This window comes from Martes martes (assembly GCF_963455335.1).
Source record: "Martes martes genome assembly, chromosome: 15".
NCBI lineage: Eukaryota > Metazoa > Chordata > Mammalia > Carnivora > Mustelidae > Martes > Martes martes.
Genome location: NC_137903.1, coordinates 25,975,182 through 26,117,466, shown reverse-complemented (window position 1 = coordinate 26,117,466; position 142,285 = coordinate 25,975,182). Strand labels below are relative to the sequence as shown.

Sequence of the window (142,285 nt, the reverse complement as noted above, 5' to 3'; positions counted from 1 at the left end):
CAGCATCAGGGGATAGGGGGCCACCAGGGCGCCCCTGAGCCACCACAAATGAGCCATGACTTTGGGCGTGCCACAACAATGTGGAGCCGAATGAAGAGTCCCCTGCTCCCCCCACGTCCATGTCCTTGATCTCAGAGCAATGGGACAGGCTTGCATTCAAGCTTGGGTGCCACGGGGGCTCAGGAGAGAGTTCGGGCACGAAATATGGACACATCCACAGATCCTAATTCTGACTCTTCCCCTACCGCTCAGTGTGGTCTGCAGGAAGCGGCCCATCGTCTCACACATCCAGGTTCTTCACAGAGTTGCCTCACCCTGGACAAGCTGGAAGGAATACGGCACAGGGTATGTTGGATACACACCGCGTAAACGGGTACAGAAATAAGGGGTCCCTATTAGACACTCCTCCAACTTCACGGTGTCAGTCAGTCTACCTTCAAGCAAAGGCACAGTCTCCTTGTATGACCCTAAGTCCCTGATTCTTCTTACTGGGAACCCATCTCCCCGGCCTTGGACACAAACTTCCATCCCGATTGAGTTCCAGCAGAATTCCTGGTCACACACCCAGCCATCGCCCTGGCCTGTCCCATGACAAAGGCACTAAGAGCCCGAGATCAGGAGCCTGGACAGGACACTTCTGACTGCTCTCATTTTTACTGCTGGAATGTTCCAGTCAGTGGGTGCTGAATAAATTACATGAAGCCCAGAGAGACAAGAACACAGCCAAGCTAGAAGTGCTCACTACCCCACGACTTCCCAGAGCCACAGCCCCTGCTCCGCAAGCCCCACCACGCTACTCCTCAGCCCCCGCGTCAGGCACTTGGCAGGTTGGGCAGCTTTTCGTGTCGTGGGCAACACGTAGGAGCCGCCAAGGGAACATACGCCCAAACGGAAAGGAAATGCGTCTCTGCTGCAAACGCCTAGCCTGGTCTTCCCTTTGCAAAGGGCAAAGCCTGCGGAGGGAAGGGACACGACCGCACTCTCAACTGAGGCCCTGCAAATGGGAAAACCAAGTCCTGAGAGGTTGAGGGACAGGCTCAACTCTCACAGCAGGGCTGAGAACAGAACCCAGCAGTGCGGATTCCAGGCCTTATCCTGAACTTATCCCAGTAAATATTTATAGGGTTAGCAGTCTGCCTGGGTAGTCCCGAGTCGCTCATGCCCTCCCCTCTCCAGCCACTCCCAACCTCCCACCTGGTACTAAGCTCTCCTCCCTCAGAACCTACTCTGTGGTCAAGTCCGCACTTGGCAGGCCTCCTGCCGACTGCCATTTCTGCTGTGGTACAGGAGACAGACAATTAAAAGCTCTGCTTCTCAGGGGACTGGCTTACGTCTTTCCTGTCAGAAAATCTTCCAGAAGCCTGAGTGAGGCCTTTAGGCATTGGCCCCAGGACCCTGACACAGGAATCTTTCCTCACAGCCCTCTCCAGCCTGGCTCAACAGCTCACAGGGGTAGGGGTGAGCTTCAGTGCGGCCAGACTCACACCCTCCCTGCCAGACACACTCCCTCACAGACCCTGAGGGGAACACACAGGTTGCTTCAGACTCAGCCGCATCTTTCCACAGCTCTCCTCAGCACCAACTTCTCCCCTCCTCGCAACAACAGACAAGAGGCACCGAGTTCTGGTCTCAGCTCCAGGCCCTCGATTTTGAGCTGAGACAAATCCTTTAGGGTCTTTGGATCCCAGTCTCCTCCCTCTGAGAAGACTCCTTAGGCTCCTCTCACAGCATCAGATTCTGCACACACACATGGGTGCCCCGTGAACCCAAGCCTCAGAGACCCAGGTCCAAGCTTCGCCCAGTCTACAGCTCTGGGCAAATCACAGGCATGCCCTCCAATCTGGGACCCTGGGCAATCGTGTGACCTCTGAGCCTGAGTTACCTCCCAGACTAGAGTCGCAAGGACCCAACCAGATGACATTACACATGGAAGATGAGAGAAGCCTGAGGTCTACGCACACCCGAGGGAGCGTTGGTTTCTACTCTCTCTCAGCATTTCTCATGCTGAAGGCAGTGACCCATCAGTGGGCATGAAATCAAGTTCAAGAGTCAAGGCTTTTTTTTTTTTTAATGGCCAGACTAAACTAAGATATTGCAGGAAGCCAGTGTGCACCACACACAGTAAGGGTAACGCACATGTGTTTGCTGGGTTCTGACGTAAGGTATTTCTACTGGTTGCAGGGAAGCATTTCAATTAGGTCTTACTTTGAAAACTTCCTCGTGGATGTTCCCACTTGTAAAAACTTGCTTCCTGCCCCCAGCAGATTGGGATGGTAAACTCCCAAGAATTCCAATCCTCCCACCCCTCCATCCCCTGCCGCAGGGACCAGGGTGGGCCCCAGATACAAGCCCTTGGCAGCTGGAAAGCATCGGCAAAATAGAAAAGCCGCACGGAAGGAGAGCAGGAAACCGCCGTTGACAGTGGCAGCCACGGTCCCAGACAATGTCCCTGGAGGTCGGTGTTAGTACCTCCATTCTCCTGATGAGGAAACTAGAGCTCAAAGAGGTGAGGCTGCCCAGGGGGTGGGGGTGGGGGGCGAGGACTGAGACCTGGGTTTGGATGGTCCATGGCCTCCCCTCCCCTCTGGACTTCTACTGCCTTTAGCACTGCCCCGGAGATCCCGCCAAACCTTGTCAAATCTCCCACACATCCTGCACTGCCCAAGACAATTCACCGTACAAAACACACACACACACACACACACACACACACACACACACATGGCAGGAAACAACCCCACATCCTTTCCTACCTGCCTTTCTCGGGCTTTCCCAATCCCATGAGGGAGAGAGCAGAGGGCTGTGCTGGGGGCATCTGGGATTTGTCTTCGTCTTGGTCCCGCCCTTGTCCTTCTCTACCTCTTTGAGGCTGATTCCCCCCACCTCCCAGTTCCCCACCCCCTCCCCCAATACCAGCTAACTGGTTACCCGGGCAACCCAGCTGGGAGGCTGCCAGTTACCATGGCAACCCAGCATGGCCGCCAGGCTGCCTTGCTGAGGAAGGTCAGGGGACCAGTCAGGCGACAGAGCCCTGGGATGTTGCTGGTAAGGACTGGCCTGGGCCAGGGGCCTACGTGCCTGAGGGAATTAAGTTCCTGCTGTCAGGGGACCACATCTTAGTCTCCCTGAGGCGAATTGCCCCAGCTCGGGGCAGCAGCCACAGGCTGACCTTCCCCCACCCCCTACGGAGTTCTGGAGCGGTTCTCAGACTGGGCTCAGCCTAACCCCGGCCCCCCCCCACCGTCCTTTCTGAGCATATCTGGGAGTCAACATGCGTGCAACATGTGTGTGTGCACGCAGATGTGGTCTGTCCGTGAAATACATTGTAATAATAAGAGTTGATATTTTCTAGTACTTACTGTGTGCCAACCCTGCTCTAGCTAAGGCCTGGTGAGAAGTCTCTCCACTGACCCGTACAACAGATGCACTGCCCCCACTTGGCAGACACAGCAGCGGAGACTTGGAGCCGTGAGGGAACTGGCCGCAGTGGCCACAGGTCTGTACTGGCAGAGCTTAGGAGGGCATCTTCTGAAAGTCCCTGAGCCCCTCCCACACCAACCTGTTCCCGCCCCTCCCTGACCAGCCACCACCCTCCTAGGAAACATTTTTAATCTTCATTAAAAGATTATTCAGTGTCAGTTTCATTCACACTATTTGATTTCATTTGGTCCTCACCCCTGGGAAGGAGGCTCTGGTTCTGGTGAGAAACCCATGAGCTTGACCTTCGGGCCCCTTCCTTGGGAATCCTCTCTCTCCAGGGAGACTCTACCACTTTCTTTCTTGGCCACCGACATATGTAGCATATGTCTCTATCACACACGGGACAATTACTTGCTCACACGTCTGCTCCCTTACCAGACTGTGAATTTAAAAATTCATTTTTGCAACCTCGGACCTGCCTGGTACATAATGAACATACGGTAAATATTTGCCAGAAGACAGTGACGGGGCCAGGATTCCAAGCCCCGTTCGTCTGACAACGCCATGATCTACCGCATGACCCTGTCTCACTCAGGCACTCATTCATTCATTCATTCATTTGAAAAGCAGTTACCGAGCAACTGCCGTGTGCCTCGCTCTGTGGGACACACCACAAAGACAAAGACAAACACAACCATCTCTGGTCTTGCAGCAACGCCGTCTAGGGGAATGAGGAGGGAGGCCGAGGAGCACAGGAGGTAAATGCCCCCCCCCCCCCGTACATACCATCCGAGGCCTACTCATGACTGTTTCCTTGACCCAAATTCCCTCCCACCCAAAGCCCCGTAGAACTAACCAATATTTATTGAGCACCTGCTACATGCCAATGTGCTCGAATCAGCCGTGGTTTGTAGAGGGAGGGCAAGGTGAGCAGACCAGGAATTCCCAGGCAGGGGTCCAGGGACACTAGACTGTTTGTGGGACTCCACAGGCCTCTCTCACCTCTGATGTGATAAAGAAGTCTCATGGGACCCAGCCTCGAACGCATGCCCACTTCCTGCCTTAGCTCATGCAAGCCTCGGTGTTGCAGGTGGGGCAGGAGTTGTTACTGCCATTTTCGAGATGAGGAAATGAAGCTCAGAAGGGGAAAAGCAGGATGTCTAAGTGCCTCAGTTGGTTAAGCCCCTGCCTTCAGCTCAGGTCATGATCCCCGGGTCCTGGGATCGAGCCCCGAATTGGGCTCCCTGCTCAGCGAGGAGCCTGCTTCTCCCTCCACCCCTCCCTGCTTCTCATGATCCCTCACTCTCTGTCTCTCAAATAAATAAATAAATAAATAAATAAAATCTTTTTAAAAACTGGGGGGGAGCACTGGACTAGAAGGAGGAAGCCAGGCTCTAGGCCTCACCTGTGTTGCCAACAAATTTACCTCTCTGTCGGCACACTCCCACCCTCCCATCCCACCTCGCCAAAAGTCGGTTTTCCTTCCCCACGGCAACCTCTTCAATGCTTCAGCCCAGCAGCCACAGTTTTGGGTGGAGGCAAGCGGGCTTGGATGTCTCTGGATGGCCCAGGAATGCTAATGAGGACCCAGGAACCAAGCAAAATCAGAAAAATGACCTTGCCACCAGAGGCAGAGGTGCACTGAACAGGCTAATTGCAAGCATTAGGCTAATTAAAAGCAAATTGGCCCCTGCAATTATAGACTCAGGTTTCCAGGTAATGATGAGCCGGACGGGGTAGACATGGTGACGTCAGAGCTAGGGAGGGACCTCGCCTCGCCTCCTCCTCGGAGGGGGATCCTTGGCCATGCAGCGATAAAGCCAAAGCCCGAGCATCCAGGAATGTTTACAGTTCAGCATGGAGGGGCCCCGCCTTACTTCCTGAATCACACAGTTGGGACCAACTCTTGAGAGCGGCTAAATAAATGCGGGAGGAGGATTAGAGGTCAGCATAAATACCATCAGCCCTAAACACATTTCTTACCAACCTACCTTGGTTCCGGTTTGAGTTAAAGCTCTGCCTTCTGTTACACATTGTTCGTATATACACATCTAACGATAACTGACATTTGGATAATTATCCGCAGTTTACAAAATACTTCCATATATGTATATGTATATATATTACTCACCTAGTGATCAGCTAGTTAAGTGGCTAGTGATACTAATCCCATTTTTTAGAACAGGAAACAAAAGCTCGGAGAGATTAAGTGGTTTGCTACAAATCACAGAGCTGCTAATTTGGACCAGGATTTGACTCTCTGTCTTCAAGTTCTAGATGGGCCTTCTTCCCACCACGGGCAGGCAGCATACCCACTCTCTCTCGTTATTATTAACACACAGCCCAGAATTCATTTATCAGATCAACTAGCGCTACTTTGGGAAGCGCAAAGAGGACTCCAGCAATGGGGCCCACTCTGGATGGATGTGACAAGGAGGGTCAGTAAGGACACACAGAGCGGGAAGGGGGCTCCAGGACAGAGTTCTGTGCCCAGAAGACATTAGAGGAGCCAAATCCCCTCCATCCGGGCACCTGCCAGAAGTCCCCAGAAGTGTGACATTCTGGGGGATTGTCCTGGGAACGCGGCATGGCTGTCTCACCATGTTCTGTGCTGGCGGGACCGCACTGCACCAGAGGCTCCAGGAAAGCCTGAGAAAGGAAGTGGGACCATTGGAGGACTAGGGGCATTTAGCCCAGGACAAGGACACCTGGGGGGCTTGGAGGGAGGGAGATCCCGACACTGTCTTCAGATCTCTGTGTTTCTCACACACACTAACCACAGTAAGATAATAGAAGCAAACACATGGGTGGCTCTGGTCGGCATGATTCTACCTGCTCTGTAGATGGGACAGACATGCACCTCTCTTTGCAAGAAGTGCATGAAATAGGTAACTTGCTTATCTTCGTCCTACAGATGGAGAAACTGAGGCACAGAGAGATTTAAGTCACTGTCGAGGTCGTATCGCGGGTAGGTGACAGAGGGCAGGTTCAACCCGAATTCCACACCCCTAACCCCGACGCCCCCTGACCCTCGTCACTGCCATCCTGATGATTGCATAAACTGTCTTTTAGGAAAAGCCAAAGACTCAAACAAATGACAGCAGATGGGTTATTCATACTTTAAAAACCTCTTAAATCTCACTCCTAATCAAACAAATGCATTAAAACAATGAAGAAGCGACGGATTAAAGCAATGAAAATGTTACCATGTTCAACGCTGATGCTCGTATAACAAAACACGTTCTCAAACACAACTGCCGGGAATGTAAATTAGTAATTTCCAACAAAGACTGTGGCAAAATACGTCAAAATATTTTAAAACACAGCAATTCCCTGTTGGTGGGAATGCAAACTGGGACAGCCACTCTGGAAAACGGTATGGAGGTTCCTCAAAAAGTTATAAATAGAATTACCCAACCATCCAGCAATCGCACTACTGGGTATTTACCTAAAGAATACAAAAATACTAATTCGAAAGGATACATGCACCCCTATGTTCATAGCAGCGTTCTTACAATGGCCAAGATACGGAAGCAGCCCAAGTGTCCACCCATAGATGAATGGATGAAGAAGAGGTCGGGTATATACATAATGGAACGTTATTCAGCCACAAGAACGAATGAAGTCTTGGGGTGCCTGGGTGGCTCAGTGGGTTAAAGCCTCTGCCTTCAGCTCGGGTCATGGTCCCAGGGTCCTGGCGTCGGGCTCTCTGCTCAGCAGGGAGCCCGCTTCCCCCACCCCCTCTGCCTGCTTCTCTGCCTGCTTGTGATCTCTGCCTGTCAAATGAATGGATAAAATCTTAAAAAAAAAAAAAAGAACGAATGAAGTCTTGCCATTTGCAAGGACATGGATGGAACCAGAGGGTATAATGTTAATGAACTAAGCCAGTCAGAGGAAGACAGATACCATGTGATCTCACTCATATGTGGAATTTAAGAAACAAAACAAACCAGCAAAGGGGGAAATAAGAGAGAGAGAGAGAAAAAAACCAAGAAACAGATTCTAAACTATAGAGAAGAAATGGATGGCTACCGGAGGGGAGGTGGGTGGGGGATGGGTGAAACAGGTGATGGGAATTAAGGAGAGCGCCAGATTAAAATAAACACTTTAAAAAAATAAAATAAAATAAAACACAGCAGTCCCACTTCTAGAAACGTGAACTAAGGGAAAAAATCATGGATATGTGCAAAGATTCAGATACTCAATATATTCATTGCAGCACTGCTTTTAAAGGCAAAAAACTGGAAACACCTAGTTTAACAAGGGGATCAATTAAAAAAACAGAATAGATAGATCATGAAACACTAAGAAGCCACTTATGTAAGTGACAAAAATATACCCTTGGTCCAAAATTTTAATAGTCCATACGTGTATGGTGATAATATAGTTACATGTTTATGCATGGATTCATAAAAAATATATGTATCAAAATGGTAAAATTATGTACCAAACCTCTGAGATGATTATGGGCTATTTTCATCTCTTCTCTATGTGTTTTTCAATTTTTTAAATGAATATGTATTACTTTTTGACTCAGAACCATAATTTTTTTAATGTATATATGCTATTGCATTAATTCTATGTCTTGGGATTTATCCTAAGGAAATAATCCAAATGCAGAAAAGGCCTTATGCACACAAACATTCCTGTGTTATTGTGAAAGGAAAATGAGGGTAACAACCTAAATGTCCCAATACAAAACCGGTTACATAAAATATGTTACATCTACACATTATTATATGCTATTTTAATATGAAGAAAACCATCTTTATCACCACGGGAAAGAGAGCTGACTTGCTTTGTGCTGCTCCAAAGAATCAGAACCAAAAGGCAGACCTTAGAAGTGGGCGGATTTTGATTCTATATAGAAGAATGTTCTAACCGTGGAGCAGGCTGCCTGGCGAGGTAATGAGTTCCCCGTCACTAGAGGCCAGTGCTCCCAGCAGGGAAGAAACAGAGGGCTCGTCTGGGCTTGGAGGGAGGCTGGACCAGATGGTCTCTGGGGGGCATCGGGAGGTGTGGGTGCTGAGCAGGAGCCCACCTGGACGGATCGACCACCAAGGGAAGGACCCTATGCAGCCTGCCTCAAGGCCTCTCCGTCTCTGTTCCACATTTATTTTTTTATTTTTAAGATTTTTATTTATTTTACAGAGAGAGAGCAAGAGAGGGAGCACAAGCAGGGGGAATAGGAGAGGGAGAACCAGGTTTCCTGCTGAGCAGGGAGCCCGAGGACACAGGGCTCCATCCCAGGACCCTGGGATCATGACCTGAGACAAAGGCAGATGCTTAACAACTGAGCCACCAAGGTGCCCGCACATTTATTTCTAAATGTTTCCCAACCAAACCATTCTTTCCTCTCTAGATGTTTTTTTAACCGGTTGGAGACTGGCCTGCTAAAGTCACCTCACTATAATGCACTGGGCTCCCAGACCATCTCAGCCCAGAGCTCAATCCACAGTCTCTGACAGCCAGAACTCAGCAAGCTCTCCCTGACGCCCAGCAGCAGGCCTCCTCCTCCTGACTCTCCCCTGGGGGACCCATGTGGATCGGGTCCCTGCCAGGTGCCCAGCTCCGTGCCAATGGCTTCAGGGAACCTCGCTCCAGACCTGCAAGGGGAGCGCTGATGTCCAGGACCGAGCTTCTTCACACTGGCCTAGCCCCCCCCTTCTCAGCTCACCTTCCCCTGCCCACTGGCCCGGGCCCCACGAGCTCCCTCTTCTGCACCCTGAGGCCACAGGCCGGGCCTGGACAGGCCGTGATGTCAGCCTGGGAGCCAGGGCTGGCTGCCCTGCGCTCACTGACTTCCTCGGTAATTACTTCATTTACACGGAGCAGGAAGATTCCGACTCAATAATCTAGGCAGACACGTTAAAAGTAATTATCTGTGCAATGCGTCCTGCGTCCGTCACCTTCCTGTGAAGACGGGAAAGAAAGCTGAACCCGGCAAAAAAAAAAAAAAAAAAGCCCCCATTGTCTCCAGCCTCTGCAGCCGCCCGCCAGGATTAATTACACACCAGCGCTACCAGTCATCACCCGCCACTGATTGGAAAACCGAGGACTTTTAATAATTCATACCTGCAGCCCAGCACTCTGTGCCCTTGTGAGGAGACAGAGAGAGCCGCCTGTTTTCTGCAAGGGAGCCCAGCAGCGGGCCTGGAGGCCTGCCCAGCCCCTCCTGCTGCCCCCACCTCGAGATGGCTCCCACCTCGGGCCACTACCCCGGTCCTTCCAGGAGGCAGTGGCCGCTCTGGGCCCGCTGTGGGCCCGCTGTGGGGAGGGAGGCACTGTGTCTCCGTGGGACCTCCCTCCCACCTCCTCTCCACCACCAGGATCTGCTCATCTCCTGCCCCAGCTGAAATGCAGCTGCTCTGAGGTAGAAGACCACAGAAGTCCTCCCCAGCCCCATGCGCCCCCAGAGGGGCCTGGAAGCCAGGATTTGGGGGATTTGCAGGGCGCGTGCCTACGATCTGGCCGAGACCATCTGGACAGGCAGCTCAGGCTGAGACCTGCCCACAGGGCTCCCACCCCGGGCGTTCAGGAGAACCCAGCTCCCCCCAGGGGAGTAAGCCACGGAAACCACCAGATTGAGGGCGACGGGTCTGTAGGGATAGGGAAGGACTGCAAGCTCAGAAGACCTCCTCCCTCTCTGGCTCCGACTCTGACTCCACCCCCCCCACCTCCTCCTTTCTGCAGCCCTCCCCTACCCCTGCACCCTAGGGCCGGCTCCCTCTGTCCTGCCTCTCCCCATCTCTGGCCTTCCCGGGCTCCAGCCCCCTCTCTTCCCTTCTCTGGCTGGCCTGCAGTCACAAAGAGCATCTCTCTTCTCCCTCTGCCTTCCTAGCAAACCGCCCCCCTCCCCATCTGATCTCTCACCACCCCTCTCAGCCAGCTCCCCCACCTTGCTGCCTTCCCCAGCACCTCACACAATAAGGCCCCGCTAGCCACAGCCTGACCCCACCATTATAAACACATCCCCTCGGGCCCATGGACCAGGCCTCAGCTCCTCAGGTGCCCCCCACTAAACCTGAGGTCCCAGAGATCAGCTGCCCCTAGGAATTCAAGAGCTCAGTGGCCCTGGGCCCCAACCTCAGACCCACAAAATGCACATGGCTTGACCCCTCGGCCACACAGAGGGAGCTGCGTCTCTGGGGCTGACCCGAGCCTGACCCTGGGACCCCCACCCATCTCCCGTTCCTGCTGGCCTTCAACTCACTTCTGGCAAGATTAGAGGCAGGGTGGGGCTGGCCTCTTCGCTCTCGTCAGGCTGGGGGGGGCCCAGCTAGACCCCAGGAGGCAGGCAGCCCCAAAGCCCCAAAGCCGGCCTCACCCAAGAGATGCGATTCGAATGTAATAAATTCCAACAACATCAGCCCTTACCGGGGATTCTGGAGGAGGGGGTGGGGGCACAGAGCGGGTTATAATTAGCATTCTCAGCATCCATGATCCCCAAGTAAGGCTGCCAAGAATGAGGGATGGGGAAGGCAGTGGCCCCGCAGTGCCAGCAGCCGGGACTCACAGGGCAGGCGGCTGGCAGCCTGACCAGGGCTCAGCCTTCCTCCTCCCGCCTCATCCCTACGATGCATTAGAACAGACTCACCGGCTCCAGAGGCGGCATGAGCCCGCGTTGAAAAGCTAGAACTCTCCGCACTCCCCGAGGCACCCCTCCCCCAGCTCTGGCCAGCCGGGGTCCTCCTCCCCCGCCCCTCAGGGCCCCCTTCTGAAGAGCGGGGCTCTGGCTCCAATCTGGTCTAATCAGTCATCTCTCCGGCTGGCAGGTCCCTGGCGCGGGGCGAGGATGCTGTTGCGGTGACTGCGGGATCCAGCATCTTTCCCAGGCAGAAGCAGCTGGGCATGCTCCATGGGCTCCCGTGGGGATTTCAGGGCCACGTGACTCTCCCTCCCCAAGCTGTCACTTAGGATCAGGAGTAAATAGTCCCTGGAAAGGTTTAACTCCATCCACACCGGCAGCAAGCTGCTAGGCACCCACGCTTCCCGCCCAGGGCAGAGTACTTGGGCACAGCCTCCTGGCCTTCCATCACCAGGAAGAGCTGCCCCCGCCCAGAGGGGATCGGGGCCACCTTCCTCTGCCTAAGCTGCAGTTTGTTGTTCTCCCACTAGAGTGCGGGGAACCGGAAGGCACGGGGTGGGGGGGGCTGGCATCATGGGGGCTCAGCACACCTGCCTGGGGGCGCCTTTGGTCTCTGTGGCTCTCCACCCAAGAGACGGGCACATCTCTGGGTGTCACAAGGGCTTGGTAGGGGCCCTGGTGCCTTCGCATCCCCTCCCCAGCATAAGGAATTGCAAGAAAGAACATGGGGGGCTGGTTGAAGCCCACGACAAGGTGCCGGGACCTTTTAGGTCTCCAGCCCAAACTGGTGTCCGGTGACCTTAGGCAAGGATGCCCGCAGAGCTGGGGGGTACCTGCGTTTGTTCAGAGGCAGAAGGGAGGCTCCGGACAAAAGGATTGCAGCCCCATTTCTGCTGCAGGCAAGCCCATGCCCTTAAGAGAGCTCTCTCGAAACCTCTATCTTTCTTTCTCCGGCTCAATTTCCTTCTCTTCACATTTCTGTGGATGCTGGAACAGTAACAGATCCTCCGTGACAACGGGTGAGTGCAAGCAGGAGGCTGAGTTTCATAACCGGCTTCAGAAAGATGGAAAGGAGATGGCCTATTCTCACCTGAACTTCTAGGCAGGCTCGCGGGGTCTCAGATCTCCCTGTTCCTGAGACCCAGAAGTTGTAGGGGAAACCAGAGGAGCTCCGGGGGTCCCTTCTGAGGACAGAAACAGTTCAAGAAGCAGGAGCCAGACGAAAGGCATCTGTGAGGACTCACCCACCTGACTATTCTCTCTTTTCTGAATATTTATTATCACAACAACTTGATTTCAAAAAATGAAGCTTCTCTTCACTTACACGCACTATGTATCTTTCTCTGTGGGTCTCTACTAACGGGATCTGAGTATAAGCTTCATTTAACCAACGGACCTTTCCTTTTTTTTTTTTTTTTAAAGATTTTATTTATGTATTTGACAGACAGAAATCACAAGTAGGCAGAGAGGCAGGCAGAGAGAGAGGAGGAAGCAGGCTCCCTGCAGAGCAGAGAGCCCGATGCGGGGCTTGATCTTAGGACCCTGAAATCATGACCTGAGCCGAAGGCAGAGGCTTTAACCCACTGAGCCACCCAGGCGCCCCCGGAAGTCCTTTCCTTTAAAAAGAACCTGCTATGGGAGAAGCAGGAGCACAGGCTTCCATTGCCAGGGTCCAGAAAGAAGCCTGTTAGCGAGGTGGGGGGGTCATTCCTGGGATCTGACCCACACCCCACTCCCACACACCCCAGAGAAAGCTCCTGCAAGGACTGTCCTTCAACCCCAGAGCAGGCCAGGCCAGAGCTGAGAATCTCAGGTTAGGGCAGTGTGCATCTGCCTGCAGGTCTGGGGGGGAGGGGGTTCCCTAAGTCACCCCCCCTACACTGCTCCCCTAGCCCCGCTGAGATGCTGTGCTCCTCAGCTGTGAGAAAGGCACTCAGCTGAAGGGGCAGAGAAATCCTGGGTGAGGCCTAGTGCCAGGCAGGACCGATTAAGCCCAACCCACCTGCCCTGGCTCTCCAGGACTTGGCAAGCCTGCCCGCCGCAGGCAGGGGGAGAGCCGGCTTCCAGCCAAACAAAGATGAGGGGCTCTGGGGGCGTCTCTGGCCTTGAGGAACCAGTGGAGCAAAGCAGGGTTGGGGCCAGAGATTACAGCATCCAGGGGGAGACAGGCGGGATGGGGAAGGGGACAAGGACCCCAGCCCCCAACCCACACAATCCTCGGTAGCTGAAAAAGGCGGGAGACAGACAGGAGGGCCTGCTGGGAGGGTTTCCTCTCTGGCAGACAGAGGGCAAGGGCTGCAGACAGATCCTCTGAGCCAGCCCTGTGAAAGCCTCTGGGCGATCTGGGAAGGCCTGGGGGCGTGAGACACCCAAGGGAGGACCGCTGCAGGGCCGGTGCCTTTGTTTTGGTGAGCACAGTGAGGGAGACATTGCAGCAGGAAGGTCCCAGAGTTCCAGCAAGGATGAGTGAAGAGGAACAGAGCAAAGAAAGTCCCTTCACCAAATCTACATTCTCTCTCTTGGGAGCCCAGCAGTGGAGAAGCAAGACGTCTGCAACACGCAGGTGGGGAGGGCATGAGGAGGAGGAGGGAGGGAGGAAGGATCCTGAAGAAAGCACCCCTTAGAATCCATGTCCCTGGGGCCCAAAGGGGAAAGTCCAAAACTCTGGGTCACTACCAGTCCCTAAACACTCGGGCCTCCCTGCCTCTTGAAGATCACAGTCCAGGCAGCCGTGGACCAGATGGACTTGTTGCCCCCCCGCGAAGTCCACACGGGCCCCCCCACCTCTGCCAGAGTGAACCAGCTGGGAGAGAAAAGGGAGCCCCCTGTGGTGAGCTATCCTTGAGGACCTGCTGAGTTCCGACCCCAGATCGCCCCCTTACCTATCATCCAGCAACTCGGAACAAGTTATTAGCTGTTGGGCCTCAGTTTACTGCATCTGCAAAATGGGGTTTCCCTTCCCTGAGCCGCATACCATTCAGGACCTGTTGTCCTCTGTCTCATTCTCGACTGCTCTGCGAGGTCATGGGCCCCCTCTGAGGGCAGAGCTGGTCCGGTCCCTAAGGATCAGATTTGCTCCCCTGTGCTGGTCCGGTCCCTAAGGATCAGATTTGCTCCCCTGTGACTTCTCTCCTTTGTCCTGCCTGACCTCTGGAGACAGCAGCCCTCTCAGGGAGCCACCGCCCCTGGGGTTCCACCGGCTTGAGTCTCTGAGACGACTGCCAGGCGAGCCCCGGGGTTCGCATCCCCCGCCTCCCACAGCCCCCGCGAGCAGCACTGAGCAGCCTGTGGGGGGCGTGGGAGGCACAGGTGCGATGACTCCGTGTTTTGGCCTCTTCTCAGAAGACGGAGGAAGAAATGAGAGCAGCTGCGTGGGGCTCCTGGGGAGGCAGAAGGTGCGAGGCCAGTCTGGCCGTGACCCGTGGGGGCACCAGTGTGGGGAGGGGGACAGCCAGGGGCCCAGAGCGGGAACAAGGGTTATCTGGGCTCTGCAGAAAGCATCGCTGCCATGTCTCCCTCCTGCCAACTTTGGAGAAAGACAGAGGCGCTGGTGGAGACAGAATTGGCAAACCGGGCAGCTGGCCGCCTTAGCAGGAAGCGGGGGAGGAGGCGGGGGCCAGAGAAAATCAGGAATGGGTGTAACGCACCCAGATCTCTAAGTGTCTGAAAGATCTACCAGACCCACAGTGGCTGAGATGTGGCGAAGGATGCGGGAGATGGTCCTGGTGGGACTGTGGGTCCCCCCGGAGCAAAGGCGTCAAGGCCTTCCTGGGGCCCATCCTGTGTGCTTTGGCGCCCTCTTCTGGTCCGATGTGGTACAAGCACACAAACCCGCCCGGGGTTTCCCCCACATTTTAACCCAAAGCTTTTTCTCTTCTCTCTGCACCACCTGCCTGTAAGCAACACCCTCAAAACCGCAGGCAGGCTAGAGCTATGACATTGTGGGTACCATGAGAGTCACCTCCCAAACACCGAGCGGGGAAGGGTCTCTGATAGACAATGATCATGTTCGTCTGATCCTGCCAAGTGTCAAGATTTGCTCATTGCAATTTGACTCCTCCACACAAGAAGGAAAAAGAAATAGCTTCTCAAGTTGTCCGTCTATCTGACTTTTATTGCTACCTCTCGGGATCCACGTCCGGGGTCTTCAGAGTTTCTAACTCACCCACCAACCCAACATCACAAACCTTTGTAGGGAATGGATCACGCAGGGAACCGTGAAAACGAGTGGGCCAATGAAAGAAAGTCCCGTCCTTTCTTCTTTCCTTCCCTCCCTCGCTCACTCACTTGTGCAGTCAGGGTTTCTTGAACAATCTCCGCCACCCACCACCATTCTGAGCGAGGCACCAAGGCAGCCAGAGGCAGCTGTGGCGTGAAGCTAGGCGCCCAGCCTGCGAAATCAGGCAGACGTGGGGCTGAATCCCAGCTTCGCTTCCTCCAAGCTTCATGACACTGAACACGTTTTTTTTACTCAGTTTAAAATCTCAGTTTTAAGTCTCAGTTTTCTCCTTCCTTGTTAAAACAGTCGGGGATGATAGTACTTCCCTCATAAAGCTGTGGTGGGGACAGAATGAGACCACATAGGAAAGCTCAGCTCTCAGGGAGGCAGGCCACTGCCGCTCCCAACGCACGGGGAGGCCACCGAGTACAGGAACAGACGTGAAAGCGTAATAGCTTGGTGACACTTCATGGCAGTACATCATGAAATGACATTGCCTATGTTTCCAGACTTTATGACCACCCTATGTCTCCCCTGCTCTCGATGAGTTTTCGACCTAGACCCCTGTTCTCCGACTGGGGTGCCTGGACAGGTGCGGCAGCAGCACCGCCCAGGGACCAGTTAGAAACGCACATTCTCAGGCCTTCTGAACCAGAAACTCCAGGGGTAGGGCCAAAGGATCTGTTTTAACAAGCCCTCCAGGTGATTTCAGTGCACCCTCAGGTCCGTGAACCACCAATCTAGGGAAAATAACACACACGTAAACGATTACAATACAGGTGGGCTTCCCTGAAGGAGTGATGTCATGGGCAGGGTTTTAAAGGAAAAGCAAGTGTTCACAGGTGGACACAAGCCCTGTGAGAGGAGAGATTAGCACTTGCAAGGGCTGGGGGCACGGAAGGGAGGTGTGTGTTGAGGGAACCACAAATGATCTGGTCTGCCAAACTGCGGAGTAGGGGAGGTGAAGCCAGAGGAAGAAGGCAAGAAGCCAGCTTATGAAGCCCTTTCAAGTGCCTGAGTAAGGAATTCAGATTTTTTTCCTATAACTGATGGGAAGCACAAAAGAGTTGTAATGCAGAATGATGTGGCCATACAAATTCGTGCAAATACAGATGTGCATTGTAGAGAACAAGCATTCTTGCAGCAGTTTGGCCTGAAGGCAGGGAGATCAGTCGGGGAAGCTGCTAGAATGATCCAGGTGAGAGCCCATGGGGCCAGGAATGCAGGCTCTGGCTACGGGATGAGATATTTGGGAAGAGAACCGACAGGCAGTGGGTCGTGAGCCTGTCTCTGAGGGTTCAGCTCCGGTGGTGCTTCTGAGAAAGATGGAATCGGTGTTGCGAGGAAAAGCTGACTGAGTTCAGGACTGAGCACGCCGAACCCAGGGAGCTCACGATGCCCTGGGCCGGCAGCCGGAGCAGGCGTTAGCTATGCCTCTGTTGTTTATCCCCCAGCATCTCCCGTTCATTCATTCCAGCAAATATCTCAGATTCCTATCATGCACCGGCAAGGTTCTAAGACACAGTGGAACACGAAATAGGCAGGATCTGCTCTCAGAACTGACAGGGCAGTGGGGGGCACCAGCAATAAGTAAGCAAATACAGAAACAGCAAACTTCTGGCTACCTGGCAGGTGGTATGAAGAAGGTCTGGGGGCGCCAGCCTGGCTTGGTGGAGCCTGAGACTCTTGATCTCAGGGTTGTAAGTTTGAGCCCCACATTGGGCATAGAGTTTACTTTAAATAAAAAAGGGGGGAGAGTCTAAGGAGGAGCACAGTGGGGCAAGGGATGGGGTAGTCAGGAAAGGTCACTCCGACAAGATAACACTTGAGTGAAATGATACGTAGGTGCCAGATACACAAAAACAAGAGGAAAGTGCTCTCAGGCAGAGGGAATAGCACATGAAAAGGTCCTGAGGTAAGACTGAATTTGGCACAATGGAGGGAAAGAAAGATGAAAATCACCATAGCTGGCCGGTTATGGAAGAGGAGGCCAGAGAGGGTCAGGGCCAGGCCACAGCAGGTGGTACGTGTTGAGGGCCAGAGGAGAGGAGAGAATACGGGTGAAAGCACCTAGTCGATGGTCTCAAGCACCAGATGTATATAAGGAATACGCAGATGGTATCACCAAGGAGAAAAGAAGAAATAAATCTTAACTGAAGCAAGGATTTCTGTTCAATTTCAGGGAACGCTCAGGCCATAGCAGCCGTGTCCTATTTGAAGAATCGCGAAAGCAGAGAGTCTGTCCATTCTGGGTTTTGTTTCAAGAATGGGGTTAACAGGGGTGCCTGGGTGGCTCAGTCGGTTAAGTATCTGCCTTGGGTTCGGGTCATGATCTCAGGGTCCTGGAATTGAGCCGCACATAGGGCTCCCTGCTCAGCGGGAAGCCTGTTTCTTCCTCTCCCTCTGCCTGCTGCTCCCCCTGCTTCTGTGTTCTATCTCCCTCTGTCAAATAAAGAAATAAAATCTTTTTTCAAAAAAAGAATATGGTTGGAGCACCTGGGTGGCTCAGTGGGTTAAGCCTCTGCCTTCGGCTCGGGTCATGATCCCGGGGTCCTGGGATCGAGGCCCGCATCGGGCTCTCTGCTCAGCAGGGAGCCTGCTTCCCCCTCTCTTTCTGCCTGCCTCTCTGCCTACTTGTGATCTCTGTGTGTCAAATAAATAAATAAAATCTTAAAAAAAAAAAAAAGAATATGGTTAAGAGCCAAGTTGATGTAAGTGCCGGCTGGTCTCAAAGCAGGGGATGGAAGGATGAGCTCTCCTGATGGATGAATGAAGATTTGGAAGGAGAGCAGGAGCGGAAAGAGATGAGGAGGGCCCTCCTTCCCCCGGCTGGGCCAGGGATTCCCCTGGCAGTGCCCACGCCCCAGCTGTCTGCACAGCCACGCTCTCCCAGTCCCATAGACTCTGAGGCCAGACCAGGCACAGGCCCGTGCATGCTGAGCCTCGCCCGTGGGAATGAAGCCAGAACCCAGCCTGCCTGGGAGATGGAGAGACCCAGGCCGAGGCCAAGGGAAACGAGTCCAGTCGGGTGGATATGGACCACCCCAGCCCAAAGAGTTACCTTCTGCTGCCAAGGTCACCTCTGAGACAGCTTCCCCAGGTGTACGTGCGGTCAGCTTCCGAGAGCACCAGCTACCCCGGCCCACAAAGGGGTGTGACCAACCCCCAGAGAAACACAGAGCACTGCACACACTCCTGCCACCTCCAGGATCACATGGGCCCCAGCCAGGAGAGCAAGAGAGATGGGCTGGGCCTTGCCACCTCCCGGCCTGCCTGTCTGTGCGCCCTCGCTCACACCTTCCCTCTACCTGGTTCCACTTCCTGCCCCTTTGGGCATCCCGGGGCTGGGGCTCCTTCCTCTGAGCCTTTGCCCCCATGTGTCTAAATCAGCCTCTTTACTTTGCTGAGCTGTCTTCTCCCCGCTTTCAGCCCAGCCCAACACTCCCCTCACCCACTCCAAGCCAGAAAACTTCCCATGACCGACACTAGCTCTTCTGTACCAACAGAAACACACACCCAGCTTTCTCTGCCACGGTAGCTCAGAAGCCTAGAGGCCTCCTGGCCATTCACAGAACATCCCCCGCCCAAGGTCTTCAGGGCCCCGGCACACCTTTTAAACACCTTCCCTCCCAAGCAGCCATCAGTGACAACAACAACAGTAGACCCAACAGCCAGACCAGAAAGAAACCCCATCTTACTCACTTAATGAAATACACAGCTCCTTCCTGGGTAGAATCCATCTCCCAGCCCTTGGGCAAACCTGCGAAAAAGAAAAATCACAACATGACTCTCTCTTCTCAGCCCCACAAACCCAATTTGCATGCAGGAGGGATGGGGCGGGGCAATCTAGGAAAATTCACAGACAAGCCAACAGTGCTCAAACCAACCATGTCACCCCTTTTGGTCCACTATTCCTATCCGTGTGATTCCAGCAAATAATAAGAGCCATAGCATGAATGGGATACCCGCTGTGAGCAGCGAAGTCACCAAATGGATCACAGCCTCGCACGGTTTGCTCATTCATTCGACTAGCTTTTCTTGAGCATCTCCTTTGGGCCAGGCCCTGTGCTGGCCTGGGACAGAGCAATGAACGCAAGGACGCTCAGGGTCGTCCCACAGCCCCCTTGCCTCGCATCACAGAAGCATAAGCCCCAGGCCTCCTACGATCAGACCAGGACTCAAGCCTGCAAACCCCAGCCCATCACCTCCAGACAGGAAGTTGAGGACTAAGGAAATCAGTCCCAGGAAAACGGACTTAAAAATTTTTTTTTAATCGATATATAATTGACACTTAACATTATATTAGTCGCAAGTGTACAGGGTAATGATTTGTTATTCAGATACATTGAGAAATGATCACCACAAGGCTAGTTACCATCCATCACCATACATAGTGACAATTTTTTTCCTTGTGATGGGAATTTTTGGGATTTACTCTTTTGGCAACTTTCAAGTGTGTGTCAGCTCCAATATCATTGACTACAATCACCACATCGTACATTATATATTTATTTTATAATTGGAAGTTTGTACCTCTTGACCTCCTCTACCCATTTGGCTCCCCATCAGCTCCCCTCTCCTCTGGACCACCATTCTGTTCCATTACTGATGACTTTGGTTGGGTTTGTTCATTTGCTTTGCTGTTTGGATTCCACATAAAGGTGAAATCATATGGTATTTGTCCTTCTCATTTCACTTTGCACCATTTTCTCGAGGTTGATCCTCGCCATCGCAAGATTTTGTTCTTTTTCATGGCCGAGTAGTATTCTGTCGGGTGTATCTACCACGTCTTTACCCCCTCACCCATCAGTGGACACCCAGGTTGTTTCCATATCATGACTATTGTCGATAATGCTGCAATGAGCATAGGAGTGCATATATCTCTTTGAATTAGTGTTTTTATTTTCTTAGAATAAATACCTAGCAGGGGAATTGCTAGAACATAGGCAGTTCTGTTTTATTTTCTGAGGAACCTCTGCGTTGTTCTCCAGAGGGACTGCACCAGTGTACATTCCCACCAACAGTACAAGAGGGCTCCCCTTTCTCTACATCCTCGCCAAAGCTTATTATTTCTAGTCTTTTTGAGAAGAGCCATTCTAACAGCTGTGCTGTAATACATCATCGTGGTTTTGACTCCATGTTCCTGATGATCAGTGATGCTAAGCATCTTTTTTATTTGCCTATTAGCTATCTATATGTCTTCTTTGGACAGATGTCTATTCAGGTCTTCTGCCCCCTTTTTGATCAGATAGTTTTTTGTTTTGGATTTCTTGTTTGGGGTTTTTGGGTTTTTTTGGTTTTTGTTTTTGTTACTGAGCTAAAGGATTTCTTTATATATTTTGGATATGAACCCCTTGTCAGATATATGATTTGCAAATATTTTCTCCCATTCCAAAGGTTGCCTTTTCATTCTGTTGATGGTTTCTTTGGCTGTGCAGAAACTTTTTAGTCTGATGCAGTCCTATTTGTTTATTTTTGCTTTCATTGCCCTTGCCTTTAGAGTCAGCTCCAAAAAATCATCACTGAGACCAATGTCAAGGAGTTTACTGTCTGTATTTTCTTCTAGGAGTTTTATGGGTTCGGTCTTACATTCAAATCTTTAATCCATTTTGAGTTAATTTTTGTGTATGACAAAATAGAGGTCTAGTTCCATTCTCCTGCATGTAGCTGACCAGTTTTCCCAACACCACTTAAAGAGACTATCTTTTCTCTATTGCATATTCTTGCCTCATTTGTTATAAGTTAATTGACTGTATATGCTTAGGTTTATTTCTGGGAGTCTCTGAAATAAACATCATTTGATCATGGTAAATGATTCTACTGATGTATTGTTGAATTCAGTTTGCTAATACTCGGTTGAGAATTTTTGCATCTATGTCCATCAGAAATACTGGCCTGTCGTTCTCTTTTTTCATGGTGTCTTTGTCTGGATTTGTTATCAGGGTAATGCTGGCCTTATAAAATGAATTTGGAAGCAATCCCTCCTCTTCAATTTCTTGGAAGAGTCTGAGAAGATCGGTATTAAATCGTTGAATGTTTGGTAGAATTTACTAGTGAAGCCATCTGGTGCTCGGTTTTTGTTGGGAGGTTTTTGATTACTGATTTAATCTTCTTACTGTAATCACTGCATTCACATTTACTATTTCTTTGTGATTTGGTGTTAGAAGATGGCACATTTCTAGGAATTTATCCCTCCCTTCTAGGTTGTGTAATTTGTTAGCATATTATCATTCATTGTAGTATCTTATGATCCTTTGTAATTCTGGGGTGTCAGTTGTAACTTCTCTTTCATTTCTGATTTTACTTATTTGAGCCCTCTCTCTTTTTCTTGGTGAGTCCAGCTGAAGTTTTATCAATTTTGTTCATCTTTTCTATTGTCTTTCCAGTGTCCATTTCAATGATTTCCACTCTGAGCTTTGTGATTTCCTTCCTTCTACTAACTTTGGGCTTCATTTGTTATTCTTTTTTCATTTCCTTTAGGTGTAAAGTTGGATTGGTTATCTGAGATTTTTCTTGTTTCCTGAGGTACGTCCATATTGCCACAAACTTTCCTCTTGGAGCTGTTTTTGCTACACCCCAGGGATTTTGGAATGCCATATTTTTTTAAAAGATTTTATTTATTTATTTGACAGACAGAGATCACAAGTAGGCAGAGAGGCAGACAGAGAGAGAGAGAGGAGGAAGCAGGCTCCCCGCAGAGCAGAGAGCCTGATGTGGAGCTTGATCCCAGGACCCCGAGATCATGACCTGAGCTGAAGGCAGAGCCTTAACCCACTGAGCCACCCAGGCGCCCCTGGAATGCCGTATTTCTGTTTTCATTTGTCTCAAGGTATTTTTTCATTTCTCCTTTGATTTCTTGGTGGACCCACTGCTTGGTCAGTAACGCATTATTTAGTCTCCATATATTTGTGATTTTTCTGGTGTTCTTCTTGTAATTGAACTGTTCTTTCATACCATTGTGGTCAGAAAAGACGTTGATATTATTTCCATCTTTTTAAATGTACTGAGACTTGTTTTGTGTCTTGACATATGATCTAGTCCGGAGGGTGTTCCGTGTGGATGTCAGAAGAGTGCGTGTCCTGCTGGTCTGAGGTGGACTGTTGTGTATATATCTATCAAGTTCATTTTAGGTCTGTGTCATTTAAGGCCGATGTTTCCTTAATGATTTTCTGTCTGATTGATCTATAAAAACATTTTTTTTACTAGCAGCTCTGAAAAAAATGATCCATGGAAATGCTCAGAGCAGAGAACTGCAGGCTTACGGGGGAGCAAGAACTGAACAGCTGAGGAAGCTGACGCCGGCTCGGAGGGGCCTGGGCAATCCCTACAGGTGCCGGTAGCCCCTGGTCTCCAACAGGATACCTCCACCCAGAAGCAGAGGGGGAGTCTTCTGAGAAACTCAAGGGAAACCACTGTCAGAGGTGGGGACCAGGCAGGGCGCTGGTGGAGATCCATCCTTTTGGGTGTGCAAGAGCCCTGTGGCTGATAAATTGCAAAACGGGTGGCGATTCTCTTGACAATCACGGCTACCTTCTGGTCGGGCCAAACATGTACCTTGTGTATGACCTTTTATAAAACAAAGCTATTCTATAGCGTGGTGGGCCCAGTTTCTAGCAGTCATTTTACTCACCCCTCTTTAGAGGGTCTATATTTCATTTTTGCTGTTGGTGGTGATGCTGTTGCTTCAATGCGGTAGGAAACCCAAGGAGCCCACCTCCCCTCTCAGGACCTGGTCCATAGAAACTATAACACCAGCTACCCCTTAGGGTTTCCTTCCTCTAAGCTACACATTTTACCACCGTTAGCACATTTAATTTGCGTGGTATATAATAGGCATCGGCTTGAACATTTTTATTGATGAGGAAACTGAGGCCCAGAGAGGTTAATCACCTTGCTTAAGGTCACACAGGAAGTGTCTGGGCCTGGCTGTGAGTCTGGTCTCCTGCTTCCAAAGCTGACATTCTTTCCTCTGTGCTGCTCCATAAATGCTACTTGTTCCCCCTCCGTCCCTGTGGGAGGACGTTCCCATTCAGAAGGGCGTGGGTTGGCAGTCTCCCCAAGTAGAGGGATCCCCATTGGGTCAGAATCATAAATAATCCTGCCACTGTGATGTGCCTGGGAAAGAGGCCAGTGTGGATTATGTCCCCTGCCTTTTCCAGCAACTTCCCTCCACACTGCCCTCTCTGCCCGGGCAACACCAAGAGTGCTTATATTCCTGTCCAGGCGGAGTGCCCGCAGAGGCAGCTGCCCTCCCGGCAAGCTTCAGGGGCATCTTAACCCCTTCCCAGCCTCGGACAACCAGTTGGCTGCAGCCCCAAATGACATAATTGGCTTGAAGGCTCTTATTCATCTTCCAATCCTCCCTGGAGTCATAGTGAGATAGATGGAATTAGATTTTAAACACTGACAGCAGCAAAAACACCAACCCAGAAGAAGAACGCAGCCCGGCCTTGGGGTCCAGAGGCCCTGCTTCATGTCAAAAATAAGAATAATGACGGTAACAGCAGCAGTCCCCTCCACGGACGGTGATTCTCTCTGTAGCCTTTGCGATAATCTCCGGAGGTTCATAATCCTATCCCTGGTTTACGAATGAAGAAGCCAAGTCCCGGAAGATTTCAACCCCTTGCTCAAGACCACACTCATAGAAAGTAGGGCCAAGATTTGAGCTCAGGTCCCTCCGCCTCCAGCGCGTAGGCATTTAACCCCAACACAGCTTCACTTACTAGCTCAGTGGCCTGGGGCCAGACACTTCCCTCTCCGCTCTTCAATTTTCTTACCTTTAAAAGGAGTTGGGCTCCAGGGTCCCCGAAGTCCCTTCCAGCTTTAACAACACAATGACTCCAACCCAGAATATCAAACAAAGGAGGCTCTAGGCAGGCCAACACCTTAACCCAATGTGTCCAGCAGCACCAGCAGCACCCCACGAATGATCACAACTCCTAGAACCACATGTCTGCTGTGCGGTCAGGCAAAGGGCTTGAAGGCCAGTGCGGGCAGTGAGTGGTGGCATTTTGAACATGACCGCTTGCCCACTTGAAGCACCCCAGCCCTTCTCCTTCTGGATGTCTCTCCCTCCCCAGTTTAGACAGAAATCTTGCCTGTACATGTCCCCACTTTGTCACTGGCCTGTGAGGTTCTCTGGGGCTAGCAGTGGAGTCCTCTCCATAGTAAGCCACCAATGTGGGCCCGCCCTGACTCCTTTTCTTTCGTGTCCTCCCCAATGTGAGGGAATTCCTGCTAGCCAGGTGGGACTATTAAGTTTAAACTCATTAAAATTTAAAATTCAGTTCCTCCACCACACTAATCACATGTCAATCGCTCAGCAGCTACACGGGGTTAATGGTGACTCTGCTGGGCAGCACAGAGAGAGAACATTTCCATCACGGCATATGGTCCTATGGTACAGCACCACGAGCTGGGGTTCTGCCTCGGTCAGGAGCTCTGAAGATGGACGGGATTTTCTGACTGGGCAGTTTTGACTCTCTCAGTCAAAAGAGAGTCAAAACTGCATCTCCCAAGGTCTGTCCCACATACTAATTGTAGAGCTGGAAACCTGGAAAGACCTCAACCTGAGTACCAACCCTCCTGCACCCTCCCCCAGATGGGGGTCCAAATGCTAGGCTGAATCCATCCATGGGAAAAAGTAAAAGTCAGAAGCAAAGTCAGGGCAGGGGATGTGTGATGCTGCTTCAAGCCACGGCTTCCTCCTCGACTGCAAAGGCAGGGACAGCCGAGCTCCTTACCTGGGCTGGAGGAGTGTCCACTCTGGATGGGGGATTCCGTGCCAGGGTGCACCCAGCTGGTTGACTTTTCCTCGTCACTGCAGAAGACCAATAAGAAGGTGTCAGATACAAGAAGGCCTCCTTGATTAGCACACCCCTCTCCAAAGTCACATCAGCACTGACTGTCCGATCCCAGATACCTGAGATGAGCGAATCCACACCACCATACATTCATTCATTCATTCATTCACAAAGCATTGCCTGGGCGGACACTGAGGATTCGGAAATGAGTAACATCTGACCCTGACCTCGAAGAATTTATAACCCGCGGGGACAACGGACAGAAAAAATAGTTGCAAAATGATGGAACAGGAAGTATATGGTATCCCTACTACAGCTCTGCGTAGAGAGCATTATCCCACCACAGAGGAAGGAGCGCTAATCGGGATGAAATTAAGGAAGGGGAACAGCATGAAGACTTCCCTAGGGAGGGGACATTTGAGGTGACTGGTGAAGTCTCTGGGGAGAACAGGGAAGGTCCTTAACGGGCAGCTTCTCAGTGGATACGAAAGGACGAGGCTAGGTCCCTAAGCATCTGCAGTGCCAAACAGTTTCATTCACAACAGTCCCTCATACTGGGAATTTTACAATGATGAATTTGAGGCTCCAGAGGTTAAGGAACTTGCCTCAAATCATACAATCAATAAGTAAAGAAGCCCCGATTCTAACATCTTACTCCCAGCAAAGTGGGCTCCCCACCAATGCAGATCCTCTGGGTCTGGGTCGGAAGGCAGATGAACCCATCAGCATTTCTCACCACGTCCCCAACCAAGTGAGACTCAGTTTTGCAGAGCCAGATGGGACCCAGCAGGAAGCATCTGACTTTCTCAGGTAATCCAAGGTCACAGAGGAGAGGACCCTCAGATCACCTGTATCATCCAGGCTTTAGGGTGGGGCCGTTGGGCCCAGGACGGGATTCCACTCACTGGTTTCAAAGTATCATTAATGCTTTAATTAATATAGTAAACCCCACTAAGAAGGGTTCCACTAAATTTATATTCAAGTAAGATATACAATACTGCACATACTCAAAGTGTACAATTCAAAGCTTTGACATATGTCCTGTGAAACTATCACCAAAATCAAGATGTGACCCTCCCCAATTTTTCTTCATGCCCCCTTGCAATTCCTCCCCCCAGCAACAACTGATCTGCTTCCTGTCACTATAGATTAGTCTGCGTGTTCTCAGGTTTCTAGAACTTTACATAAATGGAATCATGCAAGCTAGAGTCCTTTGTCTGACTTCTTTCTTTTCTTCCTCCTTCTTTCCTCTCTTCCCTTTCTTTCCTCTTTCTCCTCCTTCCCTGAGGCCACATGTGTTCATAGCTGATTCTGTTTCATTACTGAGTCCTAAGTCATATATTCCGTCATAGGCTATACCATGATCATGGACATTCAGGTGGTTTTCAGTTTGGACCATTACATATAAAGCTGCTATGAATTAGGAATCTCTGTGTCTAGGTCTTCATGTGGACACAGGCTTTCTTTTCACTGGATTCCAGTACTGTTCCTCTAAGTCTGGACACCTGCCACGTACAAGGGGGGATTCCCCAGCTGACCCAGGCCTCTGAGGAGGAGAGAAGAAACAGAGTTGCTGCTCTGGTGTCCCCAGAGCCCTCGGCGATGCCCTGTGATGTGAGCTTCGGTCCTGAGAGGCTGTGGGAGAGGAAGCCCAGCCGCCCATGCTAAATTTTAAGTATGCAAGGCCCACAGGTCTCAGCCACCCCGAGACCTGTGGGCCCCAATTCCTCTTCTCCTCTCACAGTTGCTCCCTCAGACCGCACGACTACCCCCACCCCTCCTGGATATCATGGACCATCCCAGGGTCGCAGAGGTGGACACAACCCCACCACACCTTCAACTTCCTCCCCATGTTCTGCTGCTGCTCTCCCCTTGTCAGCCCCTGGCCCAGAATGATGCGATCCTGGGCTGTCTCCACCCCGGCTTTGGGCTGACAGGAAACTATAAAACTGGGAGGACCGATGTCACTGCAAACCCACCATTCCCATGCTTCACTGGGCATTACGGGCCTCCTGGAATCTTCTTCAGGGGCCCCAGCCAGCTGCCATTTGCAGAGTGTTCTAAAGCTTCCTCACCAGCATCAAGGCCCTCCCCTGCTTCTCCTTCTCTCCCCAGCCCCCATTCTCAATGGACAATCTGTATCGCTTACTTCAAGAAAAAATAGAAACCATGAGGCAAGAGCTTCCTCAATACGCCCAACCAGCAACCCCCCAAACGTACCCATATCCCCACCTTAATACTTGCTTCTGTACTAGGGAGAAAGTGGCCTCTGCCTGGGTTATAGTCCCCATTAGGGCCTGTCTTTTCTAAAGCCTCATTCTATTGAGCATCATAGGATCATATCTTCAACTTCTCTCTCTCTCTCAGGTAACCACCCCTGTAGCCCCCACTCAGGTCTGTGTCTTCCAGTCTGAACCCCCACTTCCCTCTCAATGCCACCTCCCCTTCCACCTCCCTGTCTCAGGCTCCCCTTCTTACTGGCCCAGCATCCTTCTTGGAAACTAATCCCTTCAAGCTGTCTCCACTTCCTGCTCTCCCTCTCATCCATCCTCTGCAATCTGGTTTCTGTCCTCAGCCCTTCCCTGAAACCGCATTTCCTAAAGGTCATTAAAGAGCTCCCCAGTTCCTAAATCCAACTGATGCTCTCCAGTCTTTAGCTCATTTGGCCTTTCCATATTGGCCATTCCTTCCTCCTAACACCGCTCCCCAACCTCACCCCCCCCCCACCCGGCAACCTCAGCCTTCTAGGGCAACACCCTGCCTTGGCCCTGCTGCTGTCCATCCTGAGATCCCTGGTCCCTCCTCCTCTATTCCTTCCTTCAACGCTGGTGCTGCCTGGGCATCCCTGTTTTCTTGGTCACCCACTTCTGGATGGTTCCATCCCTATGCAGTGAGTGACCCCTCTCCAGCCCAGGCCGCTCTCTTGAACATCCTGTACCTCAGGTTACCTGTCAGACATCACTTCCTGCTGGTCCCACAAGGACCTCAAGTTCAATACTTCCCCCTGAATGTGTACTCCCCCCTAAAACCTGTCCCTCATATTCTTGATCTCCGTCAAACTAGTTAAAATCTCTGAGATTCGTTTTTGATTTTTCCTTTTCCCTCTCTTCTCCCACATTCAGGCAGTAAATGAACACCCTCGCTTCTACTCCTACAGACTTCTAAATCCCCTCCGTCTATCCTCACTGCTGAAATCCAACCCCTCAGCTCTCTCATGGACTTTGGCCATTGCCTCTGACTGCCTCCATATGCCAAGTTTCTCCCCCCACCTCTGTGTTCTGTGTTCAAACTGTCACCTGCACCCCCGGCTGCCAGAGGGACCCTTCCAGGTCTAAGTATAATGAGCCTCTTTGAAAAATCCCCTCTGGATTCCCACCACCTGCAGGACCATGTTCAAAGCCCTTAGCCAAATGCACAAGGCCTCTCCAAAGCTGCCCCTTCCCATGCATCCTGCCCCCTCTTCTGCAGCACCCCAGTAGCCCCTGCTCCATGTCCACTGACCCCCTCAGAGTGTTCTAGACAATTTGTGCCCTGGCACCCGCTGACACCCGCCTTCTCACAGGCCTCTGCTTTGGGGCCCCTTTCTCCCGTGTCCTCTGCTCCAGAATAAGCTCAAAGGTCTCCTCCGGAAGGCCCTCCCTCCGCTCCCTGGAGAAAGGGGAAGGCTAATTCTTTCTTCCTTGTGTTCCTAGACCATCATGCAAACACCTCTAGAAGATATCTTCTTATTTCCTAAGTATTTATCTGCATTTTCTCCCTACCACCTTCAGGGGAAAACCAGTCTCTTACTGGGTTTTCTCTCTAATGCCAAGCGGTGTGCCACACACAGAGGGGCCACTCAAATGTTCACGGAGAGAAAGAGAAGCTGGAAGGCCGGCGAGAGTTTGGGAAGGAGACAAGAAGAGGCAAATTAACCACGTGGGCCGGGGAGCTCATGGAAACACTCCACCCCGGTGGGACTCGCTGTCCCCAGAGGTGGGGCTCAGGAATCGGCCTTTTCTCATAAATTCCTCGGGTGATTTTTATGGACTCCAAAGTCTCAAACCACAGACCAAAGGGACTACGATTTTAATACAGGGAAGTTCTGACCCAGGGTCAAGAACTTTCGTGGAGTTCATTTCTAAGATAATTACATCATCAATTATGATCATGGTGATGCTAATTACAGAAGGACGTAAAGCAGGTGTGGAAGCTCTGAGGCTCCTGCAAAGGCAGGTCAGGGGTAGGGGAGAAGGCAGGGCACTAAAGTCTGCGGGTGGGTCCGGAGCTTGGTCTGAGCTCTGATTAGCAAGTGATTTGATCTCAGACAAGGACTCTGCATCTCTGTAGACCTAGAGCTCTTCCCCATCTGAGAAATGAGGGGGCTGCAGCCAAGGTTCCTTTCAGCTCTCATGTTCTGTGAGCGGCTATCTTGAGGCAGGGAAAAAAACCATCGGGTGTGGGTAACAGTTGAGACTGCTGTGCTTCTAGACTTGCTGTATTATCGGGAGATTTCTATCCTGGCAAAGAAAGACTATAGCAGGAGCGGGCCAAAATAGCACCAGCGGGGCCACTCTGTTATAATGAGATTATGCCAGAGCCATTTTGGTTTATGAAATTAATATAACGGTCCTAATATATTACGGAGAACAGCAAAGGCTTCCTCTCTTTAAAGAACGCCAAATGCACTGTGGGCATCTTCTCCTTCCCCTTGACCACAGCCCCAGAAAGAAGCAGGAAGGGAGAGGGGCTGCCGGCCTGGGAACACCAAGTCCTGGGGTAAGGCAAGGCCAGGAATGAGCGGCAGAGGCAGGGTCTCCCCATGTGATGTCACTCAGCCAAGTGTTCTCCCTGGAAAATTGGGGGAGGGGCAAGAGAAAGAACAGCCCCCTGGCCCTTTCAGTGGACGGAGCAGAAAGGAAGGATGGGCCTGCTGGGCACTGGGTCCAGGCATCCTCTTCTGGGCGGCCAGTGGCCCCCTGTGACTGGGGGGGGGGGGGGCGGTGGGCGGAGCCGGAAAGGGCCGCACCTGCCCTGCCGCACCCTGCCTTTCCAGAGGAGGGCAGGCCCCAGCCGAGGCTGGACTTTGACCCATTGAGGAAAAGGCGGGAGACGCATTCAAACAGGCATGGTGATAAACTTATTAGTCATGCCCGCTGTTCCAGCCACCGCTTCCCCCTACCGCTCCGCCGGCCCCCAGCCCTGCCACCTTCCAAGTTGGGCAACTCGAAAGAAAAAAATAAAATGGCAAAACGAGAGAGACCAACGTACTTGATGAAGAAGACTCTCCCACCGCGGTCAACTCCGTAGGTCCACCGGCCGGGCAAGTCCAGCCAGTCAATCTCATCGGCCATCTCGGCGTCCAGAAGCCCCTCTCGCTCCGGGCCCCCCCGGGGCGCGCGGGGGGGGGGCTTCCTGCCCAGCGACCCCCACTGTCCGCCCTCCCGCAGGCGGGGCGGGGTGGGGGGCGGAGGAGGCAGGGGAGGCAGGAGAGGGGTCCTCGCCGGGCGCCGGCCTCTCACTGAAGGCGGCGGGCCGCCAGCCGGGCAGCGGGGAGCAGCGAGACTTAACCCCGGCCGGGCCGGGCCGGGCCGGGCTCCCGCTCCAGCCGCCGCCTCCCCCGCCCGGAGTCCGCTTCGGACGCCTCCTCAACTTAACGCCCGGCAATCGGCGCGCCGGGGGGTTCCGACGCTCCCTCGCCGACCGCTAGGCGCCGCGCCGAGAGCTGTCCCTCCCGCCCGCAGCCGCCCAAGGAGCAGGTTGCTCTGCGCGAGCGAGGGGTGTCGCCTCTCGCTCCCAGCTGCGAACCTGCACTTGAACCGCCGGCCGGCCGAGGGGAGGCGGGGCCGCGCCGCCGCCGCCGCCGAAGGTAATTCACAGCCAGCGGGAGGATCCGGGGCAGCCCCTCAGGTCCCCAACCCCAGGCGCGGGGCGCGGAGAACCAGTTTGGCCGAAAGAGCTTTGAATCACGGACCGAGGGGACATGTCCAGCCGCCGAACGGAAAAGGGCGAGTGGTCAAAGCTGGTTCTACTTGGCGGGAGGTTAGCAGAGGAACAAAGGTCAGATGCCGGGAAGGGTGGTAGGCACGGGTGTGGGCAACGAGGGGCCCTGGATGTCAGCTTCATTAGTCAAGCTGGTTCTTACTTTTGTTTCTGAGCACTTCCTCCAAGAAGCCGGCCATGACTAAGGGGAATCCGAGTGAGACCTTAGAACATACTCAGAAACCAACAGCTTTTATGTCCCTTCCCCCTAACTTGCACCAGAAAAGTAAAAGGAGGTGGGGGGGGGAGAAAAGGAGGGAATATGTTCTGTGCACAGAATACAGGTTGTAAGCATTCAAAACTGGCATATCAAAAATGATATTGCTGGACCCAGAGTTCTGCTGTCTGTCCATATCAAAGCTGGGGTTCAGTGAGCTTCCCTAGCTTACCGGGAACCTGCCCCTGGGGCTCCCATTAGAGGCACACCGTTCTGACCCGTGTGTTAGACCCAAGGGAACCATTAGACAAATGAGAGAGACACCGGCCTTTAGCGGAAGCAATGTGTTGCATGGCAGCTGCCAAGTGTCCGTTGAGTGAGCCTCCTTCCTGGGAGCAGCCTACGGGATTCGATCCCTGTTCCACCAAGGAAATTGTGTCTGCCCGTGTGTTACCTCCTCCAGGAAGCCATGCTTCCTTGACTACACCCCAGATACATTTGTATATCCATCCTCTATGTGTTATGATGCCTTATTAATAACCCTATGGTGGAACTTACCACACTGAAATGCAATCCTTGATTTACTCATCTGTCTCCTTCCTTGGGCTGTGTGCTGCTCAAGACAGGAGCTCATCTTATGCATCTTTGTAGCCCTGGCACTGACCTGGGACACCTAATTCATCCTTGGTGAATGACTGATGCTATCAGAGCTGGCAACAACTCTTTTTTTTAAATTAATTTTTCAAAAGATTTTATTTTATTTATTTATTTTTCAAGAGAAATTGAGGAGGAGGAGGAGCAGAGGAAGAGGGAGATGGGAGGGGGATAGAATCCGAAGCACACGCCCTCCCTGAGTGCAGAGCCGGTCGCATGCTCCCGATCCTGAGATCACAACCGGAGTCAAAACTGAGAGTCAGTCCCTACACCGACAGAGCCACCCAGGGGCCCCTCCCTGGGAACGACTCTTAACTCTAACCGCATTCCTGTACTTTTGGGCCTCATTTGGGGGGTCTGCTGAATAGAGCCATCAGCCACATCGGGGTGTGCATAGGGAGTGTTTTCTGGAAAAAAGAAACAGTGAGCCTTCCCAGGTATCCCAGTGCTCAAACTGGACATAATGTGTACACAGCTCCTAGATAATGAAGCTAGAAGATGCCTCAGGGAACATCTAGTCCAGTCCTTGTGTTAAAGACGGGAAACTGAGAAGCTACGATGAGAAGAGGCTGATTAAGGTCACTGAGCAAGTGGGGGCAGAGAAGGCTCTGCCCACCAAAGTCCAGGCCAGAACTCTTGCCATTATGTCATCGTGCCTCTAACTCCGGGAATTCACTCTGCCGACATATGCACGTTGATTTCCTGGGTGCCAGGTGGAAGCCGAGCCCATTCTACAGGTGCAGAACGGTACCACAAGCCTCTAACGCCCAGCTTTTTCCTCCCTTCTCAGGGCCAGTGGGCTTCTAGCTGAGAAAGCTTCACTGGACAGCAAAGCAGAGCTGGGCCTGAGATGCGTAGGTGAGGATCTGTGCCCCTGAGTTCCAGAGCTGGGGAGCCTGGAAGGGTCAGGGATCAGACCCCCCCCTCCAACTCCAGTTCCCTGTCTCTTGAAACACCTGTAAGACTCGTCCTGCCAATGCAGCACGGAGCCACCTCCCAGCCCCTGTGGTATGGAAGGATCTGAACCACTAGAATGACGGCCAAGATGACCCCAGGGAAAATACCAGCAGCCTGTGCACTTCCAGTCCAACCTGAGCAACCAGTAAAGGCAGCTGCTTGGGCCGAATGTGGGTGGAAACAAGGATGAAATGACATACATATGAAAACATGTATTCTGCCACTGTCTTCCTTGAGGTGTAGGGGTTCCTGTTGATTTCTTCGTGAGATTTTTGCATTATATATCTCTAATCCAGCCTGGGGTTCCTTGGAACCTTTACCTAGACAAGAAAAGGCTGGCAGTTGAGATTTTGAAGGTTTCTTTTTTACTCATTTGAAATAAGAATTCAGTTTTGAAAATACTTTTCCAATTGGCTGTATTCTCACCAGTGATTTTTGTACATTCAAGATCTTGTTTTTCAGTTATGATCAGTATTAATACTGCTAAGAAAGACATTTAAGGGCGCCTGGGTGGCTCAGTCTGGTTAAACATCTGACTTCAGCTCAGGTCATGATCTCTCAGTCCTGGGATCGAGCCCCGCATCGGGCTCTCTGCTTAGTGGAAAGTTGGCTTCACCCTCTCCCTCTGCTGCTTCCCCTGCTCCTGCTCTCTCAAATAAATAAAACAAACAAACAAAAGATATTTTATCAAAGGAGCTAAAAATAAGGCAGAAAAAGAGTAGAAAGTGCAAATAAAAACAACCGTTGTTTCGACAGTTACCTGTTGAAGAGGGCAGGAGTGTTAGTATGTTGAGATAAAAACCATGCATGCTTTGTGGGCTGGTTAAAAATTTAGTTGTTTGTTTTTCCCTGCAGCAATTTTTATTTTACTTCTTTAAAAGGCAACAAAGCACCTGGATAAAATACATCAGTCATATTTAGAAATGATTCTGATTCTCTCATCCATTTTGAGGCCTTAGTCACTTACATATCACTATGCTTCTGGCTTAGTATGGGGGGTGGGTTGAGAAACAGCCCCCCAAAAGCTGTCCATGTCAAAACCCTGGAATCTATGAATGTGACCTTATTTGGAAATAAGGTCTTTATAGATGTAATTAAATTAAAGATCCTGAGATGGGGAAATTATCCTGATTACTTGGGTGGGTGCTTAAATTCTATGACAAGTGTCCTCAATAAGAGACAGGCTAGGGGAGCTTTGAAACAGATGGGGTGGGGGGCAATGTGACCACAGACAGAGAGATGGAATTGATACAGCCCCAAGTCAAACATAGCCACAGCCACCAGAAGCTGGAAGAGGCAAAGAAGGAATTTTCCCCCAGAGCCTCCAGAGGGAGTGTGGGCCAGGCAACACCTTGATTTTGGACTTCCGGCCTCCAGAACTCTGAGAGAAGAGATCTGGGTTGTTTTAAGCTGCCCCAATTATGATTTGTTACAGCAGCTGGGGGAAATTAATACAGTACCTATAAGAAAATCAGCACTTAATGAGGCCTGAAACACATGTCTACCATTTTTACTTGTCCAATATCTAATCCCCTTTCTTCTGTTCATAGCCCCCTGAGTTTCCTGCTGACATCCTCCCTCCTGCTACTCCCTGGCTGCGTGGTTGGACGGACTGGCCTCACCCCAACCCCAGCTCTGTTGGGGGTCAGGGGGGTGGGGCTGTGACCCAGATGTGGCTGGTCTGACTTTCTGTTCCCCTGGCCGTAGTGATCGGCTCAGGAGAGGACCCACGACTCTGACCAAATCAAGGAGATGTATGTTTTAAGAAGACCCCAGAGTTCTTGGGTAGAAGCCCTTTTTCTCTTGGTTTTGAAGCTGGCATCTGTCACTTTGGTGCTCCTGGGATCCTCGAGCAGAAGGCTGAAAGGGAAACCAGTATAAGAGAAAGTGGAGACCGAGGTGAAGAGAGCCCGGGACCCCCTTGCATCCCGTGAGCCCCCGGACCCGGCTTGCTGAAGTCTGCACCCCTGGGATTTCAGCCTGTAGGTGCCCTTCATGGCTTCGGCCAGTTTGAATTGGGTTTCTGCCCCGGACCAACACAAAGGTCACAGTGTCTTGTGCTTCTGTTCCTTTGGTGTAAACAATGTTTCTTTGGGAAAACCAACGAGATAACCAGCTGCATTTTTAGTGATGCAAGAACAAGAATGCTTCTCTTCCAAGAAAACCACAATTTTAGATCAAGAAAAGATCTTACTTGTGTAAACCAGATGATTCACAGACCTGTACCCCTGGGGATAAAAATACATTATATGTTTATTAAAATAAAAAATTAAAAAAAAAAAAAAAAAAAAAAAAAAAGAAAAGATCTTACTGATCACCTCATCCAAAGCCTGCATCTTCCCCCTGGAGGACACTGGAAAACCCGGGAAGAACCCGGAGTTGGGACAATTCCACAGTAACACTGGGATCACAACTCTGATCTCCTGAAACCCTGATCAACAGAAAGCCAGATTTCAAGACATTGACTTTACCACGTCAACATATTTGGCTGAGAGACTTACATAGTTACAAGATTACACCAGATTCCTCTGCTCTATAACGAATAACACCAAGAGTAATTTTTAGTGCGTCCTGGTGTTAATGGTCATGGTTAATGTTCACCTGCAGACTAGGTCATCTGCCTCTGTTGACTTTCTTACAGGGACTAGGAAGCAAGGGAAAAGACGAGGGACACCTCAGCTGGGATTCCATAGGTGTGTGTAAATACACAAAAGCCGAGACAAACAAGTTACTTAATTATTGCTTCTAGAAGGGCTTGAGAGAGCATGTTTTTATGATGAAAACTGCTGTACTAGTGGTGGTACCCAGAAGACTGTAGGATGCTGAGGTTTCCCTACAGCCGGCTGAATTCAGTCACAATTACCCCACAGATATTTGGGACCTTCTGTGGGCCAGGTACTGTTCTAGTTACAGAGGATTCGGGAATTTTAAAACAAAGTCCCATTGAATTTATGGTTAATAGATATATATATAGTCTCAGGCAATGATGAGTTTCCTGAGGACAACGGAGAGTAAAGGAGGCGGGAGTCCACTAGATGCTGCCCTCTGACATTCCATATGTTCCATATGTAGGGTACACAGAAAGACCTCACTGGGAAGAATGACATTTGAAGAAAAACTTGGAAGAATTGAGAGAACCAACCATGTGGCTTTGGGGAGAATGTGTTCTAGGCAGAGGAATTCAGTGCAAAGGCCCTGAGGCAGAAACATTCTTGGAATGTTTGAGACACAAAGAGGCCAGTGTAGCTGAAACAGAGAGAATGAGGAATAGGAGGTGAGGGAGGCTGCATCATTCAGGGAACTTTGTAAGGAGCTTTGCTGTTATACTCCATGAAGTGGAGAACCACTGGAGGGTTGCCTGAGGGGCGCCATGATCTTCATGGTTTAGCAATTTTTAGAGGATCGTTCTGGCTGCTGTTTGGAACGGGGTTGAAGCAGATTTCAGGTAGGAGGCTACTGCAATAATCCAAGCAAGACATGGGGGTAGCTTAGTTCGTGGTGTTGGGGGGTAGACGCAGCGTGAAAGGGTGAGATCCTCGGTATCTGTTGAAGGCAGAGCGGACGGACTGGCTGGTAGATGAGACTGTAATCGGGCTGGGAGTGGAAGGGAGGAGTCAGGATGACTCTGAGGTGTTTGGCCTGAGCCACTGGAGGAAGGAGTTGCCATCGACTGAGCGGAAGGAGGCTGCGGGAGGAGCGGGTGTGGCAGGAGAAAGAGTGGGGAAACTCAAGTTCAGTTCCAAGCATGTTAAGCTGGAGATGCCTCTGAGATACCCAAGTGGGGACGCCAAGGAGGTGACTGGATATCTACGATGAGAGTCTGTCTCGGGAGTAGGGAAGCACATTTGGCATTTTTCGGGATTGGATGGTAGTAAAGCCACAAGGCTGGTTGAGGTCACAAAGGAAGTGAGTGCAGGTAGGGAGGAGGCAGAGATCAAGGCCTATAAACTGAGGCACTCCAACTCTCAAAGGTCAAGGTAATGAGAAGGGATCTGCGAAGGAAAGTGAGCAACGTGAGGCTAGTGAGTTCGGAGACCAAGAGGGAGTAGTGAGCCTGGAGTGTGTTCACATCCTTCCCAAGGAGGAATGTGCGGATGGTGCGAGTGTTCTAGAAGAGCTGAGGTTTGGGTGGGTTCTGTCTGAGCAGGAAGCGACTTGCACTCCCGTGCAGAGGGGCGGGGAGACAGCGCAGGTTATTTTTAAGTCGGTCTGACAACGGGCCTGGGAAGATGATCGTTTGGCTAATGAGCGCTTGCTCACGGGTGAGAAGCGCGCCTCAAATGTGCCCCCTTCAGCCCCATCTCAAAGGCTCTGCTCTGGCTTCTCCTGGGAAGGACGCCAGCCCAAGATGGCTGGCTGATTTCTCCTGCCAGGACTGCGTCGCGGAGCGGAGCACTGGCCCTGGCAGCTCCCCAGAGGGGGCGGGGAGGACTGAAGAGGGTCCGTCCTTTGCTGGGGCAAGAGACGGGCCGGGTGGAGCCAGCCAAGATGGGCCCAGAGTCCGCCTGTGACTTCTTCTCAGAGTCCTTTCTTGAATCCACAGCTCAAGCAATGTTCTTGTTGTGCTGACTTTAATGTCTGACCTCGGGCTTGCCTAGAAAATGGCAGCTGGTGCTGACTTGGGCATTTCCTGGAACTAACACAGCACTTTGGCTCAGTGTAGTTCGGTAAGTGCATAAGGCACCATGATGCTTCTATCTCCATGTAGAAATGGCTCCGGCCTTCAGCCAACGGGTTTCTTTCCCTCTTGTCTCTGCCACCACCCACCTGCTAGTCCCTGCTCCACACTCGTCAGAGACCTTGACTCCTGGTTCAGCAGCTTCCTCTCCACGCCTTGTCTCCCTCTCATTCAGGGTGATTTCAGTGCCAACGTGAATGAACTATCCAGTGTCCTAACCCACCATGCCTTACTGTCCTCGTCTCCAGGACCAGTCACCCCCACTCCAGTAAGTTCCTCACACCCAAGGCCATGCCTTAAACCGTCCGACCACCCAGATTTACTCCAATGTGGAAAGCATGAACTCGAATATCCCACTTTCTGATATAGTTTGGCTCCTTCTAACACCCTCCTTCCTCTCTTCCCTTCCCACCTGTTCCTTGCTTTCCTGCAGTATCTCTGGCTTCTCAGATTGCCTCCTCATCGATCAACGAAAGCCTCGTTTCACTTCCTGTGCCGATCAGCCCAAACTCACAAGCGGCCACAGCATCCTGCCACTTGTCCTCCAGCGTATCCGCTTGTCCTCCAGCGTATGTGTGCTGCAAAACTACCCTCCCGATTCATCTGTCCCCCTTCGCTGCTCTCAGGCCCAGGAGAGCATCGCCCCGGGTCCCCGGAGGGAGGAAACCCGGTGGCTGCCCCCGTCATTCACTCTTGCCGGGCATGCGGCCAGTCTTCTGGCCAGCGTCACTGTGACAGACCCATCAGCAAGCCAAGGGGGAACAAGGGAAGTCAGAAGACACAGCCTTGACAGGACCACGTGGTTCGGTCTCCCTAGGCCCACGGGTGTGACCTCCCCTGTGTTTCCTCCACCCCTCCGGCTCTCCCTCCTCCTGCATCCAAACTCCACCTTCTCCACGTGTTTGCATCTCGTAAGCACCCGCCCCTCACCTGCTCCTCAGACAGCTTCCTCCGTCAATTGTCTCCTCTCCCCTGTATTGTCACACTTTCCCTCTCTTCTGGTGTCTTTTCCCCTCAAGCGTGTGTACACACGCACATGCACACATGCACGCGCATGCTCAGTAGACCCCGCTCCCACGCCCACCCCCGCCCCCAGCTACCATATCCCCTACTCTCCTTCCTTCCACTTCTCCCAGTGCCCAATTCTGTGCCTCCCAGTTACTCACAGTCCGGCTTCTGCCCCCCACAGCTCCTTGAATATGGGTAAAACTAGGCTGATAAGCGCTTATAAAGATAAGCACTTATTTCCAGCTCACGAAGTCCAACAGACACTTTAGGGATCTCATCTTGGGTGATGCCTTTGGCGGCCTGGACCCCCGCCCCTGCCCTGGGCACCCCCTGTCTGTTCTCCCAGCCATCCCTGAAACCCCTATGGTTGCCCATACCTTTGTGCAGGGCGGGGGGGGGGGAGGCTCCTCCACCCGCAGAACCCCCCCCCCTCTGCTCTTGTTTTCCACTCTCCTGCAAGCCGCAGCCCAGAGAGGAGTCCCCTGTCCTTGCCCAGCGTCCTGTGCTGGTCATCTCTGCATGGCAATGGACTTTCAGTCGCCCCATAAGACTAGAACTCCTTGGGAGCAGGGGCTGCCTCCCTCCCTTCCTTTCCTGTTTTTATTTTAATCACCTGTGCCCATCAGGACTCCTGCCTTCCTTAAGCCCCATCACTATTTCACCCACCCCCTGCCCCCTCCCCTCTGGTAACCACCAGTTTGTTCTCTGTAGTTAAGAGTCTGTTTCTTGGTTTTTCTCTCTCTTTCTCTTTCAGGGACTGTCTTTTAAGTCCATTTTTTGGTCTTCATTGTACTGGGCGATATTTGGCCATTCTGACCTTCAGGAAACTCTTTTTTTCCCTCCAGGGCTTCATGACACCACATTCTCCTGGTTTACCTCCCGCTTCACTGGCTATTCCTTCTTAATCTCTTGGGTAACTGCTTCCCTTCCGCTTAACCTCAAAATGTTGGGAGAATCCAAATTTCACCCTCAGCCTGATTCTGTACTCTACGTACACTCTCTCCCTACGTGATCTCCCCCACTGTGTTAAATTCCATCTACATGCTTCTGGCTCCCAGATTTCTATCTGAATCTAACCATTCCCTTGGGCTTCAGATGCATATATCCATTTGTCCGCTCCTCCACATGGATGTTAGAATTCTTGATTTATGGCTCCAAATCTGTTCTCCTGGCACAATCAATAATCACTCTATTGCTTGGCCCCCAAACCTAGGAGTAGTGTGACCACCTGTCCTGGTTTCCCTGGGACTTGTCCTTGTTTTAACCCTGAAAACCCTGTTCCAGGAAACTCCTCAGTCTCAGGCAAACCAAGACGGTTGATCATCTCACCCAGGAGTCACCCAAGATTTCCTCCATTATCTCACATTCTACGTCCAATCGACTGGATCTCCATCCAGATATACCCTCTTTCCACCTCCACTATCACATGGTCCAAGCCTCCATCATGTCCCACCTAGACCCTCCCAATACCCTCTTCATCTGGTCTCCTTCCTTCCTCATTTGGCCCACTCATTTTTCATACAAGAGCCAGAGGATCTTCACAAAGAGAAAATATGATTATAACACCACATACCTACCAAACACTCCAATTACACTTAGAATAAACCCAAATTTCCTTTTTCTGTAAGCTCTACGTGATCTGGCCCTTGACTCCCATCCACTATCATCTCCTAGTTCACTCCCCCTTCTTCCCAACCCTCCCTTCCCCCCATCACCTCATGATTCACTCCCTCCTACCATTCAGGTATGAGGTCAAAGTTACCCTCATGACTATGTCCAGAGTCATTCCCCACGTTTCTCCCTATCAGATTTTTCTCTTCCATTATCTTCAAGGCTTACATCACCACCTGATGCTATCTCGTTCCATTTTTTTTGTTTGTGTGTATCAACTCCCCCATCTAAGACATAAGCTTGAGAGTAAAGACCTTGCCAGTCTCGTTTACATCTGTGTTCTCTGCTCTTGGCTCGGCACACGGTAAGTACTCAGTAAATCTTTGCTGAATAAAAGAATACTCAACCATAGTACAGGGTCTCTCTCACTGTGTTCATAAAGACATTGAATGAACAAATTAATGAGAGTCATCCAAGCTCTGGCTAGGCACTGGGCCCACTTTCATAAGTAAGCTATGATTCTTTAGGAGTTTATGGTTTACTGAGAGACAGATACATAAATCAAACTTTTAAAATGAGTAGTCCTAACAGTTATGAGTATGCTGGAGAGTAAGAAATGTCATAATGTTTTCTTTTCCTCTCATTTTTTTAAACTAAGTTTTATACCCAACGTGGGGCTTGAACTCATGATCCTGAGATCAAGAGTTGCATGCTCGGGGCGCCTGGGTGGTTCAGTGGGTTAAAGCCTCTGTCGTCGGCTCAGGTCATGATCCCAGGGTCCTGGGATTGAGCCCCGAGTGGGGCTCTCTGCTCAGCGGGGAGCCTGCTTCCCTTCCTCTCTCTCTGCCTGCCTCTCTGCCTATTTGTGATCTCTGTCTGTCAAATAAATAAATAAAATCTTAAAAAAAAAAAAAGAGTTGCATCCTCAACTGCCTGAGCCAAACAGACACCCCATAATCTTTTATTATTTTAAATAAAATGTGATCTGTTCTGGGTCCTCACCCCACAAGGGTGGCAGGAGATTTGATCTCAATCACTACTGAGTCACTCCCCCAGCCTCTAGAGTCATAAGGAGCTCCCAGGAGTCTGAAAGATCTAGGAAGGACCCTTCAATCTACTGTCCACCCTGGCCACCTCCCATAATGCTCCTGGCTCAAGCCTTCACAGTTCCTTGAAGGGTCACCTGATTCTTGACCAAGCTTAGACTTGGGGGAAAATTTGGATAGGGTAGTTAAATAGGGGTTTTGTGGGAACCAAGTGCTGATCCAAGCTACTCCTAAGACCTCTCCAAACCCTCATGCTATTTTCTTTTTTTTTTTTTTAAGATTTTATTTATTTGACAGATGGAGATCACAAGTAGGCAGAGAGGCAGGCAGAGAGAGAGGAGGAAGCAGGCTCCCTGCTGAGCAGAGAGCCCGACGCAGGGCTCGATCCCAGGACCCTGAGATCATGACCTGAGCCGAAGGCAGAGGCTTTAAACCACTGAGCCACCCAGGTGCCCCCCGCATGCTATTTTCTGCTCAGGGAAATCATTTCAAACCTGCTTTTGGTCTGTGGATTCCATCTCTCTTTACCCTTTCTTTCCCTCCTCCACTGGAACTGCCCTACAGAATCTCCCTTAGACGGCTCACCTGGCTGCTTCCTGCAGATGGAGAAGATGCTAAAAATGATCAGTTATCCATGTAAAGCAGAGTTCTCCCATCTCCCTCCACCAACCTACCCCTCTTTCAGAATTCCCTAGCTCAATTAATAACATCACCCTCCTCTTTGTTACCAAAGATAGGAAAGATGACACATCTATAATTTCTCCTTTCCCTTTATCTAATCAGCCTCTGAATCCTGCCAACTCTAATACCTCTATGACTCCTCCCTTCCGGTCTAACCATACCTCTGGTTGAGCTCACTACTTCATATCTATACTCATAGAACGTTTCACTTGATCCTTTCTAGTTTCTCCTCAGCTCAATCCATCCACCCAATGACCCAAGAGGTAATCCAAAAGAACAAGTTTGACCATGTCACTACCTTGCTGGCTTGGCTCATGTAGAATGAAACAGACCAAATTTTAGCATGACCTTCAAAGTACTGTATCATTTAGAGTAACAACTTTACCCTCCACTACATTTCTCCATCCCGTACAACCCATACCCTCCTTGACTCGCTTATTACCTATCCCCCAACATGCTTTCTATATTCTTCCATTTTTACATTTTCTCTAAAGCTGTTTTTCCTACTCAAAATGTCCTTGGCCCCCTACCCTTTAATTGCTCCCTTTCCCCAACATTTACCCAATTAAGAGTGCTCATCTGTTCGAACTCTAGCCCTATTTCCATCTCATCGATGAAGATTTTGGGAAAGGAGAGCAGCAGGGACTGCTGGAGCCAGGCTGGGTATAACTGCCCATTCTCGGTCATTCTTCCGAGCTGCGTAAACTTAGGTAGGTTCTTCATCTGTAAATTGGGAGATATATAAAATAGATCACACAATTCATGGCAGAAAGAAGGAAATGGACTACAAATCAGAAGTTAGTGGACTGGAACACAAAACACAGCAAAATAATAGAGAAAAATCAATGAAACCAAAAGTTGGTTCTTTATAAAGATCAATAAGTTTGATAAACCTCTAGTCAAACTGATGAGAAAAAAAAAAAGAGAGAGAAGGAGAAAAGACATAAATTACAAACACTAGGAATGAAAGAAAAGGAAACACCAATCCTACTGGCAAGACTATGCTCTCACCATTTCTATTCAACAATGTACTAAATATCCTAGCCAGTACAGTAACGCAAGAAAAAAGAAATAAAAGGCATACAGATTGGAAAGAGATGCAAACTTTTTATTTACTCTAAGATCTAATTATCAACGTATAAAATCTTAAGGTCACAGAATACAAGATCAATATACAAAAATTATATCTCCATATATTAATTGTAGTAATGAACTAGACATTGAATTTTTAAAAAGTATAATATACAATAGTATCCAAAAGAGAAATATTTAGGGACAAAGGTAACAAAATATGTACAAGATCAGTATTTTGAAAAGTACACAACACTGCTGAGAAAACTTTCAAAAGATCCAAATAAATGGAGTATGAATCAGAAGAGTCAGTATTATTAATTGGTCAATTCTACTTAAATTAATCTCTAAAGTCAGTGTAATCCCATTCAATAACTCAGCAGATTTTTTTTGGTAGAATTAATATTCATAAACTGGCTCTAAAGTTTGAATACAAATGCAAAGCAGAGCTGAAACAATTTCAGAAAAGGAAAAAGTAATTCCAAGATTTACCACAAAGTTATAGTAATCAAGACAGTGTGGTGTTCATGTAAGGACAGAGATACAAATCAGTAAAAAAGAAGGTCCAGACATAAACCCAAATATATAGTCAACTAAATTTTTTAAAATATGCCAAGGGACGCCTGGGTGGCTCAGTGGGTTAAGCCTCTGCCTTCAGCTCAGGTCATGATCTCAGGGTCCTGGGATCAAGTCCCGCGTCGGGCTCTCTGCTCAGTGGGGAGCCTGCTTCCTCCACTTCGCTCTCTCTGCCTGCTTCTCTGCCTACTTGTGATCTCTCTCTGTCCCTGAATAAATAAAAATCTTAAAAAAAAAAAAAAAAAGGGATGCCTGGGTGGCTCAGTCAGTTAAAAATATGCCAAGATTATTCAATGGAGAAAGGATAGTCTTTTCAGCAGTTGAGTATCTATATGCAGAAACATGAATTTCAACTGTTACTTCATACCATATACAAAAGTTAACTCAAAATGGATTGTAGGGGTGCCTCGGTGGCTCAGTCAGTTAAGTGTCCAACTCTCGGTTTCAGCTCAGGTCATAATCTCAGGGTCATGGGATGGAGCCACTTGTCAGGCTCCAAGCTCAGCACAGAGTCTGCTTGAGATTCTCTCTCTCCCTCTCCTTCTGCCTTTCCCCATACTTACGCTCTCTCTCACCCTCTCTAAAACTAAATAAATCTATTTTTTTAAAAATGGATCATAGACTTAAATATCAGAGTTAAATCTATAAAACTTCTAGAAGAAAAGGTTAGCAAAAATATTTGTAACCTTGCATTAGGAAAAGAGTTTTGAGAAATGGCACAAAAAGCAGGAACCATGGAAAAAAGAACCAATAAACTGGACTCCTACAAAATTTTTAAATTTTGCTCTTAAATGACATTATTAGGAAAATGTAAAAGGAGACTGGGAGAAAATATTTGCAAAACATATACATGGTAAGGGTTTTCTATCTAAGCCCCCAAATACACACACACACACACACACACACACACACACAGTCTTGGCTAATAAAATAAACCTAAAATCATCACCAAGGTGGATATTTGCTATTACAAATAAACATGTGAAAAGATGCTCTATAACATTAAGTATCAAGGAAATGCAAATTTATACCAGAGTAAGATTACCACAATTCATCCACCAGAATAGCTAAACTTAAAAGACTTACAATATCAAGCAGTAGGAAGCACATGGGTCCATCGCTGCCAAGTGGTACAGCCACTGTGGGAAACGGGAAGTGCTTTCCTTATAAGGTCAAACATATACTTACCATATGATCCGGCAATCTCACTCCTACATTCATCCAAAAGGAATGAAAATGTGTGTCCACAGAAACACTTGTATGGCAATGCTCACAGCAGCTTTAGTCATGATAGCCACAAACTGTAAACAAACCAACTGTCCACCTCCTAGTGAATGAATGAATAAATTGTGGTGTGCTCATACACTGGGATACTGGCCAGCAGTTTAAAGGGTGGATGACCGATAAACCCAATACTAGAAATGGATTTCAAAAGTAGGACACCAGATTAAACAAGCCAGACACAAAAGGGTACATAACTGTATGTAAACTGCCATTTTTATGAAACTCTAGAAAAGGTTTAAAATAGTGACCAAAAGCAGATCATTGGCTGTCAAAAGCTGTGGGCTGGTTGAATAGGAGAGTATGAGGGAGGGGCACCTGGCTGGCTCTGTCCCGTCCGTAGAGCATGAAGCTCTTGATCTCGGAGTCTTGAGTTCAAGCCCCACATTGCACATAGATCTTACTGGGGGGGAGGGGGGAAGAGCACGAGGGAACATTTTTTGCATAATGGAAATGCTCTATATTTACCCAATGAGGAAGTGCATTTCGTGACACTGATCAAGTTCCAATGAACCTCATGCTGTCGCTTGAAAGATTAGTAATGAAGACATGACAACAACTGTTTTAAAACCATAGGTTAAGGGGTGCCTGGGTGGCTTGGTGGGTTAAAGCCTCTGCCTTCGGTTCAGGTCATGATCCCAGGGTCCTGGGATCGAGCCCCACATCGGGCTCTCTGCTCAGTGGGGAGCCTGCTTCCCCCCCCCCACCCCTGCCTGCCTCTCTGCCTACTTGTGATCTCTGTCTGTCAAATAAGTAAATAAAATTAAAAAAAAAAAAAAGCTTTAAAACCATAGGTTTAAAGTCACCACTAGTAGTACTAGCTTCTCAAAAACATCTCAAGTACTATCAATAAGCGTGTTGTATGCACTGAAGATAGAGCTTTCCATGCATTTAATTACTTTTTTGAAACACACGAATCAACACATTACTTAATTGTGTGAGTTGGCGGGGAGACTGTCCACTGGGAGAAGGCGACTATGGAAATTGTCACTTGAGTTAAAGCAAAGTATATTGTGCACCTAAGACATTCTGGTTAGAATGCTAAGGACCCTTCCAGCAAAGAGGGGACAGTCTGCAGGAAGAAATGGAAATGCAAACAGTTACAACTCAGTGTGACATGAACAGTGAGATGAAAGGGGACAGGGGGCTGTGACAATGCAAACAATGTAATGAACTCCATGAGGATACACAGATGGAGTAATCATCAGGGAAGCCTTTAGGGGGAGGATGAAACCTGATCAAGGAAGGTAAATATTCCCAATGGACCCTGAAGGGGGTCTACGCCGAATGGGAGGCATAAGAAGGGACACCGGTGGAACTTGTCATCCCACCTGAAATGACCTGGGAAATTAACTGCAAGTACACGCACCTGCTTCAGCCCTTTGACTTCCCAGCAGGACCTGTCTTCTGTAAGCCAATATTCTTCTAAAAAACCTGCCATCTCTCAGGCATTACTGGGCCACACCCCCCAGGCCGATCACGCTGTGACTCACAGCAGGTTGTCTTGGGGAAGGTCATAGCTGTTCAGAGGCAGGTGTCTAAAAAAATGGGGCAATCGGAAATCAACAAAACAAAAGAAAAAAACCCCTCTGTAAATTCCTGAAGGTACCAAAAAACCCACCCCCAAAGCCCCCCCAAAACAAAACATCTCCTATGCTTCCTACTCAGTCAAATCAAGCAGAAACAAAAGGCAGAAAGAGCACCACTATAATAGAGTTGAAAGGTGGGGCGGCCACGGCAGGTAGAGGAAAACTGTATGTAAACACACAATGGCCTTCCATTCTGCACACCGGAAGTGCCCTGGGGGCAGCCCCTGGGGCCAGTACCAGCTTACCAAAGAACAGTCTGGGATATGCACCTGACCTTGGCTTACCAGCTCCAAGATGGAACCAGAGAACAGCACGAGACCCCAGCCCAGCAGTTCTTTAGGATCTTTTCCTCCTTCCAAGCCAGTCCCATGTACGACTCCGTGATCAGAGTGACTCGCCATGCTTGGGCAATGTGGCACCTTCTCTCTCAGCGCCCTGAGTATGACTGCCCTGGTTCACAGGAATGCTAGAGAAAGCGGAATGCTGAGCAGATAATTGAGGGAGATGAAGCCCTCGCCGGAAAAACCCCCGACCCAGAAAACCCAGCAAACATCCATACATCGGCCTCTGCCATTTCACCCCCAATCTCATAATTATCCTCCCTCCACGGAGAGGAGGAACAATGTACTTGTGTGTGTTCAACTACAAATCGTGGTTCTCCCTTAAGGAACAGTATTCACAGAAAAGACGGTTACCACAAAAAGGTGGAGTCACCACGGGCAGGCCTGGCGTGGGAGGGCATTTCTCCAGCTTGTTTACACACCCAGGGAATGACCTCCAAGGGAGCAAAAGCCGTCACCTTAGTAATCACCGGGATCCGTCCGCCACGCCGAGATGGTAGCGCCATCTAGTGGACGCATCGGAGCATCTCGAGAAACCCGCAGCTGATCTTTGGCCACAAATGAATAGAACTGAAACTGCCAGTGCTTGTGGGAAGGATACTTTGGTATTAATACAGAATACTAATTCTGGAAAAGAAAAGTCTCAGCTGATTTGCTCACATATGAAATTCGTAAGTTAACATGCACCTGACTAATGAGACTCGAATTAATTGATGTGGTATCCCTAGCCGGGTTGAAATTTGTAATTACATTCTGCAAATGTAGAGCTTACTGCAAGTTCTCTGTAAAGACCTTTCCGTTCCGTGATTCGGTATCAGCTATGATCGTGGCACATTTGTTTCTAATCAAACATGGCTGGGTTGATGTAATCTCAGTAAAGGCTGTATGAGAGGTGACTTTAGGACAGTCATTAATTCAGGGCACCTGGCTGACTCAGTGGGAAGAACATGTGACTCTTGATCTTGAGGCTGTGAGTTTGAACCCCACTTTGGGTGTAGAGATTACTAAAAAAATGAACTTTTTTTTTTTAAGATTTATTTATTTGACAGAGAGAGAGAACAAGTGGGCAGAAAGGAGGCAGAGGGTGGCAGGGAAGCAGGCTCCCTGCTGAGCAGAGAGCCCGATGCAGGGCTCAATCCCAGGACCCTGAGACCACAACCCGAGCAGAGGCTTAACCCACTGAGCCACCCAGGCGCCCCTAAAAAAAAATAAACTTAAAAAAAGTTGTTAACCCATTCAAATCTTTGTTGTGTATCTACAGTTCTAGGCTCTAGGCCTGTAAACAAGACACACAACATACAACAAGATCCCTGCCCTCACAGCATTTACTGATTAATGACGGAGGCACACGCAAGAACAGGTACAGATGTGGACAAGATGAGGTCAGAATGAACATAATTTAAAAGGGTAAAGTGAGGGGCACCTGGGTGGCTCAGTGGGTTAAAGCCTCTGCCTTCGGCTCAGGTCATGATCCCAGGGTCTTGGGATCGAGCCCCATGTCGGGCTCTCTGCTCTGCAGGGAGCCTGCTTCCCCCTCTCTCTCTCTCCGCCTGCCTCTCTGCCTAGTTGTGATTTCTGTCTGTCAAATAAATAAAATATTTTTTTTAAATAAAAAGGGTAAAGTGAGAGGGAAAGGAAGAGTTGTGGATAGGTCAGTGAGAGGTCTCTTGGAGGTGCTTTTGAGATCCAAAGACAGGCTCATCTTCTCATGATGAAATATTTTTTTAAAGATTTTATTTTCTTATTTGAGAGTGAGCAAGAGAGAGAGAGCATTAGTGGGGGTGGGCAGAGAGAGAAGCAGACTCCCAGTGAGCAGGGAGCCTGGGATCATGACCTGGGCCAAAGGCAGACACTTAACCAACTGAGCCATCCAGGTGCCCCCTCATAATGAAATGTTTTTAAAGGCAACCATTCCTGGGATGCCCGAGTGCCTCAGTTAGTTAAGCATTCAACTCTTGAGCTCTGGGTCATGACTTTAAGCCCCGTGCTCCACACTGGGCGTGGAGCCTACTTAAAAACAAAAAAAAAAATAGGGGCCCCCGGGTGGCTCAGTTGGTTAAGCATCTGTCTTCAGCTCAGGTAACGATCTCCAGGTTCTAGGATTGCGCTCCCCATCTTGCTCCCTGTTCATTAGGGAGTCTGCTTCTCCCTCTCCCTCCGTCCCTCCCTCCCGCTGCCATGCTCTCTTTCTCTTCCTCTCTCTGTCTCTCTCTCTGCTCTCTCAAATGGATAAATAAAATCTTTTTTTTTTTAAGATTTTATTTATTTATTTGACAGACAGAGATCACAAGTAGGCAGAGAAGCAGGCAGAGAGAGAGAGGGAAGCAGGCTCCCTGCTGAGCAGAGAGCCCAATGTGGGGCTTGATCCCAGGACTCTGGGACCATGACCTGAGCCGAAGGCAGAGGCTTTAACCCACTGAGCCACCCAGGCGCCCCAAAATCTTTAAATAATTAAATAATAAAGACCACCTTCCAGAATAAATATCCATATGAGTTTTCAAACTTTTGGGGGGCTCCTCTCTGGTTTTTGCCTGCAGAGCCAGTGTATGAACTCCATCAAGAAAAGCAGGCTTGGGGGGCACCTGGCTGGCTCAGTCGGTGGGGCATGCGACTGACTCTTCATCTCGGGGTTATGAGTTTGAGCCCCATATTGGATGTAGAAATTACTTAAAAATAAGATCTTAAAAAAAAAAACAGGGGTGCCTGGGTGGCTCAGTGGTCTAAACCTTGTCCTCATCAGACCTGGAGGGTATCTTTCCCACGGTTCAGACACTCCGCTTTCCATAAACCTGGTTTCCCCTATCTTTCCTGGAGAGATTGAGTCTGCTCATGGTAAAACAGTGATGCAACTCAATTTTTTACAGTGACACATACCCCCTCTCTGCCCCCCTATCCTCCACCACATGTGTACAATAGTTTCTTCTTTAAATTCCCTGATAGCAAACTTGTCACTAAAATGTATTCATTGAAAACAATGTTAAGTCTTGCTTGATGAACCCTCAAAGTGAACAGGGTTGGAAAGGATCTGTTTATCCTACTTATTCCCCCTATTGCTATAGATTTTGGTATCATGCTACCTTGTATTTTAAAGTCACAAGTGACCCACACAAACTTAGCCTCCCCAGAGCAAAGTCAGACAGAAAAAGACTGATGTTTTGTATTCATCACAAAGCATTCAACTGAGTCCTAAGGAAAAGATCCTAATTACCAATACAGAAGGATTCCAAACAACTAACCTTTGTGTTAAAATCCTTAAAATGAAAAATATCAAAACCTCTCTAGACACATAAAAAGAAATTAAGTCTCTCGCCTCAAAAAGGTACCCTGGAGGGCACCTGCGGGGCTCAATGGGTTAAGCCTCCGCCTTCTGCTCAGGTCATGGTCTCAGGATCCTGGGATTGAGCCCAGCAGGGAGCCTGCTTCCCCACCCCCCTCTGCCTGCGGCTCTGCCTACTTGTGATCTGTCAAATAAATAAAAATCTTTTAAAAAAAAAAGAAAAAGAAAAAAAGGCACCCTGGGCAGCACACTTCTTTAACAATGTAAGAATGCTTTTATAGATTTCTATATTACTTTTATAAATAACATTTTTTGTGAGAAAAAAACTGAATATTTTCCACTTTTATTTTTAAAAGGTAGAGAGGATCCAAAGGAAGTCCCCAAACTGAGATCACCAAATTCCTAAATCTGTAACTGTCAAAATTTGAGGTCAGCAATTAGTATTTGCTTTAAACTTTCTATTAAAGTAGAAAAAAACCACAATTTCTATATATCAAGAGTCATAGCAATAAATCTGGCTTGATGTGAATATGGCTATATTCATAAACCTTCCTGGAGAGAGATAGCCAAATATGCTTAAATTAACCCCAAGATGGTAACAAAAGTATAACCTGGGGCTGTCAATTCAATTTGTCCTAAATGCTTATTACTTGCACTTATGTTTCTTTCCTTCCAGTTCAGAAATAGATCTTTAACAAATTTTTCTTCATTAGCTAGAAAGATCCCAGTACCTAAATGAAGAATGCTATTATGCCTTAATCCATTAATAGGCTTGTTATAACCCAAATGTTTGTCTTTTTTCAGGGTACAAAGTTTGAATTTTCTGACGCTACCGTCACATTTATGCAACATCGTAAATGGGAGTACACCACAATTTACAATACCATGGTTATCATTAATAATAATGCACCAACCAGAGAAAAGTTGGTTTCCCTGCTCCTTAAGAGAAATGCTAGAGGCATCTGGGTGGCTCAGTCATGATCCCAGGGTCCTGGGTTGGTGTGTCAGTCTCCCTGCCCAGCAGGCAGTCTGCTTCTCCTGCTCCCCCTCCACCCCATTTACACGCTGTCTCAAATAAGTAAAATCTTTTAAAAGGTAGGGGGGATCTCTTCTGATTCCATACAAATTTTAGTATTATTTGCTCCAGCTCTTTGAAAAATACTGGTGGAATTTTGATTGGAATGGCATTAAAAGTATAGATTGCTCTGGGCAGTATAGACATTTTAACGATGTTTATTCTTCCCATCCAAGAGCATGGAATGGTCTTCCATCTTTTTGTGTCTTCTTCAATTTCTTTTAGGAGTGTTCTGTAGTTCCTCGAGTACAGATCTTTAACCTCTTTGGTTAGGTTTATTCCGAGGTATCTTATGGTTTTTGGTGCTATAGTAAATGGAATCGATTCTCTAATTTGCCTTTCTGTATTTTCATTGTTAGTGTATAAGAAAGCCACTGATTTCTGGACATTGACTTTGTATCCTGCTACATTACTGAATTGCTGTATGAGTTCTAGTAGTTTGGAGGTGGAGTCTTTCAGGTTTTCCATATAAAGAATCATGTCATCTGCGAAGAGAGAGAGTTTGACTTCTTCCTTGCCAATTTGGATACCTTTTATTTCTCTTTGTTGTCTGATTGCTGTTGCTAGGACTTCTAATACTATGTTGAACAAGAGTGGTGAGAGTGGGCATCCTTGTCGTGTTCCTGATCTCAATGGGAAGGCTGCAAGCTTTTTCCCATTGAGGATGATATTTGCTGTGGGTTTTTCATAGATAGATTTGATGAAGTTCAGGAATGTTCCCTCTATCCCTATACTTTGAAGCGTTTTAATCAGGAACGGACCCCGAATTGCTAAGGAAATGTTGAAAAACAAAAATAAAACTGGTGGCATCACGTTACCTGATTTCAAGCTTTACTACAAAGCTGTGATCACCAAGACAGCATGGTACTGGCATAAAAACAGACACATGGACCAGTGGAACAGAGTAGAGAGCCCAGATATGGACCCTCAACTCTATGGTCAAATAATCTTTGACAAAACAGGAAAAAATATCCAGTGGAAAAAAGACAGTCTCTTCAATAAATGGTGCTGGGAAAACTGGACAGCTATATGTAGAAGAATGAAACTTGACCATTCTCTTACACCGTACACAAAGATAAACTCGAAATGGATAAAAGACCTCAACGTGAGACAGGAATCCATCAGAATCCTCGAGGAGAACATAGGGAGTAACCTCTTTGATATCAGCCATAGCAACTTCTTTCAAGATATGTCTCCAAAGGCAAAGGAAATAAAGGCAAAGATGAACTTCTGGGACTTCATCAAGATAAAAAGCTTCTGCACAGCAAAAGAAACAGTCATCAAAACAAAGAGGCAACCCACGGAATGGGAGAAGATATTTGCAAATGACAGTACAGATAAAAGGTTGATATCCAGGATCTATAAAGAACTCCTCAAACTCAACACACACAAAACAGATAATCATATCAAAAAATGGGCAGAAGATATGAACAGACACTTCTCCAATGAAGACATACAAATGGCTACCAGACACATGAAAAAATGTTCATCATCACTAGCCATCAGGGAGATTCAAATCAAAACCACATTGAGATACCACCTTACACCAGTTAGAATGGCCAAAATTAGCAAGACAGGAAACAACGTGTGTTGGAGAGGATGTGGAGAAAGGGGAACCCTCTTACACTGTTGGTGGGAATGCAAACTGGTGCAGCCACTTTGGAGAACAGTGTGGAGATTCCTCAGGAAATTAAAAATAGATCTTCCCTATGACCCTGCAATTGCACTGCTGGGGATTTACCCCAAAGATACAGATGTAGTGAAAAGAAGGGCCATCTGTACCCCAATGTTTATAGCAGCAATGGCCACGGTCGCCAAACTGTGGAAAGAACCAAGATGCCCTTCAACGGATGAATGGATAAGGAAGATGTGGTCCATATACACTATGGAGTATTATGCCTCCATCAGAAAGGACGAATACCCAACTTTTGTAGCAACATGGACAGGACTGGAAGAGATTATGTTGAGTGAAATAAGTCAAGCAGAGAAAGTCAAGTATCATATGGTTTCACTTATTGGTGGAGCATGACAAATAATATAGAGGACAAGGGTAGATGGAGAGGAGAAGGGAGTTGAGGGAAATTGGAAGGGGAGGTGAACCATGAGAGACTATGGACTCTGAAAAACAACCTGAGGGTTTTGAAGGGGCGGGGTGGGAGGGTGGGGGAACCAGGTGGTGGGTATTAGGGAGGGCACAGATTGCATGGAGCACTGGGTGTGGTGAAAAAACAATGAATACTGTTACGCTGAAAATAAATAAAAAATTAAAAAAAAAAAAAAAAAAAAAGGTAGGGGGGAATACTATGCTAAGCCCAGCATGTGAATTTATTTTACTGCTCTGTGAATACTCTGTTTACTCTTTTTTCTGCAGAAGTGGATGACTGGGGCCAATTCTGGAATCAAATCCCCAATCTCTAAGGATATTTCATACTCTAAGAACCCAATCTCCTTTCTATTAAAATGTGGTTTTCAGCAGCTGCCTTCAGCTCTGGTCATGATCCCAGGATCCTTGTGTCCAGCCCCACATGGGGCTCCCTGCTCAGTGGGAAGCCTGCGCTTCCCTCTCTCCTCCCACTTGTGTTCCCTGTCACTGTCTCTGTCAAATAAATATAATCTTTTTTTTTTAATGTGGTTTTCAGGGGTGTCTGGGTGGCTTGGTCAGTTAAGCGTCTGCCTTCGGTTCAGATCATGATCTCAGGGTCCTGAGACCGCACCCCAAGTTGGGCTCCTTGCTCAGCCTGGAGTCAGCTTCTCCCTCTCTCTGATCCTCCTCTGGGCTGTGCTCTCTGTCTCAAATAAATAAATAAAATCTTTTAAAAAAATGTGTTTTGCAATCCTATTTATCCCCTTAAAACTCCTCCCCTTCAACAAGCTGGGATGCAATTTACATGTCACATAACCTTTTTAAACCACTGCAATTTGTTGGGCACCTCTATGTTTAGAGTGCTTCTACAAGAAAACCTGACTTAATTCTGAACATTCTGCTCAGTAAGCCCAAAACTCATGTAAAATACTAGGAAACACACAATATAAACTTGAACCAAAATATCAGGTAACATTTAATAATTGCAAATATATTTATTACAATTTACAGATTAGTTAAAGTTATATACACAAATATAATTTTAGCTATAAAATCCCAACAAACTGGTTACATTTAAGTCACTGGATCTGTAGAAGCCAATTCAGTCTTCTAGTCCCCTAAATTCACCTTCCTTAAATTATACAAAAATAAAATCTGATAGTTTGATTTCAAGTTGAAGATGGAGAGGTGCTATTATCACATTGCAACACTCAGAAAAGGAAATTTTACCTGTCTGTACAAAGCCTTTCACATGCTACATTGATACTTAAAGCACCATTGTTTAAGACTTTAAATGTATACAATGTTCAATTACAACTTCCAAGTTTAACTTTGTTCTAACAACTAGGATTGGGATGAAATGACAAGAATTTTTTCTCCTTCAATCCAACTTAAAAACAGCCCCTTCTGTCCTGTCGGTCACTGTCTGATCACTTCCTTTAAAGGAGGGTAGTAAATGGGAGAATTCTTCACCAAGCTTTTATTCATTTGGTAGTAAGGGTGGAATCCCAAGGGAAGAAGTTTCCAAAATCCAGTACATGTCAAGCTATCTCATTATTTTCAAATATGCAGAGGTGCTAGATTTCAGACTCAGCCATGAACTAGAACAGTGTACTTCAGTCTGGTTTCAAAAGAATGCCCGAAGCATTTTCAGAAAGGTTTCTTCGAGGCAAATGATCCCTTCTTTCCAACGGACACAGTTGGTGCTTAAAACCAGCCTGTTTTCCCAGTGTTACAGCAGAACTCTGCCAAAGCATTCCCTAGGATTCCCGAAAGTTGGAGGTGCACCACACACACCGTATACCAGCTCTGCCACAATCTGACCAGCTTTCAAGCTGTTGTACTCCTGGCGTGTTTAGGTACGAATATATGTATTATTACTGGAGGCGGTTCTTAAGAGCAAACCAGATGGGAATAAAATAATGACCAGGTAGATTGTAAACTGAGGTAGTAACTCTGCAAGCACTTCTAACAAAAAATTTGTTCCCACGCTGAACAAGTTCAAACTTAGGTGACCTGTTCTACTCACGCTTTCCATTACCTGCAACAAGACGCACGTGGGGGTAAAAAGAGACCAGTAAGGAGCTGATAAGCATTACACCTCAGCCTAGCAGAAGCACACCAAGTCGAGCTAACTAAATAAACCAAGGACAACCAGCCACTGCAAAAACTTCAATTCAAAAGAAAACTCTGGGCTAACAATGGACTTTTTCTTGTTAAGTCTATAAGTACCGTTAAGTCTGTAGTACCATCCTTTCCGGAAAGTCTAGGCCTTGTCATTACTTCTCTTACTACCAGTAGAACACAATAAACTTGGAGACTGATGAAGTCTGTATTTTACATTGCAAACTGGAAAATTCAGAAGTGCCCTTTTCCAAGTTTATAGTGTCACCCTGACAGGTTTTAAAAGTGACGGTGCTGAAGCATGAGATTAATAACACTGGTTTTCTGTTGACAGCACATACAACAAAACCAAATCGCTCTGAGAAGCCTCCTAGTTTCTTCCTAGGAAAATTCTCGCCTTTAAATTTAAAAAGTAAATGTCCATGATGCAAACATTACTCTCTGGAATCTTTTACAAATTCTGCCTGTTGAAATATACAAAGCGCCATTGAACTGGAATGACAGTAACATACACAGAGCCCTCTCCAAGAAACAGTTTGCACAGAAGCTAAACGTGTGAGACATTAAAATTTGGCAGAAAAATATGCAGCTTTCCCAAGGTAGCAGAGAGTACTGCACACCTAAGTTTTGTGGCGGTCCTCAGGAAGATCTCAGGTAGAATTTAACCTAGAAATAAAAACCCACCACACATATTCACCCAAAGTCATTTTTAGAAGGGACAAAGTTGACACAAGATAATTTAAGTCGATAGCATATACAAGATTATTTTCTTAGCGTTAAAGCTAGAAGGACCACATCACTGAAATAAAAAAATAGAGAGAAAACATAAACGCCCATTAACTTTAGAATGTTGGGTGGGAAGAGCACAAAGTTTTCAGACAGGTACACATAATTTAAATTAGAATGGAAAATGGGCTTTGAACCCTATAAACATTGTTTCCCAAGGAAAAAGGTTTTGAAAATGTAAAATTTCACCTTAAGAGGTCTTTTACACCTCAGCAAGCACATGACATTCAAAAATACATCCAACTGAATCAAAAAAGGGAGGATTAGGAATCACACCATCTCATCATTACCAGGGCTTGTCTTCAAACCTGGCCCATCTCTGAGTGGGATCGGTTACAAAAAAAAACATTAAACTAGGTCACTATATCCAAGTTGCATATCCTCTACAAAAAAGGACAGCTGCCAATATTTTGTTTTTAAAAGAAACCTCTCAAGTAAGAGGTAGTGTATGCGCGAGTTAGAGGCCACCAAATCATCTTAACATTGCTTGAAAGCATTAAGTCCTTTGAAGCATCTTTCCTGCAGTCTATTAAACATTCTTTCTCTGTGCTCAAACGTCAAGCAATATCCAATAGCATTTTCTGTTTCTTGAATTCGTTTCTGGAACCTGCATCCATCCCGGGCAAATTCTTCCCATGGTCCTTTGCGGTCCTCATCACCACTTATATAATACTCAGTAACTTCTTCAAGGAAGGTCACCTATAAAGACAAAGACTAATTTTAATCATGCTCTACAATCTTAAAATCATCACTGAAGTAATTAACCCTTCATGCTAATTCTTTCAGAATATCAAATATCCAAATACCTTACAGGAATATGTGGTTTCAACTGTAACAGGAAAAAAAGAAGTTCTGACTAGATGGCATCTCAGTTAAAAAAAAAAAAAAAAAAGTGAACAAACTCCATCTTGATTTCCTTCACACATACACACACATATTCCCAACTCCCTCTTGCCATCCTGTCATCCCACCTCCCTCCTCTTGGCTTTTGGTGTTAATAAAATAAATCCAGATGAGGAACTGAGAATTTCCTGATATTATCAATGCCTTTTTTTTTTTTTAAATCCTTAGGGAAATACAGTTCTGTGACACTCTTCTTCCAAAATGACAAATGTTACCCAAATTTTTTTCAGAAATATTCACAATAGTTATTAGTCAATGTTAGTCAATGCTTTTATAACAGCACAAAAGTTTTAACAAGATCTTTGCCAATTTCCAGTCTTCCTTTTTCCTTTTAAATACAATTTCACTTTTCAGTACTTTCCAATTTTTGCATCATAAACACAGTGTTACTCTTTTATTAGTTTTGTAATCAGACTATAGAAAAAGTTACCTAGTAAACAAAATACAGCCAAATTAACCTATCTTTAAGGTTATGTTAACATAAAAGAGACTTTGTAGTTGAGATGAAAACCCTCTTTGTATTCCTCCTCAATCTGCTACCACTATATACACATGCAATTGTAAATACTATATTGTATTTACTATATTGTAAATACTAAATATAGGATTTCATGTAATGGGTGAAAGTCCCTTTTAATCCCTACTTAATTTCTAATATAGAAGTTTTTTTCGAGGGGCACCTGGGTGGCTCAGCTGCTTAAGCGTCTGCCTTCGGCTCAGGTATGATCTCAAGGTCCTGGGATTGAGTCCCACATCCGGCTCCCTGCTCAGCGGGGAGTCTGCCTTTCTCTCAAATAAACAAATAAATAAATTTCTTGCGAACACAGCAAACTCCAGAAGTAAATACTTGCTTTAAAATATGTTCAACAGTTACATCAGCTAATCCCACCGTGGCCTACTCCTTTCATTCCCTTTACATCAGGCCATGGAATGCCCTCGAGGACAATTAACAGGTACGTAACACCTTCCTAGATATTGCATTCTAGAGTTACTCACTCATTGTGTCACTAAAGTAAGTAACAACAGCAGCATTTATCTATGTTTACCACAGGCCAGGCTCATTTCAGAGGACTTCACAATTTTTATCTCATTTAATCCTCACATCAACCCTATAGGGTCTGTACTACTACCACCTCCATCAGATAGATAAAGAAAGTAAGGTTAACTAACTTGTTTCCAACCACACCACTTCCCTCTGGTGTCGTGATCAGGATTCAACCCCGGAGTGTGGCTCCACAATCTGCACTATGTCACTGATACAGGCGGTTTAATTCTCATTCTAACAATCAAGCACTACCCATGATTCCCACATACCTCAAGAACGGCACCTGTTGTCAAAGGCTGCCAAATAATTTTACCGTATTTTAGACATAATCTTTTATAAATGTTGCCTCTTGTCCACAGTCAGTAGTCTCCTATCTACTTGACTCATCTCATTTTTGCTCAATGAGCAAGCTAAAATGAAACATGAGACTGGCCTGAGGTCCCTGAACAGCTACCAATTAAAGGCAAGGTGATGAATTAGGAGTTTTGCACACTCATCTCATTTAAATCATGCAATAATTCACACATTTATAATTATTATTTCCATCAGATAAATGAGTGAATCGAGGCCATGAGAAGTCAAGTTACTTTGCAGGTCTGGCTGTTTTCCCAAATTTCTTGGCCCTACCCACTCAGCAGGAGGGAACACAGGCCTCCAGACACCACACGCTCATTCTGTCACTCCATGTTACATCAGGCCACAGGTTAACCTATTCACTAACAGATTTACTTACAGGTTTACTAATAGGTTTCAACCTATTCACTAATAGTTTTTTTTTAACCTATTCACCAAACAGGTCATTTTGTCAGGGTCCCCTTAAAAATAAAAAGATCTTTCATGACAATACTTACAGAAGGGTGAACTAAGTTTTTAACATGACAAATTCTACAGGTTATCACCTGCAGAGATATTTTCTACCCAGGAAGAACCTCACAGCATTAAGCCGGCCATCTGGAGCCAATAGATTACGGCACTATCCACCTGAAACTTTCTGACGCGGCAGAATCTGAGGTCAAGAATAATTTACCCTGCTTTCTCTTTCCAAATAAGTGTACACGAAACTAATAAAACTCCCTCTGCAATAAAAGATACCCTGTGTTTTGGGGGAAATTTCTCTCCAATTAATAACTTTCGCTGAAGGGCACCTGGGTGGCTCAGTCTTGTTAAGCGTCTGCCTTTGGCTCAGGTCATGATCCTGGAGTCCTGGAATGGAGCCCCGCATCAGGCTCTCTGCTCAGTGGAAGGCCTGCTTCTCCCTCTCCCTCTGTCAAATAAATAAAATCTTAAAAAAAAAATTTTTTTAATTAAAAAAAAACTTTCGCTGAATACATAGTAGAGGGAAAAAATAAAGCAATTCTAAAGACCTCCCCAAATAAGATGAACTTGACAAGGTGTTGAAAGAGTAAAATGTTCCATGAAGTTTTAAGACTAGCTTAGGTACAGGAAGCAGGTCCTCAAGATAAACCAACTAGGTAACCACCATCGTTACAGATGATTATTAACCTTACAAAGTGGCCAATGATAACTAGTACTGCATTCTCAGGAAACGGCAGTACTATTTTCTGTATACCGTCAAGCAAAATCATGTTTGCGTCAAAAGTTTTTATACTGAAATTAGCATCTTCTTTCATGGCAAACTTGCTACTTGGTACTATCATCCCACTGGGCTCTTAACAGGAATGAAGACTCTGTTAATCCTGTGAATAAAGCCCAGAGCTACAAACCCAAATGGAAAGGGCACTTTCGGGCTAGCATCCATAACCCAGCAACTTCGATTTGGAGAGGAATGACATTCCACAGGAAGGAAGAAGGCAGTGGGGGCATGTCAGGTGGGGGTGGGGTGGGGGTGTCACTTCTTAATCCAAGTACACAAGGTTAGAGCCCTTCCTCAAAAACATGCACTACTCTGTCTCCTGGAGAGTCATGTTAGCAGTATTTAACCATAACAAAACAGTACAAGTCGTCAGGTACATTAAAAAAAGAAGAAGAAAAGAAACAAACCTTTTTTCTCTTGATACGCGTGTGTCTTTCTCCAGAAAGAACCCCACCCGGTACCAAGTCTGGACCTTCCCTCTCTCGGCTGCCTAAGAGCTGCACCTCACAAGATAATACGGTGTGACAACCAGAAATGGCCACAGTAGGCTCAGACGGCCTCTCTGAGTCACGACAGCCTTTCCAAGTTTTCCCTGATGTTTGAAAAGGAGCCTTAAAATTTAGAAGGTTGTAGGGGTCATCGGAATGACAGAAAGAGTTCCACAGCCTGAGACTCTCTGCTTCATCTGCACTAGATTCCCAGTCATCTTCCTCCCCAGAATTATGGTCAGGAGACTCGGGAAGGCTTCCAGTCTGGGGAGAATTCTCCACATCAGACTTGTCAGACGAATCCTTCTCTGAGTCAGAAGGGTCTCCGGGAACAATTCTGGCAGCAGTCTGAATTGTTGCCCTAAAGTTCTGGGGATTATAAGGATCTACACTATAGAAAGAGTTCCAAAGATGAAGCCCTTCAGAGTCCTGTTCAAGGTCTGATTCTGAGAGTGAGCTGTCACTATCGAAACCATCATCCTCCGCTTCCTCATCCCAATCCTCACCTCCGGAATCAGAACTCACTTCTAGGTCACTGGATGCTCCCCCCAAAATGTAATCTATCAGTCTGTTACTACAAGCTGGCCTGGTGGAAATGGGAAGGTCATTTTCTAGGTCTGAGGAGTCCCCAACACTTCTTTGGTCCTCTCCAGGCTCTTTCTCCACTGGTATCTCACCAGACAGCCTTCCTTCCAAGGGGCTCGGCTTTTCCAAAGCGAGTGGAACCTCTGTAGTCAACGATGCGATTCTTCCCTCCGTGGGTTCCTGGGCGGTTCCGGGAAGGGATCCAACAGAGGGAACACACTGCGTGGGACTATCTCCGCCGGATTTCAGATCCATCCGGAGCAAGTTGTGTTCCTCCTCCAGGCTGTGGTAGCCATGATCTTGGTCTGGGGTGGGTAACGCTTGCCCCTTGCTGGCCTGCTGAAGGAACTCCAGCCGTTTCGAGCGAAGATGGTGGATTTCTGGCAGGCCCTCTCTAGAAAGAGGCGGACGTCCCTGCCGGGAGGGGCAAGCGATCTCCGCCTTTGGCGGGTAGGGAGGATCACGGTCTTCAGTGAGACAGCTGCCCTCTGCGCTGAGGGTCTGGAAATCAACAGGCTCGCCACTTCCCACGCCGTTCTGATAGCCGAGCCCCACCCGGGGCAGGCAGCCCAGATAGGCGGGGTTCAACAAATAGGAGACGACGCTGAAACTGCTTAAACGCCGGTTTAGAGGGCCGGCGGGCCAAGAGCCAAGTTCCCGGTTAAAGCACAGATGGCCTTGGAAGCCACTCGGCAACAGCTCCACTCCCCCCCACAGCTGCGGCTCTAACAGAAAAGCGTGCGCGCCAGGGTCCAGAACTCCAGCCTGGGCTTTGAGTCCCAATTCTAGCTCTGAGGATGAGCACTGCCAGTGGATGCCCTCCTCCAGCCAATCGAGGGGACTGGCAGCAGAGTCGTCCGAGGGGTCGAGCCGCAGCGACCTTAAAGATTTCTGCGCCGGGGGGCCGCCCGGGTCCTCCCGAGTCTTCAGGGCTCGGAGAGCGCTGTAGCCTCCAGCAAAATCTAGCCATCGGGTCGGAATCATCCCGCCGAAAAGCTGGCTCCAGACCAGCAGCTTCTGAAGCAAGCTGGGGAGTGGCGCGAAGAGCTGGGAAAGCAGCTTCATCCAGTAGCCGGTCCGAGCCTGGGGCGGGGGGACAGCAGCCAGTCTGGAGTCCCCGGAGTGTTCCGGGGCAGAAGGTGTGGGCAACTTAGAAGGGCTGGGTTGCGAGCGCCGGGGAAAGAAGGAGAACAGCCAGAACCGTGAGCCCGGCCGCGATCCGTCTGCAGCCGGCTCCATGTCCTTGTTCTGGGCAGTCTCGGAGGGCTGCTGGTCGGGCGTTATTCGGAGACGCCTAAGCAGTCTTGGCCTTGCCGCGCGGCGGAGTCGGGGCCCCAGGCCGATCCCCGGGCCAGGAGAAGAGCCACAAGGGGAAGCGGCTTCGGCCGCGGGCGGCGGACCACAGGCCGGAACCGCAGGCGCAGGACGCAGAAGAGACGACATTCATCCTGGCGGGACGAAGGTGTCCTAGTCCGCTCGAGGCCCCTCCACCGTAGACAGAGTCCTCCCGCGGCGACTGCGGCAACTGGCCAAAGGGGACGGGCCGTTAAAAAGCCCCTGGGCAGCGCGACCCCGGAAGGGCTGGGCAGGCGGGCGCGGGTGGCAGCGAAGCCCAAAATGGCCGCGGGGCCAGCACGGAGCAGGACACCTACAGGCAAGAGGACGACAGGAAGTATGGCGCCTGGCTACGCCACCAGCCCCGCGTCGGCCAACGTCACTCGCAGAGCCCCGGCGGGCGGGCCTTTCCGGACTCCTGCGAGCGGCCGCTGATTGGTCTCGCGCGGCTCCCTGTCGGCTTCCTTACTCTCGGCGGACCCAGACCACGCGCCGGAGGTTGCATCAGCCGGGCCGAGGCTCTACGCGTGCGCACTCGTTCCCTGGTGGTCTCCTAGGAGACCGCTCCGCCTCTGCGTGCCCCGCCCGGCTCTGCCTTCTGGGCGAAAGGGGACGTTTCAAGATAACAGGAAAATTCCCAGAAGCCCTTTCAAGGGCCTAATACACACCCTAGTGTATACACTTGCTTTTGACTTGCATAAATCGGGGTTCCTGTAATGGAGCGTGCTAAGTAGATCATCCGCAGGAGATCTTAGTATAATAGGAATTGGCAATACTGTGTAAATACATGTCTGGTGTTAAGACACTCATAATTCGGAGTGAATAATAAGAATGCAAAACCTGAAGTGAAAAATGAGTCATTCGTATACATTCCTGCCCCTTCGGGATTGGGGTTTTTGAATCACTATTTAGCTTTGCCTAGGACGTAGCACTCAGTATCTAACCCACAAACATCTCCCACGAAGATGTGAACGCTTGTTTCTCAGGTCGTGTCCCTGTCAGACTGTCCCCTTTCAGAGAGGCAAACCGAAGTTGCGGAGGAGGAAAGAAACAGCCCTCAGAACTGTTGACTTTCAAATGCTTCCCAGCAGGCAACACATTCAAGCCCTATTTGTATCCTGAGCCCCCCAGAACCGCAGGGTGCAACGGGTGAAGAGGGGCGCACCGACCATTATCCTCTGAAAAAAAATTTTGTCTGATTATTTTAGTTGCTATATTTGATTCTCTATTGTGAGTTGGTCTTAACTCGTTTCTTTATTTCTACTAAAAGTTTTTCATCGACACCTCTGAAGTCAAATATCTATTGCAGAGGGAGTATGGCAGTTTTGAGTACTTAGGGACAGAAGAAAGATCTTTTGGGAGCCAGGAGGAAGCCAGTGGCTCTTCCTGCTTCAGTGGATCTTTTCGAAGAACAGCTACTTCCTTCTAGGAATCTGAAAGGTCCTCAGTCTCTATGGTTTACCCCTTATTATCTTATTCATATCTCTGGAAATATCTAATTTTCAATCCTAAGAACTTCAGAAAAACATATTAAAAGGAGTCAGCTTAATAACAGAAAAGAAATCCAAGCATGCCAATTAAATACATAAAGCCTGTTTCTTGGTTGTCAAGTGAGGCTAATAATGCCTCTTTCAACACAATAATGCCTCTTTCAGCACTAATTCTAATACCTAGATAGAGTAGGAGCATAAACATCAGCTAGTATCTGTTATTTATGGGCTAACAGTTATTTCCTATTGCTACACAATAAAGGCTCCGTACACCCTGTCCACCCACTATACCTTACCAGCCTTCTCTTTGTAACTTCCCTTCATGCATGCTCATCCTCTAGAACACTGGACTTGTTTCCTGCCTTCACTCCCGCTGTTTCTCAGCTGAAAAAGCTCTCATCTTCCTTGTTATGCAAGTACTCATGCTTCAAGGTACATCTCAAATGTCAACTCCTTCTCGAAGTCTTTGTCGACCTTCCCAGTCAGAATTCTACTATTATATACTATGTGAGGACTTAACATGCTACACTATATATACATGTTATGTCCTTACCTGCTGGTCTCAGCTCCTTGAGGGCTGTATCCCAACACCTAGCCCAGTGGGTCCCAAAATATGATCTGAGCACCCCCAGGGATCCCATCTGAAGGCCCTTTCAGAGGGCCCTAAAAGGCCAAAAAAAATGTTCAGAATAAAACAGAGCTGTAATTTTCCTTTTTAAGTCTCACTTTCTCATGAGTGTGCAGTGGACACGTATCTTCTAGAGGACACATGATAAGTGATTTGGCAACAACAGGTGGAATGCAAAAACAGATAGGAGATTGGAGTTGTCTTCTATTGAAAGCCAGATATTAAAGATATTAAAGGTCACTCTTTTGCTGTAAGTTTTTGTTTTGAAAAATAATTTTTCATTAAAAGTATGTTAACATGTAGTGGATTTATTATTTTTTTAAGATTTTATTTATTTATTTGACAGAGCGATCACAAGTAGGCAGAGAGGCAGGCAGAGGGAGAGGGGGAAGCAGGCTCCCTGCTGAGCAGAGACCCCCCCCCATGCAGGTCTCAATTCCAGGACCCTGAGACCATGACCTGAGCTGAATGGACAGAGGCTTAACCCACTGAGCCACCCAGGTGCCCCGGTTTATTATTTTTAATAAATATTTAAAATCCCTCAGCTATGAGTTCTTAAACAGTAGCACTCTTAATAGGTACAATACTCAGAAACAAAAGTTCCTTGGGGTTGTCAATAACATTTAAGAGTGTAAAAGGGATCCTGAGACCAAAAAGTTTAGGAACCCCTAACCCAACATATTGACTTGCACATAATAGGTGACCAATAATGTTTGTTGAATGAATGGAAGAGTATTCATAATTTAAAACAACATCATCTTCTTCATGGCTAAGCCTTTTGCTTTCCACTCTCAACTTTGTCATTAACACCACATGCCCCTGAAAAACATTTCCTAAATCTTTTTTTTTTTTTTAAGATTTTATTTATTTATTTGACAGACAGAGATCACAAGTAGGCAGAGAGGCAGGCAGAGAGAGAGGAGGAAGCAGGCTCCCTGCTGAGCAGAGAGCCCGATGCGGGGCTCCATCCCAGGACCCTGGGATCATGACCTGAGCCGAAAGCAGAGGCTTTAACCCACTGAGCCACCCAGGCGCCCCCTAAATCTTTCTTGAATGAACCTCCCCTAGCCCATCTAGTCATTGAATACATAATTTTATTTTCCTCACCTTGGAAGTTGTTCTAGAGGGGGGAAAAAAAAACCCACAATCATAAAGTATCAAAAACTATAGGAATACGTGACTTTGCACTATCAGTCTCAACAGGAAAAGTGTAAACCAGCCTCCTCAAGCCTGCTATCAAGTAGAAGGCAAACAGAGGGTAGTTCTGGACACGGAGATAACAAAGGTGTTGCCATGACTGCAGGCCTGCGGGTAAAAACAAGAAGTCCTTGGACTGGCAAGCTGACTGGGACTTTGGCAAAAGAGAAGATTTAAACCTCAGTTAATTATGTTTACTTTAAAAGATTTTGCAGGCCTGATAAAAAGGGTATATCGCTTTTGACATCATTTTTTTGAGTCGGTACCACCTCTAAAATCTTATTTCTAGGTATCCCACGCTTTGGGTGGCTACCACCTCCCATCTTTGCAACCAACTGCACTGGGATCCCTATTGGCAACTTATCAACCCCCAGAAACCCTCCTCCACTTCTCTCCTCACCCAGCATGCATTCTGCGGCCCCCTAGCAAAGACCGTTCAGGCTCTTGCTTTTCTCTGGCAAAACTCCAACCCTGGTTAAATCCAACTACCCACTTATTCTGAGTCTACACACTTAATCATTGTGGATGCACTCAACCGTGTCCACTGACTTGCTTTGTGTTTGTGATGACAAATCTCATCAGTGCCAGCCACTCCTGCGGCGGTTGACTGACGTAGTTTTGTTTCTCCTACACTCTAAGCTTCACAACGCTCATTCTTCCAATTTCCAGCATTCCCATGAACACACATTCTCAGCTTCAGATCACACCTCACACTTCATTGGGAAACCAGATACAATTGGACATAAACAACCTCATCTTTTTACCACTAACCCCACCAATCTACCTACCTTTGGACCCACTACTCTGCCTTCAATCCCATGACAAGAAAAGCAGCCTCCTGGATCCCACCCCTTCGTGTCTACCAGAGGACTTCTGGCCTCCCTTAGCCCCTTTCCTGTAATGTATAATTTTCTCTCTCAAGCTTCTAGAGCACTCACATGCAGAGTTAGTATCACCTATCTTAAAAATTAGAAAATCTTGGGGCACCTGAGTGGCACAGTCATTTAAGTGTCTGATTCTTGATTTTGGCTCAGGTGGTGATCTCAGGGTATTTAGATCAAGCCTCGTATTGGGTTCCATGCTTGGTGGGGAGTCTGCTTGAGACTCTCTCTCTCCCTCTCCCATTGCCCCCCCCCCCCTAAAATAAATAATTCTTGGGCCCCTGGGTGGCTCAGTTGGTTAAGCGACTGCCTTCGGCTCAGGTCATGATCATGGAGTCCTGGGACCAAGTCCTGCATCAGGCTCCCTACTCTGCAAGGAGTCTGCTTCTCCCGCTGACCTCTCTCCTCTCACGCTCTCTTTCTTTCTCTCTCAAATAAATAAATTAAATATTTCAAAAATAAAATAAAATAATTATTTAAATAATTAAGATTTAAGAAAATTTAAATACTCTCCCAGAGTCGTGCCCCTCCAACTTTCTGTACCACTACTGCAAAGTTTCTCCAACAGTCACCTATGGTTATGGTGTCTACTTTCTCAGCACCTCTTCTCTCTTCAGTGGCCTTCAGTGTGAACTTTGTCCCCACTAGTCATTCAAAACAACCCTTATCCGGGCACCTGGCTGGCCCAGTGGGTAGAGCATCAGACTCTTGATCTCAGGGTCATGAGTTCAAACCCCACCATGGGCATGGGCCTATTGAAGAAAACAACAACAACAAACAACCTTATCAAGATCACCAAGAGTTTACCAAGTCCAATCCTTTGACTGTGGTGGGTCGAACTGTGTCCTCCTAAAAGATGTTTTAGTCCTAATCCCTCAGTACTTGCGAACGTGACCTTATTTGGAAACAGGGTCTTCCAAAGTTAAGATGAGGTCATTACGATGGGTCCAACCTGGGATGATTGTGTCCTTATACAAAGGTAAGTGTGGACACAGACACACATGAATAATGACACATGAACACACAAGGAGAACACTATGTAACATGAAGGCAGAGATTGGGGTGATGCACCTGGCAAGTCAAGAAATGTGAACCATTTCCAGCAAACTACCAGAAGGGAAAAGAGGCATGGAACAGATTCTCCCTCTCAGCCCTCAAAAGGCACCAACTCTGTCAACTCCTTGATCGCGGCCTTCTAGTCTCTAGACCTGGGAGCAAATTATGTTGTTTATGCACCCGCTCCCGCCGCCCCCCACTGCTGGCTCCCGGTCTATGGTGTTTTGCTACAGCAGCCCTAGGATACGGACAGAACTTTTCTTTAAGCTCGCATAAGGGTGCTCCTTTGCTTTCCCTCCTCCTCTTCCTCCTCTGAACGTTGGCCGATATCCAAGCCCAGTCCACCTGTGTCTTTTTTTCCAGCCTAATCTAGGTGATCTCGACCTCCTGCACATGACGTCCATGTCTGAACTCCAGGCTGACCTCTCCCGGGAGCTTCGGATTCCATTCTCCGGCTTCTCCACATGGATGTTGACACATCTCAAACTGGCCATGACCAAAACAAAACTCTTTTAAAAAATAATTTTATTTACTTTGTAGGTAGGCTCCATGGGGCTTAAGCTCACAACCCCGAGATTGAGAGTCACAGACGCTACAGACTGAGCCAGGGGTGCCTGAAACAAAACTCTCCATTCAGCTCTGCCAAGCCTATCTTCCCCGTGCTCCTCAATGGCTGCCCCCAGTCCTCCTCACCTATTGCCAAGGCCCTAAACTTAGGAGTCACCCTCAGTTCCTCTTGCCCTCAACTCCACATCGAATCCATCAGCTCCACCTTGGAATCCACTAATTCTCTCCAGAATTCTCTACTGCTCACCATCCACCCCCACCCCACCACGGCATTTCCCTCCAAGATTTCTGGAAGAGAATTCTCCGCTGCTTCCATTCTTGCTTCAAACAGCCAGAATGACCTTTTTTTTTTTTTTATAAAAGATTTTATTTGGGGGGGGGGGGCGCCTGGGTGGCTCAGTGGGTTAAGCCTCTGCCTTCAGCTCAGGTCATTCATGATCCCAGGGTCCTGGGATCGAGCCTCACATCAGGATCTCTGCTCAACAGGGAGCCTGCTTCCCCCTCTTTCTCTGCCTGCCTCTTTGCCTGCTTGTGATCTCTGTCTGTCAAATAAATAAATAAAATCTTTAAAAAAAAATTTTTAGGGGCACCTGGGTGGCTCAGTGGGTTGGGCCTCTGCCTTCGGCTCAGGTCATGATCTCAGGGTCCTAGGATCGAGCCCCGCATTGGGCTCTCTGCTCTGCAGGGAGCCTGCTTCCTCCTCTCTCTCTGCCTGCCTCTCTGTCTACTTGTGATCTCTCTCTGTCAAATAAATAAAATCTTTAAAAAAAAATTTTTTTTAAATTTTTTTGAGAGTGGGTGCGCAGGGGTGGGAGTGAGGGGGAAAGGGAAAGAGAGAGGGAGAAGTGACTCCAAACTGAGTGCAACGTCTGAGGCGGGGCTCCATTCCACAACCCTGACCTGAGCTGAGACCAAGAGTTAGAGGCTTACCCGCTTAACCACTTAACCCACTGAGCCACCCAGGCACCCCAGGGCGCCATTTTTAAAGTGTGGTCTTTTGACAGTAATTAGAATGACCTTTTGAAACGTAAATTGGAGCACTTCAGTCTGTTCCTCAAAACCTTCCTAGGGTAGTCCCACCACACTAAAAAAATCTGGACTTCTGACTTCAAAGCTCAGCTCAAGCATCTCCTTGTGAAGCCCCCTCAGCCTGCCCGGACCCCCCTTTCCCCCACCTCATCCTGAGACACCACGCTGTAATTCTTTGTTCCCGGGTCTGCCTCCCTAGCTGGACAGTGAGTTCCTTGAGGACAGGATCCTCATCTTGTCATTTTCATGGTGACACTGCCTGGTCACCTGGCCTAAGCCAGAGAAGGCCCTCAGTGTGGTGGGCAGAACAGACCCCTCAGACACAGTCCAGCCACCAGAATCACCTCCCAACTTAAGAATGCTGCCTCAGTTTTGACCTTTCAAGTCCAATCTAATCTTTGCTCCCAAATCCCAGCCAGTCAGGTTATTTCATTCTTGGTGCCTCTCTTTGCACTCAGAAGACGCAGCCTCCCGGGCTTCTTTTGCTTCTTTTCCCCGAGCAACCCTTCTGCCTCTACTCCCACCTCCCATCCCCACCCCCTCAGGGGGGAGTTCAGATTTCTGCCCCATTTGGCCAAGAAATTTCCTCAACTAAGACTTGCCAGATTCAAGTTCTAACTTTTAAAAGGCCCCCTGGGACTTGTCCAGAACCGCAGTGACATCTCAAAACCACTTGGAAACCCGGCAAGATAGGTAACTTCTTAACTACTGTTTACTCCTGGAAGTCCCTTGGAAGCCCCCACAGAACTTCCCAGGGTGAAACAGGATACCCCACTGGAGAGTTTTGACAACTTCTAGGTGAAATGCTTAACAAGGGTCACATGGCCTCCTTCCACTTGGCGAGTTCCTTTCCGGGCCACAGTTCTGCTCTCATGACTTCATAGTCACAACGCATCTCAGAGGTTCAGTTTCCTCTTTTATAAAACGTGGTTGGCTAAGTATCACTAGGCAGTAGACTTCTTTTCTTTAAGATTTTATTTATTTATTTGACAGAGAGAGAGATCACAAGGAGGCAGAGAGGCAGGCAGAGAGAGAGAGGGGGAAGCAGGCTTCCCGCTGAGCGGAGAGCCCGATGCAGGGCTCGATCCTAGGACCCTGAGATCATGACCTGAACCGAAGGCACGGGCTTAACCCACTGAGCCACCCAGGTGCCCTGGCAGTAGACTTCTTAAATGCAGAGATTGTCCTGATTTATCTTTGGGACCCTCAGCCTGGTACGTTGTCCAGGGCCCAGTGTACAACTCCAGGAGCTGTATTCTTTGTGAATGGGGGCCTGCCACCAGGTAGCACTAGTAAACACAGTAAACGTTTGTTGACAGAATGCATGAATGAACCATACTGACTTTCCATGGCAGCTGTAATGAAAAATGACATCACTTATAATATAGAACACTCTGAAAACTAACAAATACTACACCAACGTAAGGGACTGTATTAAAGATTACCTATAAGGTTGCCCCAGGTTTGGGATCATTCCTAGGTTCAAATTCCAGACCCAAGGCTGAACGGCTGTGTCCTTAAGCAAATCCCTGAATCTCTTTGAGCTTCTGTTTCTTCATCAGTGAAATGGGGATACCATTCACCTGACTGAGCTGCTTTGAGGGTAGATCTGGCTGACGAATGTGAAATGCCCCATGCAGGGCACCAGTGCATCTGAAAGGCACCATTTATAAGACCACCCACCATTCGTATCTCATCTTGTACACCGGCTGTTTTCATCAAAAACATGGGCCGATCTCGAAAACGCTAGTTTCGTTTTTCTCAAATGTCATTTATTAGAAAATACAATTCCAGAGAAAGTAGCAGATACAAGGACGTCTGGGAAGTGGGTACAGTACACAAATCTCTGTAAGTCAGGGGCACAGAAGGTCCAAATAAAATGGGCTACGGGCAAAGAGCCAGTAACGCAACTATGGTCCGTTCATCTGGAGAAGTTCCACTCCTGTCCCGACTTTCCCTATCCCCTTCCCGACAGTGGCAACCTGATCCTTGACATTTTGAACCGAAAAGAAAAGTTTAGATTTCCTTGCTACCCTGCGGCTTTGGTGAATGGAGCTTCTTTCTCCGGCTATGGAATGAGTCAGCAACAGGGGGCATTTCTGATCCTTGGAGCTGACAAGGAAGCTGGGGAGGGATGGTTGAGGGTACACCCAATTACCTCCACGCCCCCATCATGGAGGGCATGCAGCCAAGTTTAAAAAGTTCCTATCATATTCGAAGTCTCTCCGTCTTTTTCCAAGGAGTACAATGTCTGCAGTAAAGAGCAGGAGTGACTCAGATCCATCTGGGAGGGGATGGAGGGTCTAAGAGCCTTGTCTCTCCCTCCCAGCCCAGCTCCAGCGGATCAACCACACCCTCACTCCAGCCTCCTCACAACCAAAGAACATCACTGGAATCCCCCACCCCAGGCCCCTCTTCTCTACTTAGGCATCCCTTGGGCTCCAGACTAAATAGGTTTATGGCCCCATAGAATGAGGGAAATTCTTATTTAAAAAAAATATGACAGAAATGGAGTTTGGGGAAAGCAGCACTCAAAAAACAGAGGTGTGGCAGGTGATGGATCCCCCCCGCTCCGCCCTGGCCCACATCTGCCCCGAGAGGCCCCTGCCCAGAGCCAGGACACCCTTGGGTGGAAGCAAATCTGAGAGCAGAGGGCAGCACTTTATCCCATCGGAGAAAAAAGAAGGGAGAGAGGCCTATGGAGGTGCCCCCCCAACCAGCGTATGCACAGGGACAGGACGGTCCCCGGAGGGGGGAGCTGTGAGAATGGAGGGGTAGAACACAGTATTCAGGGTAAGTCCTAGCAAAGTAGGGGAAGATGAGAGGAAAAACTCCCCGAGAGAGCCCAGGTCCCTGAATACAGGCCCTCTGCAGAGGCCCATTCGGAAGGCCCTTCCTTACACACATAGGTATCATAGCGCTCTCCTTTGGAGGCAAAATCAGAAAGGCCCCTCGCAGGCCTCAGTCCAGCACACCCGCCCTCCCTGCCCCTCCCCGACCTGCCCTCAGAGAGGGAGGGCTCTAACCAAGGACCCACTGGGCCCCTCCCCAAGTAAGTCCTACAGACAGAAAAACAAAAAACAAAGAATAGACCAGCAAACGAAACAAAAACCTAAGAAAAAGTCCAATAAGAACCTTAATCATACAAAAAGTCCAAATAGTCTGCCACTCTTGCCTTCCGAGGCATATGTGAAGTCCCTTCTCACGAGGCTTCCTGTCCAGTCAGGACAACATTACTATTTCATTTTTTAAAAATAAAAATAAAGATAATCCGTCCCCCCTCCCCCCAAATGCTACTTCATACACCACCCCCCCCACTCACCCCAAACCAGGCATTGCTCCCTTGACACAAGGTAAACTTAAAACTTCGCTCCACCTCACAGCCTCCAAGGGGCTGCTCATCACAACCAACCCAAGTTCACTTGGCGGAGGAGGGGACAGCAGAGAGCATCTTACTCTCCCTCCCTTCTGTCACAGAGGCCCGATCCGCCTGGGCAGAGAGGAGGCCCGCCAAGGGCGCTGCCCCTTGGCAAGGAAAGGACACCTGAAGCCAGGGAAGAGTCCTCTCCCTTAGCTCCCCCAGCAGCCTAGGGTCCTGGGAGGGGAGGAGGGGAGGAGGGAGGGCTCTGCTGGGCTCACAAGGTCTCGTGACTTCGAGATCCCAGTGCAAACCAGCCAGTCTTCTCCTGGGCCAGGTCCAGCTCTCGAAGACGGATGTGCACCTCCCCGAGGAGAACGTTCTCCCAGAATCCTTGCTCACTCAGCACACTCAGCTGTAGCTCCCGCTGCTGCAGGTCTCCCTTGGGGATCCCATCGTACACCAGCTGCAAGCGCCCAGATCGGGAAGAGAGGGAACAGAAGAGGGAGACGCTTAGGGTTGTGGGGGTTTGATCCGGCTGAGGCTGAGACCACTGAGCTCTCCAACCACAATCCAAGGGGACAGAGAAGGTATTCGGAACCTGAGAAGAGCTTTAAAGAACTTTGTAGAGGTCAGGCAGGTAAGGGCTTTGCACCCGGGCCACTGCTTATCGGCCAGGGACTCCTCCCCTGACCCTGCGGGACAGGGCCGAGGCCACGCTCCAGCTGTGGAATCCCGATCCTCAGGGCCAGCAAACTTGTTTACGGAAAGGGCCTGATAGGAAATATTTTAGGCTTTTGAGGCCCTACGATCTGTTCTCTGTCACGAGGACGAGGACGCAATCATGCCACTGTAACTGTGATCAGCAGCCACAGAGGACACTGAAATGGATGGTTGGGGCCACATTCCAATTGGACTTGATTTCCACAAACAGGTGTAGTCGGCTAAGCCCCGCCCTAGCCCGGCTCATTCCCCACCCACCATCTCATTGTAGGTGGGGTTGCAGGTTTTCCGGGCCACTTTGGTTTTCTTCTTAGTGGTTTTCTGAGGGTCAGGGAGGAGGTAAATCTTCACATAGGGGTCCGGGTCATTCCCGTCCTGCAGCAGTTGCTACGAAGGGAACGAAAAATTTAAAAATTTAAAAAAAAAAAAAAAAGGAGAAGAAGATTCCCAGGTCTGTGTCTTTATCGCCATTCCTGTGATCACTCCCAGATCCAGACTCTTATCCCCAACGTCTGGCTTCTTGTGAGGCACAGGAATGGGCTGGGCTACCCAACTCACTCCACTCTGAGAGCAATCTCTCCCATGACAACAGGAGGCGTCCTACTAAAACATCAACCTGACTGTAACACCCAGTCTGTACTTTTCACTCAAATGCTCCGGGTATGCCATCCCTTGGTCTGTTTTGGCTGAGCCATCACGTCCCTAGGTATCTTCCTGCCTGGCCCAGTGTCTTTGTCTACTTTGTCATTTGATCCCGGTAAACTCCAAGAGGAAGAGGAGGAGCCAGAGATGAAGCTGCTTGCTAAGGCCAGCCAATTAGGGCTTCAGCCAGCCTGATCCTCTTAAAACTTAAACTAGATCTTGTCCTGCCTCTGCTCAAAAACCTTTCCACGGCTCCTATCTCACTCAGGGTAAGAGCCAGTCCCGACTGCGACTGCGGGACCCGGGCTCTGGTCCGCAGTGCTCTCTCCACCCCCGTCAGCCACTCCTCTCCCCTCTGCTCCACAGTCTCCAGCCACAACAGCCCCAAGGGTTCCCGACACACCCCAGGCAGGCTCCTGACTCAGGGCTTCTGGATTTAACTGCTCCTTCAGCCTGGAACAATCCTCACCTCTTTCCTTCTGTGCTTGAATACCTCCTCGTCAAGGAGGGCTTCCTTGGCCCCTCTTTATAAAAGTGCCACGATTTTGCTCCAGCCCAGTATCTGTCCTCCGCTGCACTGCTTGCCGGAGCATTTACCACGAACTGTATGCACTCTTTCATTTAACTCCCCCTAACTATACCAACATTATCTTCATTTCAATAAGGCTCAGAGTAGGGGTGCCTGGGTGGCTCTGTCGGTTAAGTGTCTGCCATTGGCTCAGATCATGATCCCGGGGTCCGGGAATCGAGCCCCATGTTGGGCTGCTTCTCCTTTCCCCCTCTCCCACACCCCCAACTGCTTGTGTTCTCTCTCTCTCAAATAAATAACATTCTTTTAAAAAAAAAATATTTTATTTATTTATTTGACAGACAAAGATCACAAGTAGGCAGAGAGGCAGGCAGAGAGAGAGGAGGAAGCAGCTTGATCCCAGGATTCTGAGATCCTGACCTGAGCCAAAGGCAGAGGCTTTAACCCACTGAGCCACCCAGGTGCCCCAATAAATAAAATTCTTTTTTTTTTTAAAGATTTTTATTTATTTATTCAACAGAGATCACAAGTAGGCAGAGAGGCAGAGAGAGGGAAGCAGGCTCCCTGCTGTGCAGAGAGCCCGATGTGGGGCTCGATCCCAAGTTCCTGAGATCATGACCTGAGCTGTAGGCAGAGGCTTAACCCACTGAGCCACCCAGGTGCCCCATAAATAAAATTCTTAAAAAAAAAAAAAAGAAAAGAAAAAAGGCTCAGCGTAATTAGGCTATGTACCAAAGTTGGAAAAGTACCAGAAGAAGCACTGAGAACCAAACGAAGACTGTGCATCTACTTACCAAGCCCCGAATATGCATCACCATAATGAAGAGTTTATTGTTTTTGTAGGAGATGGACAGCTTTACCTCCCCGCCCACCTTCCCAACAGGCCGGGCCCATGAGCCATCTATAGGGACAAAGAAAAATGCAAGAAAGGTCATGAGGCTAGTTTTGTCCCCATCTGGTGCCAGGCAGCTGTTTCTGTTTTCTTCTCTCCACCCACCACCCCCATATCTTCATGGTGGGTTCCTGATACCCACGGGGGAACTGCCAAGTGATGTCTGTCAACATGACTTAGAACTGGGTTGAGATGGTCTATGCAATGTGTGCATGTAATCACCAGCTGAATATCATGACCCCGGGACACCTGTGTGAGGAGCTGTGGGCCCCACAGCCTCAGTGGGAAACCAGATCTTCTAGCCAGTAAGCAAAGAAGACAAGTCAAGGGAAGAGAACTGGGAAGGGGTGGGGGCAGGAGAAACTACCCCTGGGAATAGCTCAGAGAGGCTGGCAGGAAAAGGCAGCGTACCTGAGGACTTGGGAGCTGGGCTGGTGCCCGCAGCCTTCTCATCTCGGGGCAGGGGGTGAAAGAAGGTGTACACCAAATCACACTGAAATGAAATCAGAGACAGAGTCATTCTTCAATAAGACAATGGCCCCATTAAAAAAAAAGTGGGGGGGGACAATTCCAGATTACAAGAGGCCTATGAAATGGAACAACCAAAGGTAGTATGCCCTTCTTGTTTGGATCATGGCTCAAACCAACCAACTGTAAAAAGAATGTTGGGGATGCCAGGGAAACTTTGAATACGGACTACATACAGGATGATATGCTATATCTACTGTAGTTCTATATGAAAACATCTTTATTTTTCAGAGTTGCATAGTGACTTTTTAGGGATAGAATGTCATGATGTCTCTGACTGAATTAAAAATACTTCAAGCAAAAATAAGCAAATATGGCAAAATGTTAACTATTTAGGCGATGGCCATTATACTGGCACACATTATACTGTTTCTCTGCTTTTCTGTTTGAAAGCTCTCCTAATAAAAAGTTTTTTAAAAAGGAAAAAACAAAAACAAAAAACCTAGGTCACATGGGGTGGAAAGCAGTCTGTTCTTCTCAGCCACGCCCTCCCCCATGGACACACGTACACCTTTCAAGCAGAGAAATATCTGAGCCAGCCCTGGGCAGAGACCATGACCATTCTTGGGAATATTTCCTAACTGTGTTAGGGAAAACAAAAACTAAATGTGTGAAAATACTGACCTAGCATTAACAGTGGGGGGAAAAAATGGACATACTCTTAACTATCTCTCAAGAAGCAAACGGTTAAGGAGATTTGGGTATTGCCAAAGTATTCATTTGATACAGGTATTTAAAGTTATGCTTACTATAAATGCTAAGTGGAAAATACATTATAGAGTGATCCTGAAGCTATGACCAGTATGAAACATGTGCATACAAACAGGAAGGAAACATGGAAAGAGGATGAGATGACCTGTCAGGGCTTAGAACTCCTGATGACTTTGTTTTTACGCCCATTATAATAACAAACTGAAATACCATTTGTTTAAAAAAAAATCTGGGCAAATACACACACTCGACGTGCTCAAAAACCTTCTTTTCCTCAAGAAGAGGAAGAAAAAAGAAAAAAAAAAAGCCCTTCCTTCCCAAGATTCTGATACACCTAGCACGCTAGGATCGCTTCTGATACCTGTATGTCTCATAAACGTCTCTCCGTGTGCCCAGCGGCATGCTTTCATTGCATTTAAGGGAACGGCCCGAAAGGCGGGAGCCAAGACGCTCCGTACCCCCTTCTTTCCTTCCCCCCTTTCTCCTGCCATCCCCCTCTTACACCCCTTCTCCGCAGAGACACACATCCTAAGAGCCAGTCCTGTCCTTGACCGCCAGAGGGCACTCCACCCCATCCCACCCCACCCCGCCCCAGCGCCTCCAACAGCCCAGAACAGAGGAGAGCCCACCCACCTCGGCCACCTCGGGGGCTTCATGGGTCAAGTGCCTGATGTAGCGGTTTAACTCCTCCCTCCGCCGCTCGGCCACTGCCTCTCCCCGCGAGCGGCCAATCACGAAGCGACTAGGGAAGCTGGCGAAGCAGGTGGGCCGTGGGAACGCAGGAGAGGCAAGAAAGGAAAAGAAAACGAAGAGGCGGCAGGCTTTTGTCACATTTCATTTGCGTTGTCAGCGAGCTGACCCACATTTCTCAGCAGCCGGCCCCATTCCTCCCACGGGTCCCCGGGGCTGCGCCAACGGCACACTCGGGCGGCATCTCACACGGCAGTTCCAGGAACCCCAGATGAGAAAACCAAGCTGTGGGCCAGAGTCCTAGGGCTCCCGCAGGGGTGCCTTGGGGCTCTGGAGGAGCCCGCAGTTTTCCCCATCAAGGTAAAAAATTCATTTGAAAATTCCTTTTAAAAAATGTGGGGGGAGGGGGGTGCATGGGTGGCTCAGTGGGTTAAAGCCTCTGCCTTCCGCTCGGATCATGATCCCACCTGGGATCGAGCCCCGCATTGGGCTCTCTGCTCAGCAGGGAGTCCGCTTCCCCCTCTCTCTCTGCCTGCCTCTCTGCCTGCTTATGATCTCTGTCTGTCAAATAAATAAATAAATAAAATCTTTTAAAAAAATGTGTGTGGGCATACACAGACATAAAATTTACCATTGCAACCATTACGTTCAGTGGCATTAGAAACACACATGGCTGTGCGACCAGTCACCACCATCCATCTCCAGAACTCCTTCAGCTCGCACAGCTAAAACTCTGCACCCATTAAACAGCTCCCTAGTCCTCCCTCCCCTGCCTCCCTCCAAGCCCTGGCGACCACCATTCTGCTTTTGGTCTCTAGCAATCTGCCTACTCTAGAGACTCATAAAAGGGGAATATTACACATATTTGTCTCTTTGTAACTGGCTTATTTCACGGAGCATAATGTCCTCAAGGTTCATCCCTGTTGTAGCAGGTGTCAAAAGTTCCTTCTTTTTAAGACTTAGTAATATTCCGTCACATATATGTGCCAAATTTTATCTATTTATCTTTTACTCTCTAAAGGACAAGAAACTTTGAAACATCTTGAGATCCATAGTTAGTCCTCTGCCCTTTTAGCCCTGGTTTTCTCTCCAGGCAGGTGGACCCAAGCGCATGTTTCAAGGCTGGACTGACCGGGTCAGGAGACCTCAGCCAGCAGGGGGCGCAGTGTTACCACGCTCATTACCAGGCCAAGAAAACCAAGCCCATCTTGGGTCCCGCCATGCGAACACCATCGCCTTTCCCTTCTCCCTCCCTAGGATCCCCTGTGTGGAGAGGAAAGGGGGCAGCTACCTGGGCAGCTGGGAAGAAGGGAAGAGCAGCCGTAGCTTATTGTGTAATTCCTGGAATTCCTCAAACGTCCGTTGGATGTAAGTGGCCTCGTGGGCATTCTCTCGCATCACCTTTACCACATAAACCTGCGAAGGTCCAAGTCTTAGAGAATATGTGCCAAACCCTGTGCACCCAATGAAGGCAGTGGGTAAGGGAACAGAAGAGGGAATGGGAGTGTGTGCATAGGAGAGAGAGAGAGAGTGTGTGTGTGTGTGTGTATGTGTTAGGGGAGCCCACATTCCTGAAGGAAAAGGGCAAACACGTCTCCAAAGCAGAAGATGATAGACAGTACGCTTGCAGGAATCTGAAAGCAAAGATGTCCTGCATAGTTTCGTAGGACCTTGACCCAGAGACAACCACCGTGCAACTCAGCTCCCCGAGTCCAGAAGCCCACTGGGACAGGGGAGAGGCTCAGTCTGCAACCGCTCACAACTCCAGCGGTCACTGCCCGGATGTGAGGAGACAGAACCCCAATATGCTGGAGGAGGTGGGGAGCAAGACAGGGTCAGACTGGAAAAAGCACTTACGTAGCCCTTGTTGGGGTGGAAAATCTTCTCATGGCGGCAGAGAAAAACATCACTGATGCGGCCAGAGCTCTTGAGCGTGTGTGTTCGGGGGGCGAAGGAAAGGGTCAGCCGGTCATCTGAGCCCGTGAACTTCATCTGAGCCAGGTTATGGATGAAAAAATTGAGCTTTGTGGCTACACTACCCAGGCTGCATTCAATCAACCTGTTGGCGCAGGAGGATGGGAAGAAAAGGGTGTAACCATGGACTCAGGTCCCTGCTGCCTGGACACGGTGATCTCAGTGAGTACCCGCCAACACCGGAGCCTAACACCCAGCTCAGAGAGAATCCTGTTCCCCGCATGACATCCTTACAGAGCACTTGGCCAGCACGCGATTATGGACATGCACCATTATTCATGTGAATCCTGGGGTTTTATCTCCCCTCGCTGCCCAACTGAGCTGAAGACAGTTAAACCAACGTAGGAGTTAGGGGTTCCACCACAGGGTTAGCATGAAAACGTCTATGTACAGCAGACCTCCAGCACCGTGGAAAGTTAGCGAGCACTGTTCGCTCTAGAGATTTCAGATCAAAGGGAGAGGTTCTATGTGAGACCAACACAGAAAATCTAGTTCGCCAAGTGCCATAAAGAATGCATGATAGGGGCGCCTGGGTGGCTCAGCGGGTTAAAGCCTCTGCCTTCGGCTCAGGTCATGATCCCAGGGTCCTGGGATCGAGCCCCGCATCGGGCTCTCTGCTCAGCAGGGAGCCTGCTTCCTCCTCTCTCTCTGCCTGCCTCTCTGCCTACTTGTGATTTCTGTCTGTCAAATAAATAAATAAAATCTTTAAAAAAAAAAAAAAAGAATGCATGATAAACGGAGGCATCGCCTGCACGGACAGAACTGTAGACGTTGAGTACAGAGACACTTCCTTGCTTTCATACCGTGTGCCTAAAAACATTGCCAAGTGTGGGAAAATGGAACCATGGAGTTCCATGTTTGGGTAAGTGCAAGGGTTCTGACCCAGAGAACTGAGGACTAAGAAAAATCCATGTTCGTCCCATAAACAAAGTCTCTGACTGAGACTGGAAAGAATAAGTAAGACTTAACAATAGCTCTGTACACAAAGGTGAGCACCATATGCGGACTGGAAACAGAGTCAGAGAAGTCAAGGGATTTCCCTAGAAAATCAGAGGCAAAGTTAGGACAACAAACACACATAGTCAACTCTAGTTGGTGGCCACCTGAGCTACGCCTTTCCCGTTTCCCTAGCCCTACTCCAGCCCATCAGGCAGCCTGGAAATGAGTGACTCAGGGGCGGCAGTGGGGGGAGGGGAGGCCGGCCTGGAGCATGAGGTGTTACCTGGTGAAGTAGGTGGTAGCGTTGGCTTCTGTGTCCTGAGGTCTCAGAGCATCATACACGTACTTGAGGTCCTCCAGGTCCGAGAGCTCGGGGATCCCACAAGACAACATCTAGAAGGAAAGCAAAGGTGGAAAGCGGGCATCTCTAAAACCAGAAATTCTTGCTCCTTCCCCCCATAAGGCAAGATTTTTTGACAGCTAGGCTCTCTAGCCCTCTGGGGGTGGCAGAGGGATGCTGTGGGCTGTGGCTGGAAGGCCACAGGAATGGGGGGGCTGGGGCAGGAGGTCAGACACCGCAGATACCACTGTTCCCAGTAGTCTGGGTCCTGCCTTTATCTAGACCTCAGAGAAGTAGATTTCTAGAAATCCTTTGAAGCAAGACAGGGATGTCTTAAAAGATGGTGCCAGATGGCAAGAAGGAGGGGTTCGGAAAGGGACGGAGCTCCTCACCAGGCCCAGGAGGTTGAGGAAGAGGTGGGTGTGCTTGCGAATGAGGTTGTAGGCTTGGCAGCAAAGGTCAACAAAATCATGGAAGCGGCTGGAAGGCTTGTCACCCCCGTTGATGACATACGCCATATCCGAGGTGAAGACAAAGGGGGCACGGTCCCTGGGCCAAGGGGAACACACAGGTAGAAGGTCAGCCTGGAGGAGGAAGCCCCCACCTTGTGGGATGCATCAGGGAATGGTTCCCCTCGTCACCTGTGGGAACCTGGAGAGAGGGGGGTCTCCCTAACTCTCCCCTTTTGCTTCTTCTACCTTAATCTCAAAAGACCCCCAGAGACATCTTTCACGGATCCCTTGTCTGTGCATTATCAGTAATTTCTTTCCTGGAGAGCTAACCGTTTTCCCTTTGGCTGTGCTCAGGGCTCGTTCTCCCTTGCTCGGGCCTCAGCGGGGCGGGAGAAGAGCTGGTCCCCACCTTCTTCTGTAAGGCCCTGCAGGGACTTGCCCTCTTTCTCAGGCTTCTCTCCTCCGAAGCCGTGCAGCCCCCTTCCTTGACAGGCCTGTGTTCCGCTCAGAACCACTTCCACGGACCTCCCCGGCCTCCACACGCGGCCTGGCAGACCCCTTACCGCTTGATGTTGCCGAACATCTGCGCGTGGCCCAGGAAGCGGCCGAAGTCTATGTGGAACATGTGGCCGGTGGTCTTCAGCATGATATTGTCATTGTGCCGGTCGCAGATGCCCAAGACGTACGTGGCCACGCAGCAGCCGGCGCACGAGTAGATGAAGTTCTCCACAGCCTGGGGGGTTGGGGGGGTGGACGGCAGGCGGATGGGAGGAGAGGACGGCAGGCGGGCTCCAAGGGACTCCAGGGGCCACGAGCCCCAGCATCACCTCCCACCAGCCAGGTCAGCCTTCATCGGGGATGGGTGTGCACCCCCCAACACACACACACACACAGACACCTCTCTCCTGTCTTATGGGCTATGAGGAGGCAGGAGGCTGGTGTGTCTCTCGCCACCACTCTATCTGCCATTCTTCTTCTTCTAGGGAAACTGGCTGCAAAGACAGTGAACTCGCCTGGGAGCCCCGACTTGAGCAGCTCCGATTGACAAGACCCTAATGGACAGGAAGACGGATGTTTACCACGTTCCCAAACGCTTGTGACGGTCTCAACTCAAGCACGGCCCTGAGGCAGCCGACTTCCGGGTCCCTTCCTGACCCCGCTCAGAATTCTCCAGGCTTCTCCCCGCCCCATAGACATCTCCCATCCCCAGGGTTCTTGGTAGCCGCGAAGTGCTAATCTAATTAAAGTCACTTCACCCCGAAGAAGAGCTGAGGCAGTTTCACACTCCTGCGGGGTGGGGTGGGGGCGGGTTTACACTTGAGAATCAGACATCTCTAGTTGGTAAACTGTGTGAGGGATATTTTTAAGTACAAAGCAGGAGGTGGGGAGGGGCTAAGGGGTTAGAGCCACCTGATTTCATCTGGTCAACATCTGTCCTCTTATCTGTCTCTCTAAGAAATCCATAAAATGGAATTAGCAAATGGCTACCTTTCACCCTCAGAATCCTCTTTGCAAGGTTTTTAGAATTTCTAAGAATTCAAGACTCATCAGCAGAGGGAAAACTGGCATAGCCAACAAGGATGTACAGACTTGAGCTTGAGAAAAAGGTTCCCAGACAGAGAATGCATGCCCTCCTTGTCTCTCTCTGCAAATTTCTCCCCATCCTTCAGGGCGGGGAGTCCCAGGCCCTCCCAGCTCCCGCAGCCTTCCCCCCAACCCCGAGCCCTAACAGCCCCACTTGCCACCCCCATTCAGCCAGCGCTCACTCTTTTCTCTCCCCCGGGGTCCAGGGGTCTTAGCTCCCAGCTTCTTGGGCATCCACAAGGCCTGTGTCAAAACTAGCCGCACGGAATCCCCGCCTAGTCCCTTGTCTAATTAAATTAGCTGGCAAGTCCACAGGACTCTAAGAACAGAAAGACTGCAAAGAAATCACAGAATGCACCTTCTGGAAGGAAAGGACTATTTCCAGGACAGGGAAATAGATGAATGAAAAGAAGCCACTCAGTAAGGAGTACAACCGGTCACTTCCCGGTCGTGACCTTCATCTCCACCAACTTGTCTTCCTGCCACAGACATTCTTTCTAGCTGGAATGTATTTCTTTTCTTTTTTTCTAAGATTTTATTCTGCAGTAATCTCTACACCCAATGTGGGGCTCGAACCCACAACCCTGAGGATCAAGAGTTGCATGCATGCTCTACCAACTGACGGAGCCAGGTGGCCCTACATGGAATGCATGCTGTCTTGACTCACAGGAGTTCCGTGACTGTGGGTAAATGACTCCAGTCTCATCACCTAAGTTAGGCGGAGTGTTAGCTGTCTCTCCAGACCAAGCAAGCTCTCCTGATTTAAGGGGTTTTTACTTGAGGGATGTGGGCAACTCTCTTTGCTCAGGAAGTGGCCAGGAGACGGATGGTTCTAGTTCTTTCCTACTGGAAGTCAGCAGAAGAAACCACCAGCACTACTCCAGCAAAAAGCCGAGACGAGCTGACAGGCTGCCTTTGGAAGGCTGACATTAAACACAAAGACACAGACAAATGTCTCTATGCGTTCTTGCATCCTTCTACCATGTTTATTATGACTTTATTACACTAGCCGGAAGACGTAAGTCCAGCGCCAAGCACAGTGCCTCTGTGTGGTGGCCATTTCAGACCTGAAGAATACACGTTAGTGGGGTAGAGGGGCAGGAGGAAAGAATCCATATCACTCCTCTCCAAGGGTAGAGAGCCTCGCGATTGGCATTGTAGAGAGGGTGTGGGTTTTGAGGGATGGGGAAGGGAACACCTGGCTTTCCGGGCAGAAGGAACACTACCATCTTAAAGGTATCAGGAAAATAGGACTCTCCTAGGCTGGGGAGTAAGTTATCATTAAGAGGGGAGGTGCGTCGGGGCGCCTGGGTGGCTCAGTGGGTTAAGCCCCGGTTCAGGTCATGATCTCAGGGTCCTGGGATCAAGCCCCGCATCGGGCTCCTTGTTCAGTGGGGAGCCTGCTTCTCTCTCTGCCTCTGCCTGCCTCTCTGCCTGCTTGTGCTCTCTGTCTCTCTCTCTGTCAAATAAATAAATAAAATCTTTAAAAAAAAAAAAAAAAAGAGGGGAGGTGCGGTGGACGGGACTGCAGGGGTGGGCCAGGCTGGATTACAACGCTATGTTGTGCCACGCTATGGACATTGGACCTATCTTTTAGGACACAGGGAGCCTTTGAAGAACCTAGAGCAAAGGAGTGACAGGAGTGGTTTATACTTTATTGAAAAAACCACCTCTGACTTCAAGCAGAGGATGGCAACAGAAGGAGAAGCATTCAGTGGTTCAAGGACAGCAGACAGCTGAAAGGAATGGAAAGAAGAGGACAGATATGAGAGATACTGGGAGAGAAGAATCAATAGGGCTTGGTACAGCAGAGGCGAGTGAGAAGGAACCATCGAGAGGACTCACGGCTCTGTCTTGGGTGCGACACAGAGGCTCACACCACTTACTGGTAGGAAACACACAAAAAGTGGGCTTCAAGAAAAGGGGAGACAGAAAGCTCGGGTTTGTCTCTACTGAGTTTGAGGTATGGGTGAAGTTCAAGGAGAGATCTCCAGCAAGCAGGTGGCTTAGAGCACAGAGCTCGAGGGAGAGAGGAGGGAATGGTTTTGGAAGATGTCAGCAAACGGGTGGTACTTAAAGTAGTAAGAGCTGAGGAGCCGCACGAGAATACAAAGAGAGCACAGCAGGCCAGGAATTAAATCCTGGCGATCGCGAACGTTTAAGGCCATCTAGGATCACCTAATTAGATGTTCACTGAACAAACATTCTGATTATGATTCGGCCGTCCATATCGGTTTCCCCTCCGGGATAAAATGCACTCATCAATACATATTAGTGTCGAGGTCCCTTGGAAGTTCGATTATATAAATGGGCATTCTGGCTTACAGTCCATCTCTTGTAAGTTGGGGATTATGACTGGTTCCCTCACCGTGAAACTGTGGACCAGCCATGGACCACAGAAGACCACCAAGGCCCTACCACCTAGGAAGGTTCCACCCAAGGAACAGGCCAGCCTCCCTTTCTATGACCTCTGTCTCCCACCCAGCCTTCATCCTGGCTCCCGCTTATTCATAGCCTTGCCCCAAACCAGCTCCGTACACCTGAGTGAATCTTAATTCACATGGTGAAAAGTGCCACTGAAACCCTCCGAGGGCCCAAGAGGAACTGAACAGAAGCCACGATTAGGAGATCCAGGCAGTTTCTCAAATGCTGCCCCCCACCCCTCCTGCTCCCAAAACTCCATCTGCCAGGGGAACCCAACAGAGATTTCCCAGCTGGACACCAGCAGATTTTCTCAGTCCACTTACCATGCTCATTTGACCCAAACCCTAGCTATGCAGAGGCACCTGTCAGCCAAGCAGGTTTCTTTCCTCCTGACACAGCTGAGCTGTCTCCTCTGTGCCCGTGCAGGCCTTGTGTTCTCACAGCCATGTGCCCAAGTCAGCCACACCCCGCCCCCAGCCGTGCCCCCCAACCCCCAATCCTACCTTCTCGTACTCGTCCTCCCCGGGGTTGTGCTTCTGCAGCCAGTCTGCCAGGGGTCGGTCCTTGAAGGAGCCGGTCACCCCGTGCTCCACCTGGATTTTCCGCAGCGTCTCGGCATTGGGGATCATCTCCACCATCCCTGTGAGAGGGGGCTTCGGTGGGGCGCTCTCAAGCAGAGGCAAGGGGACTACGGGGAGGCAACTACGGGAGCCTTGCGGGATGCTTCCCTATATATGAAGCCCGAGGATATTCGGACAAAGTCTGATAATCAGGGGAAAAGGACAGCAGGAGGAGGAATACCACTCCCCCGCCTCATATTCCGCGCTGGGATGCTGCGGGGCCCTTTGGTTTCCCTGGTTCATTGCTGCTGTTCCTCTTTTATTTCTAACTTTTACTGTTGGAGTTTTCAGACACATATACGGGCATGTGTGTGTTTATATATATATATATATATACATGAACAATGTTTATGAATAATTATTCATATATATGTATGAACATTTTAAAAAAGAGTTTATTGATTTATTTGACAGAGAGAAATGAGCACAAGCAGCAGGAGAGGGAGGGAGAGGGAGAGGGAGGAGCAGGCTTCCCGCTGAGCAGGGGAGCCTGACTCCGGGCTGGATCCCAGGACCCTGGGATCATGACCTGAGCCAACGGCAGACGCTCAACTGAGCCACCCAGGCGCCCCTGTATAAACATTTTATACATATATACATACACACACACGTATATGAATAAAGAGAATGGGATCATGACTTCACAGCTAACCATCACCCCGTTTCAAAACTTTTTTTTTTTTTTCAAGTAAACTTTGAGCCCAGTGTGGGGCTTGAACTCACAACCCTGAGTCACAAGCTCTACGGACTAAGCCAGCCAGGCTCCCCCTTACAAATCATAGACACGTCATTTCACTCATAAATATTTCAAGTACAACTAACAAGGTCATAACCACCAAGGCCATTAGCACATCCCAAAAATCAACGATCATCCTTCAACCCAGTCTATACTTACACTTCCCCCTATGGTCTCAAAATAATACCTTTTCCCAGCTGGTTGGTTTGAATCAGGACCCGAAGTCTACATGGCACGTCTGGTGGTTACGTCATCAAGTCTGTTCTACTTTATACCAGCTCCCCTCTCTCTGCTCTACCTTCCCTTTTATTAATGCCCTCACACAGCTTCTACGCCAACAACCTTGCCAGTTTTGTTTTTCTGGAGAAGCACAGATGGGGACGGGGAGGAGGGCAGTAATAAGCCAAGGGGAGCCCTCCACGCCAGCTGCCCGCGCACAGCACCCCTACTCCCAGCTGACCTCTGCCCCGGCCCGTGGAGAAGCAGCGGAAGATGACCATGCGCATGTCCAGCCCCTCCTGGACCCAGATCTTGCTCATGATGCGAATCATCTGCAGAGTCAGCATGTCCTGGCGAAGGTCGTCCCCACACTGGATGGAGAAAGTGACCAGAGCTCGAGTTCATCACCTCCCCTGGCTCCCAGATGCCCCGAGAGAGCCAGCCAGGCCCACACGACGACAGGAGACTACTGCCCAGTTTTCCCACCTCCCCTCTCGGCTCACACCGGGTCAAATGACCAGAGGTGGACCAGCCCCCCCTGCGGCGTCCCGGCTCTTTCTTCAACCCCCACATCGCCATCTGAACTGAACTGAGATTCCCGATAGTCGAGACTTTTTCAAACATGAGTGTTTATACCTTGGATCCGGAACCGACACATGGCCAGTACACACATTACGTGGTGGCATACACGTGTCTCCTGTCCCCCGCTAGATTCATGTTCTCAGACTACAGTGTACTTCTCAGAATCACGACTGTCTGGGTCCAACTGTTAGGACGGACGGACCGTAGGGATCACCTCGTCCAACCTGCACCTGTTCCCTTAATTTCCTCTTCAACATTGCTGCCGGGCAGCCACACGGCCTCTGCTTGAATACCCTCAGGCACGAGCAGATCACCACTGTATCCATTCATCGCTGGGATAGCCGCGCCTTCTAGAAAGCCCTCTGTATACCCAGCTGCCAGCTGCCTTGCTCTGCCTAGCCCGCTGGGGCCACGCAGAATTAGGCTCTTGTCTTGGTCCCCTGATAATCCTTGGCACGTGAAAACGGGAGCAGGGGCTAATAGCAAGAGACCTGCCCTGGGGCTGCTCCTGCCACCCTTCACCCCCTCCTCCCCTCCCCTCCGCCCCTCCCCTTCTCCCCTCCCCTCCTCCCCTCTCCTCTACCACCTTCATCATCCCACCAGGCTTGCGAAGTGTCCTCACCTTGAAGATGACACGGATGTTCTCACCCAGTGGGTCCACATTTTGGAAGGACAGCTTCAGGGGGACGGCGTTAGAGTTGAAGTAGGAACAGTCCTGCCACGGGAGAGGGTAGGGTAGTGATGAGGGTCAGGAAGGAGAAGGGCCTCCGCACCGTGGGTCAAGCTGCTGCCGGGGCTGGTCCTCCTGCTCGCAGTTTCTGCCAGATTGCTCAGGACCCCGCACTCCTTCCTTCCCCCGAGCCAGTGTGTTATAGCCTCAGCCCCACCAAGCGCTCTCTCATGCCTTCAGTGCATTCGGCATACAACCTAGTAGGACGTGACTCCCATCTGAACCTCAGTCTACTCCTCTGTAAAATGGGGCTCCCAACAGGACCAAGTTTGTGAGAGTTGTGAGCGTAAGATGCGATCACCGGCATAAAGCATTCAGAAGACCATAGCACAGAGGCAGTGCTTGGCAGGGACAGAGGACAGCTGCGGTCATTATCACCAGCCTGGGTCCTGCCTTATCAGGGACAACACTTACCCAGCCCCCAACCCAATTCCTCTACATTGTGCAGCTGTCAGGCAGAAGTCCGTACACACTAGGTCTGCAAAGAGACCCCGAATAGGTCTCTCTTCCTCCTCTCAATAATCAGGGTGACAGGACCTCGCCTCCACTGAGCCCTCCCTGCCCCAAGAACCCCAAACCCACCAATCACTCACCCTGGGCACGATGCCCTTAACCAGCAGACTAGGGCTGAGTGGCAGGCGACAGGAGCCAATCAGGGCAAAGAACTGCCTCACCTCCTCCAGGCCCGTGCGGAGGATCCCCTGAGAGGGAGGGGAGAGGGAGAGTAGGGGTGAGGGGGGTGCCCCTAAGCTCTACTGAGAACCAGGCCTCTCCCAGAGCTGGGCGCCCAGGACTGGCTGGGATGAAAACCACCATCTCCGGAGAAGTGTGAACAACCCCCAGGAGACCGAGAGGAAGGAAAAGTAGCCCGGCCTGGGGTGTCGTGCCCGGAACAGTGCGTGGGCAGCAAGCCCGGACAGCTTACAGAGGTGAAGCAGGGGACACCCCAGTGAACTGGGAGAGCAGGGGCATCTCAGGGGGGCAGTATTGCTCAGGCCATTGCCAAGAAAAGCCAACAGCCTGAACTTCAAATTCTCCCAATTTTTTTTTGACAGAATGAGAGTGAGCACAGGCAGGGGCAGGCAGAGGGAGAGGAAGAAGCAGGCTCCTCACTGAGCAGGGAACCCGATGCGGGACTCAATCCCAGAACCCTGGGATCATGACCTGAGCTGAAGGCAGACGCATAAAGGTCTGAGCCACCCAGGCACCCTCTCCCAATTTTTTTTTTAAGATTTTATTTATTTGAGACACAGGGCATGAGCAGTGGGGGGGTGTGGGAGAGGGGCAGAAGGAGAAGCAGGCTCTCAGAGCAGGGAGCCCAACACGGGACTCGGTCCCAGGACCCCGGGACCATAACCTGAGCCGAAGACCAGACACCTCACCGACGGAGCCCCCCAGGTGCCCTGAAATTCTTGCAATGTTTAATGGTAGTAACCAGGAACACTGTTGGCCTAATACGGCCTGGTGGCACGAACAGATAAAGGTCCCCGCTCTGGGTAACAGCAGCCCGAGCTACAGCTCCCAGCACAGTGAACAAAGCAGGACTGAATTTCAGCCCATGCTGGGCTGGGTGCTCTCTCTGGCTGGGTGCTCTTCTGCAGCGAAACAACTCATACAAATAAACTTAGCCTTTAAAGGGAACAGTTAAATAAAAACTGTAACACTGTGCAGGCCAACCAAAACACATCCATGGGCTGTATCCAGCTTGCCAACTGTCACTCTGTGGCCCGTAGGTTAGAGACAGAGTCCCCTCCTTCCGGTCCTTAAATCAGAGATAGCCAAGTGCCATCCTGCTGGTGAGAACATGGAAAGTATTAACAGCTGGTTACAAAAGCCCGGGACTGGGCGCCTGGGTGGCTCAGTCGTTAAGGCTTCAGCTCTATCCCAGGACCCCTGCCTTCGGCTCAGGTCATGATCCCGGGGTCCTGGGATGGAGGCCCGCATCGGGCTCCCCGCTTGGCGGGAGGCCTGCTTCTCCCTCTCCCCCTGCTTCTGTTCCTGCTCTTGCTATGAATGTCAAATGAATAAATAAAGTCCTAAAAAAAAAAAAAAAAAAGCCCGGGCCTAAAATGGGTAGAAACGGCCTTGCCCTCCTCACCTGGCGTGCAGAAGGGGCAGCTTCTCGGACCTGCTGGGCCAGCTTGGCCAGGGTACTGACGAGCCAGCACTGGCGGTTAAACTCCTCTCTCAGCCCCTTGCCACAGCAGCACAGCAAGGCCGCCAGCAGGTACTGGTATCGGATGCTGAACTGAGAATCTTTGAGGCCGTCCTTCAGGAGCCTGCAAGGCAAAGGGTGGGGGGTGGGAGGGGGTCCGGACACTTGGGATCACCCCAAGGATGTGCGGAATGGCGGGGAGGGGTCAGACACCGCTCTAGCTCCCTGGGAAACCCACCCTGAGCCTGAGAGGGAAAGATAAGACTCTGTACGCGTAGCTCATACAGAGCTGTTGAACTGGACCACCCGTCCGTGCCCACTCTGCCTTTAATTAGAGCTCAAAGCCCCTCTGCGGCTCTTTTCTATTTCTGCCACGGATGGATGGAGAGGAGGGCCAGCGATGATCCACACTGTCCCCTGGGGACCCAGACCCCCAGGGAGAACCAGTGCTAGCCCACAGCCACATGTCGAGGCAGCGAGGTCCCGGCACCCCGACGGCTGAGCTCCCCACCCTCGCACACCGAAGAGTAAAACACTCCTGCGCCCAGGACGCATGTCTGTCTCCCGCCTCTCCACACGTGGCTCACCAGAAGAAGTAGTGCGTCACTCTCAAGTCTGAGATGGCTCGTTTCAGGAGGAAGCGCACCAAGGGGCTGTCCAGGTAACACTCGTACTTCAGGGCCTGTTTAGGGGAAAGGGATCAGGAGGCTGTATGGCCTGCCCGCCATCTACACCTGCCACTATCCCGCTGGGGCCCCTGGGTTCCCCAAGGAGGATGCACATGGGCTTGGGGCCCGGGGAGGGGCCATCAGAACCAGAGGGAAGGCCGGTCCGCCCACCTGCACAAGCTGAGGCAAGTAGTCCAGGAGCTCGGCGTCCGACAGCGAGCCGATCCACTGGACGGCCATCCGTCGCACCTCCTGGTCCGGGAAACTGTAAAACAGAGCCCCGCCCCCTGACGCCCGGCTGCAGGCTCTGTGGCCCAGGAGCAAGCCGGCACCCCCATGGCTGGGCTTCAGACACACGGGTGGAGAAAAGGCAACGTCCCTCAGAATCTGCCGAAGCCACTAGAAGAATCCTGAGCGCCTTGTCTGGATAGCAAGCCTTGAGAATGGCCCTGTCCCCTGGTCAGAGCAGGCATGGGGCCACAGAGGAACAGGATGGTGGCCACTTCCATTCCTTGTAGGATTTAAAGAAAACTGGATGGAGTCTTCAACCCCGTTCCGGAAAATCTTTTTCTCAACTCCCACTGTGCTAGAAATTCCTGTCACCGAAGAACCCTTACGTGGATTAAAGCACGATGGTACCATCCTTTAATGCAAAGCCGGCCAGATTAAGAACAGAAAACCACGGAGTTTTACATAGACCGGTACCCGTGGCAGAGGTTACTGAGCAGAGATGAGCAAAAACATGGTCTCAAAAAGTCCTGAAGGCAAGACACAAGGATCGGCTACAGTTCAATAACCAAGAGCAGCAAAAAAGAAGCCAGGAATACTGGGTACCATCTGGAAAAGGCAGCCCGAGGGTCTGAAACCAGGAGGAGCATGTCTCTGGAGAACACTTCCGAGGGAAAGGAGGGAAGAGAGGACTGTGAAAGTCGAACAAAGTGGTAAAGTTTGGGTCACCCCGGTCTGTGCACGTGTCAAGACTCAGCCGACATCCAGGTAAGGCTTAGGCCTTTCTGATTTTGGAAATTTTGCCTCTAAAGAACAAACCAACAAACGTCGAGTTCTAGTTAATGATATACATACACCGAACTATTTAGAGGGAGGTGTGATGTCTGCAACTTACACTGAAATGTACTAAAAAAAGTAAGATGGACTGATGGTTGGCTGGAGGGATATACACACAAGAAAGCAAATACAGCAAATAGTGAAAATGGTTGGGATCTAGGTAGTGGGCCCATGGATGCTCCCTGTAAAATTTCTGGTTCTGCAGTACGCTTAGAAAATGTTCCCAATGTCACACCGCAGGGAAAGGAGACAAAGAAAAAGCAAAAAAGAAGTGAAGACACCCTGAATTTCCTAGCCCACTTTATCACTTCCCCAGGACTGGCTCAGGCTAGCGGTGGGCAGTGCCACGCCCTGGCTCCGGGAAGGACTCCCGGTCAAGGAAAGGCGGGTGTTAACAACTCACGTGGCATGCAGGAGCCCCAGGGCATCCTGGTGGTTCATGTGGGTCCACTGCTTCAGGAGAGCATAGATGTCGGGCAGACAAGCCCACTCCCAGCTGGGGGCGCTGGCGAGCACCAGGGGCAGGGAGCTCACCTCCAAATGGCAATAGTATCGCTTCTCCCACAGGCGCTTCTTGTCAGCGTCTGTGAGCCTGCGGGTGCAGGGAAGCCAGAGACAGCACGGTCAGACACAGGGAAGGGTACTGACTCTCCACGAGAATGTCACACATTCTCCAGATCAGTGGTTCCCAGGCTTTGCTGCACACTGCAATCACCTGGGAAGGTTTATAAAGTCCCTGTGCCTGGGCCATGCTGACACCTGCGGAGTCAGGACGTCTGCAGGCATCAGTATTTTTGAAAGATCCCCAGGTGACTGCAGCGTGTGAAGCAAGGTTTTGGGGCACCAGGGCCTAAGTCTCATCTTTGGTCCTGACATCTCAGGACCTCTCCGACTGAGGCCGAACGCACAGGTCATGGGCACCCCGCAATCGGCCGCCCCTCTTGCGGATGCCCTTAGAGCTCCAGTCCCAAGAGGAGCCACCAGAGGGCAGTGCTCCCCCCCCATGTCCGGGTCTGGAGGGCTGAGAAGCCTCTGGGGCTTCCCGGGGCCAGCTGGAGGGTCTATAGAAGCCACAGCTAATTAAGCCTTGCCTGAGATCAGGTGTCTAATGGGCGAAGGGAGCCGAGGGGCTAATGAAGCAAGGGGTCAGCAGAGGAGTGGGGGCGGGGGATCTGTCGTCATTCAGCTACTTTGACTCCTTGGGTGGGATATGAGGGAGAGATGAGCCCCATCTCCCCTGCCCCGCCCCCACTCCCTATACACGCACGCATGCACAGGCATGGGCACGCGCTCGCAGCATAGGGCCACGCAGTGCAGGAGCCAGAGAGGTATACAGGGAGACCAGGCGGGGCAGGAGCCCCCATCCTACCCATTCCTCCAGCTCCCTGCTCCCCGCTCCTCACCCCTCCCCCTCCAATCCTGGTGAGAGAAGCAGCCCCAAGGATGACATCAGCTTGGACTCGATTCCCCTTGAGAGCTGCCAGCCTGCCCTGACACCTGATCCTTTTTGGAAAGTGACGGGGCCAGAGAAACGGGGCCAGAGAAACGCAAAGGCTGTGGGTGTGGAAGGGGCAGGAGGTAGGGGCAGGGTGGTGAGGACAGGAGCCAGCTGCCCCCATGGATAGCAAGGAGGAGACAACATATCTTGAGGGATGGATGGGGCAAAGCTCTGGTCCTCTGGCAAGCTGAATCTGGACCAGGTCCCCATTGTGCGGACGGGCATTCCTAGATCCAGTCTCCTAGCCCCAGCCTCTCCACTTTGCCTAGTGTCAGCTCAGGAAAAGCAGCCTGGAGGCTGCCCCCAGCGGAGCCCTTTCTCCACTGTGTCCTGCTTCAGCACCAGTGCCCACCCCATCCCACTTCTACTTCCAAAGCAGGTGGATAGGACCTGGAGCTGGCAGGGGAGAGGTCAGACGGAATAGGGCCAGAGCCACATTCGGGAAAGGCCCCGGGCCTCACCAGTACAAGGACTCCTTCCGCATGATGTTCTTAAGCACACGTTGGTCTTCTTCCCGGAGGCTGCCAAACACATAGCGGGGACTGAACTTGTCTCCGGGGGGGCTGGTGAACTTGATGTCAAAGGCTGAGGTGGGGAAGTCGATCTGGGGGATGGTGTCAAAGAAGAGGGGAGAGAAGACAGACAGGTGAGTGAGAAGGTGAGCCGCCACCTTCCTGGCTCTCCAGGGCCTGTCTCAGGTGTTCTCCCTCCCCTGCAGGTTGCTTGTAAAATAACCCCGCTGGTGCGGACTTGGGACTTTGGGGAAAGCCTTTCCCAGTTGTTACTTCCAGCAAAAAATGAGAAGGAAACAGAGGGAGAGAGGAACAGGAAAGTGAGAAAGAGGCTGGGCAGAGATGTAGCCAGGTGGGGAAGGGGGCGCGGCCCCAGGCCAGAACTTTGAACAGAAGTGTCAGCAGGCTGAACCCCTGAGAGCCTCCAAGCTGAGCCTTCAGGGCGGCCCTGAAGGCACTGGTGCCTGATGGGAAGCGAGACCACATGCCAGGGGAGGGCCCTACCGATTCTCAACCCTGTGCCCCCGGCTCCCCTAGCTCTATGCCACCCCATGTTCATCCTCCTAAACTGGGTATCAGAGTGGAGTGGGTCCTACGTTCCCGCAATCAACAAATGTTTAGTGGGAAGTTGCCAAGCAATGTTCTAGGTCCTGGGCTTTGAGTCTGGTTAATTAAGGGAGACAAAAACGCCTGCCTCTGGAGCCTGTGTTGTGTTATTCTATTTCATGCTCTAGCCGCTTTCATATTCCAGATTCCATACCAGAGCATGCCATGATCTATACGAAAGGGGAGCCAGAAACCAGTAACTAGAACTTGGGCTTGACCAACTCCTCCTCCTCTCCCCAGGCAGGGAGTCCACTCCACAAGAGCACTGAGTGGCTGCACGGGAGGGGTGTGGGGGTGGGGTGCCCAGGCCTTCCCCTCAGGCCCTAAAAGGGGACAGCTCAGACTCTATCTGACTCAGTCATGTGTGGGCTCAATACAAAGGACTCCAAGCTGCTGGGCCCCCAGACAGGGGTGCAGGTGCTCAGGTCCTGCCTTTGGCCTCCTTGAGATGGAAGGTAACCTCCAGGAGATGGCACACATTCCACAGACTCACCCTCCCACTCCAGGTCTAACCAAAGTCACTCTGGTTGCTTCTATCACATCAGTGCACTGTGCCCAACATGCCAGCACTTTCTCTTACCTCCTAGCCCAAACCTCCAGGCGGAAAACTCAGAGCTGCCTCTTGGGCAGCCCTGTGCAGGGGGCAGGAGGGACGGTCCTGGGGCCGCGGTCTCACCTGCAGGATGACACTATCCGGCTGGTGGAAATTAGGTGCGCTCCAACGGGCGCTGGGGCTTTCCTGTGTTGCTGGCCATAAACCCAGAAGCTTCCGACCACAGGTCAAGACTCTAAGGAGAATGGAGGGGAGAGGAATGAGCCAACAAACACAATGGCTAAGGAGATGGTTTTCCTCCTGCTCCCCCATCCAAAAATTGGTCTTTGAAGCCACCATCCAACTCTGTCATCCTCTTAGACCACAGGCTCTTCCTTCTTCTAGGTCCTATAAAAGCACACCCCCTCCAGGAAGCCTCTGGATGACCTGGCGGTGGGGATGCCCCACGAGGCAGAGAGGTGGACTAGATGACCTCTAAGGCCCTTCCAGTGACAGGGCCAGATGACGCATTACGCGAGCACTCTGTTTTCACACACCCTGCCCCCCTCCTTGCCCTCCTTCTGCTCAGAAGCTCTTGGTCACATCAGTTGTTCTGGTCTCTACTTCTGTGCCTTGGTCCCCCCACTAGGGCCCTCTGGACTCTGTGGGTGATGAGCCCCACACGGCCAACCCCCCCAAGGGGCACTGGCCAGTGCAACACCCAGGCCCCTCTCTCTATCCCCCTCCTGTCCTTCCGAGGCCAAGAAGCCGCTGGCATGGGAGCCACATACTGCCTGAAGTTGAACAGTGGGGTAGTGACCCAGCCAAGGGCTTCTGGCAAACGCCGCTGCTTATTGGCCTCCGAGGAGCTCCCAGGCAGGGGGATGGGCAGAGCGTAGAGCGTGGCGCAAAGCAGGGTCTCCCGAGGCAGCCGGTTCACCTGTATCGGGAAGCAGATCCTGGGGAGGACAGGAAACCAAATCAGGAGGTGCCGCCCTTGTGGAGGCAAGGGACAGGTGGCCCGGGAAGCTGAGCGGAGCCTGAGAACTTGACCTGCCTCTCGGGATATCAGATGTGCTCCCCAGAGAAGCCTGGAACCAGGACAGGTCACAACCTCCACTGGACACTTCCAGAAGTACACTGTGCTGTTTGTGCAGCCTTTCCGTAGAGTGCGCCTAACATCCTGATTTGGAGGCCACCCCGCGGTGACCAGACAGAACCTGGGCAGCCAAAGCCATCTCAGAGTTCAGGTGACCTCAGGTCCCATAGTGAAGCCACACACCCTGTTTCAGGATTTCTGCAGAGGGTCCCTAAGAAGCTGCTTCTCTTGACAATCCTTATCCCATCCCCCATCCCCAGGCTAAAAACACGAGGAGGAAGGAGCAGCAGAGGAGGGAGAAGCAGCACGGTGTTCCTTGCCCTCGGGCCACCCTCCCCCAATAGTCCTCCCAACTGCCTGTCCTCTCCTGTCCCCTACTTTGCCCAACCTCCCAGGGCACAACACGGTTTGTTCTGGCCCCAAAACATTTTCAAAGCCAAAGGGACAAAGAGAAGGGGCTTCCCAAAGTCCCTGGGGGGAGAGCAAGCAAACTGGCAGAATTGAGACACGTAAGCCTTGCCACTACCCAAGTCCAGATGTGTTCTCCGGGGCCGCCTCTGCCAGGATCACTCCCAGCCACTCCCTCCAAGTTCAGCATCAGGAGTTGGGGTGGAGTGAGGAGGAGAGAGGAGGGGAGCCCTGGAAAGCCCGAGGGAGGACCCACATTACCTTTTGGGGAAGTTGTCCCTGGGCCAAAGTCCACACTGTCACACTCTCCTGGCCAGACCAGGGCAGTTTCTACGCCAGAGGGCACAGAGGCAGGGAGGCCACCCCCAAGGTTCGCAGGAGTTCTGATCAAGCAGCCTCCCTCTACTGCCGCCCCTCACTCCTGCAGGAACATCTCCACCTAAGTGAGGCACTCCCTCCCACCCGCCAGAGACTGGCAGAGCCGTGCTGTCCCAGCTGCCTGTACCCTGGGGGCTCATGGCTATAATTAGGGTCCCTCCACCAGCCAGCAGACATGCCAGGCCTGGGCTTGGCTAGGGGATGGCAGAGCCTAGCTGCTGGGCCTATTTTGAGAATTAGCTGATCCCGGCACCGAGGCAGCAGGACAGTCAGCTGACCCCACAGCAGAGTGGAAAGGGGGCTGGTGCTAACCCCTCTCTGTCAGCCCAGAAGAGGCTTCCCGCTGGGCATCTGGAGGTGAAGAGAATAGGAAGCCACAACCCCTAGAACCAGCCAGAATCCCCTTCTCCTCGGTTCTCAAGTCCTTCCAGCATTCCAAAACCTCTGCCACCGACCATCATCCTGGGTCTGTCAGGATAACCAGCACATTGACTATAGACTGAACCTCCTCCTTGCCTGCGACACTGTTCTCCTTCCCTCTGCAGGCATTCCTCAACATCACATCACAAGGGTCACCTCCTCCAGAAAGGACTCCTGGGATGTGCCGGTTCCAGTCCTGGTTTTGCTATTAGCAACCTCAGAACTACGCACACCTCTGCACCGGGTTCCTCCTCCTTGGAGAGTAGAAAACAGCTTCACTTGTGTGATGTGTATACCCACTGTGTGCTTTTTGCTATGTGAGGCTGAGGCTTCTGACCTGGAACTGGGCTACGCAAATAGGATTTGCACGCACAAATATCTCCCTGTACCCGTCACTGTGTCAGTCACTCGGAACAGGGCAAGCGGAACGGAAAAGGCTCCCCCAGCTAAAAAGATGGCAACAAGGATGGAGAAGAAAGCATTTGTCACGTGCTGGGTACTGAGCCACACACTTCACTTGCAATGTCCCAAAAGTCCCAAAACAGCCCTACATGTCAGGCCCTATTACTTCCCAAGGTTCCACCTACAGTTAGAAACCCTAAGCATGCCCAAGCCTGTGCTTTGAACCCTACACTGTAGTGTCTTCTCCCAGATGCCTTGATCCTGACCATGAAGGTGCCAAGAGTCTCTGCGGGGCACAGGGATAGGGGATCATGGAGAGCAAATCTCCACGGAGCTCCAGGCAGGGACCAGCCCTTTGGGATTTGGGGCTGCATCTAAGACAGGGAGTGGAAGGAGACCCACAGAGCAGGCAGGCTGGGGTAGGGCAGGCCAGATTGCCTCGGTGCCACGGAGAGTCTATGGGAAGAGGGGCTCGGGGCCAACGTTGTGGGGTCTGTCCGGGGCCGGAGCACTGGACAGCACGACCCCCTTGGCAGTGGCAGTTAGGGAGGCCACAGGAGCAGAAGGCGAAGGTGAAACTCAGAAAGGTGAAGGTGAAACTCCAAAGCCACTGGAGGCGGCCATCCCCTGCCTCCAAGGAGTCTCTCCTGCTCCAGCAGTTGTCTGATGAAAGCTATCTGTACAGATTTATTGCTCTGTAACTTACACAAGTGTGAAGACAGGAGAAAGGGCCTCCCTCCCCAGCTGTCCATCTGTTAAATACCCCACCTCTCGCAGTGTTTGTGCAGACTCTGCCTCGGCCTAGTTTGGCAAACTTGGCCTCCCCGAGGACCCCGCTCGGCCTCTAATCTGCACTCCAAACACTGGAGTTCCAGTTCTGCTCTGCAAATAAGGACTCAGACACAGCTGGTCTGGGGCAGTGACGCTGGGGGCAGCAAACAAGGGGCTTTCTGGCAGGTTGCAGGGAGGGCAGGGCCCAGCACAGAGAGGGCACGGGGTGGGCACCCACCTACAGTGCCTCCCCATCCCCTCTACGTGTGCTTGCCTGGATTTCCCTCCTGCTCTGCCTGGCTGACCCCTATCTTCCCAACAGCAAACGCTGGTCCATAAATGCTGATTGATACTTAGTATGTTTCATACTTAGTATGTTTATATTCTATCTCACTGCGATGCCACAATGGCCTCTGAATTAAACAAATGGCCCCACTTTACAGTTTGGGGCACAGAGAAGCCAAAGAGAACACAGGACTAAAGATAGAGCTGGAAATAGAGGCTTATTCCTGTGGCTCCCAGCCCACTTTTCTTTCCTCTAGACAACCTGCCCTTTCCCATCTAGAAGGAAGAAAGTGCAGTCCCCTCTCCTTACTCGATGGATACTTTGGGAAGAAAGGAGAGGATGAGAATCCCCAGACTAGTTAAACCTTTTAAGGGCGACAAGATCAAGATGATGAACTATTATGAAAGCTAACCACTAACTTTTATGTGATCCTTTACTGTTTACAGATAGAGCCTCTGTGCATTAGAAACAGAACTTGTCCCCATCTAAGGGTTAGGGAAGGGAGACTCAAGAGGCTGAGGGATTGCATGGGTAGGTTCGTGGTGGAGCCTGGTTTATTGCAGGTGTGGGCACCTCTGCGGGGTCTGCAGGGGTGGCACTGGGGTGCGGGGGGAGGGCTTACTGCTGGTCCCAGATGATGAGGTGGAAAAGGTACTTGGAAAAGTGAGCCCTTCGGGTGTACAGGGGGCTGCAGAGTTCCTTCCCACCATGACTGAGGGAGCAGGAGAGGTAGAAATCTTCATAGCTGCAATAGAAAGAGGGGAAGGGCGCTCAGTTCCCGAACCCCATCATAGCCACCCAGCCTAGACCCAGCTCCATTTCTCCTGCAAAGACAGACCTCGCTGGTCCCCTGGGGGCTAGAGCATGGGAGCCTAAGGGGATCTGTAAAAGCTTCAGGAAAAGCAGCTGGATCTGGAACCCCCCACCCACCTTCAGGCCCCTCACTGGGCCCAGGGTTTTCCTCCCTTCTTTATTGGGGACCAGCCTACAGCCACCTCCTTACAGTAGGTGGGTGTCTGTGTGCGCATGCGCAAGCGACAAGGGGTGGGGGGAGATGAAATCGACATATGCCGATGTGAATGCCAACACATGGGGGTCCCTGCGGCTCGTGACAGGTGCCTGACAGAAGAGGTCAGAGAAGGCCCTGGTTTCCCAGGCTGCCTCCTTTGTTCTCCGCCAATCGCCCAGAGGAATACATTAAGTGAGGAACAAAGAGTGAGGGGGAAGGGCGAAGGGGGGGGGGGGTCCGGAAAGGAGGGAGGTGGAGCCAAATGCCTTTTCCCCCAGGCCCTGGATGCCAGGGACTAGGCAGAGGAGCCGGGGATTACCAAACGAAGGTCCCCCTCCACCCACCCCTGCAGGCCTAGGGAACTCCCAACAAAGGGTCATCTCCCACCTCCCCGCCCCCTCCCATTGTGCCTCCGCAGGGGAGTGCAGTCATTGGCCTTGGGGCGTGCACTGGGTCTGGGAAGCTGCCATCTGTCGCAGTGTCTCCATCAGCTGGCCTGGGATGGGTGGGGGGCAGGGATGCCGATGCAACCAGCACTGAGAAGGCCTGGCAGGATCGGATGCCGGCAGACCTCCTGCCTCTTCTTGGGATGTCCTGGTCCACAATCCCCCTCAGGCACTTGGCTCCTCAGATCAATCTTGGCACCACAATGCCACAGACCATCGACTCCGGACGGTGGGGTTGCGTGCAGACAGGGAGAAACACTCGCAAAGTCAAACTCCGCTCCCTCTGCCTAGAGGACATTCAGCCCTGGGCTCACCTGGTAGCCCAGGTGATGGGGATGCGGTGGGTGGCATAGACAGTGAAGGCCAGGGGCCCAGTGAAATGGCAGGCCTCCTGGACCAGATCGTGCTTGCGGCTCCCGTGCACGGCCGTCTGGAAGTCCGCGTCGAATGTGCTGCAGTACAGCTCCACCAGGTCCAAGATGGCGGCCGTCAGAGCTTCCACAACCTTCTCTGTGAAAGGAAGGGGTCAGAAGGAAAGGTCACAAGGCCTCAACGAGCCCTGTCCTGTTGCCATGGCACTGGCAGGGATGGTGTACCCCAGGGCAGGAGTCCCCAGATGCCAGTCAGTTTCCAACAGCCATGACGAGGCTCACCCAGCCGTGATGAAATGAGGGGAAAAAAAAGCGGGATCGCGTCATGAGCTTCTCACAAAGTGATACTCAATTATAAACATTCTCCTTATCTTTACATAGGGCTACTTATTTTGTGTTAAATGTCCTTTCTTTTGGGAGACAGTGGGAAGGATCATTGTCAGTAACTTTAAAAGCCATTGCTCGGTAAAAGAAAAGCAGACGATTTCTATGTTGGTCCCTAAAATAATGCTTTGTTCAGGGCGCCTGGGTGGCTCAGTCAGCTAAGCATCTGCCTTCGGCGCAGGTCATGATACCAGGGTCTCGGGATCGAGACCCATGGCGGGCTCCCTGCTCAGCCAGGAGTCTGCTTCTCCTTGTCCCTCTGCCAGCTGCTCCCCCTGCTTGTGCTCTCTCTCTCTCAAATAAGTAAATAATCTCTAAAGTAAATTAAAATAATGCCTTGTGGGGCAGATTATTAATTCATGGAATCCAAAAGATTGGGAATCACTGACCAAGAACCCCAGAAAGCAAAGTTCTGCTTGAAAGATTCACTCCTTATGGAAAATCCTTTATCACCTTCTCCCCAGGCCCATTCTGAGTTGGAAACACAGGCGTCATGAGCCTCCTGGAGAATAATGACACCCCTACCCTAGTAACTTTTCTCATCTGGAGCCCAGGGCTAATTTTGCCTCACTACCCCCAGCCTCCCACGTACACCACCTCATCACCATCTCCCAGGGACACCACAGGAATAACTAGCAAAAATAATGAGAAAACATTTTATGGAAAGAAATGTGCTCTCCAGCTGGAAACACACACACACACACACACACACACACACACACACACACAGAGCAGACCTGGACCCATAAATCAAGGGGCCAGGCAGAAAAAGGAATCTGGGCAGAGACCTATTTTCCGTTGCCCCTGCTGAATAAAGACAAGAGAGTCGTTCCCTTACCTCGGTTTTCCCTCACAGCCAAAACAGTGGGATCCTATTGGGGGAAAAGGAGAGGAAGGGGAGCTTCAGGGCCGTGGCCGTTTCCCACACAGCTGGAAGAAGGGCTTTCCGCAGCTGTGCTCATCTGGACCAGACTGGTCTGAAATGTGAGGAGGAGAGACTCCCCAGGGAAGACAGCGTCATGGTTTGCACCAGAGCCATATGTGATGGACAGAGTGAGCTAGACCAAGGTTAAAGTCATGTCCACCCAAATGAGACCCTCCCACCCTCGGGCCACTCCAGCCCAGGCCATGGTGGCTATCTTGCTGGCCCTGTGTGTGCTGCACATGGCCGCCTCCCCCCGCACTGTGGAGTCACAGAGCTCCTGGCTCAGGGGAGGGTTTGGTTTTGCACCCTACTGGGTATGCAAAGCACCAGGCAGTGCCTCGGTGATGATGAATAAAGCCTTTGCCAGCCCCAGCCCGGGCTCCTGGCAATCAGGCCCAGGGCAGACCTTCGCCTGCCCCCATCCTCAGGAAGAGGGGACACAAGAACTCTTGCAGTTAAACTCCAAACCTGCAAGATGCAGGCGAAGAGGACCTTTTGAGTAAACGGACACCTCGTCACCCAGTTACTTGCGACTGCTGTTCTCCCTGTCCCCAACACGAGCACTCTGAATTCGTTACCTTCTGAATTTTCGGCTGCATGCGGGAGGGGCAGGGAGGCAGCTGGTTGAGGGCGCTGGTGATCTCAGGGGTCTCCACGGCAGCCAGGGCATTGCAGATGGCTTTGACGGACTGGACCACCCTGTCAGCCTTCAGTGGGAAGTCCCCCTGTGGGAGGCGGCACAGCGAGGCTGGCAGGTGAGCCCTCTCAGCCTCCAGCACCCACACTGTTGAGGGAAGGGGTTGGGAGGAGCTGGGGTTCATGACCCTCAGGAGTCAGAGTGGACTCCCGTGCTTGGTCTTCAAACATCCGGCGTTAGCGAACCACCGCTCCTCTGGAATTAGATGAGCCAGGCCCAGGCTCCCGGGTCTTTTCCCTGAACCTCCTCTGATTCCCAGACTCCCTCGGGCAGCTACTGCACAAACACACACATCCCCCAAGACATGCAGTTTTAGTAAAACCAATCCATAGGGAATAGCAAGAAAGCCAGAGACCATATAGGTGCGTTGCCTTACGCCACCTTACAACTCAGTACTGTCACCCAGACCTTCCAGGAGGATCTCCTCTCAGGACCACAGGCAGGCCACACCCCTACGTTCTCCTCTGTGCTTGGGCTCCTGCAGTTTGCTCCCCTGGAATCACTTCACCTGTCCTGTCCTGATCACCTATGGAAGTTCAAATCACGGACCAGCAAAAATCCAGCCTCCTTCTCAGAACCCCCCACCCCGCCCCGGCCAGTCTTCCTATCACTCTCCAGGAGCCCGTGATGAACACATAGCCCCCTGTTCTGTCTACTAATAGCCTTGTGTTACTTTCCCATCTTTCTAGCAGGAACCCAGGCTCCCTGAAAGCCAAGACAATCCTTATGTTTCTCTACCCACAGCAGCAACGAACGCAGAGCCAGGCTAGTACCCAAAAGGTGCTCGGACACCTTCCCCCTCATCCCGGTGAATGGGCGTGGAGCAGAGGCTGCTGGACAGCGGGCGTGGGGTACCATTCTGGGGGTGGGTAGAGGACTGAGGGAGACATAATGCTCAGCTCCCCCAAAGGGAAGAATCCATGAGCACGATGAACTAGCTCTGCGATACAGGGATTAGTTTTGAAGATCACTGTCCTTTTTTTTTTTTTTTTTTAGCTTCGTGACCTTTGGGGCAAATGTTTATTCTCATGGTTTTGAGGCTTCAAACTCCACGAGAATCCAAGTGAGGAGAGTCCCAGCGCTTCCCTACCTCTGGGACCTTCCTCCTCCTGACGGTTTCTCACCTGTGACTCCAGGATATCGGAGCATCTCAAACCAGAGCTTCCTGGGAATCGCTCATAGGATGCACACTCTGGGGCACATTCAAGTACACAAGCGGGGGGGACATCTCTATGTCCTACTCCAGAGACAGGGATCAGGGCATGGTTCCTGACCTACTTCCACAGGGGAGCAGAACCCCTCTTGTCAACTGCCCAACAGCCAGTGGTCTTGGTTTGCCCAAGGGGTAGCCTAAGGGCTAGGGAAATGGAGAAGTGCTCTGCAGACAGATTGTCAGTGTCTTCTCCAGATCCCTTTAGGGCTGGCTGATCCAAGAATGACTTTGGGAAACCCGGGGAGGAGCTCTGGGCAGCTGGGCCAGCCCCATAACGGATACTCACATCAGCCAGCAGGAAAGCGTCCACTTCATTGTGGTACGTGTCAAACAGAAGATCCAGGGCCTGCCTGGGGAGTTGGGGACAGGGAAAAGTCGTAGGAAAGGTCAGGACAGACCCAGGGTACTGGAATACCCATTATGTCCCTCCTTCCCCACAGCTCAGGATTCAGGCTCTAGTTTAAAGGGGCTCCCACTCTTTCTACAGGTTCACCATCCCTCACCTGGAGAATGATGGCAAAGTGCTAGAGGGAAGAGATGTAGCACCCCCTAGAGTGGGGATCTTCTAGAATACTCTTGGGTCTCACCCCAGACACCTTAAGAACCCCTGGCCTGGCAGAAGGGCAATCAAGGTATCCGCTGGGGTCCCTTCACAGCTCCTATTTGGCCCACATCCAAGAGAGCACGCACACTCACCTGCTGATGGTCTGTTTTACTGGCCTCTCTTGCAGATGGACGAGGTAGTTCAAGGTGGAGGGGCTCTGGTCATCATTCACCTGTGTAAGAATTATCCTACTCAGAGAGGAGTGGTACCTTTATCTCAACCCAGAGCTCCTACCCTACTCCCACAGGATGTGTTCTGTATCACCTTAGACCCATTCCATCTCCCCATCCCCGTGCAGCCACCCGCTACCCACCCCCTCCCTCACCCCCTGCCCCACACTAACCGTCCGGGCCAGGTCACTGCGTACGGCTTTCTGTTCCATCAGCTGTAGCCGAATGTCAATGTCGAACTTGCGGCAATACTGAATGTACTCGTGGCTGCCCAGGGCATGCTTGCTGGTGGAACAGGGGGGTAAGACCATTAGCACCGTGGGAACTCAGTGGGAAGGGAGACGTATACTTTAATCTCGGGGAGAGAGAAATAGGAGGAAGCAGGCAGTGAGGGGTACTACCTGGGCTCCTGGAAAATGTCATTGTAGAGCAGGGAAAGAAACGGAGGTCTGTCTAAAGAAAAGCCACCTGATACACATAACCTTGGTCTGTACTAACACTGACCTTCCTAGGCATTTATTACCCATATCATCATCCCCGATCACTCCAGGGGTAGGCCTTCTGGAGTGGGGGTACAGAGACTTCTCGGCGGGGGCAATGATTAAACCCCATTGTCTTGGCTTTGGTAGACAGGACACTTTGGAAGTCACCTGTACTCCGGCTGGGGCACGGAGCTCACTGAGCAACACTCTCCCCACCCTGCAGTGCTCAGTCTCCCACCCTCTTACCATCAGCGACTGGGGTGCTGAGGCCAACCAAAAAGACCCACCAAGATTCTAGATCTATTATTCCCAAGCCCAAAGAATACTGCCTCTCCCCTCCCTCCACGACTGTGAATAATGACACACATCTCTACAGTCTTCCTGACCAACGCCCACCTGCAAGCCATTCACTGCTTGAGGAACAACACGTGAGACCATGTCCACCTAAGTCTCAGTGGAGGCCTCGGGGGTCCCTCCGTGACCCAGCCTTTTCCTCCCTCCCAAATCATATGCGAGTCAGAAAGGAAACTCAGGAGAAGGGGCAGAGGGAGTCTGTCCTGCAGACCAGCACTGCGGGCCTGGGTCGGGTCCCAGCAGCTGGGTAACAGAAGCCGGAAAGGGACTTCCTTCCTCAGCAGAGCTGGGAATCTAGGCCAGAAATGGAGGGGAGAGGAGAGGAGCAAAAGGGAGGAGCCTGTGCAGAAGCCCAAGAGGTGGTGGCCTCAGACCGGTCTGGGTCCAGCTGGGATTGAAGAGGTTCTCCACATCCCGAGGGGCCAAGCCTCAGATCTAGGCCCCAACCTGCTAAGGCTGAGCCAGAGCTAAACCCTGGGGGTGGAGAGGCTGGGCAGGGGTGTCTGGTGGGAGCGCCCCAGGAGGAAGGAAGAGTGTGGTGGGGGCGGGGGAGGCAGCAGGAAACCCAGCCCTCCCCTGGGGCCGTCTCAAGGTTCTTATCTGAGAGCAGCCTGCATCCTGGACCCACCACGCCCCCTCAGCCTTGGGCCCTCCTGGGCCAGGGTAGGAAACCACAGGGCTTCCTTGGGAGCCAGCAGCTTTCTGGAATCCCCCGAGGGTCTATCCACCCCTACCCAAGGCAGCTGTTTGGTGCTCAGGAGTCCAGGCTTTCCTGCTGGGTGGGAGGGAAGAGAAGAGCCTCGGAGGAAGAGGGGGGCTTTGGGACCAAGAGTCATGCACACTGGGGTCCCCTGGGGACTTAACTGACCTTCTCTGTGGAAGGCCTTCCTCTGTGTGCATTCAGCTCAGAGTGGGAGGGGCATGACCCAGGGACCACTGACCGGCTGCACCTGACCATGAGCACTCCACCTAGGTCTTAGCAGGAAGTCAGAACCTGACAGCTTGTCCACCATCTTTGGCCCTGCGAGAGTATCCAGCTGATGTGGATCCCCGGATGCTCTCCTCCCTTTGGGCTGGCCCTTCCCTGCTCACTGGGTCATTCTCACATTCAATCCTAACTATATCTGAGGGAAGAAACTGAGGATCAGCGTTTTACATCTAGTAGATGGCAAGCCACAGCCCAAACAGACCATATCGGTGTGACCCATTACACCCCTCACAACAGTGCCTGGGTTGCTCTCTGCCAGGTGACCCTGAGTCCAGGACCCCTTCTTATTCTTCTAGGGAAGGTGAATACATACTGAACACACCTAACAGAGCTCCTGGGGCTGCGCCCTGCAGGGCCTACCCTTCCTCTCCCCAGGGTGGAAGAAACCAGTCAAGAACCAACCAGGCCATTGGCGAAGCATCCTTGAACCGAGATCCAGCCTCCTCCTCTCCCCACCGCCAGAGCCTGCTTTCTCTCAGTGGCCAGGGGAAGTGGGCAGTAGGCAGTCAGAGGCTTGGGGAGGAAAGCACATCTCTTTTTTCCTTATCTGCTGTCTTCTGGCTGATTCTAGAGCCTGCCCACAGCCCTACCCCCTAAGGGGTATACCCCTTCCTCCTCTCGCCCCAGCACCCAGAGCCCCAGGGCAGTGGAAAGGGCATAGCTGTAGCTGGTGCACATCAGACTTTTCCGGAGGCTGCCTTGCTGCCCAGGGCATGGATGGAGAGAAGCCACAGGCAAGCCTTTGGGGGACAATCAGCTGCACATGCTGCTTGGGGAAAGGCTTACTGGCAGGGAAACAGGGAAGAGGGAGCAATTGTAATTTCTCCCCTAAGTTCCCCAAGGGCACTTCTGCCCAGTCCTCCATCTGCCCCTGGCCATAAAGACACAAACTAAGAGTAGTAGAGCTCTGACAGTCCCCTCTCCCCCTCGGCCCCACACCCGCATCTCTCCACACGCAGACGTCTGCAAGCAGATATGACTTAGTCTTTGCCTGGTCCCAGCTCCAAGCTCTTTCCACAGCAGACTTGGCTCAGAAGCCGGCCAGCCCTGCTGGAAGACAGAGTGCCTGGGGAAAGTGCGACGTGGCTGTGCGTGTGCCCAGAAAGCATCCGTGGGATCAGGGAGGGGCTGCCGGCCCCAGGCCGCGAGCGCAGCACCACCCCAAGGAAGCCCCCTGACAACCCTACCACCCAGAAGGCAGGTGCCACTTCCTACCCGCTCTCCCCACTGTTCACTCACTTCTGCAGGAACTCCTCCAGCCCACAGGGCTTCAGCACAAAGTTCCCCACGTCCACATCCCTCAGTTCATCGTGGGTGTAGCACAGAGTCTGGTGGATGAGCAAGTCTACAGTGGAAGAACCTGCAAGGGGGGTGGGGCAGGGGAGCAGTGATGGGGGGAGCTGGGGGAGCCGGGGCAGGTGGGGCTCGGTGTCCCCATGCTGACTGCCCTATTCCTGGCTAAGCATTCTCCAGCGCCACGGCTATCCAGATAAAGCAGGCAGACACACAGTTTCGGCTTGGGGAAAATGACCGTGGGCCCCCAAAGCGGGCCCCAGAGCCAGTCCTCTAGAGGAGGGTCCCCATTGCCCTTCATCAGGGCCACAGGCTGGGTGGGACTGGAGGTCAAAGGATCCTAGAGTCCAGACCACGGGCATCCCTGCCCCGCCTCACGGGATGCTCCTCCGCTCTCCCCACTTACAGTTGCAGGTAAAAGTGAGCGGCTCCTGTAGGCTATCACACAACACGGTCACCTTCAGGTTGACCTCATCCCCAAGGTGCTCTGGGCTCGGGGTGACAGCGCTCCAGACATATCCGGTGAGGGAGTAGTCTTGGATGTCGGAGCCAGAGCGAAGGCTGTGCAGGAAGAGAGGGAGAAGGACCCTCGCTGTGCCTTCGGAAGAGAGCAGTCGAGAAGACGCCTGCTGGGACCCTCCCACCCTGAGGCCAACGGCCCTTCTCTCCCTGCGCAGCCCGGCCCTCCAGGTCTGCAGTCCAGGATGGGAGCAGTGGGGAAGCTGCTCTGGGAAACCATGTACTTGACACATTTGCTATAGTTACAAAATGGTTCCCAAGCCCCACGGCATGGTAGGGCCAGCTCCACCGGGACAAAGCTTTCTGGGCTAAATCCAATGGGAAATTCTCCTGGCTGCATTTCCTTTCTCTTTTAGCTCCGGGTAATATTCGCCTTGCTCCATCCAAGGCGCATCTGCTCCTGGGGGCAACGGAGCCTGAAGCCACTGGGATCATTTGTCTGTTGGATCGAGGGTTCATGAACTTTGCCCAAAATGTGAAACTTCTAATATTTCAAAAAGCCCACAAACACCTGTTGTAGGAAGCACCCCACAGCCGTGAATGGAGATTGACTCAGTATAGCTCTTCCTCCTTCCTAGAGAAAGTTGAGTGGGCTGGCCCTCCTCCCTGGCCCCCAGAGCCCTTCCCAACACCCCATTCTTTAACTCTTACACATCCAGCATGTGGCAAAATGCAGCAACTTCCTCATCTCTTTCCTCGGAGACCTCGAACAATTCATGGCCATTGGTGACAGCATGGCGCCTCGAGTCCGCCTTTAAGAGAAGAGCCGCTGACTCAGCTTGTCTTCCCTCACAGCACCCCGTTCCCAGAGGTTGCTCCCAGATCTAAACCCTGAAAGTCTGGGTGTAAAGGCTGTTTATGCATTGAATATTCAGGGATACAGGAAAAATGTGGGAAATCCAGGAATATCTTCATCTGCAGTCCTACGGGACTGGGAGCCAAGTGGAAAGAGAGAACTTGAAGCCTTGGCTGAGGTTCAAAGTCTGGGTGGGATGGATGAGAATGTGGCCAAACCTCATCTTCCAGGATGGGGTGGGGTGGGGCGGGGGACAGCTACTCGTAAGCTCAACCCAGGTTAGGCAGCATACAGCATTGGTGGTCCCTGGGGCTGGCTCCCTGGGGGTGCTCCCAGGGGCGTGGCAGAGAGCTCTGCAGGCATCCCCATCCCAGTGTGGAAGGCCAGGGCCAGTGGGCTGCCCAAACAGTGCCCAGGGGAGGCTGGCCCCAGGGCGAAGGCCTCAGCATCCACAGCAGGCCCCAGGGACCCAAAGCAGAGAGAGACCGAGAGCCCTCAGACGGAGGCAGTGACTCAGACACACGTGTGTGTTCTCGGTCAATGCTATTTGAGGAAGAAAGTATCAGAGCGACTTTCTGGGCAGGAGAGAACCTGGAGAAGGCTTAGCTCCTCCTGGCTCCCAAGAGCCTTTCGGTTCTGATCAGCTGGAATGTCAGGGAGACTGCCTGGACCCCACTTCCTCGCCGAGAACCTGTGCGTGGTGGTGCAGATTCTCTCAGATGAGACGGCGACCTGTCTCCCGCCCCCCCGCACAGAGTTGCTTTCAGTCACCGCGAAGCAGCCCTCCAGCAAGGCCTGCAGTCAGGCCCTAGGGAGGAGGAAGTGGTGGGGGGAGCTGGGGCCTGGCAGGTCTCTGCCCGACAGGCTGCCCCATGGGAATGAAGCCGCAGCTCAGATGAGCCCCAGCCTGCATCCGGGCGAGGCGGCCTCTGCCAGCAGCTGCTTCCGGGGAGCTCAGGCCTGTGCACAGAGCAATGTCTCACCTCTCACCCTCCCGTGGCTATTCTCGTGTTCTCATGTCCTCCCCGCCCCTAGGGGCAGATGGCAGCAACTGAGCTCCTCATTTGAATATCCAAATTGTTTCCTCGGAGTGACCCCTCTCATTAGCCTTGCTCCCAGGGTGAGTGTGGAGGGGTGCAGAGGGGAGGGCGGCAGCGGGGGTGGTTGGCATGTGAGGCCCTTGCTCTGCCAAGTTCCAGCCTGTGTCCCTCTCACAATAGTACCACTGTCAGCAATTAACCCACAGAAGTGAGGGTGAGAGACTGACAGAGACAGAGACAGAGAGATAGAGAGGAGGGGAAGGCGAGGGGGATAGAGAACAGAGTAGCTACTGAAGGCCATTTTCATGCCCTTCAGTACCACTCCCTGGCTCCATAAGAAAACAAAAGCCACTTACGTTTGCCCTGCTGGCAGGCCCTGGTGCCATCGCCCGATGCTGGCTGGGGGAGTCTGCCGGGCGGAGGCTGGCAGCGGGGGTACCAGGCTGGCATTCGGAGCCAACCATTTCCAGAGCTGGCTCCGCAGGCCTGGGATAAAGAGGGTCCCTCCGGCTGGAAGCCCGGTGGAGGCGGGGTGGCGGGATGGGCCGAGGGCCCAAGAGGTCCCCCCGCCTGGTGGGATGAGCCCCTGCCACGAGCTGAGCGGGGGACGACCAAGGCCGCATTTCCCCCCTAAGAACTGGCAGGAGCTTTTTGCTCTGCCCAGGACACTCTGGACCACGCTCCCTCTCAGAACCCTGGTGACACACAGGGGTTAGGGGGAAGGGTGAGGTGGTGGAAGGAGGCGAGAGAGATAGGGAGCAACAGACGTGACCACCTACCCGGTGGCCTGACTCCGAGCAGGCCCGGCTCCGGGTGAGGAACTCGGAGCTGGGAACAGGAATCTCCCTGTCCCTATAAATAGCGGGAGCAGCCCCACCTCTCCGAGCACGGCCTTTAAAAAGCCCTGAGCTCCAGAGTCGTGACTTCTCCCAGAAGCTGACTCTGCTCTGGGGGACTCTCTTAGCAGAAGCACAGGAAGGAAGGACCACGTGGCTTTCCCAGAGTTGTGAAGGATCCCAATTGCTGGGACACAGGGCGGGAAAGTCCCCGAGTCCCTTAGACAATGGATAAGGAGGAAACAGGGATGGAATGAAGTGGAATGCTGTTCCTACGGAAGGCACTGGCCATGAGGGTACCTCTCGACTCCCTCTGGGGTCGGGGCTTCCAGACCCAAGGGTGAAACTCCAAGGGGCCTCAGGTCCCCCCCTCATGGAGATGCTGCAGACCCTCTTTTAAACCAGAAAAAAAAGATCTAAGCTATCCTGGGACCTCCCCCATCCTTCTGGGTGGATACTTTGCTATTTTGTACTATGTACAAGTATGTTTTCTAAATATTTTCACTGTGAAAGCATGTGGCCTGTGGGGACGGCAGCGCAACGTGAATGTCGCTAATGTCACCGAACTGTACACATCAGACTGGCCAAGACAGTAAGTCTTGTTCCATACAGTTCCCCGCGTAAGAGAGGAGAGAGAGACAGGCAGAGACACAGAGGGAGAGACAGAAATAGAAGCAGAGGGACAGAGGGGCACCTGGGTGGCTCAGTAGGTTGAGCTTCCACCTTCGGCTCAGGTCATGATCTCAGGGTCCTGGGATCGAGCCCCAAGTCGGGCTCTCTGCTCAGCAGGGAGCCTGCCTCCCCTCCCCGCCACCTGCCTCTCTGCCTACTTGTGATCTCTCTCTGTGTGACTAACAAATAAATAAAATCTTTAAAAAAAAAAAAAAAGAAAGAAAGAAGCAGAGGGACAGAGAGCAGAGAGAGAGAGAAAGGCAGAGACAGAGGAGGGGAGAGATGGAGAGACAGAAAGAGAGGAAACAGGGAGACAGAGGGAGACAGAAAGCAGGAACCAACAAGCTCCGGAACAAGAAAGACCAGAGCTGTGTGCCTTGGACTGTCAGGAGGGTTGCTGAGGGGTCTGGACCGGGGTCTGGTGACCAGTGAGCACTAAACACTGGTTAATGCCACAACTGAGCCTCCTCATCACACAGCGCTTTGGGCAAAGCAGGTCAGAAAGCAGCAGAAGCAACCTGCTCCAGTCCACAAGGCCACTCGGCCACGAGCCACCACGAATCCCCTCAGCCCGGCTCCGTCCTCACCTCATGAAGCGAGCACACGCTAAGAACCGAGACACCTGCCCCGCGCAAGGGCTGTTTGGGTACAAAACTCAGCCCTGAGAAGGAGCCATGTCTCCACTGGTGCCCCTCTTCCTCTCCCCAGCCAGGGCCCGGGGAGCAGAAGGCAGGGGCAGAGGGGTGAGTGGGGAGCAGATTTGGATTTGGAACCACAGAGAAGAGAGGACTACCCTTTTGTTTCCGAATGGCGCGTGGAAAGGCAGAAGGAATATAAGGAGGTCCTCACCGGAGCGGCGGAAATCCGGCGGTTCTTGCCCGGGGTCGTATTTTTCCCATTGGCGTAGCGGGAGGCATAGGTGCGTGGTGGCACCTGAGGGGGCATGGTCTTGCTCCGGGCCACCGGCTTCCCAGGAGTGTCCTTGCCGCCGAAGTCCAGGGGCCCCCGGCCCTCCTTCCAGCCCCTCGTGGTGTCACGCAACATCTCCGCATCGTAGGTGGACTTTAGGTTGAGCCTCGTGATCGCGTCGTTGATACCGTCATAGTCCACGGGCCCCAGGAGGCGCCCCGGACCCCCACCCCCCAGCCCCTCTTCCTCTAGGATGCGGCGCCCTAGCAGTTTTCCTGCAGGTTGCTCCACCGGAGAGAACGTGTTGACATCATTGGGCTGGGAGATCTTGGAGGAGGAGGGAGACCCCTTTCTGGGAGGCAGTGGAGGGGTGTCCCAGATAGAGACGCGGGGAGGCAGAGGAGGTGGGGACAGTTTCTTGGAAGAGCCATCTATGTCCCCCGGTCCTAGGTCCCCAGGGGACAAAGAGAGCCCCTCATCTGAACCATCAAAGATGTAGAGATAGTCTCGAGCCAGAGAGCCTTTGGGCCAGGGATCCGGGCCAGGCTGGGAGCCCTGGGAGGTAGAGTGGTTGGATAACCCTTCCTGCGGGGAGAGTGAGTTGTAATTGAGGGTAGGATCGGAGCCAGAAAGACCGCGTAAGAGCCTGAGGTCCTTCTGCCTTCCTGCCGGCTTGCTGTAGAAGTCTAGGACAGGCTCGTCCCAGCTGATGAGCGAGGGGTCGGTGTTCTGCTTGGCTCTGCTCTCCTCCTTGTCATGCCGGAGCCGGGACAGCGCATCGTACTCCATCTGCAGGGCTTCGGCCATGGCCAGCTCTTTGCGGCTGATGCCCACCGACTCCAAGGACTTCCAGTGCTCCCCATTGCCCTGAGTGGAAGACATGGTGAGGACAGGCGATGGAGGAGACGAGGAAGTCTTCTACTTCCTTCCAGTGTCAGGTGTACAGGATTCTGGCATGGTGTCTGGGCACCTGCAGGCGAGGGATAAAAGACATCAGTCATTCAACCACGAAAAGACTTGAATGAATGATGTGACTTGGGTGACATAACCTGGAGCCACTGCCTGCTTCTTGAGTGCCTACGACAGATGGAAAGAAACGAAAGGATGGAGACAAAGAGACATACCAAGACAGCTCTATTACCGAATTCATCCATCCACCTTTCCATTCATCTATCGATGTCCGGTCCCCTGCTCCCATCCTCCTCTCTCTCCTGTGCACCCCGAGGGAAGAAGGAGGCACCCTGCAGCAGCCAAAAGGAGATGGCAACAGGGGCTCTTCGATCCATTTAAAGAGGACCATTCACGGGACGCCTGGGTGGCTCAGACGGTGAAGCGTCTGCCTTCTGCTCAGGCCATACCAGGGTCCTGGGATCAAGTCCCGCATCAGGCTCCCTGCTCAGCCCGGAGTCTGCTTCTCCCTCTCCTTCTGCCTCTCCCTCTGCTTGTGCTGTGTCTCTCTCTCTCTCTCAAATGAATAAATTAAAATATCTAAAAAAGTTAAAAAAAAAAAAAAGGAGGACCATTCTTACTCTGCTGGTGGGCAACACAAAATAGGGCAACCACTTCAGGAAACAGGCAGCCTCTCAAAAAGGCCAACATCTACCCAGCACATAACTCGACTATCCCACTCCCAGTCACTTACCCAAGAAAAACAAAAGCGCGCATCTGCACAGACTCATATACGCATATTCACGCCGCCTTCTCTGCCACAGCCCCAAACCAGAAACCCAGGTCTGTCCACCAACAGGGGAATGGATTAAAAAATGCGCTAAGGTCCACAAAATGACACTAACTCAGCCACAAAAAGGAATGAATTACGGACACAAGCGCTAAATGGATGCATCTCAAAATAACTATAACAGAGTAAAAGAAGCCAGACAAAAAAGTACCAATACGTAGGGTTCCATTTATATAAAATCCTGGGAAAGAAAACCTACAGTGACAGAAGGCAGATCAGTGGTTATCTGGGAAGGGGGAAAAGAGAGATGGATGACAAGCTTAAAGGAGACTTTTGGGGGTGACAAATATGTTCATTAGATTGTGGCAAGGGTTTCATGGCTATTTATATATGTCACAACTTATGGGATTGTATGCTTTAAATAGGTACAGTTTATTATATGTCCATTATACCTCAATAAAGATATAAAGTTGGGGCGCCTGGGTGCCTCAGTGGGTTAAAGCCTCTGCCTTCGGCTCGGGTCATGATCTCAGGGTCCTGAGATTGAGTCCTGCATTGGGCTCTCTGCTCGGCAGGGAGCCTGTTTCCCCCTCTCTCTCTCTCTGCCTGCCTCTCTGCCTACTTGTGATCTCTCTCTCTCTGTTAAATAAATAAAATCTTTAAAAAATAAAAAAAAAGCGATAAAGTGAAACAGTCCAATAAAACAGACCTCGTGACCACTCAGCCTGCACTAAGATCCTCCCCAAACAGACCAACATGAGCCATAAAACAAAGCCTGACCAAAGGTGAGACCTGGGTACCTGAGGAATAACAGGTGTGCCATACAGATTCCCCTAGGCCCTCAGGAAGCCGGGCAGGAATGCAGGGCTCCCAGGCCAGCTGGTCCCGGCTACAAGCAGCCCCCTTCATGCACTCCAGTGCTGGTGTCCTTTTCTTTAGAGCCCATGACAGGAAGACAGGCACTGAACAAATGGCTGTCAGGATAAGGCTCGCCTAGCCCAGCGGTTCTCAACCCTGCTTACCCATTAAAAACACTGGGGGCACTTTTTAAAAAGTACTGATGGCTGGGTGTGCTTACGAGATTCTAATTTCACTAGTCTGCAGTAGAGCAGTGGTATTTTTTAAAACCCCAGGAGATTCTGGTCCATGGCCGAAGCTAAGAACCACAGACTTCTGTGTGTATGTGGTTCAGATTAGGCGAGGCGGGTGTGAAGTGGCCATTTCTGGCTCTTGGCGCCAGCAGCCAAGTTCACGATTTCACACAACTGTCACGAATGATTCATTCTATTGTATGGCTTTACCCAGCAGGTAATCAACACAAAGCATGTTGTTCCTTATGATTTGAAAGTTGAAAACATCAAAAGGAATAAGGTTCAGATAGATACCTGGGTGGCAAATTTCATCAGGTCCCAGATGAGTTAGGACAAAGGTATCCCTTGACCTGAGGTGCCTGCCCAGGACCCTGGTGTCTCCGTCAGGCCCAGGCCCAGAACCCTGGCCTGGAGGGCCGTGGCTGACTTGGTGAATTTCAGCAAGTAGTTCCCTGAAGATTGAGCAGCCCAAGCCCAGCCTGGGGACATACGAAGCGACTCTCTGCCTGCTGAGTCTGCCCACCCTTCAACAACTTCTTATTGATCACTTTTTACCCCCAGAGAGTAAGAGGGAGTCTTACTATTTGAAATCCAAAGGAATTAGATGAGCAGACAGAGATACCCAGAACACATCTGCTGGGAGTTGGGAAACTGGTCCCAGTAAAAGGTCCTGGTATTTAGACAGGAGACGCCAGATAAACGCTCCAAGCTGGACCAAGACTTTTATTCCAGACAGTGTTAAGACTTAGGGGTGCCTACACTTGACCTCATTTTTGGTGTCACACATGTGCACCCGTGCGCGTGCGCGCGCACACACACACACACACACACACACACACAGCCGGCCATCTCCTCTCTGCTTGTACAGTTTCCTGGACTCTCCACCATATCTGGGCTTCTCTGTCCCTCTGGAAGTCAGGTCAACCTGTGCTCACCCCGCTGTCCTTGGTGTCACAATGTCCAGGAGGCAGAATCCCCATCAGCAGTAAACGCCAGGGACATCGAGTGTGACTGGGGTCCTGTCACCAGCACAGCTGGGACGTGCCCTGAACACCTGCAGTCCTGGGATGAGACTAATACTCAGGAACCCTAGGGGGTGTCTCTGTCCCCATGGGCGGCTCAGCCTGGGACCCTCTCTGGGCTTCAGTCAGTGCCTGAGCCTAACTGATTGATTGGGGATTGACTGATTGATTCTGGGACCTCAGGCTCAGTGCCGCTATCCTGGAGCTCAAGGCCTGTGGGGACATGACACACACCCTCCCTGCGCTCTCAGGGCTGGGCTGTCACCCACCTCCAAAGAGGCTGGACCTCTGGTGAGTCTTCTGTCCCAACCCTGGGCCACAGGACCTGTGACCTCAGGGAGAGTCCCTCTTATCTCCACCTCTTCTCCACTCACATGTGGGACCTCTGACAGAAAACTTCTGGGTCTGGGCAGTCTTGGGTAATAGAAATTTCTTCTTCTAGTCATGGGTGCCTGAAGGAACAATCGCTCTGTCCTGAACATGCTGAACGCAAGGCACAGGCAGCAGAGCTGTGCCCTCCCCTGAGTCCTGTCTGATCCCGAATCTTTCTTTCCTGGACGCTCTGTTGGGTTGGTTAACTCCATCCCTGAGATGGCTCTGAAGTTCACAGGGACAGCTTCTTCTTGAGTTTTACTGGGCACCACCTCAGGATTTTTTTTTTACCTGCAGGACCAGACCCACGATACAAAACTCATGACTGTAATAATAATAATAATAAATCAAATGATTTTAGAAACAAGATTATAGACCCCCCTCCCTATTCAACTGAAAATAGAAGGCGTTTCTCTTCCATTGTTTTTCCATCCATGCTTTTAACCCTAAATTCCATCCATTTTCTCTGCAATACACAAAGATCTGACCAAAAAAAAAAAAAAAAAAAGACGTCTGGGTGGCTTAGTTAAGTTGTCAACTCCTGATTTGGGCTCAGATAATGATCTCAGGGTCGTGAGATTGAGTCCCAGGGCAGGCTCTGCGCTGGGCGTGGAGCCTGCTTGAGATTCTCTCCCTCTGCCCACTACAACCCCTATTCCCATGAGTGCCTCCTCTCTCTCTCTCTCTCTCTCATAAAAAAAAAAAATTTGCCTTCGCCAGGCACCATTATAATAAAGAGGAAAACTGAAGCCATTGGAAATAATCTAACTTCCTGCCCCTCTCACGCACAAGTTTATCCACACTTGCACGCAGTCTCCCTTTCTTCCTTTGGGTCTCAGGGGAAGCGGGTTCCCGCCTCCTGCTGAGGCACAGCCTCCTTGGGCTCTTGCCCCATCCACTGCCTCCCCTCCAGGAGGAAGCCCCCGCAAGTCCCTCCCCTCTGCTGTACCTTCGCCTCTTCTCCTTACCGGGGTCTCTCTCTTAGCACATAAACGTGTTTAGGCTGTTTCTAGCCTTAAAAAGGAAGAATAAAAAACAAAAACAAAAAACCCTACACCCTAAGCACCTTCTCTTGCCTTTTTGTCCTCTAGCCAATACCTTCTCGGTTCTTCCTTCCCAGCCAAGCTCCTCCTCGAGAGCACAAGACACATGAACTTTCCCAATTCCCGTTTACCCTTCAGTTCACTGTGATCTGGCTTCTGTCCCCGTCCTTCCACAAAAACCACCGCAGCAATGATGTCCAGGCCATCCAGTCCCACAGGACGGACGGACTGACTGACTTTCTTTTTTTTTTTTTTTTGAAGATTTTATTTATTTATTTGAGAGAGCAGGCACAAGCATGGGGGGAGAAAGAAGGGAGCACAGGGAGAAGCAGACTCCCGGCTAAGCATGGAGCCCGACGCAGGACTCGATCCCAGCACCCCAGGATCATGACTGGAGCTGAAGGCAGATGCTTAAAAACCGACTGAGCCACCCAGGTGCCCCTCCACAGGCATTTCCGTGTGCCCGGACATGACTGCTGCATTTCATTCCCCAGACCTTCCCTTGGCTTCCGTGACACTTTTTTTACTTATTCTCCCCGTCCTTCTTGGGCCTGCTCTTCCTTTGGTCACCCCTGAAATGGTGCTGGCTCAGGACTCAGCCACTGTTAACAACCTCTGCTCGGGCAACCTTGCCTCTTATCTCCTATTCGTTCCATTCGTGTGCTGGAGCATATCCAAAGGGGCATCTCGCCCTTCAAGTTGATATGCCCACCCATATGTCCAAAACTGAACTACCACCTTGTCCTCTCCCTTCCCACAACCCCTCCTCCCTCCTGGTCCCCCACCTTGGCAAAGGGCACCCGACAGCAACCCAAGATTCATCCTTCACCCAGCCCCCACAGCCAGTCACCAAAGACTTCACCAAGCAGCAACTTTTCCTCATTAGCATTCCTGAAGCTAGTCCCTCCCTCTGTCCCAAGGGCTGCGGCCCGGCCCACCCTGGGCCCTTATCTTCTCCCCTGGGAGCTATTATCATCCGGCTCCTAACAGTTCTTCCTCCTAAACTGCCCCTCCTTAAGGCATTCTCCCCAGAACAGCAAGAGGGCTCTTTCTAAAGGGTAAACCTGATCGTCCCACTCCCTGCTTCCAGCCCTTCAAAGGCTCTCTATTTGCATCCTTTACAAATCCTTTATCACCGGCCCATCTTCCTCTCAGCCATTGCCCCAGACACAATACCTCCCCGATTTTGTTCAACATCTTCCTTCCCGTGGGCAAGTCCTTCCCAGCTCCCTCTCGCTTTCTGTCTGTGGGGCTCTAACTCACTCCTCAGACTTTGCTCAGACATCGCGTTCTCCAGGAAGCTTTCTCTGAAACCCGGGATTGGACTAAGGGCCGCTTTGTTTGTTTGTTCATTTATTTATTTGAGAGAGAGAAAGAGACAGAGAGAGAACATGAGAGGGGAAAGGTCAGAGGGAGAAGCAGACTCCCCGCCAAACAGAGAGCCCCCAATGCGGACTTGACCCTGGGACTCCAGGATCATGACCTGAGCCAAATGCAGTTGCTTAATCAACTGAGCCATCGGGCCACTTCTTTATGCTCCCAAGAGCACCCTTTACATACCTCAAATATAGTCTTAAAATAGTACATTCAAAATTAAATAGGGATGGACCTGTCACCCCACCACACCACCATTAAGTTCCTTAAGTTCCAAATTCACCTCATTTCCACTGAGAAACGTACTTGAACTGGGACGTGAGGTCAGCGCTTTCCAGTGGCAAGAGTTTCTAGACGGGGCCGGGGGGCCTGGGTGGCTCAGTCCGGTAGGCTTCTGCCTTCAGCTCCGTTCATGATCCCGTGTCCTACAAACATGGGACTGGGTATCACCTCACCGGGCTGGGTTTGGCATCTGTAAAGGCAGGGGGGCGGACAGACAGGACCACCCCACAAAGTGCCTTCCCGCTCTGGGCCTCTGAATGCTAACCCACTGGTTTCCTCAAGTCAAACTTCTCAGAGGACACCCAAGTCACATCCCGGAGTTAAGGGGCAGCCTCAGCCCCGGGAGGAAAGGCCCATGGGTGCTCCCCGGGCCTGGCTCCTGAGGTTCTTCCAAAACTGGAATTCAGATGAAGAAAGCCGAGTTGACCCTAACCACCATCCCCTGGTGCCTGGCCAGGACTCCACCAGACTGTCAGCATGCGAGGGATCTGAGGTGAGGAGGCAGACAAGCAGCAGCCCCCGCAGGACCAGGAGAGCCACCCCTGAAGGTGGAGGGAAGGTACAGAGCGGCAGCCAGGCGCAGGGGAAAAGACACAAGTCAGGAGCAACATTCCCAATGACCTGGAGGTAGAACGAGCAGGCTTCCTCGAAGAACTCAAGCCCCAAAGTTCAGTTTCTGGGATGGGTGGGAATACACAAAGTATTTTAGGAAACAGAGTCTCATGCTTCCAGCCTCCCCCTTCCCTTCCCCAATTCAGCTCCCTCTCTGCCAGCCTCTGCTGGGTTGACAAATTAGAAATTGCTCTGTTCCCCTTAGTCCTCAAGGGCTCCCACGGATTCTGGGAAAAAATGAATGTAGGTCCCAGGAAAGAGGTGGGGTGGTGAGGGCCGGGGTCTCTGCAGCCCATCCAGGAAGAGAGAGCTGAGTACTACGGTGTCGCACAACTCCAGGGGGCAGCCACACACTGGGGTCTACATGAGTGCCACCCTCTGACCACAACAGAGAATCACAAGAATGGCGCCCACTGGGGCTGCATGCCTTGGTGGCGCAGGGTGTGTTGTCTTCTCAGGTCCATCTTTCCGAGAGCAGGTGCAAATTGTCTGGGAGACCAGTTCCAGCCACGTTATCTTCACCACCCGCAAGCACGCACTATGTACACCTCCCCACATCCGCACGCGCTCTTTCTCTGCTTAACCACTTGCAAGGAATATGCAAGCACTTCACCTCTAAATCCTTCAGCCTGAATCTCCAAAGAACTGGGTCATTTTCCTACATAAACACGACAAGGCTGTTAGCACACTGTTGACACAATAATAGTACCTAATACAGAGCCCACATCTGAATGCTTCCGATTGTCATCTGGGAAATTTTTCCAACATACGGATTCCCGGCCCCTCTTCTGGAGGGTCTGACTTAGTAGGGTGAGTCCTTGGACTCTGACCATTGTCAAGCCTCCCAAGGAATTCAGATACGCCACCAGGTCTGACCCTACAGACCACAGTTTTGGAAGTGCCAGGAAGGCAAGAGGCAAGTGGGGGAAAGGGAGCCCACCCAGCCCCGGGCAGTCAGCTGGTGAAGGAAGAGCGCATGCTTATGGGCGAGCAGCTCGGTGCCGGGGTCTGAACGGCACCAGGCACCAAAGAGTCCACAGGGCTGCCAAAGGATGGCTGGGGGGCGGCAGGGGAGGGAACGGGGTCAGGGCAGAGCCACACAATGGTCTGGAGTCAAAAGCGTAGAGAGAAAGGAGGGGACACTCCAGCCAGCCAGTGGGCTCTGCTCAGCCCCTGTGCCAGAGAGGGTGGGGCCCCAGGGGCCAGCATTGATCCCAGCGGTGGGCAGAGAGGGTTTCCTGCTGCCTGGCGGGAGGGTGCCTTTTGGGAATGACTCCGATCCGCTCAGCCGGAGGGGTCTGGGTCATCTCCTCCCACCCAGACCCACAGAACTGAATCCCGATGGCCACCGAGGACCAGCTGTGTGGCAGGCGCCATGCTCGTCCTTGAAGCATTCAGGTGACCGCAGCACAGTTCCAGGGAGCTTACCGTCCAGCAAAGGTGACCGGCCTACCCATAAAGAATTCGATCCTCCCACCCCTTTGGGGCACGAGGCAGGGAAGCTCCGCATGTCTTGGCTCATCTTCATTGGGCAGGGAACATGGAGAGCCGTGAAACAAGACGGTAAAAAATAATAGGAAGGGTCTCAAGCCCCCAGCTTCGGGCATCCCGCCTTTTAATAGTTTTTAGTAAGGGAAGAGGCCTCAGTTCTAGGACTACCGAGGAAGGGACCTTCAGCACCGCCGCTCAGAATGAAATGGGTCAAGGAGTAGGAAGCCATTCGGACTTACACCCTTTGGCTTCCAGAGTTTTGTCTTCAGAGGACCCCTGCCCCTCTCCACCCTCCAACACCCACACTTACCCATACCCAAAATCCCACCGGCTTTGCAGCCAGGGACCCATCCCCCACTCCTTGCTCCATACACCTGCTGCCCTACCAACCCACCCCCCTCGCCCCCACCGCCAGAGGCTCAGCTGGAGCTGGGAAGGTTAGCATGCCCTGCATGATGACTCCAGCAGGAAGGTGTATCTGAAAGGTCAACTCCTTGTCTCAATCAGACAGCCACCTGATCCTGGCTTCTGCACAGCTCTGGAAGCTTCTCTACTGTCAGGCCCATCACTGAATCATGAACCAACATATCTGTGTTCCTCCTCTGTGGCTATCGCTTATTTCTGAGTGTGGGAAGACAGAAAACAACTGTCTGTGCTTTCTTCTCCCTCACCCAGCCCCTCTCTAGCATCCCCTTGGCCAAATTAAAGCAGCCCTACAGCGTTCAGTCTTTGCTGTTGGAACTTTACTCTCCATCCCTGGATTCCCTGGGCCTACCCTGGACATTCCACTCATTTGCAGCCAAAGTTGATACCAGAGTTAGCAGAGGGCTCTCTGGGTCTTAGGGGCTCAGAGACAGACGCTAGGAGCCTGTGTGATATGGCTAGATACAGCTGGGTTCCCATTCGGAGCCTGAGAGTCCTCAACCCCAGCTCAGAAATCAGGTACACAATTCGTTCAGCGTGCGCGCGCGCACACACGAGCCCTGAAAAATCACAGATCCTACCACAAACCCTGCAGATTCAGGACTCGAGTAAAGAAAGTCAGGGATGGAAGAGTTCAGGCAGCTTGTGGCTCCTTTCAAAACTTTCCTTCCTAGAGCTGGCGATGTAGATCAGACACGGGGAGCTGGCAGTCAGCTGAATGGAACCCCTGGCAAAGAGGGAAGAAAGGTCTTGGCAGTGTGTGGCTCTCTAATCCAGGAACCATCCCGGGAGCCAGAGCAGCCACATCTCCTCTCTGTCTGGTCTGCACTTCCTGCTCCCCGCTCCCTGCCCCCACCTGCGCTCGGCCACCACAGCCCATAGAACCAGCCCTTCTAGTTCTGATCGGCTGGGTGCCCTGCAAGCAGCAGGATGGTTCAGAATTACTCTGCCAGCTTCCTTGGCCCTTGAGAGAAAGGCAGTGGGACAGGATGGGGGTCGGGGGAAGGAGCTCTCCAGCAGGACCTTCCCTGGCCAATCCTGGTGTCCAGCTGAGGCGATGTCTAAGGAAAGATCTTTAGGGACAAGATCCACGCCAGCCCGTCCTATGTCAGAAAAACCACCCCAACATTTCCAAAGACCAACATCTAAGAAACCATGACCCCAGGAAGTGTAAAGGAAACCCCTCTGGGAGGAGGGTGTAAGAAAGCGGGTGGCGTGGGGGATGGGCACACACCACCCCTCAAGGCCTTTGCCTCCCCTCCTCAGCTCTACTCCACAGCACCATTTGCTTCTCGAAGACTGAGGCCTCCCGCAAGTCCTGCACTGTCCCCTGTCACCTCCAGCGCAATCTCCAGGCCAGCTTCCCCAGTTTGTGTCCTCTGGAATCCAGTTCTCCGGGATTCCTGTGTGGGCTGGGGAAACTCCCTGGAGGCGGCCAGCCCATTAAACAGGATCTAGAAAGCGGGTCACAGATGTTCCCATGCAGCCACGGCACCAAAGGGAGAACGGAACACACCAAGAAGTTTCTGCTCTGCCCGGAGGGGTCACCGGAGGAAGAGATGAGAGGCAGTGGGGAACCACCTCACTGCTCCCGAGCTCGGGCCCTCAAGTGCTCACGGGCTGGGCGGGCCCAGCCCACCAGCGTCTACAAGGACCGAGCAGCGCCTCAAATTATGGCCCGAGCCCATCGCAAGGAGAGGGGGTGTATCCTGGGGTAACTGCAGGGGCACTGGACTAATGAGAGTGCACTGAATAAGGCCAGTGGGACCTTGTCCTGAAGGACATCTTTGCTGGGGATCAGAGCTTGGATTTTTAAGGGAGCATTTGCAATGAATTCAATGCTAACAATGCTTTGGTTTTTTCTGGTAGCAACTTTTTAGACACCTGAAAGGCTCTCTCTCTTCTCTACGACTGGGTCCTCCTGTCTACTAGAGATGAGCAGACCAAGGCCCAGTAAGGGTCAGGGACTTTGCCCTGGGCCTCACGCTGGAGCTGCAGCAGAGTGGGCAAGGGTCCACAGCCCTGATGTGGGGAAGCTACGTGGTGCTGGGACACAGGGACCATCGTGAGCCCAGCCCTGGGCTGTCTCCCAACAAGTACACACTTGGCCGAGACGTGCCAGAGTCCCAGGATCAGGATGAGAAGGACCTGGAACAACCCAACACACAGAGGGCAGAAAGTGGGGCCCACAGCCTCGAGGTGGTGGTGCTGACTGTGGGAAGGCTGGGGCGACTGCCCGCAGGCCTGCATGAGGGCCAGTGTGCAGGGACAGGCTGTGTGGGCAGTGGGCTGCCAGCAGCTGAGAGCCACCTGCTTGGCTGCCGGGAGGGCAGAAGCAAGTCAAGCAGAAAAAGGCTGAGCTAGTCTTCCACAGGAACGTGGGGAGCGGAAGACCAGGCCCCCCCACACCATTCCCAGGACAAGCTCCCTGCCTCCTCCCAGGAGGAGGGCTCTGCCCCCTCCATGAGCCCTGCCCACTGTCCCTCTGCCACCAAAGTCCCTAAACCAGCAACCTAGACTTGTGATCTGATAATAAAGTGTCTTCAGTGAGTGCTAACTCCTCAGATCAAGAATATCTCTGAGAGCCAACAGTCATTGCCGGGGACCTAAAGCCTCGGTAATCAAACAAACGGCACATACACCCACACCTTCCCCCACGTACCCCACACCACTCACTCCCCTCCCTGGGCACCCTCCGCATACCCGAGACTACCTCTTTCACCTCCCCCCTTCCCCCCCCACACCCATACCTTCCCCCAGATGCCCACATGCATCCCACACTCTCCATGCATACTCCATGCCCCGCACACCTCCCACAACCCCCACACCCTACACAATCACAGCTGCCCCCGAGCAGCCCCCACACCTTCCTCCCCCACACACATACACACCCCCTACACCTTGCTCACTCCCTCACCAGCTCCCTGAGAGAAGGAAGGAGAGGAGAGGAAGCTGGGTTAGACACCATGAAGTCACAGTCTTACTGTCACGGGCAAAGAAGTCTGAGAAAAGCAGACAGAAGGTTGAACCCGGAAGAGAAAGAGAAAACAGGACCTTTCAGCTAAAGAGAGCAGCTCTGGGCCTTCCCTGTCCACATTCCAATACACTGGAGGCAGGCCTGCAGGGCACCAGGGAGCCAGAATGCCAGGGAAGGGGATGCCAGGCAGATGAGCCCAGGAGGGCCTTCGCCCAAAGGCCACCTCACTTCTGGCAGGCCTCAGTGTTGGTGCGTTACTTCCTAAGTCAGGGCACACTGGAGAGGCCCTGGGGTCAGACCAGGGTGGGAAAGGAAAGGGGTGCCCCTCTCAAGCAGCCCCCATCTTACGGCCCAGAAAACACACACACACACACACACACACAGAAAACACCACCAAACATCTGATACTAATTCACACAGGGGCGTTAGAGGCCAAGGTGTTAGTCCCGCCCAGGGACACTGGACATTTGCATTTAAAAAGCAGAGTCTGAGGAGAGGAGTGCCCAACCCAACCCTTTCTGGAAGTGGTAGGGGAAATTTCTAGTGGCCTGGGAGGAATGATCCATTAATTAAAAGGTAGGCAAGGTGGGTCTCTGGTGCCAGCCGCGCCTCTTAACAGCTTCCCTGGTCTCAGCGCCTGAGGCCTAGGCATCTCTTAACCCCAGTCCAGAACACCCGGTCCCCAGTGAGGCCCAGCAAGCAGCCGCCCCCTCCAATCCCGGACCTTGGCTACCGTCAACCGAGACTGACCGAGGCAGCTACTGGCCTTCCTCGGTAGCCGCAAAGTTCCACTCCGCTTTTCCTGGTAACAGGCAGGATATCCTGCTCAGGGTCAGTCAAGGACACTGAACCTAGAGAGAGACCAAGGATTCCATTGTAGCCAGGTCAAAGGAGAAACCCCACTCGGAATGCAGGGCCCTAGGAGGGAACTCAGATTGAGACCTTCCCCAAGATGGCCTCTCAGTGTTCGGAATCCCCAAACCACAGGGAAAGGGAAACACAGATGGGGACCTGGGGAGGAGGCAAGCAGGCAGTGTCCTGTGGTACCAGATCCCAGCCGGGACTCCCCATATCAATCTGGTCACCCCTGTCCTGCTGGTAGGTCCAATGCCCTCACCCGGACCCATCTGCCCTGAGAGCCTAGGAAAGACCCCCCATGGCCTGTTTCCCTGCCCAGCTGCCTCTCAGGACCTCCAAAGTCCCGGGCGCAGCTGTAGGCTCCCTCTTCCTCCCTGCTTTCTGTCTCTCTTCTTCCCACTCTGACTCAAGAGCCTCAGACACCTTCCCTGGTCAATTTTTCCAGTTTTTCCTTACTTCTGCTCCTCGTTCTCCTTACCACGCTGAGGTGGTGTGCGACACAACAGACTGAAACGGTGGCCCTGGTGTCTGGGGCACAAGGACAGCACATTTGCCCCGGATGGCATTAAAACAACTTTCATCTGTGCAGAGGGCTCAAGACAACTTGTTTTTTTTTTCTAAGCAGGGAGTGGCCTAGGGCATGGGGGAGTAAGGTGAGGACTCATGGCAATTCCTTTTGGTGTCGCTCTGGATATGCTCTGATGCCTTGCTCCTATCTCTTATGCCCCACTCTGCGCAGGAAAGCCCCAAGGGTGACAGAGGTGTCATCTATAAGACAGAGTCCTAGTCTACATGGGCAGAGGGGTAGACCAGCTGCCCACCCGGCACAGGGTAGCACACCCCCATCCCATCAGTCCCACCTTCAGCCCAGGGAGGCCCCTGGGACCCTCACTCAGGGTCCACCAGGGTAGCAACTGTCAGAGGCCATTCTCAGGAGGGATTAGCTGACATTGCTTGCAGCTGGGTTAGTGTACCAGGGAGTGGCTGTATGTGTGCAGGCCTATCAGGGCCGATGTTCCAGAAGCACCTTGCGGAAATACCACTCCGAAGTATGTAAACACCATTACAGAGTCTGTCAAGTTAGTTCCCCCAGGGACAGGTCCGCTGTCATGATGGGAGTGGAGGTGTCATACTTTGTCTGGGTGAAAGGGAGAGAGGAGAAGGCGGGGCAGGGCTAGGGGAGAGGCTAAGCAAATATAAGCAGCACGAAACAGAAGGAAAGGAGACCTGTTTTTCCCCTTCACGAGTTTGTGCCAGGTATTGTCTTCTTTAATCCTGACAACAATCCTCCCATGTGGATATTAATATCCTTACTTAACGGATGAGGGAAGTAGAAAACAGGAAGAGGACTGCAAAATTTACCCAAGGTCGTACAACCAGTAGACGGTGGAATCAAGAATTCAGTCGAAGCTTGTTTGAGGCCAAAACTCTTCGTGTTTTTCCCATCCCACAGAATGGGCCCCAGGCACATCCCCGTTTACCAAAAGTTCGAGCTTGCCCTTAGTGATCATCCCAATACGGCTCTGCACTCCCCCCCAAACTCCAAAACACTTCTTCACCTCCCAAGCCACTCAAGAGCAAGCAAATAATAAACAAGGAAAAACCAAAAGACGACCCACTGTTTTGCAAATAAGGGGACCAATGACCAATTGTGTAAATGGGTGAAGAGGAGAGGAGGATACAGGCTTTCAGTTACGGAATGGTAAGTCATGGGAGTAAAGGGCACAGAGAATCTAGTCAGTGGTACTATAGCAGCGTGGTGGGTGACAGTGGTGGGTGACAGTTGGCAGCTACACTGGGGGTGAGTACAGCGTAACACAATTTTACAGCGAATCCCTATTTTACACAAAGAACCAATGACCAGAGGGGAGAAATGACTTGTCTGGAGTCACACAGGTAGTCAGTGGCAGAAGTGGGGCTAGAGCCCAGAGGTCCCAGACTCCCACTTCAGTGCTCCTTCCAGACTCAGTCACAACCTGTCTACCTCCAGGGAAGGAAATCCCCCAGCCTTCCTGTTCCAATCTCTCTCAAATTGGTCCATACCCTTCCAACCTTGGGATTACTTTCCTTAACTGAAATAACCTACTGGAAGCACATATCAGGCACCAAAAATTACTATTCTTTTACCTGAACAAGCGAAACAGCCTTCTAAGGAGGTCTGTCTCCCCACTGAACCCTAAAGCATCTGTGCTCCACTTCCAAGATAACCTTGCCGCAATGGCTCTGTTCCTGTCATCCTTCTGAGGAAAAGGTTTCTGTCTCTCCCCTTCATTATCAGACCTTCAAGAGTCCCCACACTGAGTCCAAGCCCAGGTCCATGCATGGTTTCCAAACGCTGATGGTTATTAAAAATTCCCCAGGGCAAGTTTTCCCACAAATCTTCAGTCACGCTCGTGCCTTCCAGAATATTCTCTGCCTTGCCCTCTACAAGGGCCTGCTCTTATATTTGAGCCTGTTCTCATCTCCTAGGACCAAAAGTGACTTCTGTTCTCTTTTGGACAACTCTAAACACAGCATGTATACTGTTTTGCATTATACCTACTAGTGATTAGAATCATCTTTATCCATGTACATGATTCACAGTTACAAAGCACTTTCATAGACAGAAGCCCATTAATCTAAGAATAAAATTTATCTCTTATTTACCTTTGCCTTCCCCACAATGCTCAGCCCAATGTTTCACACCAGGGACGGAGCTGTTAAATACTGGGTTTGGAGGGTGATCAGACCAACCCAGAGGAGAACATTTAACACCTTCCTGCTGTAGGATTAGAGATTCTGAATGAGGAAGGCAAAACTGTAGTTTATTTTTCCAGGCTGATACCCCATAGCATTTATTAGACTCTCAGGGTTTAGAGGTCCCCCAAATATGAAGCACCATGGTCCTAGCTTCTATGCTTCTCTGAAATGCTGCCTCAGCTCTTGGAGAGGCCGTGTGACAAGTGCCTCATAGTGAGCTTATAGGAATGACCCCGCCATAAAGCAGTTCATCCATTCACCTGCAGTTTTTGGAGTCCAATGTGGTTACCTCAAGGTCATGGACCATACTGAATTTAAGTTTGTATCTCTAGTAACATAATTGTAACCACCACCATTTATTAAGCCCTTCCTAAGTATCAGGCACTGTTCTAGACAGTTCACTAATGAACTCATTTCATTTCTACCACAGCCTTTTTTTCCCCTTGGTACTATTACGTTCCCCATCTTACAATGAGGAAACAGAAGCACAGAGAAATGAAGTGACTTTCCCAAGATCAAACAACTAGTATATGGGAGGGCCAGGCTTTGAACCCACGGAATTGATTCTAAAGCCATACTCTTACTTATATACTAAATTTATAGTGCCCTTCAGCTGATGAATCAGTGAATATAAGAATGAAGGAACAGAGGCACTGAAGATGTTTTTGTCGGAGGAAGAATTAACCAACCATTAATTAACCCACTTTTTGTCTCTACCCTACATTACCCATAGGACTATCCCGAGTCTTTCTCAAACTTTCCCTAAGTTCAGCCAGAGCTTGTCTATGAGGAATTTCCTGATCTACCAGTATAAAATCCCTGTCAGCAAAATAAAGAAGCTTCATGAAATTTATTCTTAGTGAGCTGAGTTCTCCCAGAACACAAAATCCAGAAGGGCAGGGGCTGTCCTCTTCACTCCTGTGCCCTGAGGAGAGTGTCAGGTACATCGTGAATAAACCGTACGATACAAACTCCTTCAATGGGTCTGGCCAGATTAAAGTACTTTTGCTTCACCTGCTTTGCCTTTCACTTTGTCCCCCAGCCCAATTTCTACACATTGTTCTGATCTCGGCTAACACTGAATTTCTTCCAGGAAGTCTGACTACCCCAAATGCCCCCCTTATGAGTTTCCAAAGCATCCCATTCTCCCCCACCCACCCACTCACCCCACAGCCTATTGACTTGTCTGTATTCCCCACTCAGCTGTAAGTTCTGGAAGGCTCTCTGTCCTCACCACTGAAAGCACTGACAGTCATTAGTAAGCCCTCAAAAACATCTGTTGAATGAATGAATGAGTTCTTTCTAACCATTCTCTTCTGAGAGACTTCTCTCCCTTTGAGGCCATAGCTTCTTCCACAAACGACTTTGAGAACAACCCTTTCTGTTGTTAACTGACTCTTGGGGAAACCCCATCTCATTCAGAACTTGGGCCTCATCGACACTTTTCTCTCAGAAGTCCCTTACGGGGGAGTCCTGAAGGAAGTAACACAGGTGCCGGAGGTATCCTGACCTGGATTCAAACTGCGGTTCTTCTCTAATTATCTTTGGCATGTTTCTTAATCTTCTTTCGAAGCAAACCTAATCGGAATCGCAGCTGTCCCATTGCTAAAGGGTGGGGACACATTTTGATCGTCATGGTTTCCTCCAAAGTTAGGGGATGGGGAAAGTAAAGATAATATCTGAAAAATTACAAAGTGGGGGCACCTGGGTGGCTCAGTGGGTTAGGCCTCTGCCTTCGGCTCAGGTCATGATCTCAGGGTCCTGGGATCAAGCCCCGCATCAGGCTCCCAGCTCAGCAGAGAGCCTGTTCCCCAACCCCCCGCTTGCCTCTCTGCCTACTTGGGATCTCTGTCTGTCAAATAAATAAATAAAATCTTAAAAAAAAATAAAAGAAAAGAAAAGTTATGAGGGGATAACACCTGAAACTAAATGTTAACTAACTGGAATTAAAATTAAAACTTAGGGGAAAAAAAAAAGAAGAAAAGAAAAAGAAAGAAAAAAAAGCTACCAGAGGATGGACACTCAGTACTGCTTGTGCTATTCTTGGTCACACACTCTTACCCTTCTTGGTACTTGAACTTTTGCTCCGGTGGCTCCTTCTCCCCTTGTGTTCCAGAACCATCTGCAACAATGTCGTGCAAACTGCACTTGAGAGAATTTGCCAACCCTCTGGAACCACTCTATCTTTCAAAGTCTCTTGTCAGGGAATTATATCTATCTTTTCCCTTAATTTAAAAAAAAAAACAAACTCTGCCTTCTTGAAGTCTAGAGTGGAAACGTGAAATCCTGGCCATTATATTTTGGGAGGAAATAATAGAGACGTTTTCTTCCAGCTTCCCCTAATACCCAATTTGCAAACGATCTCCCCCTTTTGGGTCAGAATTAAACACACTTTAATGGTGCTCCTTATCAGTTTAACTTCCTTTATTTATCCTCAGGAAGAACTAACCACACTGCGAATCAGGAACGTGGCAGACGCTCTGCTTCCAGAAAAGACGGACTCTCAAGAGATGTTTCGGCAGTGGAAAAGCCCCATCATGACACTCTCCTATGTTCTGGATTCGTCTAAGACCTAAGACAAGAAAGGCTCGTGTCTATTATCTATTTCTTCTCCCTAGCAAGGCACACTGTAGCATTTCCTCAAAATGGAATCTTCTTGGTTCTTTCCTCTTTCCCCCAAACCCTATGTCTCCTGGTTTGCTGCCAAGGGTACCAACTACACTAAGATAGACAGAAGAACTTAGCTAGAGAGGATGCCTCCACGCAAGCTTACTCCTGGTGGGCCTGGGCTTAGGCCTGACACCCACCTCCATTTGCGGAGGAGACAGGGAGAGGAGACAAGGTAGAATCGAGCCTCCAGGGCAGGACCCCAGGAGCAGAGACTTAGGACACACAAAGCATTGTAGGAAGAACTGCCAAGAAGAAAAGAAAGCATTGCCACCCAGGAGATTGATCTCACCATGACTAGGGTAGGCTGGCGGGAGAGAGAGAAAGCTGCAGGAAGAAGGGAATGGAAGAGAGTTTTCAGGAAGGAGTAGAGGCAGGAATGATAAAGCATTGGTGGAAGGAAAACATTTTCTGAAGAGGCAAATGATCTCTGGTTCCTCTTGGATATACTACAGAGCCTCTGCAGGGTGAGACTTCCTATGAGAAGTATTTCAAAAGAGAAAGGAGTGAATGGCTAGATCCTTCAGCCCCAGGTTCTGTGTTCTGCCTCAGGAATACTGAGAACCTCTTTCCTCTTCCTTCTCTTGACCTTGAGGACCTCTGCCCCGCAGCACTAACAGTGTCTTCTGTGTCCTTAATGTCTTTAACCAACACAGGAATTTGGGGTGAGTGAATTCCATCATTAGTGCTCTGAGAGAATTCCCCAACAATGAAATCACTGACAAGGTCTGCACACGATTGTGAAGTGCCGAAAGGTAGGTCCTGTCGTCAGTCATATTGTGATCCAGGGGGCAAGGGTAAAGTTCTAACACTGCTAGTAACTGTGTGACCTTGGGAGAGTCACTTCTTCTCAGAGAAATGACCTCCAAAGTCCTTGCCAGTTCTAAAGCTGTATGCGGTCATAGGATATGCAAGAGTAACAGCCTCCTACGTTTCATTTTGTAAAACAGGCATGAAATAAAGCAGACACAGAAATACTAAAACAAAAGATTTGCCTTGAATTTCCGGAGTACCCCAAGTCCCAAATCTCTTATTAATGTTGCCCAGAAGGTAGCAAAATTACACGATTTGATTACCCCCAGTCTTCTCCTTACACTGAGGTAGGGATATGAATGAGAAAGCAGAAAAAGGTAAGGCAGGATCCCAAGGAATTCATATACATGTGCCTTGACCCCCAAACACCTGGGAATTAAGGAGGTGCTGTGCTGGGCCCCTGCCCCTGGCAAGTTTATTATCTAAGGAATTGTCCCAGTCTGGTGACATGTCAAGGGCGTTCAAGTCAGGGAATCTGGTCTGAATGAATTTCATAGCCCTTTCTGTCCTCCCAAGACCTGATATCATCCTCACAGTGGCATCGAGGTTATGAGCACAGGGTCTGGAATGAAACAGCCTGCTTCCAATCCGTCCTCTGTCATTTACCAGCTGACTGACATCAGTAAATGTTAGCTATTATATTATTTGCCAGCTCAGCACTACCCTGTCTATGGACAGTAGCCCACCTTTGGTGGGTCTTTGTTTCCCTACTTGCCTACAGATATTAACGAGCAGCCTCTCTCCTAGCTCCCATCCTACCAACACTTTTTAAAGAGAAGTAACCCCCCCCCAAAAAAGAGAAGTAACCCAAGAAATAGCTACCTTGTTATCTGCCCATCACTCTTCCCTCGTCCTAGATTCCAGCACATTCTCTATTCCATCCCTTTCTCCCACTCCTTTCGCAAAACCCGCCAGCTGTCCCTCCCTTGTTGTAAGCAAGGCTAAACTCAGGGTGTATAACCCACACTGGTCTAGTCCTCTGCAGTTTCCAGAGTGCTTTTGCACACTTGATTTTATTCAGTTCGTGGTAAGCAGTGCATTTCATCTTTAAAGCTATCTCGTGAGCCAAGGGTATGTTTCCCCCATTTTACAGATTATACAAACTAAGTCTTCGGTTCATAAGTTGTTCATGCTCACACTCACACCGGGACTCTAACCCAAGCCTCCTGACCCCAATTCCACCCACTATATTCTCTACTACTCTGCTTTATCAAATCCAAGTTCAAATACTAGGAGCACAAGGAGCCTGAAATTTATGGCCAGCCACAAACCCCTCAAAGGGAACACAGTTCTCTCATTTTCCTCGGTGCTGGCTGTGGCAGGGCTGTCCAGGCTGAAGGACCAATCCCATGAGGCACCTGCGAAGCACCTAGGCCAAGTGCAGTGAGGAAACCAGAGAGGGGACCAAAGGCCCACAGGGCTGTGGGGTGTCTGCTAGAGGGCCACTGTGTCATGGCAAAGACCAAAAGCATTCCAGATCACTGGGCAATCCCAAAGGAGCCACTCAGAGAAAATCCTGAGGCCCCAGATCCACGGGGCCTCCCTCCCCGATGCTTCCAGCTAGAGGAAAATGCACAAGCTCCCTCCCCGGCCAGGGCTGCGAGCTTGATCCAATTCAGAAACACACACACCCATGCACACTCAGCAGTAAACTCAGAGTCATGGAAATCAAACCTTGAGCTCACCCAAAGGCCAAAGGAGAAGCAGCCACAGCTTCAGCCCAGGGCTCCAGCTCACAGCCACTGATCTCCTCAGGCGCTAGATGCCAGGCAAGTGCTAGGAAAGGGGCCTCTGCTTAATTTTTCCATGGACACAACCCCAGATGGGACTGCCAGGCTCTGGAGGAGATGAAGTCCTGAAGCCCCATGACCTCTCAGCTGTAGGATGCACAGCTGAACTTGGGGAAGGAGGAATACTTGGGGATCGGGTTTGCCACCCCCTGGAACGCTTCTTTCCCACTATCTTTCCAAGGCCTAGCGTGGTGGTGGAGTAAGTTTTCATTCAGCAACTGATACAGGGTTGGAATTCAGTGCAAATTGCTTACATCTGCTTGGCCACATCCCAGACAGCCAGGTAGTTGAGAGAGAGAAGGAGGGGCAGTGTTGGCCCACTTCTGGAAGCCCGGGTAGCTGTGCGCTCAGGAATCTGGTGCCATGCTGGGACCAGCCAACCCAGGGTACACTGGAGAGGGGGGGAAGCCATCAGGGCACCAGGAGACAATAGAGATTCCGTCCCAGGCATGGCTGGTGGGACTGGGACAGGGAAGCCACAAAGACCTCGAAAGGGGGTGGGGACGGAGGGGGAGAGAAGGTTGGCCTGAAGGAGCAGGAGCAATGGGAGATTCTTCTCTCTCTCTCTCTCTCTCTCTCTCTCTCTCTCTCTCTGTCTCACACACACACACACACACGCCCCTCAGCCAACCAGGGTGTGTACACTAACCTCATACATTTGGTAATCTCTTCTCACAACCCAGGAGCTTGCCAAACCCCTTGGCTCCCCACCTCACCCCACCCCAGCTTGGCAGCGTCCCCTGGGCTTCCTGCTGCTGCGACTGCTCCCCAACATCAAAGCCGCCACTGTCGGGAGCCGAAAACGAGAGACAAGTACCAGCCAGGAGAGCAGCGCCTCCCCGGAGGGCCCGGAAACTCGGGCCTGAGGGTCCCTCTCTTCCCCCTCCAGCTTCTCCCGGTGCTGCAGTACCCTTATAAGGCAGAAGCCAAGTACGCCCTCCGTCTGGCTAAAAAATGTATATATTTCCCAAGCTAGATGCTGACTTTTCACCCACTGCAAGGGAAAGCGCCACCCCCCGCTACCCCCACTCCGGGCAGGTTTGGCTTTTTATTTCTTATCTTAAACAAACCAACCCCCCCCCCCCCAACCACTGGCTGGCTCAGATCGCCTTGCAGCTGGGAGCCAGGAAGTGTGCTAAGAGGGAAAGGAGTGGGAAGGCGGTGCCCCGGGGCCCGAGACGCCCCGAAACCGCAGGGACCGGGTGGCTGCGGGGGTCGGCCACCTGCAGGGCGCCGCGGGCCGGAGCTCTCGCGGCCACCGCGTCCGCGGCTCGGCCGGCCCCCGGGAGCCCGCGGTTCCTTCCATTGTTGCCCCTTGGCTGATGCCATGTTGGAGCCAGAGTCCCCTGACCTCCGCTCCCTCCGCTCGGCGGGCCGGCTGCAGAGCCGGGGCCGGCGCTCCCGGCTCGCCGCGCGTCCTACCTGCGCTCGCTGCGGGCTTCCCCGCGAGGACCCGACGTGGCGTGTGCTCGGCGACAGGGGCTGCCGGCTCCGCAGCTTCGGGCGTCCCCGGCACCCGGGCGCGCCGGCCGCGCACCGCCCGCTCCCGGGCCGCTCCCCTCTCCGCGCTGCGCGCCGCGCGCGCCGGCCCTGGGACCCCCACCCCGGGGCGGCGGGGAAGGCAGGAAAGGGCGCGGGACCGGCTCCGGAGGGGGGGGCGCGGGGGAAGCCCTCCGGGCCACGAGCGTGCGCGAGCCCGCAGAGTCAGGCCACCCCGGGTGAGACAATAGCGAGAGCAGCGGGCGGGAGCGGAGAAGCCATCTCCCGGAGACCCGGCGCACTGCACGGCGACGCGACGCGCGGCCAGCCCCGGCCTGGACAGGCAGCCGCCCGGCCGCCCGCTCCAGCCCGCAGCGCCGAGTCGGCGGCGAGCGCGAGGGCGGGGCGGGCCCCGGAACCCTGACCGCCCTCCACCTCTCCCGCCCGCCTCCCGCCTCCCTCCCTCCCTCCGCCGCCGCTCGCTGCCTCCCTCCCTCCCCGCGGGGGCGCGGGGGCGCGGGGGCGCGGGGGCGCGGGGGCGCGGGGGCGCGGGGGCGCGGGGGCGCGGGGGCGCGGGGGCGCGGGGGCGCGCGGCGCGCGAGCGTCCGATTGTGCTCGGGAGCCCGCAGCCGGCGCTGCCGCGTCCCACTCGGGTGAGGTCTCTGTAGCTGGGTCGTTACTTTTCCCCGCGGGGACCCCTTTGCTTAGTGTCAGATGAATGCCAGCTCGCCCTGCTGAAAAGGAACCGCGGGCGGTTCGAGGACTTTCCCCCCCTGCGTTATTAGGATGGCGGCGCCTGCAAAAGCCCCTACCTTGAGGGCGGAGGTGGGGGTAGGGGAGAAGCTGTCTCCGCGCTGAGCACTCAGCCGTGGTGGTGTTTCTGTCCGCCCGAGTGCCTCGTGCGACCTGAACCCTAGAGAATAGCAGTCCTGAGGGGGAGGGGTGCTAGAGGGTCCTCCAGCCCAGCTGTGGTAGTAGGTTATGTTTAAAATGTTGACTCGAAGTGCTTTTTTTGAGCAGTGGTCTCTAGAAGAATTTTCCTAAAGACTCCACCCAAAAAAAAAAAAGAACAACCCAAAATTGGCCAGCTCCTCATTTGCATTTACTTTGCATGGTAACTAAGATCTCCGATCTCAAAGTACAATTTCCTCAAAACTTGAATTTGTTCTCTCCCAGTGCTCTCCTTCCTCTCTGGCCGGTCTGCAAGGATCAACACCTGGTTCCCAGCCTCCCTCCCCTGCCTTCCCCTTCAGGTATGGGGTCTCCAGGCTCCCAGCCTCACTCAGAAGCCTGGAACTCCCCAGCCAGGGTTCCCATGGAAACGTCTGCCAACCTACCCCTTTCCTGGTCTCAAGGAAATATTTGTTAAAATGCTACTATTTCAGTCCTGTTTAGGGTTTACTAGAGTTAACAAAAAAAAAAAGTTGGAAAGGCCTTTTTAATAAGATATGGGACCTCTAAAATTTCCTCATTAATACAAAACTGCAAAAACCCAACACAATTCCTAAAGTTAGAGAACTTGAAGAGACTCCAAAGCTCCGTAAGAGGATATTTATTAAGTAGGGAATTTGACTAAGGAGAAGGAGTCCTACCAGGAGAAAGCAATGTAAAAAGCGAGTTCCCGATGCAGAAGGATTTCTTGGGATTTTGTTTTGTTCTTATATAAGACGAAATCTGAGTGAATGCGAGGGACCCCTAATTGCAGGCTACCCTGAGTGAGACCATAGGAGGAGAAGCCCATGAGGGGGGAGACCCAAGCTTGTGTTTCTTCTCTCTACTCTCTGCCGTGTGGCCTTGGGTAGTCGCACTCCCAGCATCAGTAATCATAATCAGTTTCACTTACCACTCAGGGCTCTTGTGAAGAGCCAATGAGAGAATGTCCGTGAACCATTCCGATGACTGTAGACAGAATGCTCTGCACACAGATCATAATGGAAATGTTATCCTCAAGAGCCAGAGCAGATAAAAACACGCCTTCATTCACTTGTTCACAGTACAAATATTTGTGACCCTTACTGTGTGGCCGTCATCAGGCTCAGCTCAGAGGCCCAAGAGAACAGAGTGGCTTAGGCGCCATCAGTATGTCTGTTGCCAGAGTGAACATTTCTCAAGTGGGGAGCTAACAGGAAATAAGCCTGGCTCGCTGGTTGAACATCCTATCAAAGGCTCTATAACGCACTTTGGTAGGGAGAAAAAATTTCCTTAGAAACCAGGGCACGCCAAGTTTAGATTTTGTCCTGTGGGTGACAGAGAACCCAGGGTGTAGACAAGTGGAGCTGGGAATGATCAGAAAAACCTTCTGGCATATTACACAGGAGGATTTGGAAGATGCACTCTGTGCCTTCCCTTTGTCTCTGCAGACTCAGTGTTGACCGTGGGCTTCCTAGTAGAGGGTAACCCCTGGGAGCCCTGGCAGAGGATTGGAAGGAAAGAGGTTAAATAGGTCTGGGTATTTGCTTCTCGGGATTTCCCTCTCTTTGGAGTCCCTGTGGGCTGGCCGCCACCCTCAACCGAAGTTCACAGCTCCTTCTGGGTGGTTCCCTCTCCTTCCCTGAACTTTCTCAATGCAGATTATCTCAGTTGGCTTCTCAGACCTGGGAGTGGAAATTCGCTTTCCTGCCGGCCCCAGTGTGCGGCGCACTATTCCTGTGGCTTTCCTTCACCCTGCTGACCCTTTGTAAATTGTCTCTTCAAATTGGAGTGTGCCATTTGTTTCCTGCCATGTTAGGAGTATGGGCTGAGAGCTCACAGAGGCCTGCGGTTTCATTCAGAGTGCAAGACCAGAGAATCTCAAGACAGGGCCAGGGCTGTGGCAGTGAGGATAAAAAGGAAAGGACAGGTACAAGTAATGATTAGAAAGTCAAATCAAGGGGCACCTGGATGGCTCAGTGCGTTAAGCCTCAGGTCACGATCTCAGGCTCAGGGTCCTTGGATCGAGCCCCGCATCACATCGGGCTCTCTGCTCAGCAGGGAGCCTTCTTCTCCCCCTCTCTCTGCCTGCCTCTCTACCTATTTGTGATCTCTCTCTCTGTGTCAAATAAATAAGTAAAATCTTAAAAAAAAAAAAGAAAGTCAAATCAATAATTGATAATATATTGAGTGTAGGGAGTGGGGGGAAGGATCTAGAATCACTGTCTGCTTGATGCCTTAGGAATTAGTGGCAGGTCATGCCATGTACCAGGTGGGGGACTATGGTAAGACAGGGCCCAGGTATTGGGGGAGCAAACATGAATTTCATTTTGGGCATGTTGGGTTTGGGTTAGGTGTGGAATGTTTGGGTGAGGATGTCTAAAAACTAAAGTCAAAGCAGAGGTGTGGACAAGTGAGGGCAATTTTGGACTCCTCAGATTATGGATAGTCAGTGAAACTGTGGGCATGCATGAGATCTCCCAGGTGGGCGTGCAGAGGAAGAGCCCTGCCAAAGAAGTTGAGAAGAAACAACCAAGTTGGTAGGGAAAAACTGAGACCAAAGAGTATCAGGATGGAGGGTGGGAGGAAGTGTCAGGAAAGTGACTGGAACACAAGTGTGGCAGGGACAACCAGGAGGGCAAGCCTGGGAAGTGCCCTTTGGATTGGCAGGAATCCACTGGAGCTTCTTTCTAGAAGCCTGGCAATTCATGGAAAGAACTATGTCAGTGGATACGGGTTGAAGAGGGTGAAGGTTTTTGTTATGGCTTTCCTTTTTCAGATGGGAAGGAATTGCAGTGCAATTGTTGAGGGGGGAAGACCAAGGAGAGAGATGATTAATGAAAACTGTTCCAGAGGAAATGGGATCTGGCACACCAGAGGGAAGGAGATGGGGTTACCTGGTACATCTGCGAGAAAGGGCAAGGAGTGGAGGAGACACTTGTGTAGACTGGTAAGCCTAGAGGTTAGGAGCTAACCGGTTGCTACCTGACGGTCTGCAAGCAATCTCCTGAAAGAGAAGAAGTCAAGCTGGGCTTGAGGACTTAAAGTAAGTGGATAAACTTAAAATAGACACCAAAAGGAACGAGAATGGTAGCTTCTCAGAGAGAGAAATGGAATTGTCAGCAGAGTCAAGGATGTGGCTGGAATCAGATATTCTGATATGTAGTGGAGGGGATATTAACATTTTCCTCATTTTCTTCTGCAGCGCCGGGAAGCCCAGGTGTAGGATGTTGAACCAGGGCTGCAGGTGGGGTGTTGCAGAATAGGTACAGTCGGAGGATAAAGGGGAAGGCGGTCCCTGATAAAAGAGGAGGGGTCCAAGGAGGGACACGAAGCTGGAGAAAGGCTGTGAATCTTGAGGAAGGGGGCCTGGCTACCTCTAGTCTTGCTCTGCTCCAGTCTCTTCCCCAATACCCCAGCCAGAACGATCTTTCTAAAGCAGACATCTGCTTCCCTTACTTAATTAACATCAACTAGCAGGGAAGCTCCGTGAGGGCAGGGATTCTTTAGGTCTGTTTTTTTTTTTTTTCCCTTTAGTTTTAGACTTCTGTATTCCCAGAGCCTGGAACATGCCTGGCACATAGCACGTGCTCAATAAAATTTGTCCAGTGGATGAATGGGTGGCTCCATAGAGCTCTTGGATGAAGCCCAAACTCCTTAAGAAAGTCAACAAGGCTACTCATAATCTGCCGCTTGCTTTTCAGAGGACAGAAACTTTGTCCTGTTTATCCTTGTATCCTCAAAACAGCACCTACCATGTACGGGGCTTTAAGAAATGTGCGTTGAATGAATAACTCCCTCCCTCATTCCAATGCAAACTCCGCGTTTTTTCTGGAATACATGTGATTCCTGCCTAGGAGTCATTCTACAAGCTCTTCCTACTGGTTGAAAAGGGCCTCCTACCCAACCACCCCCCCCCCACTTCTGTTGCCCTTCCCTTTATGTGGCTGTCTTTCTACAGCCACATAAGGCATTATGGTAGGCAGAATAATGCCCCCCCCAATGGAGGAAATGTCTGCTCCCCAATCCCTGGAACGTGTATCGTTCCAATTTTAGTATATGTGCTGCCGAAGCGAGCACTCCCTGGAACGTGTAAATATGTTATCTTACATGGCAAAAGGATTGTGCAGATGGGATTTAGTTAAAGACTGTGAGATTGGGAGATTAGCCTGGATTACCCATGTGAGCCCAAGCTAATCACACTGGTCCACAAAAGCAGAGCATGTTCCCCAGTTGAAATCTGAGGGCGCTGTGGTGCTGGAAGAATGGTAAGATACAACACTACTGGCTTTTAAGTCAGAGGGTTGAAGTCCTGAGCCAGGGAACGTGAACAGCTTCCAGAAACTGGAAAAGCAAGGAAACAGATTCTCCCCCAGAGCCTTCAGAAAGGACAACACGACCCTGTTGACACTTTGATTTCAGCTCAGTGGGACCCATGTTAGGCTTCTGATCTACAGAACTGTATGATAATAAACTTTTAATCTACTAAATGTGTGGTTATTTGTTATAGCAGCTATAGCAGGCTAATACACCCTACAATTAGCTTTCCAGGAAACTTCCCTAGAGCGCCTCCCGAGAATGTCAAAATACACCTGAGAGATGCCTGGATTGTCACACTAATCACAGATTGTCGGAATTACTTGTCTGACTTTTTCCTGAATTGGGGAGGGGACAGAAGAATGATTAGACTATAAGCTCCTTAAGGACAAGGCAATCTCTGTTGGGTTTACCCTTTAATTTCTAAAATTAATTCATTGCCTGATCCAAAGCTGGTGTTCAGTAAATATTGGTGATGAGTGAATGAATGGGGACCCAGTTATTAGGGAGCAGGTAGTTGAAATGAATGAGAGGAGAAGGTGAGTAAATCTGTGCTGTGTTCTCTTGGGGTTCTGCTCTGGGTTAGGGTTTTTTGTTTTTGTTAAGATTTTGTTTATTCGACAGAAGGAGAACACAAGCAGGGAGAGCAGCAGAGGGGGAGCAGCAGACTCCCTACAGGAAACTGATGCGGGGCTTAACCGACTGAGCCACCCAAGGGCTAGGTAGGGTTTATCTGCGAAACAACTTAAACAACTTTAATTGCAAAGGCAATTGCAAAAGGAATTAACTGCAAAAAAAGAAATTGCAAAAGGCAATGTTTGCACCATTTTCCTTTAAAAACCCTTCAGTAGACTTTCCACAAAAAGATCCAAATATTTTTGAAAGGAGAATAGATGTTGGAGATGGGGTAGGGTAGCCCTGGAAATATTTAGTGGTTGATTGACTTCTTCAATCTCACTGAATCCCACTGGCTTTGACAACAGTCCTGCTCCTCTCTTACACCTTTCCAATGACCCAGGACATTTGAGGGCTGCCTGGTTCAGGAAATATTTATCCCAGTGTCTGAGCTCTTGCTGCTGTCCAAGACTATGGGGCTGCTAGCTTCCCTGTATTCTCAGAGAGGTGAGGGGTGGGAGCACCCACCAGAAACCCCGGTTGCTCTCAGTTTGAAGTTATTAGGGCCAAATCACCAGAGGAGATGTCTCCAAACAACTTCTCTGTACCAGGCATCTCCCCAGTGCCTTGTAATGGTCTCAACTCCAAATGGTCTCACCTATACAGTGATGATGGAAGACTGGGTCCTCGAGTAGGCAGCTACACTTGGCATTGGTTTGGGAAGCCCAGGGAAAGCCTCCCCCAAATTAAACCTTTCCTGCAAGGCCTAAATTGAATTTCACTGTTAGAGATGTGCTATCTGGCTCTCAGTACAATTGGATCCAATTCACAACTACCATGCCATGTGCTTTCTCTGCCATGCATGTTGTGGGACCCTCAGGATGAGGAAGACAAGACCTCACCATGCATGTTGGTGCCCTCAAGTCCCTGTGAAAACCGTTTCCACTCCAAGGTGTGACTGCTTAAGCTAACGGTTGCTGACTGTTAAGAAGACTGGGTCCAGGTACAGATGGAGTCACTGAGAGGGGAAGGAGGTGGGAGAAGGGTAATACCTTTCCTGCTCCACAACTTTTCCCAGCTCTGACACAGAGTCAGTGGTGACTTTCAAAGACAGATGAGTTTGGTGAATGGGAGGACGCGGGCCAGGGCAGGGCGGGGTGGGAGAGGGTGGGCAAAAAGTATCCCTTTACAAATTAGTGGGGGAACATCGGAGGCTAATATTATACCATATGTTATACTAAATTGAAACAAAAACTTAATTTAAAAGGGATAGATTAGTGGGGGAATGATGCTTAAGAAATGTGGGGCTGGGTTCCCAATATAGAATCTGTGAGTTTAGACTGCCCTCTAGCGGGAGAATTAAGTTAGACAGTCTATGGAAAGTGAGAAGCTTGAAGAAACACTCCAGGGTTAGCGCTAAATTAGGTACAAGACTGCACTCCTTCCGGTGTGTGTAATGCAACGTGGGGAAAAGCCGATTTAGTTCCTGCTACCTCGGGTGGGACATTGCAATGTTAACAAGGCAGACCTTCGATTCAACTTTCAAACTTTGCATTGCCTATATGATATAATTTTTCCTCCTTGGCCTGAAATAAACCTGTCAGTGTCAGATGTCTCCAATCTGGCACCTCCTCTTTCTACCTCCTTCCGTTCCAGCCCTATGAGCCAGTTCACCATCCTTCAGACCCAATTTACAGTCCCCACTTTC

General features: G+C 50.9%; 2 protein-coding genes across 5 annotated transcripts; both read right to left on the bottom strand.

Annotated features, from left to right (window-relative positions):
* Positions 1–54,083: 54,083 nt before the first annotated feature.
* PPP1R15B (protein phosphatase 1 regulatory subunit 15B) lies at positions 54,084–62,320 on the bottom strand. 4 transcript variants are annotated; one of them, XM_080824918.1, is made up of 2 exons: positions 59,996–62,320; positions 54,084–56,745 (listed from the first exon to the last, which is right to left on the bottom strand). In XM_080824918.1, exons 1-2 carry the CDS (start codon positions 62,102–62,104, stop codon positions 56,524–56,526), a joined length of 2,331 nt encoding a protein of 776 aa, XP_080681044.1. In that variant the 5' UTR covers positions 62,105–62,320; the 3' UTR covers positions 54,084–56,523. The 4 variants fall into 4 exon arrangements, with proteins under 4 accessions (XP_080681044.1, XP_080681046.1, XP_080681045.1 ...); XM_080824920.1 differs by having other exon boundaries at positions 60,583–62,320; XM_080824919.1 differs by having other exon boundaries at positions 60,602–62,320.
* An 8,284-nt stretch (positions 62,321–70,604) lies between these two features.
* On the bottom strand, positions 70,605–134,810 carry PIK3C2B (phosphatidylinositol-4-phosphate 3-kinase catalytic subunit type 2 beta). The gene is made up of 33 exons (XM_080824700.1): positions 134,680–134,810; positions 111,966–112,995; positions 108,424–108,524; positions 107,660–107,814; positions 107,200–107,320; positions 104,310–104,421; positions 104,059–104,138; positions 103,649–103,712; positions 102,031–102,177; positions 101,366–101,399; positions 100,087–100,282; positions 98,940–99,062; positions 95,345–95,512; positions 94,698–94,809; positions 93,365–93,507; positions 91,809–91,997; positions 90,512–90,605; positions 90,260–90,354; positions 89,616–89,796; positions 88,111–88,218; positions 87,410–87,502; positions 86,447–86,576; positions 85,134–85,270; positions 81,186–81,355; positions 80,563–80,719; positions 80,114–80,223; positions 78,775–78,976; positions 78,209–78,333; positions 76,861–76,978; positions 75,400–75,481; positions 74,891–74,997; positions 73,184–73,312; positions 70,605–72,668 (listed from the first exon to the last, which is right to left on the bottom strand). Exons 2-33 carry the CDS (start codon positions 112,905–112,907, stop codon positions 72,480–72,482), a joined length of 4,914 nt encoding a protein of 1,637 aa, XP_080680826.1. The 5' UTR covers positions 112,908–112,995; positions 134,680–134,810; the 3' UTR covers positions 70,605–72,479.
* Positions 134,811–142,285: the final 7,475 nt, after the last annotated feature.

Bases quoted from the DNA above. Each gene is read 5' to 3' on its own strand.
- PIK3C2B (XM_080824700.1), bottom strand. From the start codon at position 112,907: ATGTCTTCCACTCAGGGCAATGGGGAGCACTGGAAGTCCTTGGAGTCG. The intron at 91,998-93,364 runs GTGAGGCCCGGG...CTGCACCCGCAG, and splicing joins CGGAAGGAGTCCTTGTACTG to GCTCACAGACGCTGACAAGA. The intron at 87,503-88,110 runs GTGAGTGATTGG...CTCCCGTGGCAG, and splicing joins TTAAGGGCATCGTGCCCAGG to GACTGTTCCTACTTCAACTC.
- PPP1R15B (XM_080824918.1), bottom strand. From the start codon at position 62,104: ATGTCGTCTCTTCTGCGTCCTGCGCCTGCGGTTCCGGCCTGTGGTCCG. The intron at 56,746-59,995 runs GTTTGTTTCTTT...TTGTCTTTATAG, and splicing joins CGCGTATCAAGAGAAAAAAG to GTGACCTTCCTTGAAGAAGT.